This window comes from Globicephala melas, chromosome 16 (genome assembly GCF_963455315.2).
Source record: "Globicephala melas chromosome 16, mGloMel1.2, whole genome shotgun sequence".
In the NCBI taxonomy this organism is placed as follows: domain Eukaryota; kingdom Metazoa; phylum Chordata; class Mammalia; order Artiodactyla; family Delphinidae; genus Globicephala; species Globicephala melas.
This window is the reverse complement of record NC_083329.1, coordinates 43,837,856-43,982,034: the sequence shown is the minus strand read 5'-3', so window position 1 is coordinate 43,982,034 and position 144,179 is coordinate 43,837,856. Positions and strand designations below refer to the sequence as shown.

Here is a 144,179-nt window from a genome sequence, read left to right as displayed (position 1 = left end):
TGTTCTTTAGTTTCCCACTTTAGCCAATTATTATTTAAGAAAGAATTGAGCAAGTTTTAAGTGGCACAATTTTGTGATAACTATAGAAACATTCATTGTTAGTAGTTTTGCTAAATTGGGAAAGGGGTTATTGCCTGTAAGCCTTCATTTGTTATAATGTATTGATTCCCTTCATATCATAATGAATTATAATACTTTGTAAAGATTGCAAATTCTGGAAAGGCTCTAGGCTCTATCAATTAATTCTATTTTATTGTTTTGTAATCTATACCTACCTTTTGACTTAATATAAACTGATAATGGTAAATTCAAGTTTCTAAAGAGCATAGTTTGTCAAATATTCCTTAACTCTAAATGTTATGTCAACTATAACAAAATTCATAAAGTTTTTAAAAGAGTGTATTTAATATTGATTGTAATTTTTGTTAAATGCTGCATATATATATAGTCACTTGTTGTTGACCAAAAAAATGCTTTTTAATATTAGTATTAATGTCAGTGCCTCTGTTCATATTTGATAAAGCCTTTCCAGGTTACTTTGTTCCAGGTGCAGTCAATGCACATCCCATGAAGACAGCCCAGTGAGTTGGAAGAAATAAGGGTGCTTGGAGTCAGATCTGGGCAGAATCCCAGATTGCCCACTTAATAGTTGTGAGACACTGTGCACGAGATAGACACCTCTCTAAGGTGGAGGGAATGGCAATGCCTGCTACATCAGATTGTTGTTAGGATTAAATTTTATGTAATAAACATAAATGTCTGCACAAACACATCTATTCCTAAGAGCATCAGACTTGGAACTGTTCCCAAGTCCATTCTTGGGCACTTCTGTGTATTCACTATGACTTAGTATTTATCAGGTACCTAAAATGCAAAATGAATTGTATTTTTTAGACAAATCAACATTTAGGAACCTATCCTGGAAATCCAGAAGAAGAAAAAAAGCTCACATATTGTGGAATGATGGAGAGGGAAGAGTGGAGGAGTTAGAGCCAGTAAATATTTAGGAGTAAAACTAGGAGGGCAAGTGTTTGACAGAACATGGGAGGGGAGAGGGAATTCTTCACCCTCAGAGGACACATACTGTAGACTCTGGCAATCCAAGCCCAACTTTTTATTCTTCCTTGTCTGTTTGTCTTTAGATGAGTGAATGTATTCCCATTTGCTTCCATCTTTTACTACGGTTAAGCAGGAAGACAACCCAATTTTGATGCTATGGTTGTCATCCTAAAACAGTATTGGCCTCATTTTAAACACATCTAAAACTAGCAATAAACACACCAAACTTTATTTGCTCTTTACGGAAGTGCTAAGACTTTAATGATTTGGGGCTTCTCTCAGCCCACTTTCTCATCCCTTCCTATTCTTTTACTATTCAATTTGTGATCATAAATGCTGATTTAAAATGATACTGTCTTCTCTCCGTGTGTGTGTGTGTGTGTGTGTGTGTGTGTGTGTGTTTGTGATGTTGCATCCATTTCTCTTGGTCCATCAGATTTGTTAGTAATATATCCTCTCTCCTATTGGGGGTTACTGATTTCTTTTAATCCCACATTCCTTAAAGTAGTTTTGAAGAGCTTTTTACCTCCCAATAAGACAGATTGCTTTGCTGTTTTCTGTTGGGTTCCCCAGAAAGTACACCCTGAGACAAAGACTTGAGGGCAAGTCGTTTGGGAAGCACAATCAGGCAGTAGGAAAATGAACCAGAGACAGAAGGAAAAAATCAATCCAGTGTGCATGGAAGGGTAGGTTACTACTGTGGGCGAGTGGGGTGCAAGCCCACTGGGGCCCTCTGAGAGAACATGGAACACACTTCAGAACTGTCCTGCTGAGAAGGGGGCAAGATGAGCTCTCTCTCCATGAATTCCTAGTCGTCACTGGTTGAGGTGGCTCCCGAAAGCATTAATCCCCTTGAGGCCTGCCACACTCAGAAGGCCAGGCAAATTCCTGTGGCCAAAGAAAGTCCTCAGGCAAGGAACTCAAGTTTTTGAGGTGAGAGCCCTCCACACATGGAAACATTGTCCACTGAAGCTTAAGGTGAACTCAGGAGAGATGAGAGGGGCACCAATAGCATCTGCTAAATACGTTTATTTTGTGAAGTCCCACAAAGAGCATCAGGGGCTCTGCCAAGTGAATGTATTTGAGAGTGACTGAATCACAGTGCTGCCTCACAGGCATCTTTGGAGTCTCTGCCATGAGAACCACATGTGAATACAAACAAGGTCCCAAAATTATAGCAACTTCTCCTTTAGTTGTAGAAAGATTACAGAAAAATATTGTGTCACTAATTTATCAGCAAGTACTTTTAAATGGAAAATATTTTCCAATTAAATATTTTAAAATTTTATCACTGAGGACAGTTCTAAAAATATTATTCAGAAAAACACAGAAAAATAGTGCCCAGCAGCTTGTTTTATGGGTTAAAAACAACTCATTTCAACTCCTAGTGCAACACATTTTATTTTTAAAGCATTCTAGTTAATAAACTGGCAGGTTCAAACTCAAATACTGGGAAACTCATAAATAAAAGTTTACCAACATTTGAAATGCTAAGACTACAGTATTTTTTAAAACTTGGAACTTTTAAACAGTTGGAAGGATTTCAGAAATAAAAAGGGCAAAAGCACAAAAAGTGATGTGTTAGTATGTTCCCACTGACATATTTGCATATATTTAAACTTTTAAAATGACAAATATGTTCCAAAATGCCATAACATAAACCATCTCCTCAGTTAAAGTCCATTTTCACAGTGCTCTGAAAAACAGCAGTCTTTGAAAATGTGAAGCATCAGTTCAGCATTCACCCTATAATTTATCTTTTCTCTTTTTAAATAAACACTGGGACTTCTGTCTTCAGAAACTTCATAACCATCAAGGTAAACTTGAGTGCCTGAAAAATACTCTGCACTTTGAGGTACCTGGTTCCCATAATGAAAAGACGCACTCAACTCAATTCTATTAGATTTGAATATTTGGAAAGATACTCTTGTTGCCAAACTATGTGCCACCATCCCCTCCACTGGAATTATATAAATGTACGTAGCACTAAGATGGAAATTTCTAAAAGAAAACAAGTCTACAAAGCTGTTCTTCAGTCCTGAGGAACTTAGATAGTGGTAAAACACACAAGACATTTTTTAAAGTTCCATAGTCTAGACAGATACATGTGTGGCCTCCAATAAAAGGCTGCCACAGGTCATGATCAGAGGCTTTCAAGATAGTGGTTCTATGCTGGGTTTAATCTCCACTGTATTTAGAAGAACTCTAATATTTGTTATAAACCCTCATTAAAAGTGAGATAACTTCAGGTCTGAAACTGACCAGTTCTATTCTGTTGTATTCTCATAAATGAAACACACTGAAATATAAGAAAGGAAACTTTAGTTGAAATGTATCTGCTAAATATAAAATGACACTTTACTGGTAATAATCTCTTGTCTTGGCAGAAGAATTTTTTTTTTTTTTAATTTTTGGCTGCGTTGGGTCTTCGTTGCTGCACGCGGGCTTTCTCTAGTTGCGGCGAGCGGGGGCCACTCCTCATTGCGGTGTGCGGGCTTCTCATTGCAGAGCACGGGCTCTAGGCGCACAGGCCTCAGTAGTTGTGGCTCGCGGGCCCCAGAGCACAGGCTCAGCAGTTGTGGCGCACCAGTCCAGCTGCTCTGCAGCATGTGGGATCCTCCCGGACCAGGGCTCGAACCCACATCCCCTGCATTAGCAGGAGCATTCTTAACCACTGCACCACCAGGGAAGCCCTGAGAAGAATGATTTTTATCTTCAAGTGCAAAGACTCGTGGGGTTCAGATTCAACTTTTAAAGTCATTGCAAATTAGGCCAATTGCGAAGCTGGGGAAATAGTCAACAAAACCACCCTCACTTCTGACATCAATTTCAAGTTTGGGGGTCTCCCCAAACCACCTTCAGCTTTGATAACTTGCTAGAAAGACTCACAGAACTCACTGAAAGCCGTTGTGCTCAGGGTTATGGTTTTTTTACAGGGAAAGGATAGAGACTAAAATCAGCCACAGGAAGCAGCTCACAGGGCAGAGTTGGGGGAAAGCACCAAACATGGAGCTTCTGGCTGTCTTCTCGCCATGGAGTCAGGTCAGCAATGCTTGCCAAATATTAATGTGTGATCATATGCACAGAGTACTGCCAGCCAGGGAAGCTCCCTTAGAGCCTTGGTGTCCAGAGTGTTTACTGGGCTCCATCACATAGACATGATTAATCACGCATGTAGCTGGACTTAGTCTCCAGTCTCCATCACCTCTGGAGGTCGACTAGTAGATACCACATGATCCAAAGCTCCCACCCTACATCACACTGCTACTCCCTGGAGTGCCCACATCCCAACCTAAGACTAACTAATGTGGCAGCCTGCACCCTAAATCACATTTTTAGACTATCCAGTATGACCCAAAGCCCCGGATGAAGATACTCCTATCAAGCATGATATTCCAAGGGCCGAGAGATCACCTCCCAGAAACCAAAGACAAATGTCAGACCTCTTTTGGGCAAGGGTAAATTATTTACCACACAGTAGAATCAGTTGTACGATTACTACAATTGTGTATTTTATATTTCAAAAAATGTGTCTGACTAATCCAAAACACTTTTGAAGCTTTTAAAGCCTTTTACAACCATCAACTGTATTTTTTACATACTTTAAAATAAAAATCATTACTCCTTTTTTTTTACTTCAGTTATACCAAATAAAAATAAAGCTAATTTTTAAGTTTTGCTTGGAAAGGAAAATGAATAAGAAGGAAAAAAGACAGTGAGGCAGACAGTTTGTATGTCCCTACATTTATCTTGCATTTTAATATTATCATTACCAACAGATTTTATTTTTTTCTCTAAAATAAGGAAATGCCACAAATAGGAGGAATTAAAGGAGACACAACATCTATGTGTAATGTGGGATCCTGGACTGGATTCAGGAACAGAAAATGAACAGTAGGGGGAAAACTGATGAAATTTAAATAAGGTCAGTCACTTACTGTTAAGTTGTACCACTGCATATTATACCAGTATTAATTTCCTGGTTTTGACTATCATATTATAATTCTGTGAGCTGTTAGTATTGGGAAAGCTTAGTGAAAGATGAATGTGAAAACTCTGTCTAGTTTTTGCAGCTTTTCTGTAAGTCTAAAATTATTTCAAAATAAAAAGTTATAAGAAAAAGGCTTAAAATGATCTATCTCTGCTTATTCAAGGATTCTCTAAAACAATCATTTTAATCTTTTTGGAGGTTGACCAACTCTTTAATGAAAAGTATGTACTATCTGCCCTAAAAAGCCTCCAAGTCCACTTTTGCCATTTTGCATGTTCACAGACCCACATGGAGCCCATCCATGGGCCCCAGATGAAGAACCCTGGCTCGAAAGACCACAGCTCAGGACTTGGGTGTGGTAGTAAGTAACATCTAACAAATAACCTGAGCAGGAAAAACTTCTAGCTCCCACCTGCAGTCACATTCATGCTTGGAACTTCTTACAAAATGCGAGGCCTTGCTACAAAATGGGCTGTGCTCCCCTATGACATTTCCTCAGAAGGTCATTATGAAAGGACAACACTCACCCACACAACAAAAGGCACCTCCTCTTTCTGGGCCAAGCAGCCCCTACATATATCCTAAAGGGACCTTAAGGCAGCCCAATTAAATGATATCAAACAGAATAATCAGCTCTGGGCATGAGAAGCTCAGCAGGAAATGATGGCCGGGCCCATAGTCCTGGAAATAGAAGAAAATATATACCAAGTGTAGGGCATCTGTCCCCACCCCCCAAACTTTCCTTCCCATCTTCTGGTTTATAAGCAACTCCCTCAAGATGCTAAATGAAGAAAGGCACAGCTAGTTACATGGTAGAAATAAATGGCAAGAATTTAAAAACAGCTGAAGCCTGCATAAGTAGATCCCTTAAGGATAAATAATTTATATTTGAATAGTTGAGGGAATTTTGAGGTTACAAAAGCTAAGACGCATACACTAGGCATTATTAAGCCCAAATTACTAGTATCCTGAATTTATAAATCAGGTAAGAATAGTGAGATCAAACACAAGACATAATTGTGCAAAGAGACAGAAATAGCTGCAGAGAACAGGACTGGCTTGTCCAAAGAGAGGCCAAGATGACTTCCAGCCCTGAGAAACAGTTGGCAAGTCAAGAGACACTTGCAGGCTCTAGCCGAGGGATCAACAACCTTTCCAGAGGATTGCACTAAACCACAGACTCCTTTCTTTCTGGTAGGTCCAGCTACTCGAGCATGGCCCCTGAGCAGGAGGGGCCTGAAAGAAAGCCAGCTTTCTCCCAAGCACTGGTCTCCATACTGGACATAGTACAATGGTTTTGAGGGATGGGAAGACTGGTTAGTTCAGTGAATGTACAGAGTAGTGGGATGGGATGGGGGTTCATAAAACACAGTTCTTAAGAGATGACTAAAGGGGCTTGCATTTCTGATGGGGGGGTAAACACAGACTTGAGGCATAATGGAAATTATTCTGATAAACTCTTCCAGGAGGGCAGACCCTCATTCTACCACTCTAGATCCAAAGACTCTGCTGAGATTATGGCAGAAAATGAAGCCCTTGAGCATCATGCCATCTCATGCAAGCTTCTGGGGCAGCCCCTCCCTTCAAAGGAACCAAGAGTCCTTTCCAAGTCAGTAATTCACTTTAGAATTTACTGCAGAATTCTGCAGCTTTCATTCCACATTTAGGATTCAGTTACCTCATTTTTTCTTTTCCTGAGAAAAAAACTGTGGAAGTCAAATGTATATTTTTAGGACTTTTTGAAACATATTAGCAAATGTCTAATCAGAATGACTGTCTCAATTTACACATGGATGAAAACGTCTATTTCCCTAGTCCCCATTGCAATATTTTGCCATTCACTAGCTAGGGAAAAATTTTCTTTGTTTCAATTAGCATTTTTAAAAAATTAGTAAGTCTAAGTACTTTTCTTTAATTCTACTTTTTGTGTGTGTGAGTTGCTATCCTTTGCCAAATTTCCATTGAAATATTTTCTTTCTCTTATTGATTTGTATGATCTATTTAAATATGACAATTATTAATATTTTCCTAGCTTGTCATGTGTTAACTTCAGTTAAAGGTGTTTTTGACACAGAAGTATTGGATTTTAATGCAATCAAATCCAGCAATCTTATTCTTTATTGTTTCTGCCTTTGTTATTACCATGGTTAGGAAAACCTTTCCTAGGCCAAAATTATAAAATTATTAAACCATACGTTCTTCTGGGTCTTTTATGGATCTGGGTTTTACCTTTCACATGTAATCCACCTGGAGGCTATCTTGGCATAGGAGTTAGATAAACATTTACCTTTATTTTTTCGCCAAATGGTTCGCCTTTTGTCATAACAAGTTATTGAATTATCTATCCTTCTGTGATGTTCTGAAATGCATGTGAAGTAAAGTATTAGTTCTTTGGCAATTTTTCAAATTGACATTCCTGACACCCTTGCCCAGCTCCCCTCCTTCCTGCTGAGTGTGTGTTAAGATGCAGGCAGTGGTTGAGGACTGGGCCCCACGTAGGATCTGGGTAAAGACTGCTAAGTGTCTGTCAAGGGAGGGGTGGGTGGGTCTCATCTGGGTCTCATCAACTCCATTACTAACAGCTTTCTCCTCCACTTTCTATTCAATGTGTCCACTTTCCTGAGACACCTTAAGATCTGTTGAAAAAGGTGACAACATTCCCCCTTTACAGTTACCTTCTCCCACCAAAACTTTGTCTTCTACTTTCACAATGGGAGCTGAAACGTCCTAACAACCACAGCTGATCCTGACCCCAACAGAACCGATAGGACTTCTAGGCGCATGGTGTTGTTTATCAGCAGGGGAAATGACTTCGGGCCCTGGGGTGACACACTCAGCCTTACTGACACAGCCTTGGGAGAGAAGGGAGCAGAGATACTCATACAGCACCACCCTATCAGGTGCAAGGACTGGCCCTTGCTTGGTGCCACCTGGGCTATGAAAATTGTCTGTGGCTGCTGTAAAAGGTAAGAAAGAGCAGTGACTGTGCCCGTCCCTTAATGCCCTACCCCTTTCTCTTTCCGACTCTGGAACAAATAATGAAGGAGGTACCACAGGGAGCCCTGCATTTGTGCTGAGGGGCCTTTATGGAGTGGGGCCCTCAGGGCAGTTTCCCCTGCACACTCAGGGACTTCTCTGTAAGACAGCTGTTGGCCCTGGTTTTGAGGAAGAGAGTTCATTTTGCCTTCTCAACTAGACTGTCAGCTCCCTTTCTAGAAAAAGAGAGTGTATCTTGTTGACATTTGTGTCCCCAAAACCCAGCACAGTACCTGACATTTAAAATGGGCTCAGGACATAAAGGTTCAACAAACTTAAGTACCGATGTGTTGTTAGTAATAGTAATAACAGACACTTAGGAATCAACTTATAACTTACACTTTGTACACTGTGTGAAATTAAATGTTTTGTTTTGTTTTGTTTAACAGGTGGCTTTGGTGTAGAGGACAAGGACATAGCAAGCGGAAACATTCCTTGTGAAACTCCTCATTCAATAGGATAGACTAGTCTCTGAGTGGGAGCTCTGGAGCCGGGAGCCTGGAGAGAAGTACACTGAGGAGAGCTCCAGGATGAAGGAAAACAAAGGTGATTCCAAGTGGGAGGAAGGAAGCCCAAAAAGCCTAAAGCCCCCAGGAACTTTAATGCCAGTCTTCCCTGACCAATTCCCTCTCAGAGGCCAGGATCCTATAAAAATGCATTTGAAGGTGGCTTGAGGCATTTAGACAGCCTTTAACTCATGGATGTTCAAAATCAACCTTTGTCCCCTCCCAGTATCATACAACAGGGCCAGGGATTTGACTTGTGGCTCTTCAGAGAAGCCCCAGGAAAAACAGCTCTTGCCCCCTGAACTGAGCGATTTTCAGGGCTTACAATTTCTCAATGCTTCAGACACACAGTCAGTTAAGAAAAAAATCTAATTTATTACCCTAGAAAATACTGTTTTCTCTCCATAATTCATGGAGTACATACAGAACGATTTTTTTCTGGGTTCACTCACATACCTGCCTTTGCTCTGAAGCAATAGGATAGCGGGGTGGCCTGGCCTGGACCCTGGCCCTTTCAAGAAGCCTTCACCTGGCCCCTGTAGCTGTCACCTGTGCCTATCCTGGGCTCTCCACCAGGTAAGAAGCCTGTCCAGAATCCTGTAGCTAGTCAATTTGCTTGTTGGCTCCAGACTGTTGTGATGGAGCCAAAAAGCAAATTCAGGACAATTCCAAACCTGATCTCTTACCCATTTAGAGTGCAAATTCTTACTGATGGGATCGGTAGGGCATAGCTCTCCTCTCCAGGCTCTCGAAATTTTCCTGTGATATTCCAAGTCCTCTTTCCCCACAGACTTCACTTGAAATATTTGCTCCTTGTCTCAGAACTCTAATTACAGATTTAGTCTCTGCTCATGCAGCGGCTCAACGCAAAACCCCTAAACACCCGAGGCTTTATCAACTCATTTCTTCCCAACACTTCGCTTCAGAACCCTGGATTCCCCCTGTCCTGGCTCAGCGGACGGCTTCACCAACCTGCCATCCCACGCCTGGCAAATCTGAGTGGCCGTTTGGTGCTCTCGGCCCCCGCTCTACATCCGCGAACAAGTCGGCATCTCTGGCTCGGGGCCAAACAGGAGGGACCTGAGCGCCCAGCGCGCACCAAGACCCGCAGAGCCCGAGCGGCCGGTCGCATCGCCGAACTACGTTTCCCACAGTACTCGGGGAAGCCGGGGCCGCCGAGGTGCGGCCCGCCCCCGCTCAGGCTCGCGCGGAGCCTCCTGGGAGTTGTAGTCCGGGCCGCTCGCGCCGGCGCTGCTGAGGGCTTGTTGTCGGCCTTTGTCTGTCTGCGGGCGCGCGCCGCTGCGGTGAGTGAGGCCGCCGGCCGGGTCCGTACGCCCGAGCGAGGCTGGGCCCCGCCTGCAGGCCGCGGTCCCTGAGCCCCCTGCGGCCTTGAGTAGGCCTGGCCAGCTTGGACTCCCCAGGGCAGCCAGCTGCGTGGGGAGAGGTCTGCGGCCCGCAGGAAAAGGTCCAGCTGGACCAGAGAAAGGGGTGCTGAGGCCCAGCGCGCAGGGCCGGCCCGGGGGTTTGGGGGTGGGGGCAGACCTGAGGCGGGAAGGGAGAGTCTGTCGGTAGGAGCAGGGGTCCCTCCGCCGGACAGCACGGCCGGGTGTGGACCAAGGCCCTGCACCCCGAGACGCGGGAGGGGGAGACCACAGGCAGGTGTGCCCCGGGGCCCGCGGGGAGGGTTTCAGAAGACGCACAGGAGAAAGTGCAGTCTCTCTGAGGTGGGTGAAAGGGAGAAAGGACAAACTTCGTTGGGTGGAGAATAGGAAAGGACAAAGTGGATTCAGGTGTGCAGAGAAAATAATCACCCCTCCCCAGAATCTCCTAATCCTTAAACTATCCCTCAAGAAAGCAACAATCCTAGTCCTCTGCTGTGGACTCTCAACTTTAGGCCTTAAACCTGTAGGTCATGTCAGAGGCCCTTCACATTTGGTTCTTTTATTCTCCCAAGAGCTACTTGATAATACAGTGTTATCAGACTATTTAGTAAGTGAGGAAATAGGGTCAGGGCTGTTTGGTTACTTGCCCAGTGTCATTTAAGGGGAGAGAAGGGTAATCCAAGTCTCTCATGGCCTAATTCTGAGCTCTTTCCACAGGATATAATGGCCTTTCTGATAGGAAAAGCAATATTTTCTACTATAAAGTGACTTTATCCAAAATCTTCCGGAAATTGATTCCTCAGATTTGTGGAATCTAGGGAGAAAAATACGACAACTTCCCTTTATTAATCAAGGAGGTTCCTGAGACGCAGCTGAGCTGTTTCTTGTTGAATATCTCACAACATGTGGAGAGGCACAGCTGTAAGTGCTGCCCACACGTTCTGACCAAACTATTTGCTGGACTAACCAGAGACAGAGTCCAACCTCAGGTAGCAGGTACCTATATACTTTCCACTGACTCTTGATGGATGTGTGGTTGAGCAGTAACACCTTCCACTTCCAAGTGAACGGTGTTGTAGTGTCCTGACACTCTGATAAGGCATCGCTCTGTGTCTTGTACTGCAAATTGGAGCTGAGTCCTCCAAATAAAGAGTTTAAATGCCTCTCCAGTCATCAAAACATGCAGCAGAAAGGGCAGTTGTCAAGAAGACCAGGTGTTTGGGTTAACAAAGAATTGTAGTATCACACTGCTATTTCATTAAATCAGGAGGCCAGCATTTTCATGGGACGTAGTAGAGGGAAACAAAGATTATACATTGGACCACTGCATAAATAAAGTGTAAGTATTCAGTAATTAGGGTCCTGAAATAAGAATATCCCCCCCCCAAAATACAAAAGGATAATATGGAACACGAGGATTCCTAGGATCTGGAAGAATAGTAAGGTCTGGTCAAGCTCTGTTCCATTCTATTTCATTTTATAAGAATTCTCACCAGCTTTTTAGTGACGAGAAAGTAGAGAATTGTCTGGACATAGGCTTTGGATCCAAAAAGTCTTGGATTTGAGCCTTTGCCTCACCTTGACTCCTTACTGGCTCTGGGAATAGGGGCAAGTTACTTACCCTAATCGGTGTGCCTTGGGCTTGGTTTTGGAGTCTGAAGTAGGTCTTTTTTCCTCCAAGAATTGGCAAGTATTTATAGTTCCTCAGAACTGGTATTCTCATACCTTGAAGCATCTGGAGCCTCCTAAGAAGTGCCAAAAGGAAATATGAAATCTCTTGTTCTGTCCTAATAACCTAGAGGGGACTGGAGAGGAGAGCTGGAGCCATTTCAATCATAGAATCAATCATGATGGCTGAAATTTTTTTTATATTCTGAATTCCTTTGGAGGCTTGGAGGATAGAATAGCAGGCTGTTAGGCAGGGGAAGGAAGTGGACAATTCCAGTCACATGCTAAGGCTAAGCTAAGGTACAAATAGGATGGACCATTATCTTGGCACTGGCAAGAAGAGATACTTGTTTGCTTTATGTCTTCTCTGCTTTCCCACCTCCTGCTTCCTCCTGGACTCATTTATAAGTGGTCATGGTACCTTTTGGCTCATTTTGCAGTTACATTGTAGGTGACTGACATTACATCAGGCAATCAAGATTTCCTCCATTCACTCATACCCCAAACTGGAGCTCCTGTTGACTTTATTCTCCTCACTTATCAATTCTCCTGTCCTTTCCTGTTTGTTTTTGTTGTTCTGTTTTGTTTTTGTTTGTTTTTCCCTCCCCAGGTACTCAAGAACAGCCCATGGAAGAATCATATGAAGAGGTGGTGATTAAGGTCATACAGCAGGAGTGGACATGTTTGGATTTCCAACAGCTACTCTGCTGGACTGTCATGGAAGATATGCCCAGAATGTAGCATTTTTCAGTGAGTCAGTTGATTGCTGGGATGCCCTCAACTCATAATAATCAGTGTCCCTGTTCTCAGCACTAGTCAACAGGCTGAGGATGCACAGAAGATGTTCCTTTGGTGGAGCTCACCGTTTCTAGGGATTACAGGGAAAGCCTACAAACTGGAGTTAGAAATAGTAGAAACAGAGCACAGCAGTCTTGATATGGAGGTAGTCTCTGAGAGAATGAATGAGCAGTTTTAAATCTCAGCACAATCATTGAATAACAAGTTGAAATCTCCCTAGGATGACTCCAAGAAAACTATTATTAGTGATGAATGGACCCATATTTAAAGTGCAGTAGAAGCCTCATATGCAGGGCAATACTGGAGAGTACTGTCAATATCTGCATAGGAAGTGTTGAGAATAACTTCCAAACCAAAATAGACTTCAGTTCCACCATAGCTTAGCAGATTGAAATAGCATGGATTTTAAAGGGAAAAATTCCTTGGATCAGATTCTGTGATAGCCCTGACTTGATCTGTGTTATCAGACAAGTTATTTAACTTTCTTGTGCTCCAGCCTCTTCATCTGTAAAATGGGACAATAAGCTCTACCTTGCAGGGTGCAGGGATTAGAATTAATAGATGTAAAGTACCAAGGATTCTGCTACATATATTCTGATATCATGGAGCTTACTCCACTGTTAGGAGAGCAGACTAGAGCAGAAGTGGATTTCTCACGAAACTAATGAAACAAGGTTCAGGATCTTTCCCTTACACTGGTCTCTTCAAGGCCTTGTCCCTACTTTTATACTGTTTCTTAATGAAATCCATCCAAAATTTTAAAGCTTTAGGCCCTACACAACCTGGATCCACACCTGTTTTGGTGTCAGAACTTGGGTATGGCACTAATTTGATCGTATATAGTTTTCTTAATTTTTCTGAGCCTGTTTTCTTATCTTTAAAATGGAAACAACCATGTCTATACACAATACTATTTGGGAGGCTAAATTAAACTAAATTTAGAGGCAGTACACTGCTATGGAGCATGCCTGAATCCCAAGTCTATGCTTACCTAGCTGCACAATCTTTGACAACCTCCCTATACTTTCACTTTCTTAACTGTAGCAATAGATTGTTTTCAGGATTAAATTATCTATGCAAAGTTTATAGTATAATATCTGGCACATTATAAGCACTCAAAGCATTGTTTCTTTTTTCCCTGTTCTTCTCACTCAGCATATTGGTGCCTCTTACATGACTTCCCTCTCATTTTACCAGATGTGATGACAGAAGCCCACCACAAATATGATCACTCTGAGGCCACAGGATCCTCAAGCTGGGATTTCCAGAATTCTTTCAGAAGAGAGAAGCTGGAACAAAAATCCCCAGATTCTAAGACACTACAGGAAGATTCACCTGGAGTGAGACAGAGGGTCTATGAGTGCCAGGAATGTGGAAAATCCTTCAGGCAAAAGGGTAGTCTAACGTTACATGAGAGAATCCACACTGGTCAGAAGCCCTTTGAGTGTACCCACTGTGGAAAAAGCTTTAGGGCCAAAGGCAATCTTGTTACACATCAACGAATACACACAGGAGAGAAGCCTTATCAGTGCAAGGAGTGTGGGAAAAGCTTTAGTCAACGAGGTAGTCTGGCCGTTCACGAAAGACTCCACACTGGACAGAAACCCTATGAGTGTGCTATTTGTCAGAGAAGCTTCAGGAATCAAAGTAACCTCGCTGTTCACAGAAGAGTTCATAGTGGTGAGAAGCCCTATAGATGTGATCAGTGTGGAAAAGCCTTCAGTCAGAAAGGAAGCTTAATTGTTCATATCAGAGTCCACACAGGCCTGAAACCCTATGCCTGCGCACAATGCAGGAAGAGTTTCCACACCAGAGGGAATTGTATCCTGCATGGCAAAATCCACACAGGAGAGACACCCTATCTGTGTGGCCAGTGTGGGAAAAGCTTCACTCAGAGAGGGAGTCTGGCTGTGCACCAGCGAAGCTGCTCACAAAGGCTCACCCTATAACCACTCTCATCAAAGGAAGTTCTCTTTATGAATTAACAGCATAAAATCCCCTGAGGTTAAACAACCTATTCAATTTTACAGAATGAATGGAGACTCCTTCAGAAAGACCATCACTGGGTAGAGCAAACTGACTTTTCTCCCTTCCCCCAAATGAATATCAAAAATAAATGTCTTGTTTATTATCGTTATCATGTATGATTCATAATTTGTCCACTTATTTTGACCTAATTTCCCAAGGTACCACCATTAATCTAGTACACAATTGGAGATTTATGTAGCATATACAGATTTTAAATTTGCAATTGACACCATCAGCCTGTTTTAAAAAGTCAGCCTCTTACCAATCCCAAGATTATTTTCTTCTCTACATATTCAAATTAATCTTGTTTTGCATTCAAGACCACTGGGCAGAATTCATGAGGCAAATCTAATAATCCTCATATTGAATATTATCTGAATGGTAGTCTCAACAGCATATTCTAACAAATCACCCATGTTCATAGCAGAGGCCCTAGCCTTTCCTTACAAAAATAGGATCCCTTCCAAGCCTGCACTGTGGTTTACTTCAGTCTTCCACTCCTAACTGGGATAGAGATAACTTGCCTATAGCCAAAGAGCAGACAACTATCTACAATAGTTGACACAATGACTCTCACTCCCTTTTGGCAACAGCAGCAATCTCTCAGAGTTAGAGTCACCTAGTAAGGGCATAAGTGTCCTCATTACTGAGCTCAAATTTGTAGTCAATAATGAAGTTCCAGTCCTCCAACAACACAATCCTCTTCCTCCTACACAGATACATGCATGCACACACAGAAGAAATTTGGAAAGTAATAGTTTTTTACCTCTAGTGGATGAGATTTGAGGAATAGTGGAGACGAGAAGTTGGTCTTGAGGGGGAATTTCCAATTTTTTTAACTTTAGCCATCTAAATTTTCATTCTGAGCTTTTATGTAATTAAAATGATGAATGATGTAGATGGAGTGGTTTTCTTGATAAGATACCATTCCATTCTTTCTTTACCCTATAAGCTGTAGGTTCCTATAGACTATAGGCTCCCTCTAGTAGATCCTATAGGCTGTAGGCTCCTTAATCCAAGAAGCTTAACAGAAAATCTTGAGAGAGGTAAATTTTATCGAAGATCTTTAGGCATAGAAACACTATGAGTTTGAATAATAATACAATAATACTCCTAAAGATACCCTGATAATTTTTTTATAAATTTATTTATTAGTTCTTTATTTTTGGCTGAGTTGGGTCTTCAATGCTGCACGCGGGCTTCCTCTAGTTGCAGCAAGCGGGGGTACTCGTTGCGATATGTGGACTTCTCATTGTGGTGGCTTCTCTTGTTGCAGAGCACAGGCTCTAGGCACGTGAGCTCAGTAGTTGTGGTTTGTGGGCTCTAGAGCGCAGGCTCAGTAGTTGTGGCACACGGGCTTAGTTGCTCCGCAGCATGTGGGATCTTCCCGGACCAGGGATTGAACCCATGTCCCCTGCATTGGCAGGTGGATTCTTAACCACTGCACCACCAGGGAAGCCCTACCCTGATAATATTTGAAGATGCATACCAGAATGTTCATATCACCCTCATTTATAATAGTCATAAACTGGAAATAACCCAAATGTCCAATAACAGGCAAGGTAATAAACTGTGGTAGAGTCATATAATAAAATACAACTCAGCAATAAAAAATAACAACTGATACATGCAATAACCTGGATGGGGCTTCCCTGGTGGCGCAGTGGTTGAGAGTTCACCTGCCAATGAAGAGGACGCAGGTTCGTGCCCCGATCCGGGAAGATCCCACACGCTGCAGAGCGGCTGGGCCCGTGAGCCATGGCCGCTGAGCCTGCGCGTCCAGAGCCTGTGCTCCGTAACGGGAGAGGCCACAACAGTGAGAGGCCCACGTACCGCAAAAAAAAAAAAATAATAATAACCTGGATGAATTTCAAAGATTTGTGTTGAGTGAAAGAACCCAAACACACACACACACACACACACACACACAAATATAGTACATAATTCCATTTATATAACTTCACAGAACAAGAAAAACTAATCTGCGGTAAATGACATCAAACAGTGGTTGCCTCTGTGGAAGAGAGGGGAGGGGACTGACTTGAAAGAAGCACACGGAAACTTTACAGAGAGAAAAAAATGTTCTCTTCCTTTCTTCAGGTGGTAGATGCATGGGTCTATACAACTGTCAAAACTGATTGAACTCAACACTTAAAATCTATGCTTGTTATATGTAAAGTACATTTTATATATAAAGTATAGTATATGCAAAGTTTAAAGAACAATGAGGTAGTTTTAAAATATTGCCCACAAGTTCTTCCGACACTCATCATGTGTTCTATGTCACTTCCCCTTGACTCTGGGTAGGCTTGTGTCTGCTTCAAACAATGAAACATGGTAGAAGTGATGCTACATGACTTCCAAGAATAGGTCTAAAAAACACTTTAAAAGTCTGAAAAGTTTCTGCATGATTCTCAGAACACTTGCCCTGGAGAAAACCAGCTGCCAAGTAAAAAATCCAACTATCTCAAGGCCACTCTGCTGGACAAACAGCATATAAGTGCTCCAGTTGACAGGTTCCCTGAGCTCCCAACAGATAGCATCAACTCTCAGCCATATGAGTGAACCATTGTCGATGCATAGCCCAGTAGAACCTTCAGATAACTATAGCCCCAGATGATATCTGATGAAAACTATGAGAAACTCACAAGTTAGAACTGCCTTCCCAAATTCCTAACACACAAAATCATGAGAAAAGTTAAAGGTTATGACTTTATACTACTAAATTTTCAGGCTGCTTGCTATACAACAGTATTAGTTAAAATATATATATACATTTTAAGGATAAGCTATTTTCAAAAAAAATGAAAAATCTGGGGAGCAACTTGATATAAACTCTGAATAAATAAAAACAGGAAATTAGGATTTATGGTTCACAAGAAAGCTTAAGGTATAAAAATAAACATTCCCTTTGACAAAATAGGAGGCAAGGTATAGATTAGTTAAGCCAGATGCAAATCCAAATTACAAAATAAAGTAGATGTGGGTCTCCATCAGTCCTGGACTATGAGAAATGTGTGTGTGTGTGTGTGTGTGTGTGCATGTGTGTGTGTATCTTAGAATCCTGGTTCTGCAGAAAAGAATCTGTAAATAAAGAGCAAATAGATCAGAAAATATAAAGTATCTTTAAAAATATAATTCCTATTTTCTATATGTATATTATTAAATTTCTTTAAAGATTGTTGGTTGCTTATATTAATATAATAACAAGAGAGTTCTGGTTCCAGATGGCAAAGTAGGAAGATTCTGAACTCACTTCCTCCCATGGACACACAGAATCTACATCTACATACAGAACAATTTCCTCGGGGGGTGGGGGGCGACCTAAAAACTAGCTGAGCAACTCCTACACACTGGGCAAATGAAAAAAAACAAAAACAAAAAAAACTACACTGAAGCAGGTAGAAGTGAAGGGCTTGAACCCCACATCACGCACCCCAACATTTAAGACCTGCACCTGAGAGACATACCCCCTAAAACATCTAGCTTTGAAACCAAGGGCTTGCATTCATGAGACCCACGAGGCTATAAGGAAATTAGAAATTTAAAAAAAAAAATGAGAAATGGCTCTTACATGGCTCACATGCTCAGATAGATTCACACCAGGGTCCAGCACAGAAGCAGCCACTGAGAGGTGCCCAGATTTTATGTGAAAGAGGCATATTTGCTTATGTTAAAGTGTCAGCCTAAGGAGCAGGCATCTAACTTAATACACATATAGGAGCCTACTGGGGTGCTCTCAGGGATGGAAGCTGGCAGGTGCCATCTTCGTGCTCTCCCTCTGCCATGCTCCAGCTCACCGGTAACTCCTGAAAAGGAACGTATACCCTCCTCTGGAACACTAATTCTTCCAGCTGAGGCCCATGGGACAAATCTAGTTTGCCTGGTTCTGGTGACAAATGGGGCTTGCACTTCAGCGTCCCACGGGTCTCCAACCAAAGGAGAAAGAGTTCTTAAGCAGCTACCACCCCCAGAGCACAAAAGGCAACAGACCAAGGTAGCCAGTCTTTCTGTGAAAGAGGCATATTAGCTTATTTTCATAGCTATGGCCTGAGTAGCAAACTTCTATCTAAACACACATGTAAGAGCAAACTTTAATCCTCTCCAGAGACCTCAGAGGTCAGGCGCTATTTTTATGCTCTCCCTCTGCCATAATCCACAGTGCCAGTGTCTACTGGAGAGGAGCTTGTACATGTGTCTGATACCCCAAATTTATGTGGGTGCTACCCAGGGGACATTCCTTGATCACCTTGCTCCGGTGGCCAGCAGGGCTTTGTTCATGGGTCCCAGGTGACTGTAACAAATGGAGACAATTATTGGCCAGCTACCATCCCCAAAGCACTGCACAGAAAGCAGACTAAAAACACACCCCAGTCTTTCTGTGAAAGAGGCTGATATGCTTGAGCTTCAGCCTGAGGTGCAGGTTTCTGTTTGGCACACATCCAAGGATGAAGGCCAAAGGATGCCATGTTTGTGCTCTACCTCTGCCCTGCTATAGGTTGCTGTATCTCCCAGAAAGGAACTTGTACATTCATCTAGCACTCCAACTTTTGAGACTGTTGCAAAGGGGACGACTCTAAATTGCCTGGCTATAATGGGCAGGCAGTCCCAAAAGACTGTATATAGTTGTATATTTTAAAGGCTGCTGTCTGAGAGTCTAACTTCTAATCAGCTTGCATGTAGGAGCTAACTGAGATCCTCTCCTTTGGAATACTGACAGGTAATGTCACATCCTCTACTACTGAGAGCCACTGAAAGTAAAGTCTGCTTAGAGAATCACAAAAGTTGGAGAAAAAACCAATAACTAAGGCAGGGTTGAACAATAAAATGCACCTACTACACAAGACCTTCAAGACTGGGAGAGATAGCTGTTTTATCTAATACATAGAAAGTAACACAGACACTCAAGGAAAATGAAGAGAGGAATATGTTCCAAATGAAAAAAAAAGATAAAACTTCAGAAAAAGTCCTTAATGAAATGGAGACAAGGGATTTACCTAATTAAGAGCTCAAAATAATGGTCATAAGGATATAAAGATGTTCACTGAACTTGAAAGAACGGATAAACACAGTGACAATTTCAACAGAGATGTAAAAAAATATATAAGAAAGTATCAAATAGAAGTTACAGAGCTAAAGAATACAGTAATTGAACTAAAAAATACACTAGAGGGGTTCAACAGCAGACTAAATGAAGCAGAAGAAAGGATCAGTGAACTTGAAGACAGGACAATGCAACTCACCCAATCAGAGCAGGAAAAGAAAAAAGAATGAATAAAAGGGAAGATAGCTTAAGGGACTTATGAGACAACATCAAGTGAACCAACATTCATACTGTAGGAGTCCTTGAAGAAGAAGAGAGAAAGAAAGGAGCAGAAAACTTATTTGAAGATACAATGGCTGAACACATTCCTAACCTAAGGAAGGAACAGATATCCATATTCAGGAAGTCCAGAGAGTTCCAAATAAGATGCACCAAAAGAGACACACACAAAGATACATTAAAATTTAAATGTCAAAAGTTAAAGACAGAGGCTTCCCTGGTGGCGCAGTGGTTGAGTCCACCTGCCGATGCAGGGGACACGGGTTCGTGCCCCAGTCTGGGAAGATCCCACATGCCGCAGAGCAGCTGGGCCCATAAGCCATGGCCACTAAGCATGCGCATCCGGAGCCTGTGCTCCACAACAGGAGAGGTCACAACAGTGAGAGGCCCGCGTACCACAAAAAAAAAAAAGTTAAAGACAAGGAGAGAATCTTAAAAGCAGCAAGAACAAAATGACTTGGTACATACAAAGGAACCCCCATAATACTATGAGCAGATTTTTCAGCAGAGACTTTGAAGGCAGAAGGGAATGGCATAATATACTTAAAGTCTGGAAAAGAAACTGCCAACTGAGGATACCCTAATTTGCAATGTTGTCTTTCAGAATTGAGGAGAGAGAGAGTTTTCCAAACAAGCAAAAGCTAAAGGAGTGCATAACCACTAAACTGGCCTTACAAGAAATGTTAAAGGGACTTCTTTAAGCTAAAAAGAAAGGGTGCTAAATTAGTACAGGAAAGCATATGAAAGTATAAATCTCAATGATAAAGGTAAATATATAGTAAAATGTAGAATAATCAAATGCTGTCCATTAATCACTTAGAAAGCTAGTATAAAGTTTAAAAGAGAAAAGTAGCAAAAAAACTATAACTACAACAATTAGTTAAGAAATATACAAGATTTAAAAATTTAAATATGACATCAAAAACAAAATGGGGCTGGGGAGAGTAAAAATGCAGAGCTTTAGAATGCATTCAAACACAAATTGTTATCAACTTAGAATAGACTGTTATAAATAAAAGTTGTTATATATAAGCCTCATGGTAACCACAAAACAAAAACCTATAGTAGTACACAAAAGATAAATGAAAGGAATCTAAACATACCACTAAAGAAAATAATCAAATCACAAAGGAAGAGAGCAAGAGAAGAAGAAAAGAAAATTACAAAACAGCCAGAAAATAATTAACAAAATGGCAGTAAGTACATACTTATCACTAATTACTTTAAACGTAAATGGACTAAATTTGCCAATGAAAAGACATAGAGTGACTAAATGGATTTTTTTTAAAAAAGACCTATGATATACTGCCAACAAGAGACTCACATCACACTGAAGATCAAAGAATAGAAAAAGATATTCCATGCAAATGGAAACCAAAAGAAAGCCGGGGTAGCTATATTATATAACACAAAACAGACTTGACTGTAATAAGAGACAAAGAAGGGCATTACATAGTGGTAAAGGGATCAATTCACAAGACAATATAACATCTGTAAATATTTATGTACCCAACATAGGAGCACCTAAAATATGTAGCAAATATTAACTGATCTAAAAGGAGAAAGAAACAGCAGTACAATAACAGTAGGAGGTTTTAATATCCCACCATCATCAATGGATAGGTCATCCAGACAGAAAATCAATAAGGAAGCATCAGCCTTTAATGACACATTAGACCAAATGAACTTAACAGACATATATAGAACATGCCATCCAACAACAGCAAAATACACATTCTTCTCAAACGCACATGAAACACTCTCCAGGACAGATCACATGTTAGACCACAGAACAAGTCCTAATAAATTGTAAAAGACAGAAATGTCAAGCATCTTTTCCAATCACAATGGTATGAAACAAAAACAAACAAAAAAATTAGTTACAAAAATAAAACTGGAAAATTCACAAATATGTCTTGATTAAACATCTACCGAGTGAAATGAACATCATTAATCATATGACAAATAAAACATAAAAACTATAGGATCATCTCAATAGATGCAGAAAAAGCATTTGACAAAATTCAACATCCTTTTATGATAAAAACTCTATGAAGTGGGTATAGAGGGAACAGAGTTCAGCATAATAAAGACCATATATGAAAGTCCGCAGTTAACATCATACTCAATGGTGAAGAACTGAAAGCTTTTCCTCTAAAATCAAGAACAAGACAAGGGTGCTCACTCTCACCACCTTTATTTAACATATTGGAAGTCCTAGCCAGAGAAATTAGGCAAGAAAAATAAATAATAGGCATCTAAATGTGAAAGGAAGGAAGAAAACTGTAACTACTTACAAATGACATAATATTATATGTAGAAAACCCTAAATACTCCACCAAAAAACACGTTAGAATTACTTTAAAAATTCAGTAAAGTTGCAGGATACAAAATCAATATACAAAAACACTGTTGCACTTCTGTACGCTAATAATAAACTATCAGAAAAATTAAGAAAATAACCCATTTACAATTGCATAAAACAAAATACCCAGGAATAAATTTAACCAAGGAGGTGAAAAAACTATACCATGAAAACTATAACACTTTGATGAATGAAACTGAAGACAATACAAATAAATGAAAAAATACATCATGCTCATAGACTGGAAGAATTAATATTGTTAAAAGAGCCATGTTACCCCAAGCAATGTACAGATTCAATGCAATCCCTATCAAAATTCCAATGGCATTTTTCACAAAAATAGTACAAACAATCCTAAAATCTATATTGAACCACAAAAGACCCCAATTGGCCAAAGCAATCTTGAGAAGAACATCAAAGCTAGAGGCACCACATTCTCTGATTTCAAACTATATTTTAAAGCTATAGTAATCAATGATATAGATGAAAATACTATACAATAAAAACAGACACATCAATCAATGGAACAGAATAGAGAATCCAGAAATAAATCCACACATGTGGTCAACTAATTTATGACAAAGGAGCCAGGAATAACATACAATGGGGATAAGAAAGTCTATTCAATAAATGCTGCTGGCAAACTGGACAACCACATGCAAAACAATAAAACTGGACCACTAGATTATACCACTCACAAAAATTTAATTCAAAATAGATGAAAGAATTGAACTTAAGACCTGAAATTATAAAATTCCTAGAAGAAAACATAGGTGGTAAGCTCCTGACATTGGTCCTGGGGATGATTTTTTTGGATCTGACACCAAAAACAAAGGCAACAAAAGCAAAAATAAACAAGTGGGACTACATCAAAATAAAAAGTTTCTGCATAGCAAAGGAAACCATCAACAAAGTGAAAAGTCAACCTACTGAACAGGAAAAAACATTTTCAAACTATTTATCTGATAAGGGGTTAACATCCAAAATATATAAAGAACTCTTACAACTCAACAGCAAAAAAAAAAAAATCCAACTTAAAAATGGGCAAAGGGGGCTTCCCTGGTGGCACAGTGGTTGAGAGTCCGCCTGCCGATGCAGGGGACGCGGGTTCATGCCCCGGTCTGGGAAGATCCCACATGCCGCGGAGCAGCTAGGCCTGTGAGCCATGGCCGCTGAGCCTGCACGTCCGGAGCCTGTGCTCTGCAACAGGAGAGGCCACAACAGTGAGAGGCCCGTGCACCGCAAAAAAAAAAACAAAAAAAAAAACAATAAAAATGGGCAAAGGATCTGAATAGACATTTTTCCAGAAGACATACAGATGGCCAACTGGAACATGAAAAGGTGTTCAACATCACTAATCATCAGGGAAATGCAAATCAAAACCACAATGAGATATCACTTCATGCCTCTTAGAATGGCTATTATCAAAAAGGCAGGAAATAACAAGTGTTGGCAAGCATGTGGAGAAAAGGGAACCCTCATACATTGTTTGGTGGGGATGTAAATTGGTGCAACCACTATGGAAAACAGTATGGAGATTCCTCAAAAAAATAAGAATGGAACTACCATATGATCCAGCTATTCCACATTTGTTTATTCATCCAAAGAATATGAAAACACTAATTCAAAAAGATATATGCACCCCTATGTTCATCACAGCATTATATTACAATAGCCAAGATATGGTAAAAACCTAAGTTCCATCAACAGATGAATGGATGAAGATGTGGTATATATAAACAATGGAATACTATTCAGTCATTTAAAAAAAGATGAAATCTTGCGATTTGCAACATGGATGGATCTTGAGAGTATCATGCTAGGTGAAATAAGCCAGATGGAGTAAGACAAACACTGTATAATTTCACTCATATTATGGAATGTAGAAAATGAACAAACAAACAAAACGAACAAACCAAACCAAACAAAAACAAACATATAGATGCCAAGAACAAAGTAGTGGTTATCAGAGGGGAAGGAATGGGAGGAGAGGGCTAAATGGGTAAGGGAGGGGCAACTTGATGATGACAGATGGAAACTAAATTTTTGGTGGTGAGCATGCTGCAATGTATACAGAAGTGGAAATGTAATGCTGTATACATGAAACATACAGTGTTATAAACAAATATTACCTAAAAGAAATATATTTTTTCTCGAGAAAATCAGGTAAACATGAGTAAGAACTGGGTACTAAAAGATGCCAAAGTGTGAAGAAAATAGAAATAGAATTACCGTACAACCAAGGAACTCCACTTCTGGGTATTTATCCAAGAAAAACAAAAATACTTACTTGAAAAGATACATGCATTCCTATGTTCATTGCAGCAGTATTTAAAATAGCCAAAATATGGAAACAACTTAAGTGTCCATTAATAGATGGATGGATAAAGTGGATGGATAAAGAAGATGTGATACACACACACGTATACACAATGGAATATTATTCAGCCATAAAAAAGAAACACAACTTGACATTTGTGACAACATGGATGAACCTAAAGAGTATTATGCTAGGGCTTCCCTGGTGGCGCAGTGGTTGGGGGTCCACCTGCCGATGCAGGGGACACGGGTTCGTGCCCCGTTCTGGGAGGATCCCACATGCCGCAGAGCGGCTGGGCCTGTGAGCCATGGCCGCTGGGCCTGCGCGTCTGGAGCCTGTGCTCCGCAGCGGGAGGGGCCGCAGCGGTGAGAGGCCCGTGTACCACAAAAAAAAAAAAAAAAAAGAGTATTATGCTAAATAAAACAAGTCAGATAGTCAGATAGAAAAAAAAATTACCAAATGATTTCACGTATATATGGCATCTAAAACACAAAATAAATGAACAAACAAAACAAAACAGAAACAAACAAAAAAAAACTTGTGGTTGCCAGAGGGGAGAAAATTGGGGAGTGAGCAAAATAGATGAAGGGGATTGAGGGGTACAAACTTCCAGTTATAAAATAAATAAGCCATGGGAATGTAATGTACAGCATAGGGAATATAGTCAATAATATTGTATAAACTTGTATACCTACAGATGATAATTAAACTTATCATAATGATCAATCAAAATGTTTCTACACAACTAGGGCACCTATCAGGCGCTGGTGGGGGCCCTTAGACACATAAGGGGACAGGAGGAACCCCCAAGTGATCAACTAGGACGGGGGGGGGAGAAAGGGGGAAGGGGAAATGGAGGCCAGACAGGATGGGTGCTCTTGAGGGGCGGCTGGGGGACAGGAGGCATTCCCACGCTAGGGAGGGGCCCACCCATGGTGAGAAGATCAGCGAGAATGAAGAGAGACCCTTGGGGGATAGGAGGATCTGGAACGGGCCAGCATTTCCCAGCACCTTCTGGCAGCACCAAGCCTAGGCCCTACCCACCCCACCTAAGCTCCGCCCCCCACAGCCAAGGCCTCTTCTGCCTTTCATTTTTTTTTTGCTGTTGTGGTTCAGTTTTACCTTGTTATTTCATTTATATTTTTACTTTTTCTAATAAATATTTTATATTTCTAACTTTACTTTTTATTCTTTGTTATTATTCTGCTCCTTTTTGTTTGTTCCCTCCCTTTTTTTTCCACACCATGTGGCTTGCAGGATCTTGGCTCCCAGGCCAGGGGTCAAGTCTGAGCTCCTGTGGTGGAAGTGTTGAGTCCAAACCGCTGGGCTAACAGAGAATCTCAGACCCCAGGGAATATTAATCGGAGTGAGGTCTCCCAGGGGTCCTCATCTCAGCACCAAGACCCAGGTTTACCTAACTGCCTGCAAACTCCAGTGCTGGATGCCTCAGGCCAAACAACCTCTAAGACAGGAACACAGACCCATCCATTAAAAAAAAAAAAAAACTAAGATGACAAAAAAATGTTACAGATGAAGGCACAAGGTAAAAACCTATAAGGCCAAAGAAATGAAGAAGAAATAGGCAACCTACCTGAAAACGAATTCAGAGTAATGATAGTAAAGATGATCCAAAATCTCAGAAATAAAACGGAGGCACGGAGGGAGAAAATACAAGAAATGTTTGAGAAAGACCTAGAAGAACTAAAGAAGAAACACTAATGAACAACACAAAAACTGAATGAAAAATACTCTAGAAGTAATCAATACCAGACTAACTGAGGCAGAAGAACGAATAAGTGAGCTGGAAGACAGAATGGTGGAAATAACTGCCGAGGAGCAGAATTAAGAAAAAAGAATGAAAAGAATTGAGGACAGTCCCAGAGACCTCTGGGACAACATTAAATTTACAAACGTTCAAACTATAGGGGTCACAAAAGAAAAGAAAGAGAAAGGACCTGAAAAAATGTTTGAAGAGATTATAGTCAAAAACTTCCCTATCATGGGAAAGGAAACAGCCACCCAAGTCCAGGAATCGCAGAGTCCCATACAGGATAAACCCTGGGAGAAACACACCAAGACACATATTAATCAAACTAACAAATTTAAATTCAAAGGAAAAATATTAAAAGCAGCAAGGAAAAAGTGACAAATAAGATACAAGGGAATCCCCATAAGTTTAACAGCTGATCTTTAAGCAGAAACTCTGCAGGACAGAAGGGAGTGCAGGATATACTTAAAGTGATGAAAGGGAAAAACCTACAACCAAGATTACTCTATCCAGTAAGGATCTCATTCAGACTTGACGAAGAAATACAGACAAGCAAAAGCTAAGAGAATTCAGCACCACCAACTCAGCCTTACAATAAATGCTAAAGGAACTTTTCTAGGCAGGAAACACAAGAGAAGAAAAAGACCCAAAAAAACAAACCTAAAACAATTATGAAAATGGTAACAGGAACATACCTATCGATAATCTCCTTGAACGTAAATAGATTAAATGCTCCAGGCAAAAGACACAGACTGGCTGAATGGATACAAAAACAAGACCCATATATATGCTGTCTATAAGAGACCCACTTCAGACTTAGGGACACATACAGACTGAAAGTGAGGAGAGGGAAAAAGATATTCCATACAAATGGAAATCAAAAGAAAGCTGGAGTAGCAATACTCATATCAGATAAAATAGACTTTAAAATAAAGAATGTTACAGGAGACAAGGACACTACATAATGATCAAAGGATCAATCCAAAAAAGAAGATATAACTATTATAAATACTCAGGCACCCAACATAGGAGTACCTCAATATATAAGGCAAACGCTAGCAGGCATAAAAGGGGAAATCAACAGTAACACAATAATAGTGGGGGAGGGATTAACACCCCACTTACACCAATGGACAGATCATCAAGACAGAAAATAAATAAGGAAATACAAGCTTTAAATGAGACAATAGGCCACATAGACTTAATTGATATTAATAGGACATTCCACCTGAAAGTGGCAGAATACACTTTCTTCTCAAGTGCACACAAAACTATCTCCAAGATAGATCACATTTTGGGTCACAAATCAAGCACTGGAAAATTTAAGAAAAGTGAAATCATATCAACCATCTTTTTTGACCACAATGCTATGAGATTTGAAATCAATTACAGGAAAAAAAAAACCTGTAAAAACACAAACACATGGAGGCTAAACAGTGCTGTGCTAAATAACCAAGAGATCACTGAAGAAATCAGAGGAAATAAAAAATACGTAGAAACAAATGACAATGAAAACACGATGACACAAAACCTATGGGACACAGCAAAAGCAGTTCTAAGAGGGAAGTTTAGGGCAATTCAATCTCACCTCAAGAAACAAAAAAAATCTCAAATAAAAAAATCTAACCTTACACCTAAAGCAACTAGAGAAAGAACAAAGAAACCCCAAAGTTAGTAGAAGGAAAGAAATCATAAAGATCAGAGCAGAAATAAATGAACTACAAACGAAGAAAACAACAGCAAAGATCAATAAAACTAAAAGTTGGTTCTTTGAGAAGATAAACAAAATTGATAAACCTTTAGCCGGACTCATCAAGAAAAAAAAGGGAGAGGACTGAAATCGGTAAAATTAGAAATGAAAAAGGAGAAATTACAACTGACACCACAGAAATACAAAGCATCATAAGAGGCTACTACAAGCAACTATATGCCAATAAAATGCACAACCTGGAAGAAATGGACAAATTCTTGCAAAGGTACAACCGTCCAAGACTGAACCAGGAAGAAATAGAAAATATAAGCAGTCCACTCACAAGTAATGAAATTGAAACTGAAATTAAAATTCTTCCAACAAACAAAAGTCCAGGACCAGATGGCTTCAGAGGTGAATTATTTTTTTTTAAAATTTATTTTATTCATTCACTTTTTTGGGCTGCATTGAGTCTTCGTTGCTGTGTGCAGGCTTTCTCTAGTTGAGGCAAGCAGGGGCTACTCTTCATTGCGGCGTGCGGGCTTCTCACTGTGGTGGCTTCTCTTGTTGCGGAGCACAGGCTCTAGGCACGCGGGCTTCAGTAGTTGTAGCTCGCAGGCTCTAGAGCGCAGGGTTAGTAGTTGTGGCGCATGGGCTTAGCTGATCCACGGAATGTGAGATCTTCCCAGACCAGGGCTCAAACCCATTTTCCCTGCATTGGGAGGCAGACTCTTAACCATTGCACCACCAGGGAAGCCCCAGAGGCAAATTCTATCAAACATCTAGAGAAAAGCTAACACCCATCCTTCTCAAACTCTTCCAAAAAATTTCAGATGGTGGAACACTCCCAAACTCGTTCTATGAGGCCACCATCACCCTGATACCAAAACCAGACAAAGATATCACCAAAAAAAGAAAATTTCTGACCATTATCACTGATGAACATAGACTCAAAAATCCTCAACAAAATACTAGCAAACAGAATCCAACACACAGATCATACACCATGATCATGTGGGACTGATCCCAGGGATGCAAGAATTCTTCAATATACGCTAATCAATCAATGTGATATACCATATTAACAAATTAAAAACTAAAAACCGGGACTTCCCTGGTGGTCCAGTGGTTAAGACTCCACACTCCCAATGCAGGGGGCCCAGGTTTGATCCCTGGTCAGGGAACTAAATCCCACATGCCCCAACTAAAACCCCAAGCAGCCAAATAAAAAATAAAATATTAAAAAAAATAAATATAAAAAATAAAAACCATATGATCATCTCAATAGATGCAGAAAAAGCTTTTGACAAACTTCAACACCCATTTATGATAAAAACTCTCCAGAAAGGGGGCATAAAGGGAACCTACCTCAACATAATAAAGGCCATATATGACAAACCCACAGCAAACATCATTCTCAATTCTCAGTGAAAAAGTTAAAGCATTTCCACTAAGATCAGGATTAAGACAAGGATGTCCACTCTTGCCACTATTATTCAACGTAGTTTTGGAAGTCCTAGCCATGGCAATCAGAGAAGAAAAAGAAATAAAAAGAATACAAATTGGAAAAGAAGTAAAACTGTCACTGTTTGCAGATGACGTGACACTATACATAGAAAATACTAAAGATGACACCAAAAAACTACTAGAGCTAATCAATGAATTTGGTAAAGTTGCAGGGTACAAAATTAATACCCAGAAATCTCTTGCATTGGGACCTCCCTGGGGAGTCCAGCGGTTAAGAATCCACCATCCAATGCAGGGGACATGGGTTCAATCACTGGTTGGGGAACTAAGATCCCACATGCCACAGGGCACCTAAGCCTGCACGCTGCAACTACTGAGCCAGAGTGCCTCAATTAGAGAGCCCGTGTGCTGTAAATTACTGAACCCATGTGCTCTGGAGCCTGTGCACCACAAGAAAGAAGCCTGCGCACTACAACAAAGAGCCTGTGTGCCACAATAAAGAGCCTGCACACTGCAACTAAGACCCGACACAGCCAAAAATAAATAAATAAATAAATAAATATTAAAAAAAAGAAATCTCTTCCGTTCCTACAAACTAACAACGATAGATCAGAAACAGAAATTAAGGAAACAATCCCATTTTCCATTGCAACAAAAAGAATAAAATACCTATGAATAAATCTGCCTAAGGAGGCAAAAGACCTGTACACAGAAAACTATAAAACACTGATGAAAGAAATCAAAGATGACACAAACAGATTTAGAGATATACCATGTTCTTGGATTGGAATAGTCAATACTGTGAAAATGACTACACTACCCAAAGCAATCTACAGATTCAATGCAGTCCCTATCAAATTACCAATGGCATTTTTCACAAAATTAGAACAAAAAATTTTACAATTTGTATGGAAACACAAAAGACCCCGAATAGCCAAAGCAATCTTGAGAAAGAAAAATGGAGCTGGAGGAATCAGTCTCCCCAACTTCGGACTATACCACAAAGCTACAGCAATCAAGACAGTATGGTACTGATACAAAAAAAAGAAATATAGATCAATGGTACAGGATAGAAAGCCCAGAGATAAACCCCCGCACCTATGATCAATGGAGAAAAGACAGTCTCTTCAATAAGTGGTGCTGGGAAAACTGGACAACTACATGTAAAAGAATGAAATTAGAATACTCCCTAACACCATACACAAAAATGAACTCAAAATGGATTAAAGACGTAAATGTAAGACCAGATACTATAAAACTCTTAGAGGAAAACATAGAAAGAAAGCACTTTGACAGAAATCACAGCAACATCTTTTTTGACCCACCTCTTAGGGTAATGGAAATAAAAATAAATGGGACCTAATGAAACTTAAAAGCTTTTGCACAGCAAAGGAAACCATAAACAAGACAAAAAGACAACCCTCAGAATGGGAGAAAATATTTGCAAACAAAGCAATGGACACAGGATTAATCTCCAAAATATACAAGCAGCTCATGCAGCTCAATATCAAAAAAACAAAGAACACAATCAAAAAATGGGTGGAAGACTTAAATAGACATTTCTCCAAAGAAGACACACAGATGGCCAACAAACACATGAAAAGATGCTCAACATCACTAATTATTAGAGAAATGCAAGTCAAAACTACAATGAGGTATCACCTCACACCAGTTAGAATGGGCTTCATCAGAAAATCTACAAACAACAAATGTTGGAGAGGGTGTGGAAAAAAGGGAACCCTCTTGCACTGTTGGTGGGAATGTAAACTGATACAGCCACTATGGAGAACAGTATGGACGTTCCTTAAAAAACTAAAAATAGAATTACCATATGATCCAGCAATCCCATTACTGGGCATATACCCAGAGAAAACTACAATTCAAAAAGACACATGTACCCCAATGTTCACTGCAGCACTATTTACAACAGCCAGGTCATGGAAGCAACCTAAATGCCCGTCGACAGACAGACGAATGGATAAAGAAGATGTGGTACATATATACAATGGAATATTACTCAGCTATAAAAAGGAACAAAATTGGGTCATTTGTTGAGACGTGGATGAATCTAGAGACTGTCACGGAGAGTGAAGTAAGTCAGAAAGAGAAAAACAAATATCGTATATTAACGCATGTATGTGGAACCTAGAAAAATGGTACAGATGAACCGGTCTGCAGGGCAGAAATTGAGACCCAGATGTAGAGAACAAATGTATGGACACCAAGGGGGGAAAGCCGCGGGGGGGTGTGGGTGGTGGTGTGATGAATTGGACGATTGGGATTGACATGTATACACTGATGTGGATAAAATTGATGACTAATAAAAACCTGCTGTATAAAAAAATATAGAAAAAAACTTATTTATTAGAAAAAAAGAATTGTAATTCAGGATCTGCAACCATGGCAAGCCATGTGCAAAAAAAAATACATATATATATATATATATCAACTCTATAATGAGTTATCTCAAGATTATATTTCTAATCAGGACATTTCCACTGAACTCCCATATCAGTCACCTTATCTCTCCACCAATAATCCCTAGAAACTGCTGATCTGTTCTTCATTCCTATAGTTTGCTTTTTTGAGAATGTCATATAAATGGAATCATGTAGTATATAACCTTTCCACAGTGGCTTCTTTCATCCAATATAATGCCTTCGAGATTCTCCCAAGCTGCTATGTGGATCAACAGTTCCTTCCTTTTTATTTATTTTCTAATATTTATTTGGTTGTGCCAGGTCTTAGTTGTGGCATGCAAACTCTTAGTTGCAGCATGCATGTGGGATCTAGTTCCCTGACCACGGATCAAACCCAGGCCCCCTGCATTGGGAGTGGGTAGTCTCAAGCACCACACCAGCAGGGAAGTCCCCTAGTTTCTTCCTTTTTAATGTACTTTCATATTGCATGGATTTACCAGTTTATAATTCACCTGTTGAAGGACATCTGGATTGTTTCCAGTTTTTTTACTACTATAAGTAAAGCTGCTAATACTGTTGCACAGGTTTTATGTAAGTATAAATTTCTTTTTTCTAAGGCAGATACATAGGACCGGGGTTGCCATGCTTAACTTTATAAGAAAAATTTTTTTATGTTACATTTTTATTGGAGTATAGTTGCTTTACAATATTGTGTTAGTTTACACTGTACAGCAAAGTCAATCAGCTATACGTATACATACATGCCCTCTTTTTTGGATTTCCTTCTCATTTAGGTCACCACAGAGCACTGACTAGAGTTCCCTATGCTATACAGTAGGTTCTCATTAGTTATCTATTTTATACATAGTATCAATAGTGTATATATGTCAATCCCAATCTCCCCATTCATTCCACCCCCTTGGGGTTGGGTTTTGGGTTGCTTGGGTTTCGTTTTGTTTTGTTCAGTTTGGGGTTTTTTGTTTGTTTGGGGGGGTTTCTGTTTTGGTTTTTTTTTGGCCATGCCACACAGCTTGCAGGATCTTAAGGTTCCTCGACCAGGAATTGAACCTGTGCTGTTTGGCAGTGAAAGCACAGGGTCCTAACCACTGGACCCCCAGGGAATTCCCTTGTTTTCTTCAGCTTTAAAATTCATTTTATATTCTGCATATAAGACCTTTAGCAGATATGTGATCTTCTCCCATCTATAGGTTGTCTTTTCATTTTTCTTGTCTAGAGCAAAAGTTGTTAACTTGGATGAAGTGCAATTTATAAAATTTTTTCTTGCATGGATTGTGCTTTTGGTGTCATGTCTAAGAAGTCTTTACCTAACCCAAAATCATGAAGATTTTCTCCTATACTTCCAGAAGTTTTATAGTTTTGTGCTTTACATTCAGATCCATAATCCTTTCTAATTTATGTTTAAGATGTGAGGTTTAGGTCAAGGATTTTTTTTTTTTAATGAAATGTCCAACGGCTCCAGTATCTATTATTGAAAGGGCTATGCTTTCTGTAATGAATTGCTTTTGCACCTTTGTAAAAAAGAAATTAATCAGGGCTTTCCTGGTGGCACAGTGGTTGAGAGTCCGCCTGCCGATGTAGGGGACACGGGTTCGTGCTCCGGTTCGGGAAGATCCCACATGCCCCGGAGCAGCTGGGCCCGTGAGCCATGGCTGCTGAGCCTGCGCGTCCGGAGCCTGTGCTCCGCAACGGGAGAAGCCACAACAGTGAGAGGCCCGTGTACCGCAAAAAAAAAAGAAAAAGAAAGAAAGAAATCGCCTGTATTTGTGTGGATCTATTTCTAGGTTCTCTGTTCCACTGATCTCTGTTTCTGTGACTTCACCACACAGTCTTAATTACTGCATCTTTAGAGTAACTCTTAAGTTGTATAATGTAAGTACTCCAAGTTTCTTCTTCTTGTTGTTCTTTTTTTTTTGAAAACGGTTTTAACTATTCTTAGTTACTTTGCCCTTTCATGTAAATTTTAGGATCAACTTATCTACATCTACAAAACAAGCCTGCTAGAACTTTTTTTTTTTATTTTGTTAAATCTATAGATCAGTTTCTGAAGAACTGACATCTTGATTATGTTGACTGTTCCCATCCATGACCATTTATTTAGGTCTTCTTTCATTTCTTTCATCAGCATTTTGTAGTTCTCAGTGTACAGACCCTGTACATCTTTTTTAGATTTATACTTAAGAACTTTTTATTAATTTTTATTGGAGTATGGTTGCTTTACAATGTCGGGTTAGCCTGAACTACACAACAAAATGAATCAGCCATACACATACAGATATCCCCTCCCTATACTTAAGAATTTTTTTAAGCTGTTGTATATTGTATTTTAAGTTCAGCTTTCAACTACATATTGTTAGTATACAGAAACTGAGATGATCTTTGTGTGTTGACTTTGTATCCTATAACCTTGTTAAACTCACTTATTAATTTCTAGCAATTATTTTGGTTTTTTCTTTTGTTTTTGTAGATTCCTTAGGATTCTCTACATATTCAATCGTATCACCTGCAAATAGGGACAGTTACATTCCTTCCTTTCCAATTTCCTTTTCTTGCTTTGTTGGACTGGTTAAAACTGCCAGTACTATGTTGATTACCTGTGGTGAGAGCAGACATCCTTACCTTGTTTCAATCTTAGAAGGAAAGAATTAATTCTTTCACCATTAAGTATGATGCCAACTCTAGGGAGTTTGTAGCTGCCCTTTATTACCTTGAGACAGTTCCCTTCTCTTCCGAGTTTTCTGAAAACTTTTGTTATGACTGGATGTTATATTGTCAAGTGCTTTTTCTGCATCAATTGGTGTGATCACGTGTTTCTTCTTCTTCAACCTTTAATCTTCTTTAATGTAGATTACATTGTCTGATTTTCAAATCTGGAACCAGCCTGAAATTCTTCGGATAAACCCCACTTGGTCACAGTGTATTATTCTTTCTATATTCTTCTGGATTTGATTCGCTAATATTTGAGAATAGTTTACTTCTATGCTCATGAGAAATATTAGTCAGTTTTATTTTATTGCCCTGTCTTAATTTGGATAAATGCCACACTTTTAAAATAGAAAAATCTTTGAAAAATCCAGATTTTAAAAATCCAATAATTACCATTTTGTAAGATTTTATTATTTTTCATATGCTAAATTAGGTTACCTCAAGAAGATAAGCCAGTACTCAGGCTATGTTCATGGTGCTTGACCACTTGCTTCCACAGAACTGTGTAATGATGTAGGTAATGGTAGAGCATGCTCTTCTGAGACTTTTAACCAACTCAGTCAGATACATTTTACATATTCATATGCACACACGTTATACATACATATATGTATGTGTGAATATATGTATGTATATACATATTTATATTTATATAAATATATATACACACACACTCACACACCAAAAAAAAAAAAAAAAAAAGACAATAATTATCCCTAACATGGTACCAGCTAACATCTACCTTAGGCTTACTATGAACCTGGCATTCAGTTAAGCATTTTAAAAGTTTCTCCTTTAAGCTAAGCCAAGAAAGGTGTTTTGTTTTCTTTTGTTTTACCTACACAAGGTAGATACTTTGATAGGCTACATAACTTGAAATGGTCTTACAAAGTAAACAGAAGTGAGCTACATTTTGCACCCTGACTTCAAAGCTTATGTTCCTAATTGCTGTCACACAGCTTTTAGATACTGTTCTGTAATCTACTTTTTTCACTCAACATATCTACTCCATCTTTTTTACTGGCTTTATCATATTCCAGTGGTTAACTGTATTTTCCAATATGGGCACAATGTCTCTCTTCTAACGTGCTCTTCTTGCAATGTGATTCTAACACTCCTCCCATGACGAAGTGTGGTTTGTGTTCCCTCCCCCTTTGAATTTGGGTCAGTTTGACTACAGAGGAAGTAACAGTTATTTCAAGGTTAGTTCACAACAGATAATATTGGTTCTCTGCCTGATTCCCTTGGAATACTCTCTTGGAATCTTGGCCACCATGCCGTGAGGAAGCTCAAGCAGCCACATGAAAAGACCATGTGTAGGCATTCCTGCAAACAGCCTTAGCTGAGATCCCAGCCAATAGCATCTACCACCAAATTTGTGAAAACGTCTTGATATCACTATCAACCAATTAAAAATATTATGTGAACCCCAAATGTGGGTCACAGGTGTAACTTTAAATTTTCTAGCAGCCACATTAAAATCTATTTAAGTAATGTAAATATATTTAACCCAACATATCCAAAATATGTATAAATATATATATTTATATGAATAAATTTGACATGTAATCAATCATTTAAAAATTGAGATATTAGTTTCTCTTTGTCATACTAAGTCTTTGAAATCTGGTATATGTTTTACAGTTACAGCACTTCTCAATTCAGACTAGCCTCTTTTCAGCTGCTCAACAGCCACTTCAGGCTACTGTGCTGTGGCTGCTTCAGATTATTCCACCAACTGTCAATTCCCAGCAGAGACACAATCATAGAGTTATAAAGTTGTTCCTGCTATACTCTTTCTGAATTCTTTCCCCTGCACACATACACACCCACACCATGCAGAATGTGGGATCTTAATTCCCCAACCAGGGATAAAATCGTACATTGGAAGGCAGAGTCTTAATCACTGGACTGCTGGGAAACGACCTGAGTTCTTGATCCACAAAATCTATGGGCCTAACAAAATGATAACTAAGTTTGGGGTTATTATGCATCAATAGTAACTAGGATACCAGGCTATGAAAATCCTATAAACATTTCCCTACTTGGCTGTTTTTTCCATCTCTTTCCAGGATTTTATTACAAACAATGCTATGATGAGCAATACAATCTCTTTAAGCTAATCTAATTATTTCCTTAAATAGTTTGAGAGTGGTTTTTCTGGGTCAATGAGAATATATATTTAGTAGACTTTCATTCATATTGTGAAACTGGTATCCAAAGATTAACCAGTTTTCACACTAACAATAATGCACATATGCCCAACTGTGCTTCTTCTGATTTATTTTGGCCCTTTTCTAGGTTCTTGAGTTGAATGTTTAGTTCTGTTCTTTTCTATTCCTCTATAATATTGCTTTATTTTATATTTTAAACTACCAGTGATATATTTTTATTGTAAAAGATCCAAGTAATGTGTAAACTATATAAAAGGGGTACCATTATTGAACGATTTGGCTTTTTTTCCCCCACTTAATGTCTTAGGCGTCTTTCCCTGTCGGTTCATAAAGTTTAACTCATTAAATATTAATTGATTAATTAAATGACTGCATGACAGCCCAAAGAATGTATGGGCTGTATTTCAAACATTGCCCTGGTGATAAGACACTTCAGTGACTTCAACTTTTCATTACTATAATTATCTAAAGACCATTTTACTATTTATACAATTTTAGAAACAGAAATGTTAGGTCAAAGAGTAAAAAGCTTTTTAAAACTTGGTGGATATAGTAAAATTTATGCTTCTCACCATCACACTGTTAATTCAGAATTCTTTCAACATGTTAAGTGTGCCTATTTTCTTGCACCTTCAAAAGCACCAAAGGGACTTCCCTGGTGGAGAATCTACCTTCCAATGAGGGTTCAATCCCTGGCTGGGAAACTGAGTCCACATGCCATGGGGTTACTGAGGCCATGCCTCAACTAGAGAGCTCACGTGATGCAAATTATAGAGCCCATGCACTCTGGAGCCCGTGGACCACAACTAGAGAGAGAAAACCTGCACTCCACAACTAGAGAGAAGCCCACACGCCACAATGAAAGATCCCACATGCTACAACAAAGACCCAACACAGCCAAAAAAAAATTTTTTTAAAGAAGCACCAAATATCTTATTAATTTTTGCCCAATAGGCAAAAAAAAAAAGTGATCATTTTAATTCACATCTCTCTAAAGCCAGTCATCTCTTTTTAAATTTGACCATTGTTTTTGACAACTGTACAATCATACTCCACACAACTTCTCCCCTGAGGTTTTTATATTTTTCTTATGGATTTTTAAGAACTCTTTAGATATTCTAACTATTATTTGTTACATACAATGGTGGTAATATTGTCTCCAAGTCTGGTTCTTTGTATTTTAACACTGTGAAGCCACTGGTCATACAAAATTTTTTAATATTTATGTGTTTTTTATGGCTTCTGAAGTTTCTGATTTAGAAAGACAACTATGTTAAACGATAGAAGATACATGAATGTATGCTTGATTAAATATTTCAAAAAACACAGCCAAAGTCAAAATTTCACTTCATCAAATCAATTATCACAGTCTTCTCAAAGATAACAACTGTTTTGGCCTTTATTTTTCCAGATCTCTTTCTATATATATATGTGTGTGTGTGTGTGAGCGCGTGAGCGCATGCATGTGCACGCATGTATATGTTAACAAAAATAGCTTCATTTTTTAAAACATAAATAAGACCATAATATATAAAAGCAACTTGCTTTTTTTAAAGTTTATTTACAACGTTGTGTTAGTTTCAGGTGTACAACAATGTGATTCAGTCATCATATAAATACATGTTCTTCTTCAGATTCTTTTCCATTATAAGTTATTACAAGATATTGAATATAGTTCACTGTGCTGTACAGTAGGTCCTTGTTGTTTTATCTATTTTATATATAGTAGTGTGTACCTGCTAATCCCAAATTCCCAATTTATTTCCCCCCCATCCCCACCTCAGCTATCCCCTTTGGTAACCATAGGTTTGTTTCCTATGCCTGTGAGTCTGTTTCTGTTTTGTAAATAAGTTCATTTGTATCATTCTTTTAGATTCCACAAATAAGTGATATCATATATTTGTCTTTCTCTTACTTCACTAAATACGATAATCTCTAGGTCTATCCATGTTGCTGTAAATGGCATTATTTCATTCTTTTTTATGGCTGGGTAATATTCCATCATATATATGTGTATCTATATACCACCTCTTCTTTATCCATTCATCTGTCAGTGGACACAAGTGGCTTCCATGTCTTGGCTACTGTAAATAATGCTGCAATGAACATTAGGGTGCATGTATCTTTTTAAATTAGGGACTGCTGGATCATATGGTATCTGTTTTTAGTTTTTAAGGAGCCTCCATACTGCTCTCCATAGTGACTGTATCAATTTACCTTCCCACCAACAGTGTAGGAGGGTTCCCTTTTCTCCACACCCTCTCTAGCATTTATTGTAGACTTCTTGATCATGGCCACTCTGACCGGCGTGAGGAGATACCTCATTGCAGTTTTGATTTGCATTTCTCTAATAATTAGCAATCCTGAGCATCTTTTCATGTGCCTATTGGCCATCTGAACATCTTCTCTGGAGAAATGTCTATTTAGGTTTTCTGCCCATTTTTTGATTGGGATTTCATTTTTATTCTTTTTAATTGAGATGTATGAGCCGTTTGTATATTATGGAAATTAAGCCCTTCTCAGTCACATTGTTTGCAAATATTTTCTCCTGGTCCACAGGTTGTCTTTTTGTTTCGTTTATGGTTTCCTTTGCTATGCAAAGTTTGATTAGGTCCCATTTGTTTGTTTTTGCTTTTATTTCTTTTTCCTCGGGAGACTGACCTAAGAAAACACTGCTATGACTTATGTCAGAGAATGTTTTGCCTATGCTCTCTTCTAGGAGTTATATGGTGTCTTACATTTAAGTCTTTAAGCCATTTTGAATTTATTTTTGTGTACGGTGTGAGGGCATGTTCTAACTTCATTGATTTATTACATGCAGTTGTCCAGCTTTCCCAACGCCACTTGCTGAAGAGACTATCTTTTCTCCATTGTATATTCTCACCTCCTTTGTAGAAGATTAATTGCCCATAGGTGTTTGGGTTTATTTCTGGGCTCTCTATTCTGTTCCATTGAGCTACGTGTCTGTTTTTGTGCCAATACAATGCTGTTTTGATTACTGTAGCTTTGTAGTATTGTCTGAAGTCTGGGAGAGTTAGGTCTCTAGCTTTGTTCTTTTTTCTCAGGATTGCTTTCACAATTCTGGGTCTTTTGTGGTTCCCTGTAAATTTTAGGATTATCTGTTCTAGCTCTGTGAAAAATGTCATGGGTAATCTGATAGAGATCACATTAAATCTGTAGATTGCTTTGGGTAGTATGGCCATTTTCACAATATTAATTCTTTGCAATTTGCTTTTTTACCTTATCAAGGTATCATGGAGATATATCTATGGTTGTATATAGAGCTCTACCTCATTCTTTTCACTTGCTACATAGTAGCATTTAGGTTCTTGCTACATTTAAGTTCTTCAAATATTTCGCTAGTACAAACCATACTACAATGAACATCCTCACAAGTGAGAAGTTTTCCAGGATAGAGGGTCACAGATATATTCATTAAGTGTATAATTTATTGAATGTCTCCTCCTTGAGGGTCAAAAAGGAATAAACTATCTCTGCATGATTTACCAAACTAACTACATTTGATGGCTCTTTGTTATGAATTTTCTTATGTTGTTTGAGGTTTGAATTCTGAGGAAAAGCCTTCCCACATTCATTACATTCATAAGGTTTTTCTCCTGTATGGATTTTCTGATGTTCAGCAAGGCCAGAGCTATGCCTGAAGGATTCCCCACATTTCTTACAGCAATAGGGCTTTTCTCCAGTAAGAATTCTCTGATGTTCAGTAAGGGCTGAGCTCTTGCTAAAGGCTTTCCCACGGTCATTACATTGATGTAATGGGGTTTATTGATGGGGTTTATTTCCACTATGAGTTTTCTGATGTCCAGCAAAGGATGAGCTATACCTGATTTTCCACATTTACTACAGAGATAAGGTTTCTCTCCTGTATGCATTCTTTGATGACTAACATGACTTGAGCTTTTCCTAAATAAAGCATTTTCCACATTCATTACACTGATACTGTTTCTCACCAGTATGTATTCTCTGATGTTACAAGAGAGCTGAGTTATCCCTGAAAGTTTTCCCACATTCATTACATTTAAATGGCTTCTCTCCACTATATATTTTCACATAATGAGCAAGGCCTGAATTCTGAGCAAAGGCTTTCCCACAATCATTATATTTGTAGGGTTTCTAACCAATATGAAGTCTCTGGTGACTTAAAAGAATAGAATTATTTCTGAAAATTTTCCACATTCATTGCATTTATGGAGTTTCTCTCTAGAATGAATTTTCTGATGATTAACAAATGTTGACTGCTTCTTGAGAAAATTTCCCACATTTAACACATCTGAAACATTTCTTGCCTATGTAAATTTTATGATGCTTTAAAAGGGATGAGCTGCTCATAAAGGCTATCCCACATTCTTTACATTTATGGGGTTTCTCAGCAGTACGATTTCTCTGGTGGCTAATAAAGGAGGAATTATATTTGAAGACTTTCCCACATTCCTTGCATTTATAGTGTGTCTTCTCTATGCAACTTCTGCCTTCCCAATCCAGGCCTCTTTCCATCATGACACTTTTTGTTTGTTCTCCCAAATCAGATCTCTCAGAAGTATTTTGCTGTAGGGCTGACATCTTTGTTTCAAATATGTACTCCTGAACTGAAAAAAAATTTTTTAATTCAAATGTTCTCTATGTTGAAATACTGAAAATGAGAGCTGCACATGGATAAGAATAACATTCTATTCTGTACAACTAAAGGTCATGTAAAATTAATTCATCCCACTTGTGATTATTGCTAAGAAAAGATGGCAAGACTAAAAATGGGAGAAGTAAATAGGATCTAAGGAAACAGAAGTTATAAATATTGTGTTTAAAGAATGCAAGGAGCATCTAATAAGTTGGTAAGTTAGGAAGGTAACACAGGCAACACCAAAAAAGAAAAAAAGATAAAAATTTGAGGATAAACACAACTTTGGGGAGAAAACCAAGTATCACAAAGCAAGCCAGGATTACTAGGACAGACTCCTATAGGGAGGTACATTTGACAACATTGTAATATAACACTGTACATCTCCAAGAATTTGAGAATAACATTCCTCTGTGAGAATTTAGCAGACAACCAACATTTAATGGCTCAGAGATAAAGATATACACACACACACACACACATATATTTTTATTTTTATATACATTTATATTTATTAGCCTGAAGAGAAATTCCATTCATCAGATACTAGAGCTAAGACTTATTTTTTAAATGCAAAATTGGAGGTGAAGTCTGGTAATAAACAGCCCAGATCCTTCAAATAGCCTTTGATGGGATATGTATTTAATGTGTAATGATTAAGCTAGAGAAAATTTCAAGATTCTGATTGTAAAGGTAAGTGGAAGCAAATCAGTCATATGAAGAGAAAGGCACTCTTATGGATTCATGTTCTGTGACAAAGGTAACTTTGCAGAGCAGCAGTGAAAAGGAGACTACACTGGCATATTGGGGGGAGGGAGGAGTAAACATGAACCCTATCTCATACCATGCACAAAAATCAATTCTAACAGGATGGCAAATCTAAATGTAAAAGATAATCAATAAAGCTTCTAAAAGTTAACACAGAAGAGTATCTTTATAAACTTGAAGAAAGGAAAGTTTTATTAAACAGTACACAAAACACAATGACAAGAAAGGAAAAGATTAATAAAATAGAGCTCATTAAAATTAAAACCCCCATTCATCAAAAGGCCACTGTTAGTGAAAAGCAAACCACAGAGAGAAGGGCAATACAACATATATAATCAACAAAGAGTTTTTTTTTAATAGACACTCCATAAAAGATGACATATAATGGCCAATAAACATTTGAAATGTCCTCCACCCCATTAGATATCAGGGATATGGATATTAAGACAAAATGAGGGACTTCCCTGGTAGCACATTGGTTAAGAATCTGCCTGTCAATTCAGGGGACACAGGTTCAAGCCCGGGTCTGGGAAGATCCCACATGCTGTGAAGCAACTAAGCCCGTGCACCACAACTACTAAGCCTGCACTCTAGAGCCTGCAAGCCACAACTACTGAAGCCTGCGCGCCTAGAGCCCATGCTCTGCAACAAGAGAAGCCACCGCAATGAGAAGCCCACGCACCGCAACAAAGAGTAGCCCCCGCTCTCTGCAACTAGAGAAAGCCCGCGTGCAGCAACAAAGACCCAACACAGCCATAAATAAATAAATAAATAAATAAATAAAAGTAAAATAAAGTTCTAAAAAAAAAAGAAAGACACTACGAGATACACGATACACCCAAAGAACAATTAACTTCAAAGGACTGACAATATTAAGTGTTGACAAGGATATGGAACAATGAGTACTCTCACATAAATAGGTACAAAACTTTGAAAAACTATTTGGCATTATGTACTAAAGTTGAATATATGCATATGCTATAAACTAGAAATCCCAACCCAAAAGAAATGTATCCACATATGAACCAAGCAATAACATATATGAAACGTTCATACCATTTGTAATTCTCAAAAGCTAGAAACATCCCCAATATCCATCCAAAATATGAGATAATGAAATACTCTATTGCAGTAGTTTTAAAAGCCTGGTCTCCAGATCAGTAACAACAGCATCAGCATCACCTAAGAACTTGTAGAGATTTTCAGTCCACATTTCAGACCTAATGAATAAAAAGTGCTGAGGGTGGGGCCTAGCAATTATGTTTAAACATGCATTCTAATGATCCACAGGAAGGACAATGCATGAAAATGAATGAATCTCACAAAATGTTATGCATAAAAAGCCACATCAAAAAAATATACAGTTCCATTCATATAAAGTTAAAAAAACAGGCCAAAATAAATAGTGTTAGTTCAGGGGGAGGAGGAGAGTGTGGCTAATGATTAGAAGGGATCAGGTATGATTTAGTAGAGTACTGTCAGTTTTCTCTTTCTTGAGCTGAGTGCAGGTTACATGAATATTCATTTCAAAAATACCAATTTAGACCATATATATATAATCTACTCTTCTATATATGTGTTAAATTTTAAAAAGTTTCAAGAAAGAAAAAGGAAGGTTAGCTTATGACTCTCTTAATATTTTGATCAGAGAAATCAAAATACAAATTGCAAAATATCTAAAAAATTATGACAATAAAAACTACAATACGACCAAAACACTGAACAAACAGAAGTTTACAGCTTTAAATATTTATATTACATAAATAAGAAGAAAATTCAATGGATTAATTAATCAGCTATAAAAGGTTAGAAAAAGTAAATAAACCTAAGGGGAAAAAAAGGAGTTAAAGATTATAAAACAGAAAACAGTAACACTAGTAAATACATCTAAGAGTCTATAAAAAGTAAAACAAGCTAATGAAAGGGGGAAAATGGAAAAAAATAAATAAATAATGTAAATCATAAGAAAGTAACCATGAATATATAGGATAAAAGTAACCATAAATGTAAAGGATATATGTAGAATCATAAAAGTCTACTTTGTTCAATACTATGCAGATAAATTTGAGAACTTTAATTACTGGATATTTTTTAGGAAAATGTAAATTACCAAAACTGTTTCAAGAGACAGCAAAAATCTAGTTGGCCAAGTTACTATATAAGAGAGAATACTGCTAAAGAATTACCCCCCAATTCCTCTCCCCTGCTACCACAAAAAACAAGTTTAAAAAAAAACAAGAAAAACAAAAAAAAACACCCAAACCTTCAGGGAACCAGTTATCATGTGAATTAAATTATAACACAGAATGAAAACAGGAAGGATCAAAAATTTTCACAAAAATTATTACAAAATTTAAATCAAAACTCAATGAAAATGGCCCAATGAAAAAGAAAAATATAAACAAATTTCTTGTAAGTATCAATGCAAAAACTTAAATAAAACATTAGCAAAGAGTATCATCTACTGACATGTTAAAAGAATAATGTAATATGCCATGACCAAGTGGGGTTCTACTAAGAATGACAAGTCATTAAGATAATTAAGAATAAAATGTACCATATTAACAACCAAAAGGGAAAAGACAGATGTCATCTCCATATATGTTGAAAAGGCATTTGATAAAATTCAATATCTATGCTGAATTTAAAAGAATATTTCTTAATAAAAGACATGGATTAATACTTCCTTGTATAATAACATCTATCTATCCCAACCCAATACCAAAATTTAAACAGAAAGATTAAAGAATAAGGAAGACTGAGTTACTACTGTTACTCTATAAAGAATCTACACAAGCATTTAGGGGGGAAATGTTCAACATAGTGAAAACAAATGGAATTACTGAAAAGCATTAAAACACACACACACACACACAATTCCAGTTATAAAATAAGTCATGGCAACTCTAGTTAATAACACTGTAGTGCATATCTGTAAGTTGCTAAGACAGTAAACCTTACAACTTCTCATCACAAGAAAAATAATTTTTGTAACTATGTATGGTGACAGATGTTAACTAGACATATTATAGTGATCATTTCCCAATATATACAAATATTAAATCATTACATTGTACAACTGAAACTAATATAATGTTATATGTCTATTATATTTCAATTTTAAAAAAGAATAGTTTAGAGGTCTAAAGGAAAAAAAAAACAGTTTAAGCAAGATTATGCATCACTGGTATTTTCCATGAAACACAATTATAAAAGTTTCCCTGAAGATGATATAGGAAAAATGACAATTCACGTTTTAAAAGAAGGATACACATTTTAGGTGAGAGAAATATCCATGTTTAAAGATTCAGAACTGAACGATGACATGGAGAAAGTGACATATATAAATTTATGCAAAGTATACACAGAAAAAAATGAGAACCAAGGGCAAATGATAACAGAGAAAAGAAATAAAAGAAGACCAGAGGGAAAGGGAAGAAAGTGCTTCCCTATCAGTTTCTTTGCCAAAAATAGTAATCACCTGATAGTCAGGAAAATATGCTTATAACTGGAATCTGCCACTGCCCCACTGTATGATCAGGGATATGGATATTAAAACTAGAAAGGGTTAAATAGCCATTCGTCTAGCTAACCATAGGAGAATTTGGAAGACACTGAGAATGGACAGAAGGCAGGAACAAAGTGTAGCCTGACAAGTGCCTGAAAATGGGGAGGGAAACAACACATAAAGAGACTGATTTCCGGGTGTGAAGTCAGAGGCCGGAGGCCCTTGTGAAAGGAGCAGGAGTAGAAAGAATGAGAAAAATGGCAAGTCATTTGACATGAGGATGACGTTAAAAAGAGGCAACTAGTGTCAACTGCCACAGCCCTTCTGCATGGACGTGGACTCTCTAAGATGAGCCTTCTGACCAAGAACTCCCTCCTCACTGTTCTGTGTGCTGAGCTCCGGACTCACTCACCTGTATAAGTACCTGATGGAACCCCTTATACTTCCATCCATGGCTCTTCCATCCAACTGGGTTATTAGCTTGGGTTTGGAAGAGAGAAGCCCTGTTCACAGAGAAAGAAAAGGAACATGACTGTGGTTATGAGCACAAGGAGTTATCCCAAATCTCAGTCTCAACTTGGGGTCTACACAGAGCATGGATATGTCAGGAAGGCCTAGAGGGTGGTATCAAGGACATCCAAATCACAGTCATAGAAATGAAGGAGTGGAAGTCAGTTAGAAAACCAGGCCTCTTTGAGGACAGGAAACTCCTATTGTTGGTGGCAGATGAATGGGGACATGCAAAATTTAGAGAACTGGGCTAGACTGCACACAAAGCTGCCCATCTTAAACTCCGTACGGCTCTGACCTTTCTGAGTGAAAGGAGCATGAACTCCAGCCTCTAAGCCCACGGTAAAAACAAACAAACAAACAAAAACCTCCCGTTTTAAGAGTTTAAATACCCCCAAATCATTAACCCTGTGAAAATGCACAGTTGCCCAGCAGACCAATTTTGGGTTAAAGAGAAAAAAATCCTTACCCACAAACACCAGATTCCCATAGTTCTCCAGTATCACATCCCTGTACAGGGCCCGCTGAGCAGCATCCGGGTGTCTCCCTTCAATCTGGGTAAAGGCCACAGCCACATCCCCAAATGTCAGTGATCCCTGCAAAATCAAACCCAATTCCGTTCACCCAGGAACCGTTGACTCCCTTGCCCCTGAGGTAGGGAGCCAGGAAGGCCTCACTGGAGAAGGAAGGCAAGACATTCAAAGTCAGCTTCTGATAGCTCAGATTGTTTATGAGGAGAAAAGTGGGACACAGTTAACGAAAGGACCAACGAGGAACGTATATGACATCCTCGGAAAGCAGACTTGCTTCAGAGGAACGAAATATTAAAAGATAAGAGGCTGCAAAGTGAAGTGATTCGTGACCCCTCATACTTCAATCACACTGCCCTCCTCATGTTCTTCCAATATGCCTATCATGCTCGTTCCACCAGGCCTGGTATTTGCTCATCCCTCACTTAGTAGGGATGAAGTGAAATTGCTTAAATGTCACTTCGCCAGAAAGTTCTTCTTTAATCTTCTCCCATTTTCTACTACTTGCTATCCCATGACCCACTTTTTTTTTTTTTTCACAGGGTTTCTCACTGCCAGGCAGGAGAGGTTTAGATTTATGGTCAGTACACTCTATAATGAGAGCTCCAGGAGGGCAGGGACCACTTGGGTCACTGCTGTCTCCCCAGCCTAAAACACTGCCTGACACATGGGCATGTTCAAGGATGTGTCATTCAACAAATGAATAGAAACACTGAAAGACATGCAAAATGATACCGGCTTTATCCTAGAATTTACAGCGATAAATATGTATTTGTTAATTGCCATTCATAGCAATAACAACCTAATATGTACCAGGCACAGTGCTGAGCCCTAAGACATACAACATCTCTCTGTATTTCCACCAGAAATGTATAAAGTGTAAGGAACGGCACCAAGGAACGGCACCAAGAAACGGAGGAGAGCTTAAGCAAGCTTTATTTGGAAACGCTCCCGGGTGAGGTTCACTGGTCCGAGAGAAAGGGGCCAGAGAAGTCGCGCCTGGGCGAGGGTTTGGGCAGAATTTATAGGGGAAGAAGGGAAAGGGGTATTGTGAATCTGGGAGGGCGCAGGTTATTCCTTATTTGGTGGTCTCTTCGGGTATCGTGGACCGTTAGTCCCGCCCCTCGAAAGGCGGGAAGGCTGGGCCGGGTGGAAAGTTCCCAGGTCAGCTCCTGGAACTGGGTGGTCCGGAAAATCCCCAGGTCAGTTCCTGGAACTGGGTGGTCCAGAAAGTTTCAGTCTGATGCAACCTGTGAGTCTGATTTCGTTCCCCTGCCTCGGGCCAGTTGGCCTTACATAAAGTATATCTATTTTACAGCTAAGAATACTAAGGCTCAGAGAGTTGAAAAAACTTGCTCAAGGTCACAGGCTGGTTGAGTACACAATATTAAAAAGGAGCTACAGAAAGTGGTAATGAAACTATGGAGCAAACTAGAAGAAATAGCTATGGCATATTAAAAGGAAAAAATGGGTAAGTCTAAAATATACACATGCAAAGGTGTTTCAAATGAAATAATTTGATTCGCTAGGGTGATAGGAAGATGCGTAATCCTTAATTTTTAAAAATTTTTGTTACTCTTAGTTTGCATAATAAATACTCAACTATTTACTACTTCCTTCAAAATGTTCATTACCTCCTGTCAACTTCTCAAAGTCCTTCAAAACCCAGTTTTCTCCAGGATTAAGGCAAATTCCAACCTGGCATTCTAGACACTGAACGTTTCCAACTTTCTCTGGGGCTAGCTCATTCATGGTTCAGATGTAACGGCTTCACTCATGTTGCAGCGCCTTCCCCTAGTCACCCCAAACTCTCCAAATATGCAAATTTCATTTATTCTTCAGTAAGAACCGTAATGATCACCACCACTACCACCACCCCACCCTAAAGACTCCTCTGACCCCTGAAGGTCAAGAGAGCACTACCATGGCTGTGTCATGTGTATCATTCATGATTAACGTAAAGCCTGTTACGTCTTTTTATGCTACGTGTCTGTTTTTCCATTATCTCTGAGTTAGCAATGTCTTTGAGGTAACAGCTGTACCTTATTACAAAGTATGTTTCACTTTCTAGCACTCTAGAAAGCATGGGTACCAACAATCTATTTGGTGAATGACTCTGTAATGGGTAGAGAGAAGGACATGAAGGGATGACAGTGGGGAGAGGGGCCCCGTCTCTGTAGAGCTACAACCACTCCAGGATTGGCTCAGGCAGCTTGGTCCATACACTGGTCAGAGCATTTTCCAAGCAAGAGGCATAAACCCAACTTCATTTTGAAACAACAGAGATTTCTCAGGAAAAGGAAAAATCAAACTTACCTGGATCTGGGTTCTTGGTAGTCTTGGGGCCGTCTGTCCCCTGAACTGTTCTCCCAGGCAAGGACAAAGAATCTTGACTACGCCAACTTGGGAAGAAGAAAGGAAATATGAGGAAGTTCCTCCATGTTCGGTACTAGCTAGAACTCGCTCTCTGCACACTGAACGAGAACAGTCCGCCACCCTCCCTACTCCCCACAAAGGTCAAGAGGTGAAGGTGGCTAAGCGCAGGAAGAAAGGGCACGGAACGCCTGCCTGGAGCCCGGCCTTGCAGCAAGCTCCAGGCCAAGCTCTGACTGTGAGTCAGTCAGGCACCTTCGCCAACACATGTGGAAAGTCTCGTCGGAGACTCAATCCCTGGGTCTCAGCGCAAGCCTTTAAACCTGGGACAGCACGGCTCCTGGGGTTGGGGCCCCGCTCACATCTGCCCGCCCCTCCTAGCCCGCTCTTTCCTCAACTTGCCCCTCGGGGAAAGGAGGAGCTCACCAGGTCTTTGTGCCCCAGTCCGGCGGCAGCCGTTTACGACCTAGCTGGGAGGGTTGGGCCAGAAAGCTGCGCACGCTGAGGAGCCGTGACCACCCTCACTGTTCTCCTCACAGAAGAGACACTGGTGCAAGCCGAGCACGCCGGTGCCGCGCTCTACTCAAACGGAGGCGGGCAGGGCCGGAAACGGAAGTGGCCGCGGAGGCCTCTGGGAAATGTAGTCTTGGATACAGTCCGGCGTCTTAGATTCTTCATCCTATTTGCGCACGTTGGCATCACCTGGAGAGACTGAAAAATTAATTGCGCCTTGGTCCCAACTCCACAGATTTTGCGTTAATGCTCTGGGTGTGGTCCTGGCATCGGACCACACCCAGAGCTCCCAAACGATTTTAATATTCAGCCAAGATTTGCACCCACTGCTAGAAACTGGTCTGGATCTGAAAAACATGTTTTAGGTTACTTTGGAGGAGCTATTTATGGTTTGTTCATTTGTTTGTTTCCAAGTAATCCAGTTTTAATATCAAAGAAAAAGCATGTTAGAAAAGCATAGCACCCAGAACATTAAAAATTAGTTTCTCACCATTAACTGACACAGAAGATGGAACAAGATTGAATCCGTTTTAACAAATGTATTATTAAAAAATTCTACTTATGGGCTTCCCTGGTGGCGCAGTGGTTGAGCGTCCACCTGCCGATGCAGCGAACACGGGTTCGTGCCCCGGTCCGGGAATATCACATATGCCGCAGAGCGGCTGGGCCCGTGAGCCATGGCCGCTGAGCCTGTGCATCCGGAGCCTGTGCTCTGCAACGGGAGAGGCCACAACAGTGAGAGGCCCGCGTACCACAAAAAAAAAAAAAAAATTCTACTTATAAAATCCAGCAGTTTGACAGCTTAGGAAGGAAAAATATATCTTTCATTCAATTAGGACTTTTCATTTAAAAGAAAATTCCTCTGAATGGAGCATTTATTCACCAACCTAACAATGATTAACCAATGCCCCAGTATGTGCCACTCACTTTTCTAGATGCTAAGGATAAAGCAGTTGTCAGGACTCCCTCCTTCACCAAACTTTAGTCAGGATCCTGTGAATCCTCTTCTCCTCTAGACCTTGTCTTTGGCCTGCTGAATCCAATTTTAGTAAAGAATCCTGCGAATACAGTTCATCAAGAATTCTCCCACCCTTGGTATCTAATCAAGTTCCTTTCTACCTCCCCTTGATACCTAACCAATTTCTTAGTAATTTTCCATTTACTCCCTCACCCTGCCAGTTGGCTATAAATCCCCACTTGTCCCTGTTGTACTGGGGGTAAGTTCAAGCTCTCTCCCTACTGCAGTAGGCTTGAATAAAGCCCTCTTTGCAGGTTTCAACAAGTGTCAGAATAATTTCTCTTTAACACAGTGAAAAAATAATGTTCCTCCCCTCAAAGACCTTACATTCAAATAGGGGGCAGGAAGAGAGAGATTAAACAAAAGCAAGGTAAGGAGATGGGAGGAGGATTCTTATTCAATACAGAGCTGTATGAACTGCCCTCTTTGATAAGAGATCATACAAGCAGAGTCCGAAGGAAGTAAGGTAACAAGGAGGAGTGTATCTGTGGGAAGTCTGGTCCAGGCAGAGGAAACAGTAGATGCAAAGCCACTACAGAGAGCGTGCTTGGTTTATTTGAGGAACAGAAACAGGTCAATGAGGTTGGAATACTAAAGACATAAGAAAAAACCAGATCATGTTTGTGATGACTAATTTCATGTGTCACCTTGACTGAGCTAAGGGATGCCCAGATAGCTTATAAAATATTATTTCTGGGCCCACCTGTGAGGGTGTTTCCAGAAGAGATTAATATATGAATGGTGAACTGAGTAAAGCAGACTGCTCTCCTCAATGTGGGTGGGCAACATCCAATCTACTGAGAGTCTGAATAGAATTTAAAAAGCAGAGGAAGGGAGATTGGTCTCCCCACTTGAGCTAAGACATCTATCTTCTCCTGCCCTCAGACCTTCAAATTTGGTCTCTCCACTTGAGCTAAGACATCCATCTTCTCCTGCCCTCAGACCTTCAGATGCTGGGACTTACGTCAGCATATCATTCCTCCCTTCTCAGGCCTTCGACCTCCAACTGGGAGTTATGCCATTGGCTCCCCTAATTCTCAGGCCATCAGATACAGACTGAACTATACCACTGGCTTTCCTAGTTCTCCAGCTTGCAGACATCAGATCATTGGACTTCTAAGTCTCCATAACCACAGGAGCCAATTAATTAATTAAATACACACACTACTGGTTCTGTTTCTCTAGAGAACTCTGCTTAATACAAGGTTGGTCCTTTCAGTCCACTATAAAGACACTGGCTCTTATTTCAACTGAAATAAGAAGCCATCAGAATGTGGAGAATTCAGAATCCTCATTGGTTGTTAGTAGGATCATAAAATAGTGCAGTCACTTTGGAAAATGCCTGGCAGTTCCTCAAAATGATAAATATGGAGTTACCATATCACTCCATGATTCCATTCCTAGATACCTAACAAAGAACAATGAAAATATACATCCACACAAAAATTTGTATATAAGTGTACATAGCAGTGTTATTCATTAGAGCTAAAACTGGAAATAACACAAATGTACAACAACCGGTGAATGGATAAACAAAATATGGTATATCCAAACAATGGAATAATATTTGGCAATAAAGTTAATGAAGTACCGATACATGCTACATAATCAATGAACTTTGAAAATATAATCCTAAGTGAAAGAAGACAGTCACAAAATATAACATACTGTATGATTCGACTTATCTGAAATGTCCAAAATGTCAAATTCCATAGAGACAAAAATAGATAAATGGTTGCTAGCAAATGGAGGAAAGGAGGAATGGAGAGATACTATTGCTGGGTATGGAGCTTCTTTTGGGAGTAATGAAATGTTGTAAAATTAGATAGTAATTATATTAGTTTCCTAGGGCTGCTGTAACAAAGTGCCACAAACTTAAACAACAGAAATTAATTTTGTCACACTTTTGGAGGCCAGAAGTACAAAACCAACATGTCAGCAGGGTTGGTTCCTCCTCAGACTTTGGGTAGAATCCTTCCTTGACTCTTCCTAGGTTCTGGCGGTTGCCATCAATCCTTGGCTTACATTCTCCCTGTGTGTCTCTGTCTTTATGTGGTACTTCCTCTTATAAGGACAACTAGTTATATTGGATTAGAGCCCAACCTAACAACCTCATCTTAACTTGATTACATCTGCAACAACCCGATTTCAAATAAGGTCACATTTTGGAGTACTGGGGGTTAGAACGTCAACGTATGAAGGCGGGTGGGAACACAATTCAACTCATAAAATTTAGTTTTGTGTTTTGTTCCTTAATGTTTTGCCTTTAATACTGTGTAATGTATTCTTTACAGTTCACATCTTATGAGATAGTATCTAAGTTTGTCTCAAATGGATAGATAATTTTTCAGCACCATTCATTGAAAAGTCTTTTTGTTCCTCCACTAAATTGAAATGCCATCATTATCTTATGTCACACTATACAGTCTCCTAAACAAAAGTTGTGGGGATTTCTTAACCTGTGCTGTTTTCTAGAAGCAAAGGGCTCAGATAAAGTTCAACACTCTTACTATTAATAAGGAGTGGTTAAATATATTATAGTAAATCCATATGACAAAATACTAGGCAACCATTAAAAATATCAACATAGGGCTTCCCTGGTGGCGCAGTGGTTGAGAGTCCGCCTGCCGATGCAGGGGACGCGGGTTCGTGCCCCGGTCCGGGAGGATCCCACGTGCCGTGGAGCGGCTAGGCCTGTGAGTCATGGCCGCTGAGCCTGCGCGTCTGGAGCCTGTGCTCCGCGGTGGGAGAGGCCACAACAGTGAGAGGCCTGCGTACCGCAAAAAAAAAAAAAAAAAAAAAAACTCTAAAAAAATATCAACATAGATATAGACATATGTTACATAAATGTGCTGACAAAATATTGTTGAGTGAAAAAATCAGTTTCCAAGACAGCCTGTATAGTTTAATCCCACATACTACCTCACATAATAATGAGAAATGCCAGAAAAGTACTCAGCAAAGATCTCCTGCAAGATATGACTCAACCTATGCAAAGTCCTGTGATAAACCTTCTATTTGAATTATCTCTTTTAATCCTCAAAGCAACCCTATGAGGTAGGTACTATTACTATCCTCAATAGCAAAAACTTTTTGTTAGAGAAATTTCAAATTATACACAACATAGAATAATACGAGCCACTATGTATCCATAACCTAGATTCGATAAATATCAAGATCCTGCCCATTTTCTTTTATCTATCAATCTCCCCTCCCTTTTGGTATTCTGGGAAAACTGGACAGCTACACGTAAAAGGACAAAATTAGAACACTCCCTAACACCTTACACAAAAATAAACTCAAAATGGATTAAAGACCTAAATGTAAGGCCAGACACTATAAAACTCTTAGAGGAAACCATAGGCAGAACACTCTTTGACATAAATCACAGCAACATCTTTTTGACCCACCTCTTAGAGTAATGAAAATAAAAACAGAAATAAACAAATGGGACCTAATGAAACTTAAAAGCTTTTACACAGCAAAGGAAACCATAAACAAGACAAAAAGACAACCCTCAGAATGGGAGAGAATATTTGCAAGCAAAACAACTGACAAAGGATCAATCTCCAAAATATACAAGCAGCTCATGCAGCTCAATATCAAAAAAACAAACAACCCAATCAAAAACTGGGCAGAAGACCTAAACAGACATTTCTCCAAAGAAGACATACAGATGGCCAACAAACACATGAAAAGATGTTCAACATCACTAATCATTAGAGAAATGCAAATCAAAACTATAATGAGGTATCACCTCACACCGGTCAGAATGGCTGGCCATCATCAAAAAATCTACAAACAGGGGCTTCCCTGATGGCGCAGTGGTTAAGAATCCGCCTGCCAATGCAGGAGACCCGGGTTCGAGCCCTGGTCCAGTAAGATCCCACACGCCACAGAGCAACTAAGCCCATGCGCCACAACTACTGAGCCGGTGCTCTAGAGCCTTTGAGCCACAGCTACTGAAGCCCGTGCAGCTAGAGCCTGTGCTCCGCAACAAGAGAAGCCGCCGCAATGAGAAGCCCACACACCGCAATGAAGCGTAGCCCCTGCTCGCCACAACTAGAGAAAGCCTGCGCACAGCAACAAAGACCCAATGCAGCCAAAAATAAATAAATAAATTTATATTTTAAAAAAAAATCTACAAACAATAAATGCTGGAGAGGGTGCAGAGAAAAGGGAACCCTCCTGCACTGTTGGTGAGAATGTAAATTGATACAGCCACTATGGGAAACAGTATGGATGTTCCTTAAAAAACTAAAAATACAACTACCATATAACCCAACAATCCCACTACTGGGCATATACCCAGAGAAAACCATAATTCAAAAAACCACATGCACCCCAATATGCATAGCAACATTATTTATAACAGCCAGGACATGTAAGCAACCTAAATGTCCGTCAACAGAGGAATGGATAAATATGTGGTACATATATACAATAGAATATTACTCAGCCATAAAAAGGAATGAAATTGGGTCATTTGTAAAGACATGGATGGACCTAGAGAGTATCATACAGAGTGAAGTCAGAAAGAGAAAAGCAATCGTATAATAACGCATATACTGGACTCTAGAAAAATGGTATAGATGATCTTATCTGCAAAGCAGAAATAGAGACACAGACATAGAGAACAAATGTATGGATACCAAGGGGAAAGGGGTGGGGCAGGAGGAATTGGGAGACTGGGATTGACACATATACATTATTGATACTATGTATAAAATAGACAACTGATGGGAACATACTATATAGCACAGGGAACTCTACCTAATGCACTGTGGTGACCTAAATGGGAGGCAAGTCCAAAAGGGAGGGGATTTCTGTATGTGTATGGCTGATTCATTTCGTTGTGCAGTGGAGGCTAACACAACATTGTAAAGCAACCATACTCCAATAGAAATTAATTTTAAAAAGTTTAAAATCTTTTTTTAATTTAAAAATTAAATAAAATTAAATAAATTTCAAAATATACACAACATAGAATAATACAACAAGCTTCTAGGTATCCATAACCCAGATTCAACAAATATCAAGATTATGCCCATTTTTTTTTTCTTTTTTTAAAATTTTATTTATTTTATTTTTGGCTGCTTTGGGTCTTTGTTCCTGCACACGGGCTTTCTCTAGTTGCAGCTAGCGGGGGCTACTCTTTGTTGTGGTGTGCGAGCTTCTTATTGCGGCGGCTTCTCTTGTTGCAGAACACGGCTCTAGGCGCATGGGCTTCAGTAGTTGTGGCATGCGGGCTCAGTAGTTGTGGCTCACAGGCTCTAGAGTGCAGGCTCAGCAGTTGTGGCACACGGGCTTAGCTGCTCCACAGCATGTGGGATCTTTCCAGACCAGGGATCGAACCCGTTCCCCTGCATTGGCAGGCAGATTCTTAACCACTGAGCCACCAGGGAAGTCCCGTGCCCATTTTCTTTTATCTATCAATCTCCCCTCCCTTTTGGTATTCTGGATTTTTTTTTTTTTTTTTTGGACATGCCACGCAGCACATGGGATCTTAGTTCCCCAACTAGGGATCGAAGCCGCACCCCCCCTGCAGTGGAAGTGCAGAGTCTTAACCACTGGACCGCTGGTGAAGTCCTGGTTTTCTGGCTTATTTAATGAGGTATATACCTGACTCAGGGCATTTTATTTTATTTTTTACATTGTACCATTGTCACACTGTAAAAAAATAAATACTTTGAGAGACTGAATATGCAAATGGACAACAGCAAGACCACATAAAAAACAATCTGCAGGGCTTCCCTGGTGGCGCAGTGGTTGAGAGTCTGCCTGCCGATGCAGGGGACACGGGTTCGTGCCCCGGTCCGGGAGCATCCCACATGCCGCGGAGCGGCTGGGCCTGTGAGCCATGGCTGCTGAGCCTGTGCATCCGGAGCCTGTGCTCCGCAACGGGAGAGGCCACAACAGTGAGAGGCCCGCATACCAGAAGAAAAAAAAAAAAAAAAACAATCTGCAGCAACCAGCCCAGAAAACCAACCCATTACCTACAGTAAGTAGCCCACGAAATCAGCCTGCTGTAAGTCAGACTTGTAAGAAGTCAGGTCACCATCTCTAGCACAATCAGTCTAGGAAGCCAAACTATCAATCACCCCCCAAAATGTCTGGTCTTGATTAATAACTGTGAGTATCCCTAATTTTTGTGCCCACTTCCAACTTAGGACCAACCAGAGAAAACCAAATATACTCCCCAACCAATCACATAAGATGCTCTCTTGAAGTCAGCCCCCTCTAGTTTCCTTTCGCCAACAACCTGCGAACAGGGTGTACCTGAAGCCATTTCCCTCTTTTCCATTCTAAAGCCTTCCGACTCAGCTGCCTGCCTTCGAGTCTCTGCCAAAATGCAAATCATGGTGGCTGACTCCCTTGCCATTAGCTCCCTTGCCATTAGCAAGCTCTGAATAAACAGCCTTTGTTTATTCTCATTTGGTTGGTCATTTTCCCCACAAATTCTTTAATATCTAATATCCAGCCCATATTCAAATCTCCCTAAGTGCCTGACACATTTTTCTACCTGGTCTGTTTGAATCAGATAGGGGAGCATTTCAGGTTGGCCCTGGGTCCTTATGACATGATAGTAGTCATCTTTCACACTTCCTCACTCTCTGGAAGACAAGTTGTCTCAGGATAAAGCTATGCTTTGCCATGAAACAGCCATTTCTCCAGAGAGCCCTGGTTTCTTCAGTTTCCTGCAGTTTTGTGGATTCGTCCACAAACCGGAGCTTGTGGAGGAGCTTGTGGAACCTTAGCCATGTTTCAACAGTGTTCTCAGCTTCTTGCTGATGATTCCACTCAGAATGGGAAGCTAGGCTATCTGTTGGCAGTTTTGAGGTTCTGGGTTCCACGACCCTCACTATCTCAGCACAGCTGCTGAAACCTAGTGGTGGTTTGACCTGACCCATTCTGGAATTTGAGGGGAGACCCTGACTCTGGTTTTGTTAAAGATATTGTCCAGTGGGATGTTTCTCTGCTATACTGGTGACTCAGCCCATTTTTATGAGTGACTTGAGGAGATTCAAAAACTCTGCTGCCAGCAACATGGATGAACCCAGAGATTATCATACTAGGTGAAGTAAGTCAGAAAGACAAATACCATATGATATCACTTACATGTGGAATCTAAAATATAACACACATGAACATATCTACAAAGCAAAAACAGACTCACAGACATAGAGAACAGATTCGTGTTTGCCAAGGGGGATGCAGGGTGGGGGAGGGATGGATTGGGAGTTTGGGATTAGCAGATGCAAACTATTATATATAGAATGGAAAAACAACAAGGTCCTACTGTATAGCACAGGGAACTATATTCAGTATCCTGTGATAAACCATAATAGAAAAGAATATGAAAAAGAACGTGTATATATATGTTTACATATGTATAACTGAATCACTTTGCTGTACAGCAGAAATTAACAAAACTTTGTAAATTAACTATACTTCAATAAAATAAGATTTTAAAAAACTCTGCTGCCGTAAGGATCTTTCCCTACTCCCCACTTTTTGTTGTTGTTGTTTTTGTTTGTTTGTCTTAGCAGATGAGGAAGGTTTAGAGAGGCTAAAAAATGTAGTCTCAGTTTGCTCACATGCAAAACAGTTAATAATCTCTGCTTGCTTACTTCCCAGGGCTGCTGTGAGAATTAACCGGGATAACGGAAATGAAAAGTCAGAGATTCAAGGAGAGGGACGCCGCAGACAGCAAGGGCAGACACACCTGGAGCAGGTGCAAAACATCCTCCATGGTGCCTCGGTCTCCAAGGGCATGCCCCTAATGACCGCTGCCACCCGAACGTCAATAATGAGAATGGTACGGCTAACTTATACTGCCCAGCACGCTGATAAGCACCATTCACACATTGTTTTATGCAGTCCTCACCACAGCCTGAAAGGGGAGAGTATCGTAAGCCTCAAAGGGGAAAGTATCGTAAGCCTCATTTTATGGAGGAGGAATTCAGGGATTAGTGACTGATACATTTGTTCACAAAGGTGCAGTTTTCTGTTGGCAGAACCTGTATTTAAACCCAGACCGTCTCACCCACAGCCCCCGCCTTTAGCTGCTCTGCTTTGGCTTCTGAAATGGAGAAGGTGGGAGTTTTCACTGAAGATGATGGAAGGACAGAGGACAGAGGACAGGATGAGCCAGAAGGGGCTGGTTAGGACTCTCCCTGTTGAAAGGTTTTGGGCAGCTAGCTGCAGAGCCTTTTTCTCTGAGGCAGGTGACTCAGTTGAAGGCAGGGCTTAGCACATCTTTTGGGTTAGCCTACAAGAGATCAATTACCCACTTAGAGTCTTTCAAGGAGTTCTTGGAAGCATACCCCTCCTCTAGGGTTGCCAGATAAAATGTAGCATGCCCAGTAACATCTGAATTTTAGAAAAACATTGCAGGGGACACATATTTTCTTAAAAACTATTCATTGTTTATCTGAAATTCAAATTTAGCTGGGCATACTGTATTTTCATTTGCTCAATCTGGCAACCCAACCCTCTTCACTCCATACAGATCTTTGTTTTAAAACATCTCTATTATCCTAATACAACATCTAAAAAGCCACAGATTTTGGTTTAAAGATTTCTAGATCTTTAGGGATATCCTACGATACATTTAACCTTGGATTGAGGGGACAACCTTTAAGTTGTTATCTACTCATTAGAGTCCTTAGTTGGCTATACCCAACATCTTTCAGAAAGTCAACATGTGGAGTGTGAATAAAGGTGAGAAGCACAGCAACAGCACACAATAAGGGAGAAAGAGGATGGGGGAGAAGAGAGGATTCATAACACTGAAAACCACTGAAACCCTCCTCATCCCCAGTGCTAGTGGAGCCCTGCAGAGAAACATCATTTCATGTGACAAGGTAGAAAGAATATACTCACTGAGTGGTTTTGAATGAGTAAGTGCAGGAATGATGCTGAGTTGCTCCTAGCAGCATGTGAACTATAATGATGAGTTTCTACAGCCCTGAGGCCATCTTTCCTGAACCCCTAGCAGGGCAGCACCAAGAGCCCTTCATTACTGGGCAAGATTAACTTCCCTCCTCCCTCCCCTCCTGCTTGCCTGGGTGCACCTGAACAATTCTCTTCTTTTCTCTGGGCCTCAATCCTCAGTCTGAAAAGTGAAGACAGCTGGATGAGACCCTGCTTATCACCCTCTCCATTTCCGTGGCTTTTGAGGACATTTTGGCAACAGTATGTGTAATAGAGCTGGAGACATTCTTAGAACTCACAGAGATCTGGAAGGAGGGAGCTGTGTGCCTCTGCTCCAGTCAGAAGCCAGCCTGGTTGCGGAAAGGGCTCAAATCTACATAGGAGCCCTGGACTCCTTTTTCCAGTTCCAACTATGGTTTCTCCAGCTTTCCTAGAAGTCCACCATGGCCAGAATTGAATCTGCCACCAACCAGCTTGGTCAGGTGCATTTCTGTGTCAGAGTGATCCCCAGTAGGCTGGACTGGGAGGCAGGGCTCAAGGGGGCCAACAGAAACTCCTTTCCTCATCTCTAAACTGACCTGTTCCAATTGTGATTACCTTGAAAAGATGAAGAGACAGATGGGCTATAGTGAAAGTGACCCCAGTTCAATACCCAAGGTGCTGAGTTTGGATCCTGGCTCTGCCATTTACCAGAAGCAGGATCTCAGGCAAGTCACTGCCTCTCTCTCTCATCCTCTGTGACTTCATTTTAAGAATAGTGAGGAAGAACCGTACTCCACAGTACTGTTTATAGGCAAGGATGAACTTTGGGCCATGAGCCCAGAGCAGGTCATCCAGGAGGAAATGGAAGTGCCTCCACCTTTCTTTCTGTGTGTCTCCCAAGGGCTCCCCAGATAAGACCTAAAGACTCAGGTGCTCCCTGACTAGTGTGCCACCAGATCCCAAGACCTTAACATGCAGAAGATGTAGGCCCCAAACGAAGACTTCCCAGGTTTTTATAGAATGAAAATTGATAATAGAGAAGAGAGATAGGAATGCCCTGATGTGTGAGAAAGGGGATAAGATGCAGGGCACAAATGGAGAGTTTTCTTAAATAGAAACTGGGGCTGTTCATTCAGAATAGAAAGTAGAGCATACAGACTCCAATGCAGAGAGGTGGGCAGATGCGCTTATGTAAAGGTATGAAAGCTCTCTTTTCTCATAGAAAGCAAAAGTCATCAGCTGTGAGCAAGATGGAAGGAGTTGCTGGAGGCTTGAAGAAACAGGAGAAACTGTGAGATAGTCATTTAGGAAAATGGATGGACTAAGAAAATGTAATAGGATAGTTGGGCAGCATTAAGGGCCCACTTGACCTTAGCAGTCATAAATTGAAAGTGAGACCAATCATCAGAGCCATGTGTTTTTCTCAGGCCACACCTGCTACACAGGTACAGGTGTGGAACAGGCAGGGAGTTGGATTCAACTAGATTTGGTGTGTGATCAGGAGAATAAAACCAAGTAAGTTAGGGTCAAGAGACTGATCATAACGATAGGCCACTACCTCTAAACTGGGTGAGGTGGGAAGCGAGAACATGAAGGGGTGAGAGTCAGAGCAAGAGTGATAGAATCAATGGATAGAGAAGCAGTAGGTCCTGGCGAGACAGTTTGTGTTCCCCAGACAAAAGGCAGAGGAGCCTCAGAGATATGTCTTAGGCCCCCCAAAAATGTCCATGTCCCAATCCCCAGAAACTGTGAATATTACCTTATAGGGCAAAAGGAACTTTGCAAATGTGATTAAAATAAAGGTCATGATGTTGAGAGATTATCTTGGATTAACCAGGTGGGCCTGATGTAATTGCATTAGTCCTTAATAGAGGGACACAGGAAAAGTCAGTGCCAGAAAAGGTAATGTGATGAGGGAAGCAGAGATTGGAGTCATGGGCTTTGAAGATGGAGGAAGAGGCCACAAGCCAAGGAATACAGGTTGTGAACGTACCTTGGAAAAGGCAAGGAAACAGATCCTCCTCTAGAGCCTCAAAAAGGAACCAGCGGTGCCCACATCTTGACTTTAGCCCAATGAAACTGATTTCAGACTTCTGATCTCCAGAACTGTAAGGTAATAAATTTGTGTTTGTTGTATGTCACTAAGTTTGTGGTAATTTATTACAGTAGCAGTTGGAAACTAATACACCAAGAAGGGGAAAGATACAGAGGAGAGGTCTAGGTAACAGCTCTTTCACCCCCAGGATAAATCTGCAGGGAAAGTATTCTGGAAAGACCTAGTGGCCCTGTGTTACTCAGTGAAGGGTGAATGGAAAAGCCACTGGGGAGAATTTTGGTGCCACTCCCTTAAAGGCATTAGCAACTAAAAGGGTCTCAGTGAGCAAGGTTTCTATGTAAATCAGTGATACACAGTACTATCAAAATTTAAAAAGCAAACTGCAGGCCTGTATATACACAGCATGACCCCGTTTTTGTTTAAAAAGTGTATCTGTTTGTATAAACAGTTATGTCTGTGTATGTTTAAGAAACAGTTCTGACTGCTGAGTGTCACAGGACTGATTCCCTCATCTCCTCAGTCTTTGTTTCAATATCCCCTGTTTAAAACTGCAAGGCAACGACTTCCCTCGTGGCGCAATGGTTAAGAATACACCTGCCAATGCAGGGAACACGGGTTCGAGCCCTGGTCCAGGAAGATCCCACATGCTGTGGAGCAACTAGCCCATGCGCCACAACTGCTGAGCCCGCGCTCTAGAGCCAGCGAGCCACAACTACTGAGCCTGCGTGCCACAACTACTGAAGCTCGCGTGCCTAGAGCCCGTGTTCTGCAACAAGAGAAGCCACCACAATGAGAAGCGCACGCACCACAATAAAGAGTAGCCCCTGCTCACTGCAACTACAGAAAGCCCGCGGTCAGCAACGAAGACCCAACACAGCCAAAAAGAAATAAAAATAAAATTGCAAAGCATATCCCAACCTACACACCCCAGCACCATCATCCTCAATGCCCTGACCCAACTCCACTTTTTCCATAACACATAACCTTATAACACACTATACCTTTTATCATAATTACGTATTGCTCTAGTGGGAAATGCCACTAGAATTTAACATCCACAGTGATTTTTTTTTGTTTAAGTGTCTTGAACAGTTCTTGGAACATAGCAGGACCTCAAATAATGTTTGCCAAATGAACTTCAGAGGTGAGAAGGGGACACTCACTCCAAAATATTTTTTAAGGTAATGCGAAATTACGCGTGATATTTACGTTCTTTTCCCCCAGGAGCACTTTACCAAAACGAAAAACATTTTAATGGGCATTTCTAATATAATTCTTACGCGTTTTCAATAAAAACCAGGAGAACAACCTGAAGGACCTAGTCGCAGGCCTCACAAACTGAGAAAAGCACTCGGCGTTGGACAGAACCCTACCCTTGGGCTCAGCGCCTCGCGAAGCCTCAGGGTCAACGCCGGAAGTGGGCGCGGCCCACCCGCTGCTTTCTGGGACTTGTAGTTCGGGGCTGTAGGCGACGGAGCGGGGCCGTATAGCGAATCCTGTGCTTCCAGGTGTCGGATTCCACGTGGGAGGTGAGGGCGGTATGGCCGCTCGCGCAATCCGCGCGGCCTGCAGAGAAGCGTCTGGCTGTCGAGTTGTGGGAGTGCCGCGGGGGAGGCGCTGGGCCAAAGGGGCCCGGAAGCCTGGCGGGCGGCCGGGGGAGGGCGCGCATCTTGGCGGAAGTGCGAGCACGGGCCGCACGTGTGTCCGCTCGCCGCGGCAGCCGCTGCGTTCGCCGGTTCTGGCCGCGGTCACCTGAGGCCAGGCGGCCCCTAGCGCTAAGCCGGCCGCGGCTCCGAGAGGCCCTCCTCTCGCCTGCCTGAGCTCCGGCCTAGGCCGGCCTGGGAGCCTCGCAGTTGGCCGCACCGGCCTTTTACGCGCCGGTGACTGGCCTTATTCGAAGGAGGATTTCGGTGGACGTTAGGGGACCGAGAGGGGCTCCTGTGAGAGACCGAAGTTTCCGTCCCCACAGGCCTGTCCTCGCTGAAAAGAGATTGCGTCAGAGCCCCCGCACCCCAGAAACGAGTCAGGCCTTCAGGCGTCTCGGGCAGCCGAAATCTCTGCCGAGAGGCGACACACACATCCTACCGGAGAGCTCCTACTGCTCTAACTAGAGCGTTAGGGCAAAAATCGCAAAGCCTGGGGAAACGGGCACATCTTAGAGCTGCTGGGGCCAGTGGGAGTTTCTTACCCTCATGGGTTTGCGGGGGAGGCTTGGCCTGTTTGGTCCCAAGCCTAGTGGAGAGATGCGAGGGAGGTGCAGCTTGGAAAGACAGGAAAGGCACCCCAGGAGAGGGTGTGTGAAGGTAGCAGGAGCTGATTAACTTTTTTCCTACAGTCTTGCTGGACTGCTTAGTCTATGTCCTGCAAGGTGGACTTGATTTTCATGGTTTTTTCGCTTTCTCTAACTCTACTTTTCCAGGAATCTATCCTTCTTGAGAGGAGGAAATGACCAAGTTCCAGGTGAGTTGGGGTTTCTCTTTTCTGAGAATGTAAATAACCTTTCTTTCTTGGGAAGGACATCAGCATTAATTGAGTGCGTATCTGGTGTCAGGTCCTGTCTTGGTTGTGTGGTTTTTTTATTTATTGTCCGACTTCAGCGTGAGACATACATTATTTTATAAATATGGGTGTAGGAACATTAAGATACTAAGAGCATATATCTATCAAATGATGTCACTAGAGTCTGCACAGATAATCTGCTGACTTTAAATTCCACCTCAGTTTTCAGTGTACCACTCTGCTTCCATGAATTTGGCCCACTCCCCAGAGCACTGGGCTATGCTCTTTTATTGAAAGACTCCACACAGCATCTTTGTCTGGTCCTGTCTCTCAAAGCGTGTCTTTTCCTGCCAGGCATTTCACGCACATTGAAAGTCATTCAAAGCTGTTACATGCTCAGTCCAGTGCCAAGTGGTCTCAGGAAAACAAATAGAATTATAAACTACAGTGCTGGGCTTCCCTGGTGGCGCAGTGGTTGAGAGTCCACCTGCCAATGCAGGGGACACGGGTTCGTGCCCCGGTCCGGGAAGATCCCACATGCCGCGGAGCCTGTGCGTCCGGAGCCTGTGCTCCGCAACGGGAGAGGCCACAACAGTGAGAGGCTCGCGTACCGATAAAAAAAAAAAAAAAAAACTACGGTGCTTTTCTTCATGAGCAGGTGATGTATATGAAAAAAGGTATGCACATTACCAATAATCATTTATTAAACCTGAATGAGTTACAGACATGAGAAAATTTGTTACATAACAACACCATAATTACCATATCACTCCCAGAAATGCTCCTCAACCAGGCTGTGCATCAGAATTATCTGTGGTGTTCTTTTAAGAATTAAAGGTTCCTAGGCACCATTCCCCTAGACATACTAAAAGGAGAATTTCACTTTTTTATCCCTTTGACCTTTTGTACATCCAAAGATTTATTGCATTTATTGTGAAATACTTCTCTACATGCTTGGCAAAAACAATCCTCACATCCATAGGAAAACAGCATGAGCTCTTATAAAAATTGGTTTGTTTAGAGGACAGTAAGCTGCTTCAAGGTACTGAAAGCATGACATCTCTGTGCCTTGAAAATAATTGAGAACGTCAGCAAAGATTGACATAAGTAAAACCCTGTGCTCTTTTTATTTTCCTTCTCTTCTTTCTCTTCCCTAATGAAGATTATTCATGGTGATGAAGTTGGGGATTGCTAGTATAGTGAAATTTTGAGATTCTGGCATATGTTAATAATTTTTTGAATTTAAAGAAAGGACTTCATTTCCACCAGTACTTACTGTTTTCTGTGTACCAGGAGTTGTCTTTGAGTCTGCTGAAAGGCAGGACTCCCATTTAACCCCCCTCTCCCTCTGTGACCTTGGATAAGTCACTTTACAGTTATGAACCTTAGTTTTCTCATCTTTAAAATGAGAGTGCTGAGTTTGATGATCTCAAGTTTTATTTCATTATTTAAATTGAATGTGAATTTATAAATATTTACCATTTAGATTTTGAGTCAGTTGTGCTAGTTGCTGAGGATTTAAAGATTAGTTGAGTGTTGCCTCTATCCCTGAGAATCTTATAGCCAATTTGGGAGACAAATTTAATAGCTATAGTAGAGGTATATGCAAGATACTGTGAGATCTTTGAGAAGGAGAAATTTAACATATCCTTATGCTTCAGAAAGGAGGTTGTTGATTGTCCTGAAACTGAAATGGATGGGACGATGGGAGAAATATAAGTCAGGGCAGGAGCAACATGTACAGGGCTCTTCTAGACTAGAGCATGACATTCGGATGACTACAGGTAATCCAGGGTGATGACAGCTCCTGCCCATCACTGCCTTCTGGATCACTGTTTCCTGCCCCTAAGTAAATTGTTGGATCTAGCAGGGGTGGGCTCTGGAAAGGAAGTGCTAAGCTATGTGATACATGTAGTTTCGAGGAGTTTGACATTTACATTAGTACAGAAACTACTATCCTGTAGCCTTATACTTTGGTTGGCCCTCAGGATACTGAGTCCATTCTCCCACAGGAAGCACAAGTTCCACCTTGGGGTGACTGAATAGCTCCCCTGGTACCTGGGGAGATTATTCATTATTCAGATTCTTTCATTTCCAACTTTGTCTTGCTTTAGCGAGACCACTGTTTCCTCTTTTTCCTTTCCCCTGACACACTGAGTCCTCTAATTTGGTCCACAGTCATACCATTTCTCATCTTGGAATTTTCAGCCTACTACAAAGTTGGTAGTCCATCAACATATCCTTTCTGTTTTCAACATGGAATTCTCCCTACCACTTTATCTGTGGGATCTTAAAAAATTAATAACTCTTGACTGTCCGGTCCTTGGATTGAAACATGACAAAACTTGTATTTTGAAGATTTGGTAGTTATTGTGGCCTAGCTAAGAAATGAGGGCCTTTCCTAGAATAGTAGGAGCAGAGATAAGAAGAAGTAACATGCTGGAGGGAGATTTAGGAGATAGAATTGACAAGAAGTGGTTTGATTATGGTCAAGGTAGGAAAGGAGTCTTAGACATCTCAGATGACAAGGTGGAAGATGGATTAAAATATAGGAGGAAGATCATTGATGGACTTGAATCTCAGAAGGGAAGGAAGGATTCCATCTAGAATGTGCAAGGAGAGGTTAGCCATGGACAGAAAGAAACCTGTTGTCTCTGAAAAGAAAAAGTCCAAAAGAGGAGTACTCCCCAGCCGTGTTTTCCTAACAGGTGTGTTTACGCCTGTAAGGCCACAGTCTCTGCTTCTGCTGCTTCTTTGTCCCACCTTTGCACAGGGCCTTGCAGCCTTCTCTAGTCCAACCTCATCCCTCTTCCTCAGACACAGTGGAGACTGTGACCTTTAGACGAGAGCCTGGGAGGAAACAGCTGCTTCTCCTTTGTTGACTAGTGGGGTAGAGTCGCTCCTGCCGGGGGACCTGGTTGTCCTCAGTTTCCTGAGGGTGTGGGTGGTGCCCCTTCAGGCTGAGGCTTATGGTGTCAGCACTTCTGAAGGTTACTGGGTACTCCCCTGGCCCCAAGTTGAACCGCTGCTTTCAGCTTCACTGGCTCTCAGTTGTTTTGTGTATATTCCATCCTCTGCTTTTCAGTGTGTGGCCTGCAGACTGGTGCCAGCCAACAAACTGCTTGTTACCAGTCTATAAATATACAAGGACAGGGCTTCCCTGGTGGCGCAGTGGTTGAGAGTCCGCCTGCCGATGCAGGGGACATGGGTTCGTGCCCCAGTCCGGGAAGATCCCACATGCCACAGAGCGGCTGGGCCCGTGAGCTGTGGCCGCTGAGCTTGCGCGTCCGGAGCCTGTGCTCCGCAACGGGAGAGGCCACAACAGTGAGAGGCCCACATACCGCAAAAAAAAAAAAAAAAGATATAAGGACAGAAATTGAGAGTTTTTTAAAATTTTATATCTGTTGAATCTTATTTTAAAAATTGGCATTGGTATTTTATATGTCTGCATTCTTATTTTCTAGTAACTTTTTAGAAAATGTATTTTAAAAAATATGTCTGTGACATGTTAGAAAAATCTTAAAAGAAACTGGTCCTTCACCAGAGGTAGTTCAAGAAGTGTTGCTCCATCAATAGAACCTTGGAGGGAACCAGACTCACTGTGAGGTTAACTAAATAAGTACTTGGACTCTTTTTACATGCCAGGCCCTGCTTGAGGGCTTGGGGATGCAGCCATGAACAAATCAGGCAGCCTCTGTTCTTGGGGAACTTAGTAGGGAGAGACAGACTGTAAACAAGAAAGAAAATGTATAGATTAGAAAATGAGATAAGGCATAAGTACAAAGATAATAAAACAGGGAGAAGTGATGGTTACTGGATGCTCCCATGGATTAGTCAGTCAAGGAAATGCTTCTCTGAGGTGGCAGCAGTTCGACTGAGATCTGAATGATGTAGAGAAAGAACATTCTGGGCAGAGGGGATAGCCAGTGCAAAGGCCATAAGTGGGATGAGTTTGATGTGGTCACAGGGGCCAGGTGACTTGTGAGGGAGGAGGGACTCAGGCTGAGATTGGAGAATTGACAGGATCCCAGTCTGCAAGGCTTTGCAGGCCAAGATGAAGAGCCTGGATTTTACTCGGTGTCCATGGAAACGCCTTTGGGGAGTTTCATGCCTTGAGTGGTATGTGTTTTGAAAGATCACCCAGGCTGCTGTGTGGAAAATCCGTCACGTGGGGGAGCAAGAGATACAAATTTAGGAGGTTAGTGCAGGTGGAGAGTTAATGAAGGCTGAGACTTATAATGATAACAGTGCAAGGTGAAAAGAAATGGGTAGCTTCAGATATGTTCAGAGGCAGAGTTGAGAGGACTTGGTGATGGATAAAATATGAGGAGTGAGAAGAGAATCAAAATGACTTCCAGGATTTTGGCTTGAGCAATTGGGTGCGTCGTGTGGCTCTTTACTAAAATGGGGACAACAAGGGAAGACCAGATACTGATGGAGATTGTTGGGAGCAAGAATTCTGTTTGGGGCTTGGTGAGTCTTAAGTGTCTTTTAGCCATCCAAGTGTAGATGTAGGTGGGAAATTGGAGCCTGGAGTTGAGGAGAAAGGTTAGGGCTAGAGGTATATGGGAATACCTAAGGAGAATATTTTTTGGTTGTGTGTAAATGTGCTATTTTTATTTCTTCCAGGAATGGTCAACTACTTAGTTTAGAAGAAGAAAGGACATATGATTTATATGACTAGTGAAAAAATTGAGATCAGAAGTGTACTTTGGCTGAGAGGAAAAAAGAGGAAGGATCAAAGGATGGTGATCTTGATAAAGCAGATGTCATGGAGGAGGAAGAGGAGAAAAAATAGGAAGATGTTTTTAAGGTGTGAATTTTGAGATATTAATATTTCAAAAGAACAGTGGTCCAAATAGTGAAATGGCCCTAATTATGGTTGTTGAGGCAGAGATCATTGGCATTAAAGAGATTAAGAGGGACTTCCCTGGTGGTGCCGTGGTTAAGAATCCGCCTGGCGATGCAGGGCACATGAGTTCGAGCCCTGGTCCGGGAAGATCCCACATGCCACGGAGCAGCTGGGCCCGTGAGCCATGGCCACTGAGCCTGCGCTCTAGAGCCTGTGAGCCACAACTATTGAAGCCTGCGTGCCTAGAGCCCATGCTCTGCAACAAGAGAAGCCACCACAATGAGAAGCCCGCACACTGCAATGAAGAGAAGTCCCAGCTCGTTGCAACTAGAGAAAGCCTGCCTGCAGCAACGAAGACCCAACGCAGCCAAAAAAAAAGAGAGAGAGAGAGATTAAGAAATGTGAGGTTAGCGTGTTGGGTAATTTGTTCTCATGAGTGTTGAGGTTGTCAGGATAACAGTAGGAATGGGGCGGAAAGGACAACTCAGCAGTGACCATGATATGACACTGATAAGGAGAGATTCAGTAGTTGGATAGCTTGAGCTTGGGTGAGTTGTGGGCAGGAGGGGAAGTATTGGGAAGAAAGTAGCAAAGGAGATGAGAAAGGAAAGGTTTTCCATCCAAACTTGGATCACACCGATCCTTGAACTGCACACTTCCTCTGTACCCTTCTCCCCTCTTCCAGTGCTCCCAACCTCACCTTCCTTCTGGGGCATTTGTGCAGATGGTTGTCAGTTGAGGAAGAATGTGCTTAATCTTTTAGGAACCAGTAACCTTCAAGGATGTCTCTGTGGATTTCACCGAGGAGGAGTAGGGTTGCTGGACCCTGCTCAGAGGAAGCTGCACACAGCTGTGATGCTGGAAAACTACAGTCACTTGGTCTTAGTGGGTAAGAACATGAACCTGGACACCAGTGCACTGCAGTCTCTGTTTCTTCAATTTTAAATATCATTTGGGCTTGGGCCCCAGGAGCTGTAATTCAGGAATCAGTTTCCTAATTTCTTTATGGCAGAAAAGGATGTTTCTGATTATTCTAAGCAGCTAAAGAACTTTACTTGGTAAGAATTGGAGAATGGTAACCTTACTGAGTTGTCCAAGAAACCACACCTGGTCCATCACTTATAAGCCAGAGTTTGGGACTGAATTTTTTTTTTTTTTTCCCCACACAGTCACCCAATCCCTGTGTGTTTCTCAGATGTGCTCTCTCTGTTGGAGCAAGTTGAAGATCATTATATAGTGGAGAATTCTCCATGCCCATTACCTTTAGTTCCTGGTGTAAAGCCTCTAAACTCCCCACCTGGCTTTCAAAGCCCTTCATGCCCTACTTTTACCTATAGAGCATTATTCTCTGCTGCCCCAATGCCACCCTCCTTTCCAGCTAAGCCTGTTTCCCTGAGGTCCTCTATGCTTCCTTGTTCTGGGACCTTTGATTACTGTGCTCTGGTTTCTGGTTACTTTTGTCTGTTAAGATTTTATTTGAACTCCATTACCTGTGTGAAATCTTTGACTACCCCTCCCTTTCGACCTCCTTCTTTTCTCAGAACTTTCAATTTATATCTCACACAGGCTCAGACCTGATTACATATTATTTTATATGCTTTTATTTTAACCATTGGATCTGCAAGTCTGATTTATTTTCTTGTTTCCAGCCAGGTTTCTGGAGGGAAAGCAACGTATCTAATACTTATGCTGCTATATGTACATAGTCAAGATTTAAAAATTGACTGCTGTAGAGTTTAGCAGCAAAGAAATATGTCTTACAGTCTTGTAAAAGAGACATTATGGTAAACACAGTATGTTACTATAAATAAATTCAGTAAGTCCTATGAAGCACAGAGAATTATGCTCTGAGAGAATGAAGGCATGGGATGGGACAAGGGTGAAGTATGTATTATTGAGAGTTTCAAGGAAAGCTTCTGAAGTGATACTTAAACTGAGTTCCAAAGGATTAATGGGCATTAAACAGGTGACTGGGTAGGGGAAGAATATTCCAGGCAAGGGAATAGTGTGAGGGAAGACCCGAAGACCTAAAAGAAGGAGTGTGGCTAGAATACAGGGAGCATCTGGGAAGAATAGAGTGTGGCCTGGCTCATTCATGGCATTAAAGGCATGGGTAAAAAATGTGAATTTGTGTTGAGTTCAGTGAGAAGCCATTAGAACAATGAAATGGTATGAACTGATTTACCCAGGATCACTGGGACTGCTTTATAGACTGGTTTGCAGAGAGGCAAAAGTGAAGTAGGATCTATGCTTACAGTTTCAAGCTCTGCTTTAGGTTTTCCTTTTTCTTTGATATAAAATTGAACATAGTTTTCCAACATTTTTTTATGTAAGTAAGATATAAAAATCACAAAATTCAAAGAACACAGATGAAGATTATGAAGTAAAGTCACTAATAATAGCTTGTGTATCCACTTTTTCTGTGTTCTCCATGTATGCATTTTACAAATACGTGTTAAAATTTTATGAGGTTATACTGTATGTATTTTTCAACTGGGTGTTTTACATCATGTCTTAGAGATCTTTGTTACATCATATTAACTCCCTGTAAAAGGACCCCTTTTCTCATTACATCAGCATTGTCTTCTACTATTACATACTCATTCTTGATAATATTTAAATATTTTAAAAAACAGTTATCACAAGATTTCACTACTGCTTATAAAACCTACCATTAATACAGTTCCTCCTCCACTGATTTTCATAGACCTGTCATTTCTGCAGCCGTTCCCAAGTATTGTACAGCAGGGATATTGAAGCAGTGTCCTTTGGCCTTTAATAACTTCAGCCCACTCCCTGATTTAACTACTCCAAACTGCACAGCTTTTCTCAGTGTTATTTTTTTCCTTTTTCTTTTTGCCACTACTTTTAAACTTTGCAAACTGTGCACAAAAAGTAATACATTCACCTAGGTAAAACAACTCCTATTGAAAGGCTTATAATACAAACCAGTCTCCCTGCTCTGCTGCTCTTCATGCCACAGAGTGGCTTCTCAAAGCACTCAGTTTGAATCCTTTCACTTGTTCTTTATGGTGTTTGCCTTCATATTTACAAATATGCTCATGCAGCTACTTATTTTCCTTTTTTTAAAGAATAAATGCACTCACATGGTTAAGAAAAGAAGCATTAAAATATGCACAATGTTACTTGCAGTTATGCCTAAAAAAGCCGGGAAAAATGTACACTGAGGATTTTGGACAAGCTGGAGAAGGGCAGAAAACAAATTATACATGAGTAGCAAAGAAAAGATTTGCAAATGTACTAAATGTTTTTAAATGATTAAAGTTATACTATAAAAATAAAAACAAATTAAAAGGTGCACAGTGAAAACTTTCTTTCATGTCCCTGACTCCACTCTACCCAGGTTCTGGTCATTTGCTGTCACAAACTGTCTGCAGTGACTAAATCTTGAGCAAGTATCACTTCACAGCTGTGCCAGGAAATCTGAAGAATAAAACCCCCAAGCTGGACTGCTGAGTGCATGCATTTGTGACTTCGATACATAATTGTTAAAATGTCCTTCTGGGGGGGAGGGTGATACCAGTTTACACTTACAAGCTGTGTCACCATGCTTTGGGTTTTTTCCAGTGTTAACGGGTAGAAAATGGCACCTCATTATAGTTTTAATTTGAATTTATTATATTATGGTATACTGCAATTTTTTTCAGTTTATCAATATTTGATATTTTGTATTGACTTCTTTATGTCATAGATGAAGATTTAGCTCTTTTACATTATTTCTCCCAACATGCCCATCTTTCCAACAATTTGTCAGTCGCATCAGTGATCAATGCTTAGTTGCTTTGACTTCATAATTCTTGTTCCTGCAGAGTCAAATAGTATAATATGATTACAGTTCCTTTTTTTTGTTTTTTCCCTTTCCTAAAACTAATACTTGCTTTTTAAAATATATTTTATTTGGGTTTTTTTCCTTTCCATTCTGTTTTACAGAGTTTTGGTTGATTTGGTTAAGTATTGTTTTCTTTTATATATAAACGATTGATTCAGCTTGTCTGTTTTCTTGACTTCTTTGCTTACTGCTATTTATTGTATATCATCTTATTCTTAAAGTAATTTAAAAATTTTTTGCTACAGTACTTTGCTGAATAATTGTTTCAGTAATTGTTTAAATCCTTTCTTGTCTGACAAAGTGTCTGTTCCTCCCACTGAAATGTTTGATTGGCTGGGTATAGAATGGAATGCTAATTTCACAATCACTTTACCTCCAAAATTAGAAGATATTGCTCAGTTGACTTGAGGTATACAGTATTGCTGTTTAGTAGTTCATTGTCAATATAATTCTCATTTATATTTGCACATAACCTGGCTTTTCTGTCTGGATGCTTTTAGCATTTTCTCGGTTTGTTTGGGGTTTTTTTAAAAAAAATATTTATTTATTTATTTTGCTGTGTCAGGCCTTAGTGGCCGCATGCAGGATCTTCATTGCGGCATGTGGGCTCTTCAGCTGCAGCATGTGGGATCTAGGTCCCTGACCAGGGATCGAACCTGGGTCCCCTGCATTGGGAGCTCAGAGTCTTAACCACTGGACCACCAGGGAAGTCCCTGTTTGGGGTTTTTTTCCTTGACGTCCTGAGGTTTCACATTTAGTGACCTCTGAATCTTGAATTCTAGAAAACATTTTTTTCCTGTTAGTTCTTTGATCATTTCTTTCCCTTCATTCTACCTCCACTATATTCATCGAACTCCTACAAGATGGGTTTTAACTTTTATCTTTGCATCTGTCTACCCTTTACTCTTCATTCCGGGAGTACCCCTCAATCTTCCACCTTAGCCAGATGTTCGTTTTGCTCTTCAGCCCATCTTGATTGCAGGCCTTAGAATCAGACTGCCTGACACCTGGTAGCTATGACACAAGTTACTTGATCATTTCAACCTTGGTTTCTTCTGGTGTAGAATGGGTGTCCTAATAGTTCCTCTCACATAAGATCATGCGACCAGTATCTGAGTGCTTCAAATGAGCATAGTAGATCTTAAATATTATGATTATCATCTTTTTCAATCCTTTCATTAATTTAGAAGAATTCTGATTATTCTTCATAGCAATGTGTTTATATTTTATTATTAGATTGTCCCTTTTTTGTTTGTTTTTTTGCGGTATGCAGGCCTCTCACTGTTGTGGCCTCTCCCGTTGTGGAGCACAGGCTCCAGACACGCAGGCTCAGCGGCCGTGGCCCACGGGCCCAGCAGCTCTGCAGCATTCCCAGACCGGGGCACGAACCCGTGTCCCCTGCATCGGCAGGCGGACTCTCAACCACTGCGCCACCAGGGAAGCCCGATTGTCCCATTTTTTTTTTAGATGTGATATCCCCTCAGATTTCTCTGGGATTTTAATTATGAACCTTTTAAATTCTATTTCCTCTGTTTGTTGAGTTTGTGTCTCTATTGATGTTAGTTTTCTACATTTTTTTTTTGTCTCCTTATGTTTTCTCAATTGTCTTCCCCCCCCACCAAAAAGTCTTATGTTCGCAGTATGATACTGGAGTGTACATCCTCAGCTCATGCTCAACCCTTTTTGGTGCATGCGTGTTCTACTTACAGGGGACACCTCTGCTGACTGGGCTTGGGATGGATCTAATAAGAATCCAGATGGTGAGTGATGTAGACCCTTTTTTTTTTTGAGGTTACCTGTTCAGGCCAGTAAGTTATCTGGGACATGCCCTGCTTCAGTCTCCAGCTCTGGGGTGTCCTCCTTGTCGAAAATTCCACTTCACAGCTTTTCTTGAGGCTTTATCCTGGGTACATGTGGAGTCAGTTGTTTCTTTTTGTACCTCAATCCTGTCATTTTACAGGTTTGGCATTACCTCAGCTTCTGCTTCCCTCTTCAGCCCAAATAATACTATTAGGAGTCCTTGTTTGGCGGACAATTTATTTTGTTTTTGAAGCTTTATACGAGGCCGCTACCTTTAGCCTCCCAGTATTTCATTTTTTGTGGGGAAGAGGGTCATTGGGAGAGTGGTGCTGCAGCAACTAGTTGAGCCATTAGAAATGCTTAACATGATTTGATAAACCTCTTTCCAGAATAAACCTCTCTTACTTCATAATTGTTGATTCTGAGCTTGGAATTTCTAGGACTTCTTGAGAATTTCTCCTACTTCTTTAGGAGGCTTTTTCTGTACATAATTTGAGCTGTGCATTTGTTTTTTTCCTACTTTCTCCATTAGACCTCATCCATCTGCTCTTTATCACTAGGAGTTCCCCAGCATTCTAGTGATAACAACCTTTCTTTTTTTTCCAAGACTACTGTGGTTTTGGTTTTGTTTTTTTGTCATTTCAGTGTAATATGAGGATCTTCACGCTAATTGTTTTGACTAACATACATACCACAGATCTTCCTTGACTTACAATGGGGTTACATTCCCATAATCCCATTGTAAATTGCAAATAGTGTTAAGTCAAAAATGCATTTAATACACCTAATCTACCAAACACCATAGCTTAGCGTAACCTACCTTAATCATGCTCAGAACACTTAAATTAGCCTACAGTTGGGCAGGATCATCTAACACAAAGCCTATTTTATAATAGTGTTGAATATCTCCTGAAGTTTATTGCATACTATACTGAAAATGAAAAACAGAATGGTTATAGGCATATTGCTTGGAGCTGTGGCTGCTGCCATTGCCCAGCATCATGAGAGAGTATTGTCCAGCATATTGCTAGCCCAGGAAAAGATCAAAATTCAAAGTACTGTTTCTACTAAATGCACATCGCTTTCACACCACCATAAAGTCAAAAAATCGTAAGTCAAGCCATCGTAAGTCAGGGACCATCTACAGTAAGTCTAAAATCTGTATTCCTAGCACAGTTCTCTCCCAGGAGTTCCAGACCCATGTATCTCACTGCTTACTGAACAGTGCAAGAATGTTCCACCAACACCACAAATTAAACAAGTCAGATTCTGAGTTTGTTATCTGTCACCCTTCCCCACTCCAGCCTTGGAGATTGATTCCCTATGTTATGGTATAGTACCCCCATACCTAAGTCACTCAAGGAACTTGAGGATCATGCTTGGTGCCTCCTTTCCCTTTTGAGTTTAATCAGTCATCATGTGATTTAGAATGAATCTCTCCCTTTCTCTCTGTAACTATCCTCCTTACCACTTTTCTTCTGATTCACTACAGCAGCGCTCTCTCTCTCTGCCTTAAAGTCTTGCTCATTTTTGATGGTGTTTATAATCAAAGTCAGTTTCATTCCCAGTTGTAATCCTTTAATAGCTTTACATCTCGGAGGAGTCTCTGAGTACACACCAAGCCCTCTGAACATGTCATATTTTCTCTCCACATTTCACTTTATTTTTTTCCTTACATTTGCTCCCAGAAATCTTCCCCAAGGTTTGAGCTGAATGCCCCTACTCTGTGCTCCCGTGACTGGCTGCGCACGCATCTATGGTAGCACTTACATGGTATTATTGTTGACCTATTTGTCCTTCTTCCCAGTAGACTCTAGTGTGTCAAGCAAAAGGATTTCTATTTTCTTCTTTGTATCCCCAGCGCCTATTAGATTACCAATTAAATGCAAATTTAATTAAAATAAAATGAAGTAAAGTGAAATGAAATGTGGCAAGGATGTGGGATCCATAGCCATCTGCAGGGCTGGGATATGAATACTTTTATTGGCTTTACTTAAAAGCAGAGACAAGATTTCTGTCTTGTGTACCCATGCCCTCTCCCATCCTGACATTAACCCAAAGGACATGACTATACGGACAAGACTGAACTTTTTGCTAGCTACCTTAGGCACTGCAGTTCTGAAATCTTGAAATCTACCCTTTGTCTGTTATCATTGAATTCTCTTTGTTCCCTAGGAGACTTGAATGAAAATTCTGTGGAGAATCAACAGAAAGGACTTAGGTTATCTCTTACCTGAATAGCTTTCCTCCTGGCAAATATTGGAAGAGATGTCCAGTACAATAACTGGGAGTCAGGATTAAATTGTGAATCTTCAGTGTACAGGAACCCTGAACTAGATGTTCCCCCTTGTCAAAAGTGGGGAGAAGCATCTTCTCATATTTCCAAAAACAAAAGCAGTTTGGTGACTCTTCAGAGTGATGATTTAAAAAACATGGAAAGTGAAGAATATTTGTTTTTGAAAGTCCCAAGCCAAATGGCCACACAGGACTCAGTGACATTCTGTAAGAATGAGCCCCAAGATCCTCAGGAAAGCAAAATTCTGTTTGTAACTGAAGAAAGCACTGAGAGGAAAATCTCAGAGAGCAAAAGTCCTCCCATCGACCATTGTTCAGAGAACCTTCAAAATAAACTTGTGTCTGATGTAAAAGAAGTGGTCTCGCCCTCATTCAGAGGTGAGACAATATGCCAGATTGGCCAGTCGAAAGAATCCTTGGATCCCTTTGACTGTAAACACAAGGACATTTGTGGTTGGAAGTCATGGGTGATCAGTTGTAGTCATCAGAGAGCTCATGCAGAGGAGAAGCCCTGCACCCATTATGACTGTGGGAAAATATGTACCACCAGCCCAGGTGGTCACCCAGGTGAGAAAATCCACACTGCTGAGAAACTATACAGATGTAGTCAGTGTGGTAGGGACTTCAGTGAGCGCTCAGAGCTAGTCCTTCATCAGAGGGATCACACAGAAGAAAAGCCCTACAGATGTGATCAGTGCGGGAAGGGCTTCACAAGAAGCTCAAGTCTCCTTATCCACCGCGAAGTCCATGCAGATGAGAAGCCTTATAAGTGCGACAAGTGTGGGAAGGGCTTCACGAGGAGTTCAAGTCTGCTCATTCATCACTCAGTCCACACAGGCGAGAAGCCTTACAAATGTGACAAGTGCGGGAAGGGCTTTACTCAGAGCTCCAAACTGCACATCCACCAGCGAGTGCACACTGGAGAGAAGCCCTATGAGTGCGGGGAGTGTGGTATGAGCTTCAGTCAGCGCTCCAACCTGCACATCCACCAGCGCATCCATACGGGGGAGAGGCCCTACAAGTGTGGAGAGTGTGGGAAGGGCTTCAGTCAGAGTTCAAACCTTCACATCCACCGATGCTCACACACGGGGGAGAAGCCTTACCAGTGCTATGAGTGTGGGAAGGGCTTCAGCCAGAGCTCAGACCTCCGCATCCACCTCAGAGTCCACACTGGGGAGAAGCCCTATCACTGCGGCAAGTGCGGGAAGGGATTCAGCCAGAGCTCCAAACTCCTCATCCACCAGAGAGTCCACACTGGAGAGAAGCCCTACGAGTGCAGCAAGTGTGGGAAGGGCTTCAGCCAGAGCTCCAACCTCCACATCCACCAGCGGGTCCACAGGAAAGATCCCCATTAAGTGAGGTCTTCAATCGCATGCTTGTACTCTGAAGACTTAAATATTTTTAACATCACTCTTAGTTTTATATTCTCAGGATATAGTAAGAGTTATTCAGATAACTTCCCTCACTGGAAAACCATTTAAAGTATTTAACTACCAAGCACTTTGTTATGCTACACAGTGAATTGATTGCCCTTGTTCCTCAGATGGGTAGAGTGAAAATGTCTATACTGTGCTGTTCAGTCAGTGTTACTAGAACTACATACCCTACCCAGCATTTTTAAGTGCAAGAACCTTATATTTCTCCAAGCAGAACATGTTTCCTTTGTTCACATTCTCTGAGAAATTGGAACTTTGGCTTCTCTTCAAATCACGTGCCTTGTGTTTTCCTATTTCCTTCCAGCCCTGAGTAGCCCTCTCTAAATTCTGGTTATACAATATGTTAGTTTTAGGTTGAGGGGGTGGTTGGAGGTATAATGGGCATGGAAATCTGTTATTGCACACACGTACTACAGTCTGTGGCCTCACAAGAACGTGGAGAAGAGCTACTCGTGCAGTACACCCCACACACTACAGGATGTGGGACCCCTCCCTCTCCTCCCCACAAGGCAACTGCTCAAGAACATAAGTAGTTCTTTTTCCTGGGTGCAGCTAGTCTGTTGGGGTGCTTCCAGGTCTTGCCATCTCAGATGACACCCCCACCAAATTAAAGCCAAGTAGGGTACCTACACCATGTTGAAACATGTTAAATGAAGTTGAAATATATTTAAATGTATTTAATTTGTCTCTCAACACTGAACCTCTCTTATTTCCTTAAATTTCTTCACCATCCATGTTCTGAACCAAACAAAGGAGTCAGGAGAGGGAGTTCTGATATTTTTCTCTTCAGACTCAACTTGTTTTAATATTTCATATACCCCCAAAAAGTCATTTGTATTTGCAGCATCGTTATTGAACCAGACTTGGGTCTGCTTGCCCATGCACAATAAAGCCAATCTACTTACACTGGGTTGTGAAGGAAGTGCACCATTTACTGCAGGGCACCAAACAAGGGGTCCAAGCAGCTAGTGCTCAAAAGGCCTAAACTCCCTGATGGCTTTCAGGGAAAGAGTTTAAAAGGGTGAGGAAGGGGGGACTGGGGTGCATGATCAGCTCGTGGACATTCTTCTGATTGGTTGGTGGTGAGTTAATCGAGAGTCAACATTGTCAATCTTCTGTTTCCATCCTTTCTGGGGTCTAATTGCTTGTGGGCAGCATACAGTTAACTTCTTCCACCTGGTGGCAGATTCAGTATCTGCAAAACAGCTCAAAGGACATTGCTCAGAATATTATCTATAGCCCTTCAGGAGGAACTATAGGTCCTTGACTTTATTTAATGGCTAAACTATTGTTATTTTGTCTTGCTTGACTGTTTTCCTTTCTTTCTGCATTTTCTCACTTCTCTGATTAAATTTACTCTTTGGAACTCTGAGAAGGCTTGGAGAGTATGTTTGGGATGACCAGGCTTAAAATATGCAGAAATAATTCATTTGGGGTGTGGAGCTAGGACACCGCAAAGGGTTAAGCTAAAACAAGAAGCTTGTGCAACAGTTGAGAGAAACGTGATTGGAAATACATAACTAGAGTGGAAGTTACTATACAATGAACTCCTAATTGCAGCCCTGATTTTCTAAACAATGACTGATGATTCCCCAAGCAGTGCTCAGGAGGCTGCCCAGTCACCTATATTTCAGTTATCCACCAATGACTAATATCCATACATGAAAAATGGTGGGGGGGATATGGATGCAATATTTATTACCTTGAGAAGGTGGGGTTGTAACTGGTTTACCCTGATCAAAGGTAACCTGAAGCAGTTAACTGGACATAGATAACAGGGAAGTGACATGTTAACTTAGGGGAAATGTAGTTAATCTCAAAGAAGGAATGGAGGAGGGCCACAGATTGAGACTTGCCTTCCTTCAAGATAGTCCCAGAATATTTGACTCCAACTCAGAGCAGCCCACATGGAATGGTTAGGGTGGTGACCCAGCATATGCCCTTCGGCATTCTGTAATACACTCACTTGTTTGGATACTGTAAGATGGCATCACAAGTGATGTGATTCTGCTTCAGTGACCTCTAGAATGATGAATGCCTCCCAGTTTCTCCTGCCCTCATAAGATTATATCTGAGCATCTGTTCTGGATTTGACTCGTTTATCATATATGTCTTCTAATTGGCTGATGTATATAATCTATCTGGGACTTGGAGTCAAATAAGATCACAAGAATCCATGTGCACTGAGACCAGAGGGTAGATTTGAAGTCCAAGTTTCAAACGCGTATAAATTAGCCTGTTTTTCCAAGTCTCCTTTTATACATACCTTAAGTTATCAATGTTTTTAATTATGGTTAGCTTTTACTGTTTTCTTTTAAGCATTACCTTCCTTAATACAACTGAAGTGTGATCAGAGTCCTTGGGAAGCATTTCACTGATTGTGGTAAGGCAGTCTGGGGGAAAAAATTAGTTAGAAAAAGAGACTTTTGCATGAAAATGCAGGAAGAACAACAGGGGATGTGTCACATTTCATCAGATCTTAAAGATGCCAATGGATTGACAAGAGAAAACACTTCGTTAATTTTTAAGACACACACCCCCCAGTTTCAGAGATGTGAACATGAAAAAAAAAAGGATATGTTGCAAAATGGTTCCTTTTCAGAATTCAAGGGTTGCCCTAGGATTGATCCTTTACCAGTACTTGACTTGAACAAAGAGCTTTGGAAATTCAATAATTGTATTCAATTGATAATTCTAACACTGACTCAGCGAAGAATCTAGGTTACAGATTACTTGTTGAGTACTTGAGACAAGATTTTACAATTCTTAAAATTCTTACCGGGCTGGTGGCGCAGTGGTTGAGAGTCCGCCTGCCAATGCAGGGGACATGGGTTCGTGCCCCAGTCCGGGGGGATCCCACATGCCGCGGAGCGGCTGGGCCCGTAAGCCATGGCCGCTGAGCCTGCGCGTCCGGAGCCTGTGCTTCGCAACGGGAGAGGCCACAACAGTGAGAGGCCCGCGTACCGCAAAAAAACATGAAAAAAAACAATTCTTACCTATTCGGTAGGTGCTATTTACTTTCTGTGTGGATCATTTAAGATCTTAAGGTCAAAATACTGGTGAATATGTGATCACTCCTTGTAGTCACACTCCTAAATTATAACCTTTTAAATTCTTCCTGTCTCATCCCCCACCCTGATAGCCAGTTAGGGGATAAAATATGGACGTTCACTTTTGCAGCTCCATGACCTTTCTCACTGTACTTTCATTGAAAAGAAAGGCACATAACAGCATGGAGGGCAAGGCTGAACCGTAGGTAATGAGGACCAGGAAAAGTCCAAAGCAACATGCCCGAAGTAGTTGCAAGAGTAAAACTGACATTGAGTTGGTACCTGAGAGCAAGTGATACCAACAAGTAGGTTCAAGAGGTAGAGCTGGGAAAAGCTAAGACATAGGGAGTGTGTGGCAACTGATCGGCAGGGGCTACGAAAATCATTCAGGGTTTAGTCAGCTAAGCAAAATGCTTAAGGGAAAAGGACTAGAAAGTGTGCTTTTGTTAAACATCTCTCTGGACAGCATTAAAATCCTAGAAAGTTTTTACATTTATAATACCACAGCAATGAAGAGAACAAATGAAAAACCACCAGTAAATAGGAGGTCTCAATAAAAATTTGAAATATGGAAGGAGGACAGCTACTGTATCAGAGCAGAAGCAGAGACCATTTATACTACTTGCATTAAGGACAAGAAGGAACCAGCTTGGCTCCAGACTCAGAAATGGTTAATACTGTGGAGGACAGAAGTGAGACATGAAAGGAAAGCAGTGAAATTAGTGGCCAGTCGTATACGGGACATTCCCCTCATTCCATACACACTTGCCCTCCTCCGCAACCCCTGTGCATTGTCAACCAGGGATTTACCCTCCAGCAAGAGACGGGAAATTTCTTCTCTGTAGAAATGGCCCTGTTGAATGGCCCCTAGAGACCATCCAACAGCAAAGCAGTTATCTTGTAGCTCCAATACATTTATAACAGGGCTTCAAAATTCATGAAATAAAAACATGAAATAGCTGTAGGCAGTTTATCAATTATAGTTAGATATTTCAACACTCTCAGGTAATTGATAGCACAAATGGACAGAAAATGACTATCAACTAACTCAACATTTATAGAATACTCCAACAACAGCATAATACACAGTCTTTTCAAGTGCACATAATACGGGCTATAATACAAGTTTCAAACGATTTAAAAGAATGGAAATCATACAAGGTATATTCTAGCACCAGAATAGAATTAAATTAGAAATTGCTAACAGAAAGATACCTGAAGAGTTGAAACAGAAAAAGTCCTTGAAAGGTACAACTACCCAAGTTCACTCAAGAAGAAAGAGAAAACCTGAATAGCCCTATTTAAACGATTTGTAGCTGACAACTTTCCCACAAAAACAAGTACAGGCCAGATGGCACAAGTGAATTCTACCAAACATTTACGGAAGACCTAGTAACAACTGTACACCAACTCTTCTAGGAATAAACATTTTCCAACTTATTTTACGAGTCAACATTACCCACATACCAAAGCCAGACAAAGACATCACAAGAAAAGAAAATCATAGATCAATAACTCTCATGAACATAGATGCAAAAATTCTTTTAAAAAAATAGCAAATTGAAACTTCTAATCTATAAAAGATGGTAATGCATCATGCCCAAATAGGATTTATCCTAGAAATGCAAGGTTGCCTTAGCATTCAAAATCAATGTATTTCATTATATTAACATACTAAAAAAGAAAAACCATATCTTTATAATGTAGAAAAAGCATTTGAAAAAATTCAACACATTCATGATTTAAAACTGTCAAATTAAAGGAATTAAAGGAATCATCCTCAATCTAATAAAGGGCATTTATGGAATAACATATATCTGACATCATATTTTATGGTGAAATAAAGAGCGGTTTCCTCCTAAGACTGGGAACAAGGCAAAGATGTCTACTCACCACTTGTAGTCAACGTTGTCCCAGATGTTTAGCCTGTGCAACAAGGCAATAAAAAGAAAAGACCCCCACCCTCCGCACACCTTGTGCTGCCATCCCAGTGTTACCAAATCAGGTCTGGATGCTTGCTGCTCAGAAATCAATACTCAAGAGAGACAAATGTTGGTAGAAAGGAAAGTTGCTTTTAATCAGAATGCTGGGGAGATGGTGGACTCCCCAAAAACCACCTCCCAAGATTCTGCTCAGCCATGAGAAGTTCTTAAAGGGAAAAGGTAAGTAATCTCAGTTAATCCTTGAGACAGGAGGTCAGAGGCATCGCCATCCCCCACTGAATGCAGGCTTATCATGCAGGCTTGTTGACTTCTTATGATCTTTCTTTCAATACTGTCTTGTTCACACAGTTCGTTCTCGCAAGATTACTGAAGGGGAAGCTAGGGAAGAGATCGGGTCATGTGTTAATTACTTATTCATTTCTACTTCTTTGATCTATGGAAAGAACCAACAGATTAGGCAAGGTATTATGTGATCAATAGGGCCAGAGATAAGTAGAGCATGGGGGCACCTGGTTTAAGGTTAGTGACAAGACAAAAGCGGCCTCTGGCAGAGAGCTCTTTCCGGCAAAGAGCTTTTTCCTGCCAAAAGCTGCTTACAAATCCCCACTTGTCAGAACATCATTCCATTTTTATTGGATTATGGTCGAAGGTCTGTCTTCTGTAACTTCATGCTGACATAGGGCACCATATACTTAGAGTGGAAGATGTCGACACGGGTCTGTAGTATGTCTTTACTGACAATTGTAGTTGACCATTTACATATACGGGCAGAACAAGTTACAATTATTTTGATGCCCACAAAGATACAGATTATTATGAGCAACACTGTTAATCCCGTTCTCTTAAGGCCAAGTTCTTGAAATTGTGCTAGCCATAGATCTAGTACTTTTTTGTAAATAAGAGGCAGGGGATATGGAGGGGCCTTTGCCCTTGGCAGGGGGATAGGGGTGGGTGCAGGGTTCTGCTCAGTTCCACCAGTGTGTGCTGCGCACCGGCAGGAGCTAGGTTTGAGGCAACTAGGCTGCGCCTGAGGTTCTGGGCAAGCAGACAGGGCCATGGCCTTGCTGGCTCCAAAAGGGGCACAGAGACCTAGACACAGGAAGGGAGAATGCATGAGGCAGTGGAGACAGAGATTGGAGTTATGCAGCTGTAAGCCAAGGAACACCAAGGATGGAGAGCCACCACCAGAAGCTGAGAGAAAGGCATGGAAGAGATTCTCCCCGTGAGCCTTCAGAGACTGCATGGCCCTGCTGACATCTTGATTTCAGACTTCTAATCACCAGAACTGGAAGAATAATTCCTATTATTTTAACCCACCCAGTTCGTGGTACTTTGTTACTGCAGCCCTGGAAAACGAATATACAGACCTTCAAAAGTGGCCCTGAGACAATTGACTTTTCCATTTGCAAAAAAAAAGAAAGTAGATCACTAATTTATACCATTAAAAAAAAAATTCCAGGGTTTCCCTGGTGACGCAATGGTTGAGAGTCCACCTGCCGATGCAGGGGACATGGGTTCGTGCCCCGATTCGGGAAGATCCCACATGCCGCGGAGCGGCTGGGCCCGTAAGCCATGGCCGATGAGCCTGCGTGTCCGGAGCCTGTGCTCTGCAACGGGAGAGGTCACAACAGTGAGAGGCCTGCGTACCGCCAAAAAAAAAAAAATCCAGACAGATTTAAAAATATAAACATGAAAAGCAAAACTTCAGTCTTTTGGAAGAATATCTTTGCAACCTCAGTCTAGAAAAGCATTTCTAGACCTAAGAAAGATTGTTATATTTGCATCAAAACTTAAAACTTCTATACAGTATAATATAGCATAAATAAAATTAAAAGATAAGCCACAGTCTAGGAGAAAGTATTTGTAACCTAATGTAGTCAACAAATAAATATACAAGTTATAAAAACAAATCCTGGAAATGAAAGAACAGATGATCCAATTAAATACATATATATCTCCAAGCTCATGGTATTGTTGCCTGTATTTCAATTATCTGAATGCTGCAGCATATGTTATTTTTCTATCTCTAAAATATAGAGACTCTTTTGAAAAACATAATTATAATACCAGAGAAACTAATAACCCCTGAATATCATGAAATATCTGTGGTCATAGATAACACAGTCAACAGATGCCACAGCCAATGGTGGATACATAAACCTACACATGTGATAAAATTGCACAGAACTAAATATACCTACACATAAATGAGTACAAATAAAATTGAGAAATTCTGAACTAATTGGTGGATTATATCAATAATGTCATTATCCTGGCTGATATTTGTACTGTATTTTTACAAGATGTTACCATTGGGGGAAACAGGGTACAGGGTACATGAGGTCTCTCTGTATTACTTCTTACAACTGTATCTTACAATTTACAATTATCTCAATAAAAATTTCAATTAAAACAAAAAATTACATAGGTATTAAGTATGGGACAACTTATACACTTCATATTCATATTAAAATTATGAAATAAAAACTTTATGAGTTATTAAGCAAATATACATATACTTCCTACAATGCTGCATTCCAATAAGCAAACCTATCATGAAAAGTTTCTCTACATAGCATACTTATACATATTCTGCAAAAGGCCTCCTTTTTAAACTTTTTTTGACACTGTAACATCTTCAAAATATTAATAAAGTTATCAAATATTATTTGTTACTCAATGAAATGTCACTTCTAGGCAAAAGGTTTCTCATATATACTGGGTCCCCCACCTCAGTCCCAGGTTGTTTCTGCTATGCAATGAGTCCAACAAGAGGGTGAAGGTTTCAGGATGTTGACAGGGATTTCTTCTTAGTGCTGTTTCTCTGCTGTTTACTGAAATCGAGATGCTGGTGAAAGGTTCCATTACACCTGTACTGTTTCTCCCTAGTGTGTTCTCTGATGTGTTGTGAGGAATGACTCTGGTAGAAGGTTTTCCCACATTGGTTACATTCATAGGGTTTCTCCCCTGTGTGGGTTCTCTGATGTACTGTGAGGGATGATTTATGGTAGAAAGTTTTCCCACACTCATTACATTTATAAGGCTTCTCTCCTGTGTGTGTTCTCTGATGTTCCCTCAGTTTCAACTTCACAGAGAAGGATTTTCCACATTTGTGACATCCATAGGGTTTCTCTCCTGTGTGAGTCCTCTGATGATTAATGAAGTTTGACTTCTGGGAGAAATTCCTTACATTCATAGGGTTTCTCCCCGGTATGTATTCCCTTAGGTACTGTGAGAGCTGACCTATCACTGAAGGCTTTCTGAGATTCATTACACTCATAGGGTTTCTCCCCTCTGTGTGTTCGCTGATGTACATGGAGATTTGACTTCTCACAGAAATTTTTTCCACATTCATTACATTCACAGGGTTTCTCCCCTGTGTGTGTTCTCTGATGTACTGCGAGGCCTGACCTATACCCAAAGGTTTTCCCACATTTGGTGCATTCATAGCATTTCTCCCCTCTGTGTATCCTCTGATGTAGGATGAGAGATGACTTATGGCTGAAGGTTTTGCCACATTCACTACATTCATAGAGTTTTTCTCTTACATCTGTTTTCTGATATGTAGGAAGCTTTGGCTTCTTGTAAAATGCAGTAGCACACTGATTAATTTTATAGACTTCTTTCCCTATAAGTGTTTCTTGATGCTGCAAGAAATTTGGGTTCTTGCAGAATACTTCCCAATCTTCATAACAGTTAAAGGTTTTCTCTCCTTTATAAATTCGCTGAAGGAGTGACTTCTTTCTGAAACTATTCACTTTCAATACACTCACAGTATCTCTTCCCCATGATAACTCCATAGTGCTTATTTAAAGTTGACTTCTCACCGACAGACCACCTCCCACAATCATTCAATTCATAGTGATTCTCCCTTGTATGAGTTCCCTGATGAATGTTGGTCTATCAGAAAGGGCTTTGACATGTTCATTACCTCCATAGGGCTTCTCCCATGAGCTTGCTCTCTTATGGGTAATGAAAGTTGCCCCTCATTGAAGGCTTTCCCACATTCACTATATTCAGAAGAAAGCTTCAGAGTTTGAGTATCTTGATGCTGAAATATGTCCTTATTTTGACTAATGGCTTTTCCAGTTCTATCATATTCTAAAGATTTCTCTCTAGAATGACCTGTGCTTTGTACAGAGGAGTAATTTCCCATGTGTATTAAACTCATAAGGCTGCCTTACAAAGGAGTGTCTATTACTAATGATTAGTTCTGAAAGAGAATCCAAATTCATTCCATATGAGTCATATTTACCAGGCATTTTTCTTGATAAAATAGAGTTTGTACCCAGAGAAAATGCTTTTCCTAATACACTATTTCTCTCTTTAGTCAGTGTTTTGTTGTTGACAAAATCAACTTTCCACCAATGCTGGTCTTCCTTTTCCTGGCTCTTCTCCATCAGGTCAACTATGCAGAAGTATAGAAATGAAAATAATTTGCCATAGTTTATACATGTTAATATATTTCTTATGAAGAGAAGACATAGTCATATGTCTTATTCTAGCCCAGTCATTTGCTATGAAAGTAATCTCAAGGGCATACTGCCTTGCTCCTCTAGGTTTGAAAAATAAATAAATAACTTGCAGTAGTGAAAAATGGGGAATCTGGCGACAAAATGCAATAATTTGACACTTCAAAAAGGTTTAGTGTGGTGATCATTTTGCAATATATACAAATATCAAATCATTACATTGTACACCTGACACTAAAATGTTGTATGCCAATTATACCTGAATTTAACTGTGACATTCAAAAATAGAGAATTCGAAATAAACACAAACAATAAATTTAAAATGTTTGAATGACTGCTTAATCTTGGGGTGGGGAACTTACAGGTAATAGAATCAGCCTAACAACTCAACAAATATTAAGTAGAATCACAAGGAAAATTAATAGACAATGATGGTAAGGGGAGATATCAAGGAACAATTAGACTCGGAACAATTAAATCAGGGCCTAGTCGTTATCAAAGCAAGAGCCTCACTAATGTACATGCTTACAACCTCATCCTCCTCTTTTCTATTCCACATAACACCACCAAATTAAATTTCAGAAAGTACTCATTTTCATTAAGGAAAACTATTGCCTAGGCTATATTTGCATTCTCATGGGGATTCACAATGAATAGTAGTGCCTAAATGAAGTATACATTCAGGCTATTCTTACAACAGGATCAGAGGCACATCTTTATTCATCTAGCATATCATCTAAAACTTACAGTCTGGGGACTTCCCTGGTGGTGCAGTGGCTAAGAATCTGCCTGCCAATGCAGGGGACACAGGTTTGAGCCCTGGTCCAGGAAGATCCCACATGCTGCGGAGCAACTAAGCCTGTGCGCCACAACTACTGAGCCTACGCTCTAGAGCCTGCAAGCCACAACTACTGAAGCCCACGTGCCTAGAGCCTGTGCTCCGCAACAAGAGAAGTCACCGCAATGAGAAGGCCGTGTGCCACAACCAAGAGTAACCCCCACTCGCCACATCTAGAGAAAGCCTGTGTGCAGCAACAAAGACCCAATGCAGCCAAAAATAAATTAAATAAATAAATAAATAAATAAAATTTATTAAAAAAAAACTTACAGTCTGAATTTCACTTATACAATCAATTATCCACCGTTATTAGGGTCTAGAGTACTTTTCCCTATCTCTTTACACTCATCTTCTGATTTGTCTAATAATTGTGGAAAGTATCCTTATGTCAATTTTCTGCCCTTTGCAATTAAAGGCAGAAAATAAAAATTCTAAATTCTCAACTATATTCAATGAAATCTAAAGAAAGAAAGAAAGAACAAATAAGGGGGACTTCCCTGGCGGTGCAGCGGTTAAGAATCCACCTGTCAATGCAGGGGACATGGGTTCAATCCCTGGTCCAGGAAGATTCCACGTGCCATGGAGCAACTAAGCCCATGCACCACAACTACTGAACCCACAAGCCACAACTACTGAAGGCTGCATGCCTAGAGCCCATGCTCTGCAACAAGAGAAGCCCGCGCAGCTGCTAGCTGTGACTAGAGAAAGCCCGCATGTAGCAACAAAGACCCAATGCAGCCAAAAAATAAATAAATAAAATTTTAAAAAGAAACAACAAATAAGGTCTCCAGATTTCTTTCATCCCTTCATTACAGCTGAAGCAATACTTCAGAGAACTGAATAAGAAAACTGAAGGATGATATAATGGTGAGGATTTACCTCACTATTGCATTATCCTTCCAAGAAATTCCATCATTCATTTTCTTATATTTTAGTGTATTTTAGCACTATTGAACATAACTAATGAGTAATGTTGGAATAATTGCTAGGGGGATGAAGTAGCAAAACATTTCAAAATACTTTAAAATAAGATCACAACAATCCCATATTTCTTAGATTTATAAATGGGACCAAGTCACCCATGTGGAAATTGCAAGATAAACTGAGTTTTATTCCATTTAAAAATATAAGTAAATTTTCTCTTTGTTCATTCAAGTTAAAATTTTATTTTAATTTATAAGAAATTATGAAAGTCATAAAACAACAACCCTTGCAAATAATTAGAACTGTTCCAAAAAGAAATTCAAAAACAAAAATTGGGTACACTGGATCCCTGATGGTATACCAACGGTTAATATTCTATTTTGTTTAATATTTGAAGTATATCACTATTCCTTTCTACATTCCAATAATGGAATACAGTCCATTATTTCTTTTTATATTACATATGTACTTTTCAAACACCATATACCTATATTTGTAAAAAATCCAAATTGACAATATCTGTCTTTTAACAAGAGGTTTTAGTCCTTTTGAATGTATTGTAATTACTAAAATATCTAGGTTGGTTTCCTTCATTTCACTTACAGTTTCCACTTATTCTAATTTTTACTGCTTTTCCCCTCTCTTTCATTGTTCTTTTTTGGTCTGATCTAATATATGTATATTTTTTCTTTTCTATTTTCTTACCTTCAAAAGTTTAGAAGTTATACATTACTTTCTGCTAGCATTTACTCATTAAATTTTACCATTCATATTTAACTCAACAACACTTCTAAAAAATAAAAGGATTTTAGAACACCAGTCTGGTCAACTGATAAATTATTTACATGCTATTGTTTTTCAATATTTTATTTTTGTTGTTTGTATACTCAACAGAACATTGCTACTACAGATCTTCCTTGCCTTACAATGAGGTTATGTCCCCATAAACCTATTGTAACTTGGCAATATCAAAAGTCAAAAATGCATATAATACCCCTAATCTACTGACCTCATAGCTTAGACTAGCCTACCTTAAACGTGCCCAGAACATTTACATTAGCCTAGAGTTGGGCAAAATCATCTAATGCAAAGCCTATTTTATAATAGCGTTGAATATCTCATGCAGTTCACTGAATACTGTACTAACACTTGTATGGGTACAGGATGGTTGTAAGGTTGTTCACCCTCATGGTCATGTGGCTGACTGGAAGCTATGGCTCACTGCTGCTACCCAGCATCACAAGAGAGTATCTTACCACCACATATCGCTGGCCCAGGGAAAAGATCAAAATTCAAAGTACAATTTTCAGTGAATGGGTATTGCTTTTGAACCCATGAAGTCAAAAAATCATGAGTTGAATCACTGTAATTTGGGGATCATCTGTAATTTATACAGATAATATTTGTATAAACGTACCCATATCTTTACTTGTTTCCTCCCAGAACTGCTTCTGTTCAAGTTCCCCTGTCTGAGTTAAAGGTACTACCAGACATCTAGTGCCTCAGGAAAAAAAACCTTTCAGTTTTTCTCTTGATTATTCTTTTTCTCATACCCATAATCCAATCTAACAACAAATCCTGTTTTGGCTACAACTTCAAAATACATCAAGAATCCAATCATGTCACTTTACTTTCTATTTCCAAGCCGGTATTAAGGCACCACAATCCCTCACATGGAGAACTGCTAACTGCTCTCCTTGACTTTACTCATCCCTCCTCCCCACCCCCTCTGTCAACATTTCCACTGTAGAGCAGCCAGGGGTATACATGAAGCAAATCAGAACATGTGCTCCTTTGCTCAAAACCTTCCAATGACTCCATCTCAATTAGAATTAAGGAGCTTTCGGGACTTCCCTGGTGGTTCAGTGGTAAAGAATCCACCTTCCAATGCAGGGGATGCGGGTTCAATCCCTGGTCAGGGAACTAAGATCCCACATGCCGTGGGGCAACATGCCACAATGTGCCCGCGTGCCACAACTACTGAGCTCACGCACCTCAACTAGAGCCTGCATGCTGCAAACTACAGAGCCCATGCACTCTGGAACCTGCGCGCCACAACTACAGAGGCCATGCGTCCTGGAGCCTGCAAGTCACACCTAGAGAAGAGAAAACCCACCGCCACAACTAGAGAGAGGCCTGTGCACAACAACAAAGAGCCCACACACCACAATGAAAGATCCCACGCGCCTCAATAAAGATCCTGCATGCCACAAATAAGACCTGATGCAGCAAAAAAAAAAATTAAATAAATAAATAATAAATAAATCTTTAAAAAAAAAAAGAATTAAGGAGCTTTCGATAGCCAGTAAAGCCAAATACTGGCACCAACTACCTCTCTGATATCATCTCTAACTCTCTGATCTCTATTCACCCTGGCAAATGCTATCCTGTTCTGCAGACACTAAACACTCCGGCCTCAAGTTCATGGCACAGGGTATACCATCTGGCTGGAATATTCAAAATCCACTGGCCCCCTCCATTCAGATCTGTGTTAATTATAATATTGATCTTAAAGAGGCTCTTTCCTGATCACTTTCATAAAGAGTACCACATTTCATTCTCTTTTGCCACTAAAATGCAGTCATTATATTGTTAGCAGTTGCAACCCAGCACACAGACAAACCTGGCATATGGTAGATGTCAAATTAATACTTAGTGAATTAATACATAATATATGATTAAAAGATGACAAATGAAATTGATGTAGAAAGAATAACAAATATTTAAAATGAGAGAGGCAAGGATTGGATTTTTGGAAGAAAACCCAAAAAGAAACCATTTAGCTCTTATCCGCCAGGGTGATATATGCATCTGAGGCACGAAGGCCAATTATTCTTGGTCACTTCCAAAGTTCTATTAACTCTAAAAAAAATTTCCTAAAAAATCTCAAACATGCCAACATCTGAACTAACTCCCTGGGATCCAGTTTCTCCCAGGTTACAGTAAAGTCTATGCTAACTCACCTGGGTGGCTCTGACTTTGGGACTCTTCCTCTAACATCCATGGCTCTTCTCCTTGCTCCAATTTGAAAATCACCTCTGGTTTGGTAACACAATACCTTGTGAATGGAAAATGACACAGGACTTGGACCAGGTGGCCTGAGGTTCAGGACCTTTAAAGGAGGACAAAGTTAGCCTGCACGAAAATAAATCCACTGGAACATTTCACTGAGGAAGAGAACACAAGTGTTCTTTGTAGTGCCCGAAAGGGATCACCTTTGACTCCTGAATTTCAAATCTATAAATTATTAATCTCTACAAAGAAACCACCTATATCAGCAGCTAAAAAGGAAACAAATATTGTTTGGAGTTACAAATTATACAATCCCTACCCACTGAGATGAGGTGGCTATAGTTCTCCAGCATCATGTCCCTGTCCAGGGTCCTCTGAGCAGGGTCCAGGTGCTGCCACTCCTCCTGAGTGAAGCCCATACTCACATCCTCAAATGACACTGGCCCCTGAAACAGCACATCTGTGTTCAATCTACAGTGACCAGAACTGAATAGCATGCAATATGTTGGGGATCTAACACCTGGTCATGTTCACAATTAATAGTTGAAGAGAAAATGCAATGTAGGATCCCTTCTCTCAGTACTATATGTTGTGGGAAAATGAGGAATCATGGTATAAGGTCTGGCCAGTGTATTAATTTCTTAATTCATACAAAGAGCATAGGAGTTCCTGCCAGTGTTCCAGGAACTGTCCCAATTTCTGGGAATACAAAGAAAAATAAAAGGTTAATCCTGCTCTCAAGGAGTTTATATTCAGGTCAGAAAACATATTTAAACATAAATATCTGCAATAAATTTTATAGAAGCAATGATAAAAAGTCTCTGAAAGGTAAATGGGTAGTTGCAAAGGGGGAAGAAATGTTAAGTTTTATTTTGTATTATCAGGTTGAGTTTTATGGAGGAGTAAAGTATTAAGTCTTGACACATGAATCACATATTCTTTATAAATATGGGCCAACGACACAAAAAAAAGGCATGGAAGCATTAAAAAATACTTGATAAATTTGAAAACACATGGCTCAAAAAAAAAAGAATACTTGATAAGTTAATGGAACTATACAGTAGGAGAAAAGGGTTTGAGATGTATTAAGATAAAGCCTCACAGACATAATTAAGAGCAAGATTATAAGCAAGATTACAAGTTATTGTGGATATGTCCTCCAGCCTAAGGGTTTCAAAACATTTGATCATTTATCCCTTAATTAAAGTTTGAGCACTCATCCAGCATGGCTATTTATATCTTTATATGTACATGAAATCTCATTCTTATTTTTAAAACACAAATATCTGAACATCGATATGCTAATAATTCCTTCCCACATTCCAATAGCTTTTCTTGGGTACTCCCTGGGGCAGTGTTCTCAAAGTGTGGTCCATAAGTCAACAACATCAGCATCAGCTGGGAACTTGTTAGAAATGCAAAATTCTCAAGCCCCATTCCAGACCTACTATGATAGCCAGTGTCCAAGATGGTCATCACCTCCTCCCCCAATGCCCTTGTACAATCCTCTCCCACATTAAATAGGGCTGACCTCTGTAACCAATAGAATCTTGCAGAAATAACAGAGTATGACCAATGAGGCCAAGTCACAGAAGAACACTGCTGCTTCCACTTTGTTCTTTCATGGATCACTTTCTCTGGGTAAAGCCAGCGGCCATATCATGAGGACACTCAAGCAGCCCTATGGAGAAGTCTACATGGGGAAAAAAATGAGGTCTCCTGTCAAACATCAATACTAATTTGCTAGCCATGTGAGTGAGCCATCACAGAAGCCAATCCTCCAGCCCCAGTCACGCCTTCAGATGGCTGCAGCCTCATGAGACCCCTACGTGAGACAATAAGTGTTTCGTGTTGCCTTTAAGCTGTGAAATATTGCAGTGCTTTCTTATGCAGCATTAGATTAAGGCATCTACAGAAACAGATACTCTGGGCATGGGACTTAGTGAACAGTGTTTTAATAAGCCCTCTAGGTATGAGACACCAAAGCTGAAAAACCAGTGATCTAGGGAAGTCAAAAACAAGGACACTAAAGGAATTTGAAGGCTCTGGCGCCTACAGCTACAACAAACATTAAACACAGCCCAACTCCTAGCCAGACTAACACAAATCCTCACACTAAAAATTTATTTACCTCAGTTCTATCACCAGATACATGTCCAGCTCTCAAAAAACAATTGCAATACATACCAAAAAGTAATAAAAAACACACGAAGAAGAGACAAAGTAATAATCAGAACCAGACTCAGATACAACACAAATGTTGGAATTATCAGACAGGGAGTGTAAAATAACGATAATTAACATGTTAAAGAGTTGAATGAAAAAAATTAGACAACATTCAAGTATAAATGAGTCATATAAGCAGAGAAATAGAAATTCTAGAAAAAAATCTAAAGTAAATGCTCCAAGTCAAAATCACAGTAATAGAAACAAGGAATGCCTCTGATGGACTCATCACACAACAGGCCAAGGAAACAACCAGTGAACTTGAAAATAGGTCAACAAAAACTTCACAGACTGAAATGTGAAAAGAAAACGAATGAAAAAAACAGAACATCCAAGAACTGTGGCACAACATTAAAACGCATAATATATGCATAATTATAATACCAGAAGATGAAGGAACAGAGCAGAAGAAATACCTGAAGTAGTAATAACCAAACATTCCAAAATTAATGAAAAATCCAGGAAACTCAGAGAATATCAAGCAAGATAAATGCCCCCAAAACCACATCTCAACCTGTCTTACTCAAACTGCAGAAAACCAAACACAAAAGATCTTGAAAAAAGCAAAGAAGGGGTGGGGGTGGTATTGGGCCCCAGGGGTTGGTGGAATGTGAACCTTACCTACAAAGGAAGAACGATAAGAATTACAACCGACTTCTCAGAATCCAAGCCAGAATCCAATGCAAGCAAGGAGAGAATGGAGTGAAATATCTAAAGTGTTGAAGGAAGAAAACCACCAACCCAGAATTAATGAAAAGACACACTGAGGCATACATTTATATAATTCTGAATGACAAGGATAAACTCTTAAGAGCTTCTAGATGAAAGAACAGCTGACTCACAAAGTAAAGAAAAGCATCCTAGCTTCAGACTTTTCCTCTGCAGGGGTGAAAGCAAAAAGACAATGAGATTATGAGAAAAGAATTTCAATCCAGGAATATTATACATAAATAAATTGTCTTTCATATGACAGGCCCAAAACCAGATGTGTTCAAATGAGCAGGGCCTCGAGGAATAAATCACCCCTGTAATCTCTGCAGAGAAAACACTAAGGAGGTACTAACAAGCTGCCAAGCAAGTCTCAAGCAAGGGGAAGGAGTGAGAAACAATAGAGCTTGTTATTGAAACATGGTTACAACTAGATGGATAATATTAACATGATTTGAAATGTATAACATAATATTAAAGAAGACCTCCTGAAACAGAAGAGACTCTCCGTAAGAACAGAGCCAGTAATATACTGATAAATTATTAAAATGGGGCTTCCCTGGTGGCGCAGTGGTTGAGAGTCCGCCTGCCGATGCAGGGGACACGGGTTCATGCCCCGGTCCGGGAGGATCCCACATGCCGCGGAGCAGCTAGGCCCATGAGCCATGGCCCCTGAGCCTGCGCGTCCGGAGCGTGTGCTCCGCAACGAGAGAGGCCACAACAGTGAGAGGCCCGCGTACCGTAAAAAAAAAAAAAAAAAATTATTAAAATGGAGCCTGGGTGTGGGGAGGAGTAATGGGTGGATTGAAACTTTCGAAGGTCATCTAAGAGGGGCTGGAGGAAGAGCAGTAGCAATAACTACACCATGGAGCAGCAGAAGAGCAACAAAGTAATCTGATATGTTAGTAGATATGGCTCAGTTATAATATTTAGGTGTGGATTGGTGGCTATGAGAACTAAAAATCAGAAAACTACCAAATTAACAGAGAAGAAAAATGAAGCAATGACAAATTTGAATATACCAGAAAAAGTAAAGATTCTAAAGAAGTATAATTAATAGTATAAATTATGATATATATTGCATTATGTTATACTCAAAAATAATATGTAGTAAACTAAGACAGATATATAAAACCAAATATACGAATTATCACAGAAAATGGGAATGGATATATTTCTTATGCAAGACTAACATGCCATATTAGTCTTTAAAAAAAACCCAAATGTTGCCATTTGTTGTTTACAAAAAATAAATCTAAAACAAAGTGATAAAGAATGGTTAAAAAAGAAGGAACGGACAAAATACTACAAGAAAACGCAAATAAAAGGAAGCAAGCATGGTCTTATTTATATCAGATTAAGCAGAATTTGCAGCCTTAAACTTCAATGGGGCAAAGGCAGATACCATGTAACGATAAATGGTAAAAATTAATCAAGGTTTAAGTCAAATCTGTATATGTCCAAATAGATAAAAGAAAAACTGCTACAGTTACAAGATAATTTGGTTAAAGAAAACAAACCACAATCACGGTAAGAGGCAATATATCTCTATCAACAAGAAAGGACTATCAAATGGAGTTTGTTGAACTCACGTGTTCAGGTAATTACTAATGATAGTTAAAATTCAGTTACTTAGAAAAATGTCTTTCATACAATATTTTAAATACATACTATCTCATACTCAGGACAAACCTATAACATAGATACTATTTTTCCCATTTAACAGATAAGAAAATTGAGGCAGAAAGAGGTTACCCAACTTCCCAGAGTCACCCTAAATTTGAACTAGGTCATCTGAAAATAAAGCATCACTTATAATCGTTATGTTATGCTGTGCTTTCAGAGACAATATTGCTAAACCCTACAAATCAGAGGTTTTACAAGCTACTTTGTCTGATTATGACCTATAAAGCCAAAATTTTAAAAACTCACTAAAAAGTCATTAACTCATAAAATAAGACATTCTCCAAATTAAAAACTTTAGATCAAAGAAAAGTAACCAACATCCAAATTACTACTGTCCTAGAAAGAAACAAAGGGGGAAATTCATTACATGAAAACTTAAGACCTAAAAATAAAGCTGTCACAGAGAAAAATTGTCTTTAACTTATTTTTTAAATAAAGACTGAAAATAATTATGAACTTCATGTTTAGCTGAAAGAAATATGAAAAATAAAAAACAAATCAAAAAAGTATGAAAAAATAAGGATAAAATCTTAAGTGAATAAAATTAAAATAAAGCCAAAATAAATGAGGAAGACTAAATTAAACCAAAAGCATTTTTTTTCAGTATGTCTCATACATAAAATGGGCAAAACTGGGGTTGGGGGGGAAGAAAACTAACATAAAACTTTAAGACAATTTAATTTAGCAAACAATTTTTTTGGTTGTTGTGCCTAAAAATTTTTACAAGAGGGGAGGGAAATATACCGGATATAATGTTTTTTGGGGGTTTTTTTTGGTTGTTTTTTAGAAGATGTTGGGGGTAGGAGTTTATTAATTAATTTATTTATTTTTGCTGTGTTGGGTCTTCGTTTCTGTGCAAGGGCTTTCTCTAGTTGTGGCAAGCGGGGGCCACTCTTCATCGCGGTGCGCGGGCCTCTCACTATCGCGGCCTCTCTTGTTGCGGAGCACAGGCTCCAGACGCGCAGGCTCAGTAATTGTGGCTCACGGGCCCAGTTGCTCTGCAGCATGTGGGATCTTCCCAGACCAGGGCTCGAACCCGTGTCCCCTGCATTAGCAGGCAGATTCTCAACCACTGCGCCACCAGGGAAGCCCCGGATATAATGTTTTTAATTCAAAAGAGGAAAAAGGTATGTTCAAAATAAAAACTATAAAGGGATATTACTTTTTATTCCAAAGCTCCTCTAATCAAAAGAAAAATACATCAGTGACAAGAAAAAGTCCCAGAATTGAGTCAAATATATGTACAGTGCCTACTTGTAAAAAAAAAATTATACCTCACACTATATAAAAATATATATTTGAATGAATAAGTATAAAACACAAAACAAAAGACAAGGAAGCACCCAAGTAATAACATATTAAGTCTGTTACAAAAAGGTAGAAAATCTTAGATTGGATTAAAACGATTGAGCTACATGGTGCTTACAAAGGAAACACCTAAAACAAAACGGCACATGAAAGTTCATTCATTCATTCACTTAGCGACTTTTCAATACTTATTATGCACTTAGACTACAACAGTGAAAAACAATGATGTCCCCCTCCAGTCTTCAGGAGTGTTATATTCATTCAGGAAGGGAAAAACAGACAATAAACAGCATAGTAATAATGAAACTGTAGTGTTGGATGAGAAGTGTTTTGGAAGAGTGTGTTGGAGCAGTGCCTTAATACACAATACACAGTGTATTAAGGTAAGGGGGATGGGAACGCTGGGGGTTAGTGTAGCAATTTTAAGGTGGAAGTTTGTGTAGAGTAAAGCAAAATGTGAGAAACCCTTCGTATGATTGTGCTTTGCCCTGGGACAAAAAGCACCTGCTCCCAGCTGGGGATAACAAATGACAAGCTGGGAAGAAGCAACTACAACTTACATCATGTTCTAAAAAATAATTTCCCTAATATAAAGAAATTAAATCTATAATTTAAAAACTTTCCATAAAGAAAATCCAGGCCCTATATAAATTCACTGGTGAATTTTTACAAACAACTAAGTAATAAATAATACCAATCTTCAACAAACACTTCCAGGGAATAGACAATGAGGAAATACTTAACATGTTTCTTTGAGGCCATATACAATTGATATAAAACATGACAAAAACATTATAAAAAAGGTAAATAAAAGTCTCTCTCATGAAGAAAGACAAAAATCCTAAACAACTTATCATGAAATACATTCAAAGATGACAGAATATCAAGACCAAGTGGGAATTTTTCCTGGAAAAATAGGCTGGTTTAACACTTGAAAATCAAAACATTAATAGAATTACATCAATCAGTATGTTAATATCAATCCATTAAAAGAATAAAGGAGAAAACCATACAATCAACTCAATAATTAAATTCAACACCATTGGATGATAAAAACTTTCAGCAAACCACGAGTAGAATGAAACTTCCCCAAGAACATCTACCAAAAATGTTACAGCAAGTATCATCCTAAATGATAAAATATCGAAACGCTTCCCTTGAGACTGGGACGAAAACAAGTATGTACTATTCTATTCCATGGTAGCTCCTAGCCACAGCAATAAAGAAAAAGAAATTAAAGTTTTTAAATGGGACAAAAAGTAAGAAATATCCATATAACATAATTGTGTGGAAGGAAACTCCAAAATAATCTACAGATAAAATATTAGAGTTAATAAATGGTAAGGTCACTGAAAACAAGTTCAATATACAAAAATTGACTATATATACTAGCAACGCCAAAATAGGGAGAAAATTTTTGAACTACCTAAGAATAAATCTAACAAAAGAAGTAAAACATGTACACATGGAAATTATCAAACATTCCTGAGAAAAATTAAAGGAGACCTAAGTAAATGAAGAGAAATGCCATGTTCATGAGTTGAAAATTCAAGTCAATATTAATATAACCTAACTCCCAAATCAATCTATAGATCCAATGCAATACCAAATTCCAGCAGATTCCCAGGGAAGGGTGGGAAGGGGGGCAGGGCGTTGACAATATGATTTTAAAGTTTATACAGAAATACAAAGAACTGGGACTTCCCTGGGGGCACAGTGGATAAGACTCTGTGCTCCCAATGCCAGGGGCTTGGGTTCATTCCCTGGTCAGGGAACTAGATCCCACATGCATGCTGCAACTAAGAGTTCGCATGCCACAACTAAGGAGCCCATGTGCCACACAATTAAGGAGGTGGCGAGCCACAACTAAGGAGCCCTGGAGCCGCAACTAAGGAGACTGCCTGCTGCAACTAAGGAGCCTGCGTGCCGCAACTAAGGAGATGGCGAGCCGCAACTAAGGAGCCTGCCTGCCACAACTAAGACCCAGTGCAACCAAATTAATTAATTAATTAAAGAAAAAAAAGAAATACAAAGGACTTAAAGTAGTTACGGTAAATCTTGAAGAACAAAAGTGGACAACTTATATCCACAGATATGAATACTTTTTATAACGCTAAAATAATAAGGCAGGGCAGTACTGGCATAGGGTAGACAAAGAGGCAACTGCAACAGAAATAAGAATCCAAAAAGAGATACACACATATGGTCACCTGATTTCTAACAGACACCACTGCAATTCTGTGGGGAAAGGAAGGTCTTTTCAATAAATGGTACTGTGGGAACTGACTAGCCATAGCTCAAAAAAAGATATGTATATGTTTATGTATATGTATCTAATAATTCAAAATAGATCATAGACTTAAATGTGAAAGCTAAAACAATTCTAATTTTTAGATGAGAATATAAGAGAATTCCTTTACGACTTCGGGATGGGCAAAAATTTTTTTAAACAGGACACAAAGAGCACTAACCATTAAAGAAAATATTGATAAACTGGACTTAATTAAAATTCAGAACAAGTCTCAAACTTAAAGAAGATATCTGTAGTACACATATCTGACAAAGGACTCATATCTAGAAATATAAACATCCAAGTTAATACAGCACAGAAAAACTATCAATTTTTTTAACAAACAAAACAAATACACGCTTTAAAGAAAAAGATATCAAAATGGTTAGAAAACATGAAAAGATCCTCAGCATGATCAGCAATCTGAGAAATGCAAATTAAAACCACAATGAGATACCATTACACTCACCCACCAAATACTAAAAAAGAAAAAAGAAAAAGAAAACCTCACAAACAATACCAAATGCTAACAAGGCAATGGCACAAGAGAACCTCTCACATACCGCTGGCGGGAGTATCAAGCAGTACAACTACTTTGTAAAATCCGTTTGGCTGAATCTATCAAGGTTAAACATATGTATGCATGCTATGACCCATCAATTCCACTCCTAGGTTTCTATCCCTCAGATTCAAGTGCACATGTGTACAAAAGCCAGAATTGTAAACAACCCAAATATCCTTTCAGAACACAACAGATAAACTGGTATATTCATACCATGGGAAAAAAACCAAGCTACTGCTACACATGGATGACCTCAAACATAATGTTGAGTAAAAGTCAGACGTAACAGATTATATATTACATGACTCTATTTGTATGAAGTTTAAAATGAGACAAAAGTAATATATGATAACAGAAGTCAAAATAATAATTACCTTTGAATGAGTGGGCAAATACAGTCTTGGAAAGAAAAGAAGACTTCTGCGGTACAGAAAATGGCCTTTATCTTGAGCTGGGTGATAGCTATCCAGCTGTAGCACATATGAAAAATTCATCAAGTTGTACCCCGAGGATCTGTGTGCACTTTATTTCAATTTCAAAAACAGAAATAAATATTAACAACTTGAATGTAACAAGATTTGATCACTGACTGGATATGCAGGTAGCCGGTAAAGGACAGCACTTAGAAATAGATACTGGGTTTTTCACCGGGATGATGGACTGGCTGGTGATAACATTTGATGGGAAATAAAGGAGAAAGTGGGGGGAGCTGTTAATAACAACTTTCCTTTTGGATTGTAGAGTATGACGGGCCTTTAGAAGAGCTATACAGAGATGTCCAGCAGAGAGTTGGCCATTTGGGTCTAAGGTAGGGGAGAGGTCTGGGCTGGAGAGCCAGAAAAGCATCCCAGCAAATGATGCATCCCCAGACAGGAAAACAGATCACTCAGCAAGACCAGGAGAGTGAGGACAATAGGGGACCAATAATGGACACCTTGGGAGAAGCAGTAATAAGAGGCAAGAAGAGGAAAAAGACTCCATTGAGAAAACAGAAAAGAAATCATCACAGAGGAAGAGACCAGAAACCAATCAACACTTTCGAGGAGGGACTGAACATGAGTGTCCACTGGATAGAATGCTCAATTAAGGCAAATACTATAAGATCAATGACATTTGTCATAATAAGGTCACCGGTGTTCCTCACCAGACAGATCCAACAAGTGATGCAGTTTGAAACGTGAAAGTGCACTGGGGAAGCGTGTGCCAGAAAATACAACTTTAATCTATCTGCAGCACAATCTATACATAATATAAGAGAAGATTATCTGAAGGTGACATAATCCATTCTTTCTTGCAGATATCCCTGGTTCTATGCCCGGATCAAGTGGGACCATGAGGAAGAGGTCTACAAGACCACGGTGAGAAGCCCCTGGAAACCTCAACTGACTGAGTTCGCCTTTGGCACAAAGTGTCCTGCTTCCCCTGAGGAGCAATTACAAGCAGCTGGCTGCACCCATTTCCCATAGTCATTGAAAGATTATTTACTATGATACCTACAGTAAGATTAGGAAAGGAACATTTTCTTTAGAATTCTTAATGCTTCATGAGGAATTCACATGATGATTTCTTTAAGGGCCAATGCAAATCATGTAACAAAGAACATCTGCATTTTTTCTGACTATCAGAAAAATCAGACAAATTCGGTCAATGATAGCACAGAATAGTCTAGTAATAGCATATAACCTGCATATAACTGCATAGTATTTCATTCTGATACTGATGTGTTCCTATTATCCCTGAAGTTGACTTTCATCTATTTCTATATTTCCATTCTAACCTATTAACCCTAAAAAGTCTCATGTAAGACACTGTAAACAAAGGAGGGAAAAAATAAACAAACCACCTGAGATCTGTTCATTTTCTGTGGATCGAGGAAACACGTAGTGAACTACAAAGTTGGGCTGGAGGAAGAAAGAATAGATCACAAGAGATCTGATCTGCCTTGCATCTCCTGGATTCTCCTACCTATAAGCTCCACACACTAGCAGGATAAAATGTCCTCCTGTAGAACATCTTTTGGTCCTGAACTACCTTGGCAGTAGTTTCTCAGTCTTTTAATAGAAACTGGGTTTGACTTAACTATGTCGGAAAATCTGACTATTGGCTAGGTTGCTACGAATGGGATGACCTGGTCATTCATCCTCTTGGGCTCAGTGGTTTTCATCTTTCATCCTAGGCAGAAACAAGTAGTCCAGGAAGCTCTTTCCTTCACTACTTCCTGTGTCTGTGAAGTCAGGATGGAGGAAGCATCCACCTCTCTCAATGTCACGGGTGATAAAGGGCATAGGGTGAGGCCCCCTCAAGCACTGGAAAGAATAGAGAATGTGAAAGAAGTCAAAGGCTGTTAGGAAGGTCTGAGATAAGTTTTCTTAGTGGTAGGTGGTATTTCTCTCCCCCAGACTATATAATTTCCTGGGCAGACTTGCCCCTTGCCTTAGCCCAGCTCCCTCTCCTGAAACCTGGCTCACACCTCAGGTTCTCACAGTCTGACGGGTGGCTTGCAGAGCACAAGGATCACATGGTGCATGGTGCAATCGGCTGTGCAAATCTAGGGTCTGCTCTTTCTTGGCCTTGATCCTCCTCTGTTCTGCAGCCCTGGTTGAAGGTCTCCACTCATATGAGCCATCTTCCAGGCGGGATTCCTTTTACCTCACAAGATCCGCTTTGTTCCTAGGAATCAGGACCTGAACCCAAGGGACAAAATCATTTTAGTTGGAACCTATATGAGCGCCCCAAATCTTGGAACACCTGTGCCCCCAAATCTTGGGTGGGTCCTTCAGTAAACTCAAATCAGTACCATTGAAAACACACAGGCTGGACAGTTCATACCAGCCCCAGAACTAACCATTATGAACTATGATCCCAGACCCCCGAAGAGACACCAAGAATCCCGGAAATACAAGTGCCCCATGAGAAAAGAGTCCACGTTATACTTGACAGCGATGTCCTTTGGCTCAGTGCAGGGACGGGCACAACGTTTAGGCAGAATTGTTTTTTAGGGAGGAAGCAGATGTGGATGTGCCTCCTCCGCCGGCTCTGCCGTCTTGAGGCACTCGCTAGCCACTCTGAGTCAGTTTCCGGTACTAATACAGTGGGAGGGCGAGGAGTCCCTGCCGTCCTCACCGAGTGCGCGGCGGCCTCAGCACAGTGGCCGCCAACACTACGGCGGCCTCTCTGGGGACCCGCAGGCGCGGGTAAGCGTACAAGGACCAGACTCGAACAAGCCACTGCAGCAGCTGCCGCTGGCCGGGATAGGGGCCTGAACCCCGCCCCTCCCTCAAGCTCTGCCGCCTTTCGCACCGGCCAAGCGCCAACCGCGCTCCAGTGCCCACCGCACCCCGACTGAGGCTGCGCGCAGGGCGGCGCATGCGCCAGAGGGCCTGTCGACCCCGAAGGTGTTACCCCCGACCGGTCTCACGGCTGGAGCCCCGCCCCGGAGCTGGGGGTGGGACCTGAGCCACTTTGATCGCAGCCAGGGAGCCGGTGTGAGGCGGTTGCTGCGCTAGCCCAGACGCTGACGCGGGTGGAAGAGAAGACCAGAGAAGAGACCCGCAGTGCAAGCTTTGAAAACAAACCTGGTGGTAGCAGGGCTTCTCCCAGGAAGGCACAGCAGCCCAGTGCTGGTGGCATTGGCGGTAGTAGTAATCATGATAAAGTGTGATGATGCCAGCTTCTCAAAATTACTTGTGAGAAATGGAATATTGCCTGCCATGTCAGTAAACAAAGGATGTCATAGTCATCAACGGTCATAGTCATCAAGGATTGCAGCCACCTCCGAGGGTGAGCCGGTGAGCCCTGAGGGAACTTAGAAAGGAAACAAAGAATACCTGCCATCTAGCAGCCATAGGATTGCAGCCACTCCCCACAGCGAGACCTGAGGAAACTCGAAAACACAGGATACTGGCCCCAGATCGCTGAGGTGCGTATCAAAGGAATGGTTTCAGTGAGCCCAGACTCTTGCATCTTCCCATACGTAGAAAAGCGCTAAATTCCTTAACTTGATATACCTAGTTTATTATTATTATTATTAACGATAATCTTTTGTTCCGACTACCTGCCCTTTGTTGCAAAACTCCTATATATCCTGGCTTGCCCCTCTCCTCCTCAGAGCAGTTTTCTCAGGGTTACTTGAGATGCTGCCTCCCCGGCTTGAAGTCCTAAGAATGTCAGCCTCATAAAACATAACTCTCAACTTTTAGGTTGTGCATTCTTTTTCAGTTGACACTTGCAATACACAAAATTGTTAGATGAGTAAAAATACACACAAACTGAAAAAAACAGGTTATCACACACAGCCTCATCTACCTTAGATAACATGCACAACTATTTGACGTTTTACACAAATGGGATATTCAAGCAATATTTCAGTAAACAATATAAACATTTTCTTGGTCAATATATTTCCCAGTTCTTCCTTATCAAAAATTTCAAACAAATAGAAAATTTGAAAGATTCAGTGAGCAGACATATCTAAAGTCAATAGCTGATTTTGCCATATTTGCTTTATCTAGATGTCTTTACTTGTGATGAAACTTCAGCCCTGAGTGTGTCATCATGTATCTTCTAAGAGTAAGGACATTCTCCTACGTAATCACAATACCATTATCACACCTATAAAATTTAACCATAAAAAGCATCTAATATTCAAGTCCATGGACTTCCCTCGTGGCACAGTGGTTAAGAATCTGCCTGCCAATGCAAGGGACACGAGCCCTGGTTTGGGAAGATCCACATGCCGCGGAGCAACTAAGCCCGTGAGCCACAACTACTGAAGCCTGCGCACCCTAGAGCCTGTGCACCACAACTACTGAGCCCATGTGCTGCAACTACTGAGCAAACATGCCACAACTACTGAAGGCCACGCACCTAGAGCCTGTGTTCTGCAACAAGAGAAGCCACCACAATGAGAAGCCCGTGCACCACAATGAAGAGTAGACCCCGCTTGCTGCAACTAGAGAAAGCCTGCACGCAGCAATAAAGACCCAATGCAGCCAAAAAGAAAAAGCATCTTTGTTTTACTCTCGCTGTCTTTAGGATTCTCTCTTTAACTTTCATCATTTCAATTATGATGTCTTGGTGTGGGTCTCTTTGGATTCATCTTGTTTGGGACTCTGTAATTCCTGTACCTGGACATTTTTTCCTTCTTCAGGTTTGGGAAGTTTTCAGCCATAATTTCATCAAATATATTTTCAACCTCTTTCTCTTCTCCTTCTGCAACCGCTATAACGTGAATGTTTGTATTCTTGATGTTGTCCCAGAGGTCTCTTGAAATATCCTCATTTAAAAAAGTTTTTCTTTTTGCTGTTCTGATTTGATTTCCTGTATTCTATCTTCCAGATTGCTTATGCATTACTCTTTATCACTTAATCTCCTGTTAATTCCTTCTAATGTACTTTTGTTTCAGTTATTCTTCAGTTCTGACTGGTTCTTTTTCATGTTTCATAGTTCTTTGAATTTCTCACTGTGTTCCTCTATTCTTTTCCCAAGTTTTTTTGTGTGTGTGTGTTTTCTGTTTCGTGTGTTTTATTGTTTTTTGTTTTACTATTGCTTTGAACTCTTTATCAGGTAACTTATGTTTCATTTCCCCCCCCGGGTTTTTTCCCCCCCGTTCATTTGAAATATATAACTCTGTCTTCTCATTTTGACTTTCTCTATTTGTCTCTATGAAATTAGGTGAAACTGTTACCTATTATGGTCTTGTAGGCATGTCCTTCTGTGGGAGCCTCCTTATGCAGTCTGTGTTAGCCCAGTGGCTTTGGTGGGAGCAGTCTTCTCCTGGGGTGTGCTGATGGCAGCTGCTTTGATGGGAGGTATGGCTAGTGTCCAAGGGAATAGAGCTGGAGTCAGATGTGAGCTGGGACTTGTCCCAGGCTCAGTGGTGGTTGTCACCCTATTGGGAAGTGGGACCAAGTCCAAGGGGCTTGAGCAGGAGCCCTAAGGAAGTTAAGTTTCTTCCTGGCATGATGGCAGTCTCTGCCTTGGTTAGGGGTGGTGTTGGGGCTGAGGGGTTGGAACAGCACTTCTGAGCTGGCTTTGCTTTTTCTCCGGTGCACGCACACATGTGTGATGGCAATGGCAGGCTCCACCTTGGTCAGAGGTGGGGTCAGGGCCCAAGGGGTTGGAACCCCACCTCTAGGCTGGCTTGCTCTTTCCCTAGTACATTCGCACACGTGCAATTGTGGTGGCAGTCTTTGCTTTGGTCAGAGGTGAGGTTGCGGCCAAGGTGTTGGAGTTTCACTTCTGAGCTGGCTATCCTTTTTTCCCAGTGCATACATGTGTGTTGGCAATGGCAGTCTCCACCTTAATGGGGAATGGTGCCAGTTCAGGCAGGACTGGAGTGGGATCCTGGTGCAGACTGGAGTGTACCCTGGGGTGTCCTGGCAGGCTGGCCAGAGCACCAGACAGTTTTCAATCTGCTGGTCTGTGCTGGGACTGGGAGCAAATCTGTGTGTGCTCTTCAAGAGTGGAGTCTCAGTTTCTTACAGCCCTCCAGTAAGCCCCAGTGGTTTTCAAACCAACTAAGAGGGCTGTCTTCCTAGTGACAGACCCCAGGACTGGGATGCTTCATATGGGGTGTGAATTCCTTGCTCCTTAGGAACAATCCCAAGCCTGTGACATCCCAATCTTCTGGATCACCAGCTACGGATGCGGATCCTGGCTAGGATGCTTCTCCTCCCTACCAGACTCTGTGTACAACAGCCTTGGTTGTACAAGAGCTGTTCTGCTAGTCTTCAGGTCTCCTTCACGAAGAATTGCTCTATACATAGTTGTATTTTTGATGTGTTCATTGGGCTGGGTGAGTTCAAGGTCTTCCTACTCCATCTTGATCCCACCCTGTCTCCAGATCAAACAGATAATTTAAATAGAATCTTAGAGTTGGGTATAACCAATCAACTTTTTAATGTGAAGGCTGATGGTTGGTAGTCTCTATAGTAAAAAGTCACTGTGTCAGAACTGTATAATTGACACTGAACATAATGGGTTTGAACTCTGTGAGTCTAACTTATATGCAGATTTTTTTCAACAGTAAATACTACAGTACTACATAATCAACGGTTGGTTGAATCCACAGATGCAGAACTGCGTATATAGAGGAACCATGTATACAGAGGGCTAACTATAAGTTATACATGGATTTCTGACCACATCCCTAACTCCTGCACTGTTCAAAGGTCAACTATACTGCCTTCCTTATTCTCCTCTTATACATGACTTGTGGGCGTGGAGAAATGAAATTGGATAAATCTTAAATTAATACGGGCAAAAAAGTAAATTCAATTATTTTCTTGCACATCACATGTAAATCAGACACCATTATGTAACGATGATTTAAATGACATTAGGGTGTTTTGGGGTTTTTTTGGCGGTACGCAGGCCTCTCACTGTTGTGGCCCCTCCCGTTGCGGAGCACAGGCTCTGAACACGCAGGCTCAGCAGCCATGGCTCACGGGCCCAGCCACTCCACAGCATGTGGGATCTTCCCGGACCGGGGCACGAACCCGCGTCCCCTACATCAGCAGGCGGACTCTCAACCACTGTGCCACCAGGGAAGCCCTAGGGTGATTTTTAAATGTTTAGCTTATTTAAAATTCTTGTTTAGGGTCAATTTTAAGTATGTAGCTTCTTAGCCAGGAAAAAAAAATTTTTTTTAAGTATTTTTTAATGTGCTACAAAATAGTCATGTTTCATGTATTTTCCATTAAATATAATCAATGATTTAATCAATTACCAAAAGTACTTTATTTGTGAACAATGTGAGAGACTGATACTAGCTTTGTATAGTTTTACTTTCTGTTTGGAAAGTTTTACAAATTCAAAGTAATAAATATGTTCATTTCTTATTCTTCCCAAAGGTTCAATTTTTTAAGAAGTATTTAAAAAAAATATTACTGCTTTAAAATTTCAAAACATACAGTCTGTGCTTATAACATTTTCAAATTTGTCTGTAAGAGCTTGGAGCTTTGAAAAGAAGAAGGGAGAGGGGCTGTGAGGAGAGGAAAGTAAGAGAGTATTCTTGAGAGAATTCTTATAGTAAAAAGATTGATAAAATTAAGAGAAATAATGGACACTTATTACTTAACTACATAAGAACTTCTTGCTGCTTTAGCACAACCTGGTGGTGATTAATTTTAGGTACAGTAAATGTCAGAAAAATCAATAAAGTTTTCTAGTTACTTTAACTCTACTTGTAGTAATATCATTTTAATTCAGAAATTTAAATATATACATTCATAGCCAACTATTTAAAAAAAGAAAGTGGGATTTCCAAAAAAGGAGTTAGCCAAAAGCAACAGCAAAATTACATGATTACAGTAGGCTGAATCTGCACATAATATCCCTTAAACATCAGAAAGTAAAATAATTACACACGTACCCATCATCAATTTATTTCAAAAAATTTAATACTGGTACTCTAATGAACAAAAGTATAAACATCTCTTTATGACCAACTGCTCAGAAAAGCATAAACACTGCTTTCATTTCCTCAGCATCTTTTCCCTGGCACTATTCTTTAGCTCTTACAGCAATTACTTTGTTGGGTCAATTCAAGAAAAGTCTAAAAAGTAAGGTGTTATATGACTGGCCACTGGTTATTGATATAAGCTCTTATTCTTTATAACAACAGAATATTTGTGTATATTGTTAAACTGGATGGCATTTGATATATGGCATGCCAGTCTTCAACAGGTACTGAAGTTTATTAAGAAAGGTGTGAAATCAGATTATCCTAATATTTAAAGTATTAATGATGACATTCTTTTAGAAACAAAAACAAATAAAATGATATCATAAAATGGTTTTGCTCTAGCTCCTTTCACTGTTTCATACTTTTCTTCCCTATATTAAGATGTAAATATTTAAGAACTTACCAGACACTGAACTTCCCAGTATATTCGGGAAGATAAGATTTGAATGTGTTTGCTATAAAATGATACAGGTAAATGCTAAAAGAGCTCAGAAAGTAATTGCAAAGATGTGTTTTATACTACACTTGTCCTGCAGGTGTTTACATAACTAATTTCTCTACCTCACCCATTCTATAATATTCATTACAAACACTGACTCCTATCTGCTCCCTAGGCTCATCTGACACACAGAACACAGTAAATTATTTGAGTGATTATTTTCTCCATTCTCTTGAGGATGATACAAAATCAGTACAATTCTAGATGCTATAGGGAATTAGGGCTTACTTCTCTCCTGGAAACCTAATTGAGAAAAGCTTGTGATAGACACTAGCACACGTCCTTTTCTTCCCTAACCCTTACTCCCCAAAATACTCTAGCCTCAGACCCAAGGTGCCTATCTACCTAATGGCAGACTTTGTCCTGTATTCCTATCCACAGGGGAAAGTTGTCTGAATACACTCAGCTTCATATATTTAACTCTTAGGCTTCTCTTAAGCTATATTTTTCCCTACAGTCCCTACCTTTGCCAAATTCGGTATGTAAAAAGTCATTTTTTCATGACTTTTAACTTATTTTCTATCCACAAACTACAAAAATTTTCATTTGTTTCTGGAGATCTAGAATACACAATTTTTTGGCATAATATTTTGTATAATATAAATTTTGAGTTATCTTATTCTTGTGAACTGATGATGACAATAGAATATTTTGCTCAAAAAGCTGGTGAGGATTTTGAAAACCTTTGCTTGACTCTCCTAAGAGGATAAACAAATGCTAAAGGATGGTAAGGTTTATATGCTAACTGGCAAATTCTTAAGGATTATTTTACTGAGCCATAGCAAATAATTTAAGAGCATCTCATTCCACACTGTACGGGTCAGTCTTTGCAGGCTATCCATCTCTGTAACAACTAGTCAACTTTGTCACTGTTGCACAAAAGCAGCCATAAACAATGAGTATGGCTGTGTTCCAATAAAACATTATTTATGGACACTGAATTTCATATTATTTTTCATGTGCCTTGAAATATTCTTTTTTTTTTAACCATTTAAAATTGTAAACACAATTCTTACCTCACAAGGCCATGAAAAGCAGGCAGTGGGCTGGATTTCACCAACAGGCCAGAGCTGGGTCCCGTACATAGGTTTTTGTATGTTATGCAAAATGTTTAAAAATTACAGGCTCCAAATCTAGAGACAGGAGACTTATGTTTTTTAGATCTCTCATTTTAAAACTTATACCAAATAAGTTCTCTACTTTCTGGATAAATATAATCATGTAAGAGAAAAAATAATTCAGAATACAAATTCCTACTTTAAAAAAACAAAGAAAAAAAAAAACCCCAGAAAGCTGTAAAATGAATGTCTCACCTTAAAACATATAATTAGGAAACACTTATATTTTTACTCTATGCAATATAAAACAATATGCATAGATATGGTACATAATTTTTTAGTTTTTAATTTAGGAAAAAAGATAATGAGGAAAAGGTTTATAAATTTCTCTATCCCTTTTATAAAAGTTGCAACTGACACCAGAAATCTCTTGCATGTACAACCGTCAACTCTGACTACAATATGAATTATACCTAGGATTTGGAATTTGCCAACATGAGTTCTGGATGCTCTATTAAAAACGAACAATTATATCACAGAACATTATGGGTTCTACAAACGTTGAGACACTTTTGAAAAGGAAACTCCTGCCTCCATAATATAAGGAAACAAGAATATTCTTTCCATAGTCATAGAGTATAAAAAAACTTCACAGTCTGATTTACCTTTATCAAAGGTAAAATGATTCACGGTTACATTTCATGGATTATTTTGATGCTCAGTGGTTCCTAAACACAAAATACATTCTGCATGAACTCTTATCTGTTTGGGTTTTCCAAAGCAAGACACCAATACAAAATGTATTGAATTGGCTGGCAGAAGTCAACGGGCTAAAGAAAAGAAATTAAATATAAATGTTTACCAACTTTTATCCATTTTAATTTTACAACAGCTTTGGGTATTGAGACCTAATTGGTTTCTTGTGTCTATCCATTATGAACATAATTCAATCTTCTATTTTAATACTTCTCAGGGTCACTATTTTGCTGTGTATTTCACTGACCGTCGTACAAGATCATCTCGTCCAACTTCAACCATTTGTTCTTCCCAAGATTTCATTTCGTTGTAATAACGAACTTTATCATCTTTAGCAAGTTGAATATATACCTGAGAAAAAGTATAATCGTTAAAATGATTTCTTTAGAGGAATCTTTGCAATTAATTTCTGCAATGCTTTCCTATATATACTCTAGAAATTACCTTACTATTCTACATGTGTAAGGGGGGATTGGAAACGAATGTTTTCGTGAGATAAAAATTAGATGAAAAAAGGTAAGAGATAAAGATTTTAAATATTAATGAAGTTGTTACAATTTCAGGGCTTGGAGTATGGAAAAGGAACAGGGGCCAGATGTGACCACCACTGGATACAGTGACACTAAGTTATGAGTGACACTGTTTTAGATACCAATTTTATTTGCAGTAAAAAACTACCAGGGGGCTTCCCTGGTGGCGCAGTGGTTAAGAATCCACCTGCCAATGCAGGGGACAAGGGTTCGATCCCTGGTCCGGGAAGATCCCACATGCTGCAGAGCAACTAAGCCCGTGTGCCACAACTACTGAGCCTGCACTCTAGAGCCCACAAGCCACAACTACTGAGCCCATGCACCACAACTACTGAAGCCCATGCCCTAGAGCCCCTGCTCTGCAACGAGAGGCCACCGCAATGAGACACCTGCGCACCACAACAGAAAGTAGCCCCTACTCGCCGCAACTAGAGAAAGCCTGCACAGCAACGAAGACCCAACACAGCCAAAAATAAATAAACTAAAAAAAAAACAACCTACCAGGGACTTCCCTGGTGGCACAGTGGTTAAGAACCTGCCTGCCAATGCAGGGGACACAGGTTCGAGCCTTGGGCTGGGAAGATCCCACATGCCGCGGAGCAACTAAACCCATGCGCCACAACTACTGAGCCTGTGCTCTAGAGCCCACGAGCCGCAACTACTGTGCCTGTGCACCACAACTACTGAAGCCCACGTGCCTAGAGCCCATGCTCCGCAGCAAGAGAAGCCACCGCAATGAGAAGCCCGTGCACCACAATGAAGAGTAGCCCCTGCTCGCCGCAACCAGAGAAAGCCCACGAGCAGCAACGAAGACCCAATGCAGCCTCAATTTATGTATGTATGTATGTATGTGTGTATTTATTTATTTATTTCTATATAAATAAATAAAAGAATCTGCCTTCCAATGCAGGGGACATGGGTTTAATCCGTGGTCAGGGAACTAAGATCCCACATGCCTGCCATGGGGCAACTAAGCCTACGTGCCACAAGTAGAGAGAAGCCAGCGCACCACAAGTAGAGAGAAGCCTGTGCACTGCAATGAAGAGCCCATGCTGCAACGAAAGATCCTGTGTGCCAGAACGCAGCCAAAAATAACAAATAAATATTTTTAAAAATAAAATAAAATGAAGCCAATTAAAAAAAAAACTACCAAAAGAGAAAAGCCAAATTGGTTCCAAGAATATGAAAATGATTTAAAAATACTTTGTGTAATATAACATTGTTTTCACATGAATCAAGCCTTGCTCTAACATATTCTCATAGATATTCTAACTAGACACTTGAGACTAAAACCATACTACTTACTTGCTTTTGAGAACTAGAGAGATTTTTCCAGCTTTCATTTATAGTTTTCAGCTTTACCTGTAAAACAACATACCGTTAAGTACCATCTTTACCTGTAAAACAACATACCTTTAAATACCAGATACAGGGATTTCAATGATTAAAGAAAAATGTTTTTTTATTATTCATTCCAATAACAAACACTCAAATATCAAGAATCACAAAGATTCATCAATTCTTAACATTTTTTCTAAGTAAAAATTATTAAACTGTTAAAATGTACAAATATTAATGGTATGAAGGTATTTTAAAAGGTATCTTTTTAAAATCTGAGATATAATTGACATATAACATTAGTTTCAGGTGTACAACATAACGATTAGGTTTTTGTGTATATTGCAGAATGATCAGAGTAAGTCTAGTTAACATCCATCACCTTACATGGTTACAAATTTTTGTGTGTGATGAGAACTTTTAGGATCTACTCTCTTAGCAACTTTCAAATGTGCAGTACAGTATTTACTACAGTCACCATACTGTACCTTACATTGCCAGGACTTATTTATTTATAACTAGAAGTTTGTACCTTTTGATCTCCTTCACCCATTTTGACCCCCATCCCCACCTGACAACTCTAGCAAACACCAATCTGTTATCTGTGTCTATGAGCTCTTTTTATAAGATTCCACATATAAATGAGATTATACGTTGTCTTTCTCTGATTTTTTTTCACTTAGCATAATACTCTCAAGGACCATTCATGTTGTCACAGATGGCAAGACTCCCTTATTTATGATGGCTGAATAATATTCTACTGCATATACACATTTTCTTTATCCATTCATCCATCAATGGACACTTAGATTGCTTCCATGTCTTGGCTACTGTAAATAATACTTCAGTGAACATGGGGGTGTATATATCTTTTTGAGTTAGCGTTTTAGCACAAGGGTTCCCTTTTTACCGCATCCTTATCAACACTTGTTATTTCCTGGGTTTTTTTGATAATAGCCATTCTAACAGCTATGAGCTGATATCTCATTGTAGTTGTAATTTACATTTCCCTGTTAGTGATGTTGAGCACCTTTTCAGGTACTTGTTAGCCATCTCTATGTCTTTCTTTGGAAAAATGTCTATTCAGATCCTTTGCCCTTTTTTTTTTTTTGCGGTACGCGGGCCTCTCACTGCTGTGGCCTCTCCCATTGAGGAGCACAGGCTCTGGACACGCAGGCTCAGCGGCCATGGCTCACAGGCCCAGCCGCTCCGCAGCATGTGGGATCCTCCTAGACCGGGGCACGAACCCGTGTCCCCTGCATCGGCAGGTGGACTCTCAACCACTGCGCTACCAAGGAAGCCCCTTTGCCCATTTTTTAATCAGTTTTTTTTTTTTTTTTGCTGAGTTGTATGAATTCTTTAAATCATTTGCAAATATCTTCTCCCATTTGGTAGCATGACTTTTCATTTTGTTGATGGTTGCTTTTCCTGTGCAGATATTTATCTTTTTGGATTCAGAAACATTAATAATCAAGTATAAACTACATTCTATCATAGACTAACTTCAAAGACTAAGAGTTTTATTTCCTCTCTGTAGCTTAAAATTTTCTTGTAAAATTTGTGCCAACATGTTTAGGTGTAGTCACAGGAAAAATACAACACCAGTTCTTATTCTACTTAGCTGAACTTAACTATGTGACTTGGAAAAAGTCATATTACCTCCCTTAGGCTTGGTTCTTCATCTATAAAATTAAAGGGATGCAGGGATCCCATAGCGGGCGGAGAGGCAGAGAGGAGAATGAGTATGCGTCACACAGCTTGTGCTGTTGCTACCAGAGAGCAAAGACTGAAGGGAAAAATGGGTGGGTGGAGAATAAGGGGCAGAGAAGAGACAGAGGGATAGGAGAAGGAGAATGTGAGGGAAAGAGGGATATGGTTTGAAAAGTACCTGTTTAAAGCTAGGAGAATATCATTAGTGATTTTAAGGAGAAGTAGAGTTAAAACAATGAACTTTACTATTCTGACCAGAACTTTGACTGAATTTTATTTTCCTATTAAGAAAAAATGAGGTACCAGATAGTATCCGAGCCTATGTTTTGAATATTTTAAACTTACCTTTATAAACACATTTAGTATATTCAGGGACGGTTACTAAATAACTGTCCTCTTAGCTTTGGAAAGAATTGCTTTAATGCTCTCTTTCATAACATATCTTTTCTTTCATAACATATCTTTTTCATAACATATCTTTTTCCTTGTATTTAATCCATAGGGACTACCCTGGTGACACAGTGGTTAAGAATCCGCCTGCCAATGCAGGAGACACGGGTTTGATCCCTGCTCCGGGAAGATCCCAAATGCCGCAGAGCAACTAAGCCCATGCTCCACTACTGAAGCCCGTGCGCCTAGAGCCTGTGCTCACAAGAGAAGTCACTGCAATGAGAAGCCAGCACACTGCAACAAAGAGTAACCCCCACTCGCCACATCTAGAGAAAGCCCGAGTGCAGCAACGAAGACCCAACATAGCCAAAAATAAATAATAAAATAAATTCAAAAAATATATTTAATCCATAAAGTTTCACACTCAATGCATTAAACAATAATTTATGAAGTTGCATGAATAATCTTTCACCTAAAAAAATAAATCATGAAAAAAAAGGGATGAAAAGACATTTACTTCTGTTGCTTCCTAAAACCCCATTAAATGAGCCCTTCCACCATGTGAGGACACAGTGAGAGGTGCCAGCTATGAACCAGAAAAGGGCCCTCACCATGATGGTGCCTTGATCTTGGATTTCCTAACCTCCAGATCTGTAAGCAATAAATTTCTGTGGTTTATTTATTTTTTAAAATTAAACTAAAATTTCTTAAGGCATAAAAACCATATGGACAAAGACAACAGGAGAGGGCAGTACCAACACAACATTTTGGAAGCTGAAAAGCAGGTGTAGAAATGATACCTAAACCCAAAAAAGTAAAAGGCAAATTGATTTACAATGCAGAATTCTCAAGTAGCTCAGAAATTTGGCAGCACCAGACAGGTATAAAATAGAGGAGAAGGTCAGGCTAAAACATGAGATCGACTGAAAGTCTGTTTAAAAAAGAGGTTAAATCCCCACCATGGGCAGATTCTATGATATTCATCCTCTTAAAAGGGTAAAATAGTTACTCTGTGGATGCCCAGTACAGTTGGGGCAACAGTAACATGCTGAAAACAGGGAGATTAAGTGAAAACGTATATCCCAGAAAGAAATGCAAAAAAGGCCAAAACAATACAGAAAAGCTAAGAAAACTAAAGGACCAGTTCAGAAGATGCATAAACAAATAATAAGAGTTCTAGAGAGTCTGAACAAAGAAAAAAGAGAAGGGGAGAAAAAAGAAAACAGATCACAGTCAAAAGACCAACAATCAAAACGGCTTTATACTTCTCGAAAGCAATTTAGAAAGCTACCAGAGAAAGGAGCAATCTTTTTAAATTTTTCAAAGAACATGATTTCCTAGAATTCTATGTCAAGTCAAACTATCAAACAAATGTAGACAAGCAAGAACTCAAAAAATTAATCTCCCATGTACTCTTACTGGGCTGGGGGAGATGCTGTAATAGAATCAGTAAACCAAGAAAGACAACAGAAGAAACAAAAGCACCACAAGGGTGATGATGAAGATCCAGGATGTCAGCTATGCACTAAGCATAGAAGGCAACAACCAAACTGGAACATATCAGAGGTTCCGGATTGAAACTGACAGAATATTTAATGCATCTAAATGTACTCAAAGCTAGTGAATATTGAAGAATTTGGGTGGAATTATGGATAGTCCATAAAAAACTAAGCAAATACAAAAACAAGACATGGGGCTTCCTTGGTGGCACAGTGGTTGAGAGTCCGCCTGCCAATGCAGGGGACACGGATTCGTGCCCCGGTCTGGGAAGATCCCACATGCCGCGGAGCGGCTGGGCCCGTGAGCCATGGCTGCTGAGCCTGCGCGTCCGGAGCCTGTGCTCCGCAACGGGAGAGGCCACAACAGTGAGAGGCCCGCGTACCGCAAAAAAAAAAAAAAAAGAAAATCAATTTCAGGGAAAGTTTTGCAAGAAAGGAAAAATAATCATAGCAAATGGAACACCTCAGCTATGAATATGGTTTACATTATCATAAAATATTAAGTACTCTATATTGATCTAAACAAAATTATGATAACTATATTGGGGGGTAGGATGATGGAAATGTGAACAGCGGAATAAGAAAGTTAAATGTTCATCAAATAGTGAGAGGTAATGCCTAAAATATATGTAATGCTTAGAATTTTTTTAAAAAATCAGGAAGTAACAATACAGAACATTATTTAGAGATATGGAGGTAAATACCACAAGAATCGACTAAAACAGAATGTATTAGTCGTAAGGAGTAAGGAATAGATAGAGTAGAGTAAGGAATACGACAGCACGGTAAAACTAGTATCTTTCATAACAAGTCTCATTTTGATTCTTTAAACTATATGGATGTATTTTTTACATGAATAAAAATGATATAATTGAGTTAATTTTAATTTCCAGGGATAAGGCCCAGCCATGAAGCTTCTGAAGTGATTCCAAGATGCAGTCAGAGTTGAAAACCACTGATTCAGATTCTCAAGCATATAACCTTCTTATACTAATAAGAACACTATCAATAAATCCAAGGTAAGTTAGTGACTGAGCAAATTCCAACTAAAAAAATAAATAGGCTTGCTTTTTTAGTAATGCAGGGCCATGGAAACTAAATTTAAAATCCCAAGGGGAGTAAATCAGTAAAAGTATATAGCCAGGAAAAAGTACATCACATATATACATTATTTAATCATATGTTCAACAGGATTTGTAAAATGATCTAAGTAACCCAAAGAGGCAGAGTGGCAAAAAACCTTCATCTCAGATTGACAAGAATTAGGAATCTGAACCGACTTCTCTTACCATGGCTTAATATAAAAGGAAAAATACAATTGTCAATTTGGAGCCTCTAAGAAGGAAATAAATGCAACACCAAGCCACAGCAGGAACGACAAGCTTTTTTTTTCCTGCACATTCCTATGACATTCACATGTGTAATACATTCCTGTGGGCAAAACTAAAATTTTATTAAAGGATGTAACATGAAGCCATAGGTTACACTCAAATCCCAGTACAAAATATTACACCTCAACCCTACTTTCCCAGTGACTGTAAAACAGTTAAGAACTGCTGGATAAGAAGTCTCCAGAACTTTAACAACCCTATAAAGCTGAAAATTTTATGTTTTTTGAATTTTAAAAGTTGACTCTCTCTCTCTCTCTATATATATAGGCAACTACATATTCAAATTACTTGTATGTGGTAAGAAAAAGGATTCTTCTTTAAAAGAGATACAAGAAAGAGGGCCTTATTTGTATATAGTATTTGTTTATAGTAATTTAACACTTTTCTTCACCATTTGACATGTGGCACCCCTAAAATTTCCTGTCTAGGTATTTTAAAAATTAGAATAAACAAAAATTTTAAAAATAAACAGTTCTGTTTTACCTGTGATGTACCATCCTTAGCTTCCTGAAAACGTTCAGCTATAAAAATGTTATAAGCTGAGCGAGGTCTTTTTGGTTTTCCAAGCATCGTTAACTCCTAAGTAATAAAAATGGAAGAGTGAGATAAAGTTTTAACCTCTATGAGACTTAATTTCACCTACAGAAAAACTTTATTCACTACTATGCATTACAGAATGTTCTTTAAAGTGAACATTATGATTCTTATATAAAGTATGTGATTGTCCCTCTTGGGGTCAGAATTTTTATAGTAATGTTTTGAAAATTCTAATAGATTTTGTGAGTTATGTTTCATACAAAAACATTTCCTTTACATATTATTTTCATGGTCTCCATGAACTGAATAACTGAGCACATATGTACAAAATCTTTTTGTACACCACCATCTCCTTGGCCAAAGCACTACATGTCTCCACCACAACTCAAGAACATTAGAGTATCTGTTTAATAATCTCTCATTTCATTTCCTTCCCTGCATGTCTCTCAACCTTTAACCCTCAACAGATATGTTAATTTCAATTCTTTTTACTATGTATCAAAAGGGGTCGGGGGATGCATTATCTAATGAAAGATATTGCATCATCTTAACTTATTTAGTTGCTGAATTTGATAGTAATTTGTAAAATGATGGAGCTTTTAATGGCAATTTGGTTACAGTCAATAACAAACCCAACTTTCATTCATAAGTAAAAGTAGGGCTTCTCTGATTTACATGTAGAGATCACTTTCTTGGCCCTGAACCTCTCAGTCAGAAAACTAGGCATTTTACAACTTAACTATGCATTTCCCCTTTTGTTTCTAGAGTTACTGCTAGGGATTTCTCTCCTAGGTGCTTCACCGGCAACTTCCTGATTCCCACACTTCTCACCTACTCTCTAACTAGTTGGAACTGGGACTCTAATGGAAAGGAAAATTCCAACAGAGAGAAAGAAAACACTCAGACTTCAGGTTTCCGGTTCCACATGTAAGGAGTTTGGATGTCACCACTCCATCCTAGCAAGTATAAAGCTGAACAGACTGCAAAATCAACAACTCCTCTTGGATGCACAGAAGAGAGGACACATGGCAAACTGCTGCCCCCAAGATTGAAGAGACAGACAGAGGGGTGAACACAGGGAGTCGAGGCTTACCGAAGCAGAGACTCAGGAATGGAAACCAGTGCCGGGGAGGAAACTGAATTGCAGTTAACAAACTGCTGGAGGCTCCATGTGGACAACTCTGAGAGTTACCCAGTCATAGGAAGGACCTCACATTGTGAGGTTTATCCCCAGGAACTTGACCAGATTCCAACAGTAAATATCAAGAAAAATCCCCTCTTGCTTTCAGCAGGATGAGAGGAAAAGGAAACATTTTGAAATGCCTGAGCATTTTATTATTCTTAACAAGGCCTGCCCTCAGGGGAAACTAGTTAATCAGAACCTAACCTGCTGGTATACTATCAGAGCCTAACTGACTTCAATGAAAGGAAATACCTGACTACAGCTTATTCTAGCCATCCTGCACCACCTACAAAGGGGAGAAAAAACTGAGAAACACTTGTGAACTTCACAGAGCCAAGGCAAAGGCTCATTAAAAGACCAAGACCTAATCACAGGACTGTAGAATGCTTCCCTTGTCCCCATGCCTAACCACATTACTAAGGCCTATATACAGCATTTCTTTTTACCCAGCACATCATGTCCAGCTATCAAGAAAAAATTTCAAGGCATACTAAAAGGCAAAAAACCTAATTTAAAGAGACAAAGCAATCCTCAGAACTAGACATGGCAGGGATGCTGTAATTATCAGACCAGAATTTTAAAACAACTGTGATTAATATGCTAAGGATTCTAGACAGCTTGCAAGAACAGATGGGCATTGTAAGCAGAGATGGAAATCATTAAGAACCAAAAAGAAGTGCTAGAGGGACTTCCCTGGTGGCGCAGTGGTTAAGAATCCACCTGCCAATGCAGGAGACATGGGTTTGATCCCTGGTCCGGGAAGTTCCCAAATGCTGCGGAGCAACAAAGCCCGTGAGCCACAACTACTGAGCCTGCGCTCTAGAGCCCGCGTGCCACAACTACTGAAGCCCATGTACCTAGAGCTTGTGCTCTGCAACAAGAGAAGCCACCGCAGCGAGAAGGCCGCGCACCACAACGAAGAGTAGCCCCCACTCGCCGCAACTAGAGAAACCCTGAGCACAGCAACGAAGACCCAACCCAGCCAAAACTAACTAAATAAATAAATTAAATAAGTGCACAATCATTTTTTTAAAAAAAAGAAGTGCCAGAGATAAAAAACACTAACAGAGGGAATTCCCTGGCAGTCCAGTGGTTAGGATTCTGAGCCTCCACTTCAGGGGGCACGGGTTTGATCCCTGGTCAGGAGGCAAGCTGCATGGCGCAGCCAAAAAAAAAAAAGGATCCTCGAAAACCCAAAAGCAAAGAGAGCAAAGACTGAAAAGAAAAGAAAACATAACAGAATATCCAACAACCATGGGACAACTACAATAGGTATAACACACATGTAATGAGAATATGAGGAGAACAGAGAAAGGAACAGAAGAAATATTTGACTAGGAAACCCCTTATATCTGCCCAATCCTCATTTCTGGTCCTCCCCACTCTAAATACTAGTTTGGGTGCATTAAGGAGAAAGGGAGAGCAAAAAAGGGAGAGAAAACCCTAGTTCTCAATCCTCCAAATACCATCCCTATGCGGAGACAGTTATTTCTCACTCTCAGTATCTTTTCTGGCCTCCTTTTACTAATTGGATCAGCAGTCTCAGATTACTATCATTGACATGAAATTGGGTGAGTCCTCAACCCGAGTGCTAGGAGGGCTTAAGACATTAGGGTTAGGGAGAAAGATCCTAGCACCTCACATTAAAGGCTAGAATCTACTTTTCCAGAGAAATAGTTTTAACTCTGATGACCCTTTTCTATTGTATATGTACTGGATCAGCAAGTTCTCCACCTCACACCTAATACTACAGAAAGATGTAGTCTAACTATCAAACAGTGGAATTTATAATGGATTAATACCTTAAGCTGGAAACCACTAATTTTGAAACATGTGGGGGTTTTTTTAATGAGGAAAAACAGAATTTCATCCTAAAGGCACTTCTTATTTGATTAGATACAACAGGCACTTTTTAAAAATTGTTGAGTTAATTCAGTCTATTCAGCAATATTCAAAGTAAAATTCACCATTACCTATAGAACAATTCAAATCAGTAGGTTATTCTAGACAAGACCCAGAAGCAAGATTCTTGCTATTCCTGATTTGGCTGTTTCACAACTCTGTTCCTACAGCTTTCATGCCAGTCTTAACTATATATCTTAAATTCAGATGCATCCAGAAGTAGCAAAAAGGGTTTCCAAAACAGACTCAAAGGCAAGTGGTCCTAGTGGCAGAAGGGAACAATCCTATTTTTTCCTAACTAGAGTACACTTGATGACATTCTACCATGTCATCAAAATAAGACAAAAACACCTATACTCATAGATATATATATATATATTTGTTATTTGCCAAAGGAAAAGAATATTACAATGATACTCACTCTCTTTTTTATTAACGCTTTCTTTTTTAAACGTTTCTGCATGATTTCTTTTTCCAAAGATACCAGCTGACTTGGAGTTAGTTGTTCTTTAATTCTGTTTATCTCTTCTTTGTATGCCTGCCAGTCTGTCCTGTAAGCATCTTCATACATCTATAAATAGAAAACTCATATAAGAAGTCAATAAACTGTTGTTGACTAATTAAACATAGCACACCTGTCAGAGAAAGACAACTGCATGACTTCAGGTAAAGATAGACTGAACCACCAAGTGAAAAATGTGCTCTTGGATCACATTTATAAGTCACGTATTTTTCATATACATGATTACTGAGGTGAAAGTCCAGTAATTAGCCTTCAACTTCAAATTGCTGCCAACCCTTCATCGCCACTCCCATACATCCATATTCTCATCATTTTTGTGGATCAGAACATATGAAGTTCCTTTGTAGATAACTGATGTTAAAAAAAAAAACTCTGGGTCATCTGGTTCCTTAAAGGACATGACAATTGTTCTTAACTACAGAATAACTGGTCAGCAATGTTGAAAACTTATATGCTTACCTTTTTCTCTGCATCAGGAAGTTCCCTCCATAGCTCAGCGATTTTTTTAATTAGTTCTGAATTTTTCGCATCTACGAAATGAAATAAAGTAAAAATTGATGTCACAATTTTATGTCTCAGGATCAATTTCTAAAGACTTCCAGGGAAGCATAATCCATTAGCTCTAAAATTAAGTATTTTTACAGATACCTCTATACCACACAACTTAATACAATGATTTAGCTTTTTTCTAACCAACTAATTTAAATACGATAAATAATTTAATATTTTCTAACATTGTTAAAGTCTGTTATCCAATAATTAGGGATTATCACTTACCACCAAAATGGTCTTCAGAAATTGACTACTAGTTTAAGTCATTGCATAATCAGTGTCTATAAGCTTTTTACTTCACATTTCAATCAAAACATTTTTCTTTTTTTTCAAGTCTTTCAGGAATTATCAAGTTCATTAAACCTGACTAAACAACAAAATATAGTCTTGATTCATGTAACACTACCTTGTATATCAATTACAGAAATACCATTTGCAAACAAACTAAATTATACTAAAACCAATTCATTATTCCCCATTGCCTTCCTCATCTTAACTGGAATGACAGGGTAAAAATGATTTAACAAACCACTTGTTAGTTTCAACTCCTACATTTTAAAAGATGTGAGTACTGAGGCATGTCTCTTAAACCAATTCTTTATAAGGTAAGACTATTAACAGCTCATTTGATTTTCACAAGTGCCCTGTGATGTACTGCATGTGAAAAGGCTTTAGAAATCATAAGCAAAGGTCAGCAATTACTAATTTAGTCATTATCTTTACACTGTAACCAAAATAAAGACCCACACCCTTTCTAGGGAGTCAACAAACCTCCTAACTGGAAATCTTTCAGGAACTCAAGAACTGACTTTCAGTGAAAAAGCTCCTGAAATTAACAGTAATTTGTGTAGAGCTTTAAAGTTTACATAACATGTCCACATAAGTTATTTCATTGCAACTTTATAAATAATTCCCAGTGGCAGAAGCAGGAGCTAAGCAAAAGGTAAAATGATTCATCAATGGTCCTCTGGGCCAATGGCAAAAAAGCCCAAAATTCAGCTTTTTCATCCTCTTCCCTGGGTGCTTTCCACTCTGCATGCTATTTTAAAAATAACTTTCACTAGTTCTCAATTACATTTAAAGCATTTTTATTTGGTAAAAAATATGTTATACCTCCTATTTTACAGAACATCAAACAGAATGGTTATGTTTCTGCATTCACTGGATGCTTTGGTAGAGAAAATCAAGTTTCCAATTTAACTGCTTAGTGGCCTCTTTATTACATCAAAGAAGAGTATATAGCCCAAACTCCTCACCTGGGTTCTGAGCTTTAAATATGGGTAGCTGTTCCTTAGAAAATCGAACGTATGAAGTCATAGGTTTCTTTGGATAACCAATGAAGTTAGATGAAAACCATCTTCGTACATTCGCAAAACTACATACAAATAAAAAGAAAATAACCATTGTTAAGCATTTAAGTGCCCATATTCGTAAGGATCTGAACACAGATGCCAAACAAGATGTCATCAAGATGCTATATATCTGACACCTTCGACAAGAAATATAATGACATTTAAAATCCTGTCCTATCCAGAGGCAAAAGCTTGCAAAACTTAAATCTCAAAGTCCTTACCTCCTAGGAAGGTAAGACAGTGGAGGAAAGCGTGTACACTCCAGCTCCTGGGCCCCGCCTCCTTAACGCCTAGATGAAGGCAGGAGACTCTTGGAGCGACTTCATAGGGGACGCCGAACCGGGTGCTCCAAGGTTAGACAATAAAAAGGGGCGGGGAGGAGGGGAAAGGTAGCCAGAAGCAAGGCACGGGGTACTGATGCAGTAAGGCCTGGTCTCAAAGCCACCATCCCCATGGCAAGGTCGAGGTCTGAATCACAGGGCCAACTCGGCCCTGACTTTTTAGGAGTGGCAGAAAACGGAGAAAAGCGTCTACATTCCAACCCCAGGGGGTCCTGAGCCCTGCCGCCTCCGGAGGCGCAGGCGAGCAGTCCTACCTGAGAGGAGAGCGCAGTCGACTGCCACATCCCGCGCAGAGGTCCGCTCCTGACTTTCCCAGAGCACTCAGCACGCCCCACACGCCCCGGAGAAGCGCCATTGCATCCGCAGACGAAGCACTGACCAGGCCCCAGTCTCGTACAGCGCCCGGGCACAATAAAACAACTCCAACAAGGACGACTTAAACCCGCGAGCTAACCCCGAAACTTGCTATCAGGCCCGCCACTCGCAAGGCACTATGGGACGTCGGTTAACATCCGGTTTAGATGGGGGCGGGGCAAGGAAGAAGGCGCGGGTGCCGTAGTGGGTTCCTTGGTGGGCGGGACTACGAAGAAGTAGGAGGAACTCGGGGGAGGAGAAGGGAAATGGCCGCACGGCTCAGCAGTTCCTCGAGGGGACGCTGCTGAGCCGCCTCTACCCCCATCCGCAGCCCGCCCTCCGCAGCCAGCTCAGCCGCTGGCCCAGGAGGCTGATGGAGGCACGGCGGTGGCCTCACCCGGACACTGTACTTGGCTGGCCTGTGACGACGGAAAGGACTAGTACGTAACAGACAATTTTACCACAGTGTAGCTGTGCCGCCCACGCTTCTTTGAGGTCAGGTTGCTGGGTGCTACGCGCCCAGCAGAGTCCCTCAGTTCAAGCAGGAGGTGGAGCTCAGAGTCCAAAATTACTGCCGAGGAGGGGGGTGGGGCATGGTTGCAAACCTTAAAATGCAGATTCCCAGGCCTTGCAGCAGAGCCAGATTCAGTATGTCTGTGTGGGTCCCAGGTTCCTCAAGGTTTAACAAGTTCTAATGCCAGTGGTAATGGGACCACATTAAAGCAATACCGATCCGGACCATCACCCCATCCACTGTCCACTGTCACTACCGCTGTCGCAGTCTTCAAGCTTGACATCCAACCCCTGCTTAATTTGTGGGGAGGAGACTTTGGCTAGTTAGTTGTCCGGAGACTAGAGTTCTAGCTTCAGCATTAACGTCTTGATCCGGGAATGTCGCATCCCCTCTCTAGGATTTAATTCCCCCACTGCAGCTGAGGACGCTGGACTACGTCAGCGTTTTCCCACCCAAAGCCCTGAGAACGTGTGACACGTATGCCTTGAGATTTTTTTCTTTTTTTTATACATTTATTTTATTTATTTACTTTAGGCTGTGTTGGGTCTTCTTTGCTGCATGTGGGCTTTCTCTAGTGGTGAGCGGGGGTTACTCTTCGTTGCGGTGCGCGTGCTTCTCATTGCGGTGGCTTCTCGTTGCGAAGCACAGGCCCTAGAGCGCGTGGGCTTCAGTAGTTGTGGCACGCGGGCTCAGTGGTTGTGGCTCATGGCCTCTGGAGAGCAGGCTCAGTAGTTGTGACTCACGGGCTTAGTTGCTCCACGGCATGTGGGATCTTCCTGGACCAGGGCTCGAACCTGTGTCCCCTGAATTGGCAGGCGGATTCTTAACCACTGTGCCACCAGGGAAGTCCTGCCTTGAGATATTGATAGATGTGCTGTACAACCATTTTCCATGTGGACAATGGCATGAAGAAGATTGGGAAGACCTAAACTAAAGCTATGGAAGGGTCCTTCTACTCTCACGTTCCATTTATTTCAAAGATAGCCACCTCCTGAAACAGCCTTTCCTCTGTTGGATAGCTTTGTTAGAAAATTCTTACCAGTGTAATATTGAGCTGAGAATCTGTAGCTTTGAAACATTGATCCTTCGGTGCCATAGAAAATTAAGCCCACTTCTTCTTTTAAGTGGTAAGCAACTATCACCACTTCCTTTTCACAGATTCTCAGGATTGAAAGGGACCTTCCAGGTCATCTGTTCAAACCTCTCACCCTGTCATGGAAGAAACAGGGCTGGGTTTTATTGTTTGTTTTTTTCTGAGTACATACTATGTACAAGGCCCCAAACAAATATAGACACAGCATTCTCACCACCTGCAGTGAAAACTAGTGGCAGAGGCAAAGAAAGGAAGAGTTGCAGTACAGTGTCAAGATAGAGGTAAGTATAGGCTAGACTTCCTTATAATTACATTTTAGCTAATTTCTGAAATAATTTTTCTTTATATTTTTCTAGAGTGTTTTTATTCTTTCAGATGTTTGGTATAAAGTTAAACTTCTTTTGGACATTTAAAAAGCTTTTTGTTGTTTTAAAGTGTCATTTTCATAAATCTTGCTATAAAGTTCTTATAAATCTGATCTATAACATTTCTATTTTCATCAGATTCCAATATTCTTTAAAACTCATATACATTGCAGTGATAATTTTATTCCAAACTCAGCATTTACACAGAAAATATAATTCTACCTACTTACTCACACTGTCTTTGAACAAAAAGGCATATGGCTTCATGTATATTTACTTTATAAAACTTGAAGACTTTTCCAGGGTTCTATCCCTTTATTTTGTTTTAAAATTTCATCTGCTCCCAGTGTTTCAGTCGCAGCTGACTTCAACTATCAGTTACACCCTCATGGTTCCCTATTTCATATTGAATCCAGACCTCTCCTTTTACTCTCACATCTATTGGGTTGGCCAAACAGTTTGTTCGAGGTTTTCCGTAGCCGTAAAATCTTACAGCAAACCCGAACGAACTTTTTGGGCAACCCCAATATATAGCCACTGGCATCTTTACCATCATGTTTCACAGATACCTCAGTTTTCCCTGAACAGAATTCACTATCTTTCCCCTATCTTGAACTCCTTCTCTTGGTAAGAGGCACCAGTATCCCATTGGAATCATGGAAGCCAATAACTTGATAAACTATTATATAATCTCCCTCATTCACACTCCTCACCCATCAACCAACTAATGATAAGTATTGCTGATTCTATTTCATTAGCCCCTCTAGTAAGTATTTCCTCCTCTTCCGTCACATTGCTATAGCTTTTGATCAGGCCAGTAGTGTGTTGGTAAATCAGCTCTCCGAAAAGAGAGCCCTAATTTGTAGTTTTTGCTGAGATCTATGGTGTAAATAAATACTCGCATGGCTGATTTCAAACCACCAACTGAATGTCACTGAACCTGAAGTTGGGAAGAGATATATATAATTGGCTTTTTAAGCCAGTACCAGTCAGCTCCTGTATGCCACTTGTTCACAACGGCTCTGCTATCTTTTCCCAAAATCTTACAGTAGTTTTCCTACTTTCTTCCTTTCTTTCTTTTTTTGGCTGCGTTGTGCAGCCTGTGGGATCTTAGTTCCCGGACCAAGGATTGAACCCATGGCCCCTGCAGTGGAAGCACGGACTCTTAACCAGTGGACTGCCAGGGAAGTCCCCAGTTTGCCTACTTTCAGTCTTACTTCCCTCCAAACCATATTTCACACTGTCACCAGGTCAGTCCTTCTAAAAGGCAAATCCCATTCATTCATTTGTTCATGAAGTATGAATGGAGCAGCAACTCTGTGCCAGGCAGGCAATGATCACATTTCTGTACTTGAAACCTTCAATGGCTCATGATTACCCACAGAATCAAGTTTAAATTCTCATATATGGCATGCAAGTCCTCCATGAACTGGCCTTTCTCCTCCCTCTAAAGCTTCATTCCTCCCTTCACCTTTGCTTGAAATAGTTTATTATTTAAATATCTATTTCTTGTCTGTTAATAAATACATCAAAGCACTTCAGTTTGGCTCTGAGTTTACCATTGCATTTTGTGTGATATGCCAAAGTTATGGAAATTACTGGATAAGCATACAGACTTAGTAGTTAGATCTAAGTTCAAATCCCGTGCTTGTTATTACCTGTGTGACCTTGCTAAATGACAATCTCTCTGTCCCAGAGTTTTCCCCTCTGTGAAATGGGAACAGTGATAGTTGATTCTTAGGATTGTTATGAAGATTAAATTAGAGAGTATATAAAAAGTTCCTGGCACAGAGTAAAAGCTCAATAAATAATAGCTATCTTTTTTTTTTGGCCATGCCATGTGGCGTGTGGGATCTAGTTCCCTGACCAGGGATGGAACCTGTGCCTCCTGCATTGGGAGCACAGAGTCTTAACCACTAAACTGCCAGGGAAGTCCCAACAGTGGTTATCATTATCCTTACATTATTCATAACACTTATTATTAGCTTCTAAATAATTATAGATGTAGTATGGATTGTATCCAAACAAAAAAGTCATATTTGCATCACAGCCCTGTCTTTTATTTTGTCATTTCCTCTCCCGATTAAATAACATATGAATTATATACCAGCATTGCTCCTCTCTTCCTATTGAACTTTTAACATTTCTTAATTATTAGTGGTGTTTTAGCATAAACACTATGGTAGGTGATGAAAAATTAAAGCAACACACACTTAGGTTGGAATTGTTCTTTAATGTTTTCAGAACATCTTTATATAACTGTATTTGATTATATGATTCATGAATTGAAGAAGTAGACAGAGCAAGTATTATCATGATCATGGTTCCCAATTTACAAATGAGAGAAATTAAGTTCAGAAAGCCCATGTCACAATGTTACAACAGTTAATAAGATGTGGAAATGAACACCTGGTCTTCCAATTCATTGTCTTGCACTTTTCCCATTATATCAGACTATCCCTCAGACTCAGTCAACATATCACATCATTCCAGCCCCAAATATCTTCCTTGGATCTTCTAGACTATGTGAACTCATATTATTTATTTGTGACATATCATATAGCCCTCTGGTTGTTAATCTTTTTTTATGTGTACATATTTTTTCCTCAATAGATGGTAAGCTATACTTGAGGACAAGGCTAAGTCTTATGCTTCTTTCTGTCCCCTATAATACTAGCATAGTACATTGAGCATGACGAATGGATGGAGGGAGGGAGAGAAAGAGAGAGAGGGAGATTTAAAAATGTAAAAAGATTAGTTTTGCACAAATAAGTTATATACAAATTTGGCACCACAGAAAACAGCAGCTACCTGTTAGAAGTGTCATTTGCCAATAGGAGGGACAGTTATGTGTGTAGATGGGAGCAATGTAAAATTTGGGAACATATGTATGAAAGCAATGATCATGGTTTATTGATATTGCACACTAGTAAAGCTGAAAGTAGCACCAATAAATAGCAGCAGCAGCAGTCAGAGACCACGATAATTCCCTGGTGAATAAGAGTTAGATCCATAGTTATCACTTGAAGAAAAAAATATTCCTAAGAGAAAGCAGTCTTGCTTTTGTAATTATAATGGACAAATAATCCAGCTACAATAGGAACAATCACCTAGTAGGTTTAGCATGAGGAATAGACGTAATTCTGAACTCATAAGTAAAATATATTTCTAGAAATAAGGTTATACTATAAACACCACATCTAAAGACAGTGTACTCATCAGCAATTAAATAGCACTGTGATAGGCATTGGAAATGGTACAAAAAGGATAAGACATCGTTCCTGTTTCAACAAGTTTACACTTTGGGGAAATAAAGTATAAACACACACAAGTTATAAAAGTATAACAGTTCTTTGCAGCAATATAAGAAAAAATTATAATCTGAATATCTCCTAGCTTTCCTGTAAATCAAGATTTTAATAAAGTATGTGAAGAAAACTACATGTATAATTTTTTCCTTCAAACCATTTTCATTCACTTAGAGTCTATTATCACCTCAGAGCAGTTTGCCTTTTAAAACAGTACACATGCCATGCAGTGCAGCCAAAACATAAAAAACAAAACAAAAACAAACAAAAAAACCCCAACAGTGTACAAAATGATGGAAAGGAGAGAAAAATTCTAAAGAAAGATCTATTGCATGTTAATAGTTCCCAGATATCTAAATTAGTTTATGAATTACTTCTCAATTAGAACAAGGTATGCAACCTTAATTATTAAGAGGGTATCAGAGGGGCTTCCCTGGTGGCGCAGTGGTTGAGAGTCCGCCTGCCGATGCAGGGGACACAGGTTCGTGCCCCGGTTCGGGAAGATCACACATGCCGTGGAGCGGCTGGGCCCATGAGCCATGGCTGCTGAGCCTGCGTGTCCGGAGCCCGTGCTCCACAACGGGAGAGGCCACAACAGTGAGAGGCCCGCGTACCGCGAAAAAAAAAAAAAGAGGGTATCAGAGTTATTTTTAACCATTGCTATAGCAGTATTATTATGCAAAATAAATATAGGTTTTCTATTTTAAAGCTGATTCTATGAGTCAGCAGGAGGAAGGACAAGTAAAATGGATAACTATAATTTTATGCAAATTATAAAACCCAAATTCATATTGCTGGATATTCCTGAAAGCCAAATTAAAGAGTGGAAGAAATTCAGAATGATTATATTGAGGGAATAATGCTATTAATAAACAAGATAACCTACATTGTCTGCCCTCACATTGTAAAACACTGGATCAATACAAATGGTAATAATTATAATTTAAAACTCAACTACATGGCAAGCATGTTAATATATTTTGCTTCTAATCCTTTCATAGATCCTACAAAGTGGAATTATTTGTGTTGTACAGGTATGAAAACTGGTATTCAGAGAGAGATATATAGGAAGGATTATCTTCCTTGTTGCATCTTGTTAAAAATTTCCACCTATGAATCCACAGTTTGCAGCTTTGAAATTATATTTGACTCTATGTAAGTGTAATATAGGCAATTCAGTGATGAAGTTGCCATAGTTTTTTTGTTTTTGTTTTTTTTTCTGGCTGCACTGTTCAGCTTGCAGTATCTTAGTTCCCTGACCAGGGATCGAACCTGTGCAGCCCTGCAGCATAAGCGTGGGGTCCTAACCACTGGACCGCCAGGGAATTCCCAGTTTGTTTGGTTTTTTTTAATATTCCCTTACATTTTATTGTTTCTTTTCTATCCTTGTAAAGACTCCTTCTTGGGACTTCCCTCATGGTCCAGTGGTTAAGAAAGACTCCACACTACCGATGCAGGGGGCCTGGGTTCGATGCCTGGTCGGGGAACTACATCCCACATGCCACAACTTAAGAGTTCAGATGCCACAACTGAAAGGTCCCACATGCCACAATGAAGATCCCACATGCTGCAACAAAGACCCGGCACAGCCAAATAAATAAATATTTTTTAAAAAACAGTTTAAAAAGACTCTTTCTTGACTTATTTAACTAATTTGTGGGTTGCTAAAAATAACATCTGAAGTTCCTTTATTTCCTCATTCATTCAGTCATTCAGGCTTGAATTTTTTAAAACTATACTCACACATATGCATGTGTGTGCATGCATAAAAAGTGTGCAAAATAATACACACAAAATTGGGTTTAATGGTGATTATACCTTAGTATTGCAGGAATGAGTAGATGGTACTCAATTTTTACTTTATATAGACCTGTATTGTTTTACATTTTTTCCAAAATACAACGGTAATATTTATCATTTTAAATATATTAAAAAAAAGACTCCATTCTAGTAGAAGCCAGTACTATGCTAGATACTGCAATAAGTTCTAAAAATACAAAGGTGACTAAGGCATGATCCATCTGTTTAAATCTGCTGGGAGAGTAGGGAATGGTTTCATAGAGTAGGTGACATTTGAACTGTTTTTTTCAAGTGAGGAAGGGTGGAGGTGCTTTCCAGAAAAGGGAAACAGTATGTGCAAGTCGCAGATATGCATGAGGGCATGCTGTCCTTAAGAAGACAAAATATATGTGAAAAGGAGTTAGTATGAGACAAGTCTAAAGAAGTTGGGTAGCATTAGGTTGTGAAGGGCTGTGTGTAATATGCTAAGGAGTTTGTTAGCAAAAGATGGACAAATAACTTTTTAGGCAGCTTAAACTCATTTTTAGAAAAACCTCTTTGGTAGGAGCACTGAGAGTGATGGAAGTGAGGAGACTAAAGAAGGAGGTAAATTAGGAGGTTATTGCTATGATTTAGGAAAGAGGTTGAGATTCTGAACTAAGATTCTGCCATGGCTCATATGCCAAAGGCATTTCTAGTACAATCAGCAGGATTTCATTCACAGGTGGAAGCCAAGAATGATTCTGAGGATTCTAGTATGACAAATTATTCCAATTCCAATTCTACACTCTGCTAAATAAATAGCCCCAAACGCATGCTTTTATTACATTCTTTTGTTGATTAAAAACTTACACTGATCTGGAACCTAGAAAAATGGTACAGATGAACCGGTTTGCAGGGCAGAAATAGAGACACAGATGTAGAGAACAAACGTATGGACACCAAGGGGGGAAAGTGGTGGGGGCTGGTGGTGTGATGAATTGGGAGATTGGGATTGACATACATACACTAATATTTATAAAATAGATAACTAATAAGAACCTGCTGTATAAAATAATAAAATAGAATTTTTTAAAAAAAACACTGATTTCTTACAGGCCATCAAATCAAGTTTTCACATCTAATTAATCTACCTTCTCCACCTAATCTTTTCTCTCAATTGCCCATAGACCAAGGCCATTTTCACTTATTTTTACTTTATTATCTTTGGTTTCTCTTACTTGAATGATTTTTACTTTATTATCTTTGGTTTCTCTTACTTCCCCACTTAAATATGCCATTTAAAATCCTAAGTATCGGGGCTTCCCTGGTGGCGCAGTGGTTGAGAGTCCGCCTGCCGATGCAGGGGACACGGGTTCATGCCTCGGTCCGGGAAGATCCCACATGCCGCGGAGCGGCTGGGCCTGTGAGCCATGGCCGCTGAGCCTGCGCGTCCGGAGCCTGTGCTCCACAACGGGAGAGGCCACAGCAGTGAGAGGCCTGTGTACAGCAAAAAAAAAAAAAAAAAAAAAAAAAAATCCTAAGTATCATCTGAGGCCCAGTTCATTCATTTATTTATTCAATAAATATTTGAGCTCTTGTGGACCAGATACTGTACTAGGTCCCAGGGAGTCAAAAATGATAAACACTAAGGATCTCATGGTTAGTGATACTGATAATACAGCATGGTAAGGGCACTTATAAAGAGTAAGGACACTCCACACTGGGGTAGAGTGATGTCAGCACTATGGCTGAATAACTTGACCCTTGCTTGTGCCCTACCGCCAACAAAAATTTGGCATCTATCCATGGACAGAAGTGCCTTTGTGAGCCTGTGAGCATCTCTGCCAAGGGATCTGGGAGGAATCTTGCCCACCTGTGTGTTGGGTAACAGACATACAGAACGTGGTCCTGGTCCTGGCTGTGGACCCTGCAGTGGCCCATGAACTGGCTCCAGCCCCTCATAGCCACAGCCCAGGAACTCCTGCAAAACACTGTCTTAGACAATCACTTATGGATGAAAGAGCCATTGTGGAAGTCCAGGTTTCCAGCAGCAAACTTCCTGGACAATGTTGAAGCAAAAAAAAAAAAAAAAAAAAATACAAGTTTGGATACATCGGAGAAGGTAAAAGAAATAGTTTGACTTTACTGCATCAACCCTCTCCCAAAGACAGCACAGCTTAGGGCCAAAAGAGATCCTCTGAGCCTGTGATATCTCTAACAAGGGAAAGTGAGAGTGTGTGAGTGACCACCTGGCCTCCCCAACTGTGGGGAACACAGAAAGGAGCTCATTTCTCTCTCAGTGCATCCATAATACTGAATTATGAACTTCACGACTGGGGAGTGGGAAGAAGCTGGGATAGAATTCTTGGAGGGCATTAATGGGACACGGCTCACACTATGTTGTGGACTCCATCAAGAAACCATAGCTGCTGGGGACACATCACCCATGGTCCCCCCAGCTGGTCCACGAGCACCCCCATTTCCTGGCACAACTCGTGCACACGCACATGCCCCCCCCTCGGTGTCCAGCTCCCTGCGTGCATTTCTGACAACAGTAGTGATGAAACCAAGTGGGGCCCTGTGGGGCTCCTGGGCCCTGAGGCCTCTTTTTGTCCCTCATTTCTTGTAGGCAAGACTCCAGCCTCCATGACCTTCCCTGAGTTCCAAAGGGCAGATTTGAACAGTTGCTAATCAAGGGAGGAGCAGCCAAGAGACCACCTGAGGCCAGATTAAAGGGACCAGAGAAGCTCATCAAGATTAGGAGACCACCTGAGACCCTGTATACACCCTCATCTTGTCAGCAAACCCACTCTTGGGAAGTACTGTTATAAAACTCTTCATCAAATCCTCCTGGGTTGGGACACATAGTTTTTCAAGGCAGGAGTCCGCTATGTCCCCCTTTGCCTGGCAAAGTAATAAAGCTACTCCTTTCTACTCCAGAGCACTCTCTCTGCATTTCTATTCGGCACTGGTGAACAGAGGCTGAGTTTTTGGCAACAATGAAAGCTAATTTTGGCATATGGCTAGTGAGCACACACAGAAAGCCAGCCAGAATCTGCAGGCTGGAGAAAAACCCCAAACTTGAGCTTTAGTACCACCTTTGGGAAAGTAAAAGGGAAGATATCAGCACTGGGAGAGATAGTTAAAGGATTGAAGAGGGCATTTTAGGCACCATGAACAGTTTGACCAAAGTCTGAGATTGAGAAGCACCACTCTATACTGGTAGTGGAAGAAGTTGGGAGCCAATGGGAGCTGCAGGAATTTTGGTGGGAGGCAGAGAGTGGAAAATTAGTCTGGAGATGCAAGCCATATCTGATCACGAGAGTCTTAAGGACTTAATACTTTATTCTTCTGGTTGATGATTTAAACCAAGGAAATGAACCTGTGAACCATAGGACGCATATATAAATCCAATAAAAATGAGCATCACTGTTTGAAGTAGAAATGTATGATTCACTTCCACTTCATTTTCTTTCCCAGCATCTCCATTTTCTTTCCCAGACTCCTCTGCAAAACCACTATTGAGGCTGTGGGGAAATATTAAACCTCATTTTTTGGCCATGCCATGCGGGATCTTATTTCCCCCACAGGGATCAAACCCGCGCCCCCTGTGGTGGAAGCACGAAGTCTTAACCACTGGACCTCCAGGGAAGTTCCTAAACATTCTCAATTTTTTTTTTTTTTTTTTTTTTAGAAAAAGGGCTTCAAATGCTTGGCTTATTTATTTATTTATTTATGGCTGTGTTGGGTCTTCATTTCTGTGCGAGGGCTTTCTCTAGTTGTGGCAACCGGGGGCCATTCTTCATCGTGGTGCGTGGGCCTCTCACTATCGCGGCCTCTCGTTGCAGAGCAAGGCTCCAGACGCACAGGCTCAGTAGTTGTGGCTCACAGGCCTAGTTGCTCCGCGGCATGTGGGATCTTCCCAGACCAGGGCTCGAACCCTTGTCCCCTGCATTAGTAGGCAGATTCTCAACCGCTGCACCACCAGGGAAGCCCCATTCTAAATATTTTTAAATGATAACACACAAGATAAAATTTCAGTTAGATGGAATACTTTGACATTTCTGAGGATGATTAATTTGAGGGCAGTCTGAGGGTAGGGAAAAAGATAGGAGGTTGTAGTAGCACTGCATTCAAAGAATGAAGAGGTTAGGGATATCTGTTTCCAGATAGGTGGTCCTACTGAAAATCAGAACTGGATGAAATATATCAAAGATCAACTCTGAGTATTTGCAGTCATTCTTCTCCTGGAGTACAGGCTAGAGCTGAGAATTTGGGCTTAGCACAGGCAGCAGGCCACTGCTGGGGCAGAGAAACTAACAGAGTTTTCTGTGATTGCACAGTGCTAGAGTGACAAAACTGGAAACTTAAAGGACCTCAACATGCAACTTGTTTTCTCAAGATATGTACCAGAATCTTAAGCTATATTGGTAAAGAAGCTAAAGAACTAAACTTTTGAAAACATGGTATAATTTTCTGCAGTCTTGTAGCATTGTTAAGACGAAGGACTGCCAGAGGACAGGGTCCCCAAAGAACACAGTAAGACTGAAGTGGAGAACTGACACTAATGATCTACAGTCCCCCTTTTACCTGGGGCACTTGATTTGGATGGGGTGTAAGGCTGAGAATTCAGGCTTGATCTCTGACAGAGAGCGGCTATTCATGACAGAAAAAATAGTAGTACTTGTGGTGGTTGCACAGATCAGAAGTGACAAAATGGTGGATTTGAAAGACTTCAAACATATGGTTATTGCCCCATCAGGATGTTTGCCAAATTCTGCAGCTCTAAGAAGAAAGCAGCTAAAACTGTGAATCAAAAATACTATTTAAAAGCAGAGTGGAATTTCCTGCAGTCTCTCTGGTCTGAGAAAACAAAGACAATGCTAGAGGGCTGTGCGCTATGAACAAGGGTAAACCAGACATAGATTGAATCTGATGAAACTGCAACCAGCCTCAACTAAGCACAGACCCTGATTGCCTTAAGGTGATCATCTCTGCACACTATTTGTCTAGCAGAGGAGAGGGTGAGCCCTCTCTGGTGGAAGAGAACATCATCTAGAGACTACAGTTTTTTGGGGTTTTTTTTCATTATTATTATTTTTTTTTGGCTGCATTAGGTTTTCGTTGCTGCACGCAGGCTTTCCCTAGTTGTGGCGAGCGGGAGCTACTCTTTGTGGCGGTGCACGGGCTTCTCATCGCGGTGGCTTCTCTTGTTGCAGAGCACGGGCTCTAGGCGCGCGGCCTTCAGTAGTTGCAGCACATGGACTCAGTAGTTGTGGCACACGGGCTTATTTGCTCCATGGCATGTGGGATCTTCCCGGACCAGGGCTTGAACCCGTGTCCCCTGCATTGGCAGGCGGATTCTTAACCACTGCGCCACCAGGGAAGTCCCAAGACACTCTACAGTTTTTATACACAATGTCCGGCTTTCAATAAAAGTGTAAAAGCACACACACAGGTGATTCAGTTCCTTGAAGTTAACAAAGCCTTTAAAAAACTGTGATGAAGTACTTCAAAAAATAGGAAAAAAACGTAGACAAAATAAACAATTTTGGAACATAATAGAAAACTAAAATATGTAAAAAAAAAACAAATGATAGTTCTAGAACTGAGAAAGACAATCTGAAATTAACTACAGTATCTGAAATTGAGGGGATGGGTTTAAGAGTAGATTGAACATGCAGAAGACAGGATTAGTGAACTGGAAAAAGATGAAAACAAAATTTCCAAACAGAAGCATAGAGGAAAAAAGAAAAACACAGAAAATAGGTTAGGAAACAGGTCTAATATATTTTATACTGGAGTCCTAAAGGGGAAAAATAGAATGGGGCAGAGGCAATATTCGATGAAACAAGGGCTGAGATTTTCCAAAACTCATGAAAATGTATCAGCCTACAGATCAAGCAGCTCTGTGAACCTCAAGCAGGATAAAGATAAAGAAAATTATACCTTGTAACGTCATAGTAAAAGTCTTAAAGTTTAAAAATAAAAGTATATAATCTTAAAAGTAGAGAAAATAGACACTTTTTAAAGCTGCAACAATAAAAAACAGGTGATTTCTCAACAGAATTGTGGAATCCAAAGACAATGGAATGATACCTTTAAAGTGCTGAAAGAAAATAAGCTAACTTCTATTCCCAGAGAAAATATCCTATACAGATGATAGCAAAATAAAAACATTTCAAGAAAAAAAACAAAGTATTTGTCACCAGAAGACCTGCACTAAAAGAAATACTAAATGAAGTTCTTTAGTCAGAAGGCAAATGATCTCAGATAGAAACATGAAAATTCAAGAAGCAATGAAGACCACTGGAAAAGTATATATGGAGGTCAGTATACTGGCAATAACATACAAAATAAGAATATTAATGTCTTGTGGAATTTAACATACATGTAGAATCAAACTTCATAATGATAATGCAAAAAGTGGGAAAGAAGTAACAAGGCCCAAATAGTTTAAGGTTCTTACATTACTGGGAAAATGGTATAAGTAATAATTTATATTAAACTTAATAAGACAGATGGATCTTTTAATTCAGGGTAATCACACACATAAAAAAATAAAAGGATGTGGAACTAACAAGTTATTTTTTTAAATAAATTTATTTATTTTTGGCTGTGTTGGATCTTTGTTGCTGTGCACGGGCTTTCTCCAGTTGTGGTGAGTGGGGGGCTACTCTTCGTTGTGGTGCGTGGGCTTCTCATTACTGTGGCTTCTCCTTGTTTCCGAGCACGGGCTCTAGGCTCACGAGCTTAGTTGCTCTCTGCCACATGGGATCTTCCCGGACCAGGGCTCGAACCCATGTCCCCTGCACTGGCAGGCGGATTCTTAACCACTGCGCCACAGGGAAGTTCCCTAACAAGTTATTAGAGGGAAAAAAATGGGACTATTATAAAAATTGATTAATCCAAAAGAGGGCAAGAAAGGAGGAAAAAATAAAACATGGTTTAAAAAAAATCAGCACAGGAACTCCCTGGCAACCCAGTGGTTAGGACTCGGCGCTTTCACTGTTGTGGACCGGGGTCAATCCCTGGTTAGGGAACTAAGATACCTCAAGCCACGCAGCGTGGCCAAGTAAATAAATAAATAAATAAATAAATAAATCAGGAACATAGTAGGTAGAAACCCAACCAACATCAGTAATTCCATTAAATGCAAAGGACTAAATACTCCAATTAAAATACTAAAATTGTCATATTGGATAAAAACCAAATCAAATAAAACCAAATAATGGTTTTATTAAACTCACTATAATGAGTGCAGGAGACATTTTTAAAAAGACACAGAAAGGTCCAAAGTTAAAGAACAGAGACAGATATACACTGCAAATACTAGCCAAAAAGAAAGCTATATTAATATTAAAATAGACTTTAAGCCAAAAGCATTATTAGAGATAAACAAAGACATTTCTTAATGAGAAAGGGATCATTCTGCCAGTAAAACATCACGATTTCATGAGTGTATTGTGCATGCGTGTGTGTATGTGTGTGTATCCAATAATATGACTTCAAAATCTTTACAGCAAATATAAACTAATAGACAATTTCACAATCATAAATGGGAAACTTGCACACATCACCCATAATGGCTGTGAGAAAAAGCAAATATTGTGAGCACAATTAACAAACTTGATCAAATTGGCACATATATAAACTCTGCACCTAATAACAGATTCATATTATATTCAAACGCAAATGGACCATTTATCAAAATTTACCACATTCTGGGTCTGAAAGCAAGGTTTAAAAAATAAGGTACCAAAGGATAACGCCAATGAAAAATGTACAAGACCTCTGCACAGCAAACTACAAAACAATCAGAAATTAAAGACAGCCTAAGTACACTGAGTGATCTATATATTCATGGAAGATTCAGTAGGATGTGATGGTGACCCCAAATTCCTTCTCATGGAGAAGTGGGAGTCTATGTTCCCTTTCCGTGAATTTGAGAGGGTTTGTTACTGCTTCACACAAGAAGTGACACTATGTGACTTCAAAAGCTAGATCATAAAAGGTCATAGGACTTTCTCCTCCTTCTCTTGGTAGACCTGATCTCCAGATGCTGCCTGTTGGCACTGAGCTGCTATGTTGTGAGAAGTTCAAGCCACACAGAAAGGCTTTTATTTATTCATATAAATTTATTTATTTATTTATTTATTGGCTGCATTGGGTCTTCGTTGCTCTGCACGGGCTTTCTCTAGTTGCAGCAAGCAGGGGCTACTCTTCATTGTGGTGCACAGGCTTCTCATTGCGGTGGCTTCTCGTTGCAGAGTACGGGCTCTAGGCATGCAGACTCAGTAGTTGTGGCTCATGGGCTCTAGAGCGCAAGCTCAGTAGTTGTGGCACAGGGGCTTAGTTGCTCTGTGGCATGCGTGATCTCCCCGGACCGGGGATCGAACCCATGTCCCCTGCATTGGCAGGCAGACTCTTAACCACTGCGCCACCAGGGAAGTCCTAGAAAGGCTTTTAATAAGTGCTCTAGTAGACAGTGCTCATCCAGGTGCCAACACCTCAGAAGCCTCTCAATGATTTCCGCCTCCAGCCACTTGAATCACCTGAGCTGAGGCCCTAAGTACATGGAATAGACAAGCCCTCCCTACTGTGCCCCATTCCAATTCCTGACCCAACAGAATTTATGAGCAAGAACTGTTCTTTTATATCACTTATTTGAGAGTGGTTTGTCATTCAGCAATAGATAACCAGGACAAAAATGCCAACTTTACCAAAACTGCCCTAGAGATCCAATAAAACCTCAATGAAAATCTCAGCAGAAGAAATGGAAAAGCTGATCCTAAAGTGCATTTTGAATCACGAGGGATGTGAATAGTCAGAACAATATTGTAAAAGAACAAAGTTGGAAAATCCACACTTCTTGATTTCGAAAGTTACTAGGCAGCTACAGTCATCAATGTAGTGTGGTGTTAGCATACAGGTCATTAGAACAGAATTCAGAGACCATAAAAAACCTCTAGGGTCAGTTGATTTTCGACAAGGGTACAGAGACCTTTTCAAGGGGAAAGAACAGTCTTTTCAACGAATAGTGCAGGCCTGATTTTTAGAAGGGCTTACCAGGTTGGCCTTCAGCTGGCATCAAGGAAGACGGCTTTTAAAACTTTCCCTATGTGATATAAGGTTCTATCTGCTATGCTAGCCTGACTAGACTTTTTAAATAAACAATGTGATTTCAGTGAACACCTGCTTACCTTCTGGGAGCCTGGAGTTTTGGTGAGCAAAGGGTGCCTACATGGTTTAGCCCCTATTAAAACCCTTGGACTTTGCATTTCAAACAGGCTTCCCTGGGCAGAAACATTGTTCCTGTGTTACTGCATTTCACTGTTGGAGGGAGAGTGAGCTCTGTGTGGCCCCTTCAGAGAAAGCTTCATGGTTTCCTTCATGATCTGTCTTTTCCCCTTACTGAGGGAGCTGTGTATCTTTGCTGTGTCGCTATAATAAATCTTAGCTGTGAGTATGAACATATGCTTAGTCTGGTGACTTCTTCTATTGACACACTGAATGTGTGGGTGGTCACTGGACCACCTAAACGGGTGTATCAGGAGTGCTTACACAAGTGGTGTCACAACTGTTCCCCACAATATGTATATTAAGTTTACAATAAAATCTTACATGCAACTCACAGTGATCTTTTGCACTAAAAAGATTTTAACAAAAGCAAGCAAATGATATGAGGAAGCATAGCTCAGAACATGTGCCATCATAATAAAAGCAACTTCCTCCTGGGGTAAGAAAGGCACATTCCTCCCTCTACAACGGTAGAACCTAAGAGAGCGCTAAGTTTTTTTAAAAAATGTATCTTATAAAAATGCCTCCAAGTGCTAGAACTTTTACGTGAATATTCCCTCTTCCTATTAGTTCAGTTCATTTACAATTTAAAACCACATTCTTACATATATAACAGGATAATGAGAGCAGAAATTTAAATGTAACATGATACAAATAAGTGATAAAACACTATTGTGTTACAAATTATTTCTATTACCCAAAACGTCAGCTGTCTACAAATTTTCAGTTATCACTACTACTGAAAAAACTCCTGGTCAAAGTGTATCAATATACAGTTTAGGAGTTTGCAGATGTCAGTACAAAAAAAAAAAAATTTTTTTTAGAAATGACTAGTTATCTATACAGATGAATTTTTACAAGTGAAATTAGATGAATCTCTACCTGCTGCCCTGTTTGTAAAACACAACTGTCAGAACAGGCAAAGAGAAGCACTGTAAAAAACTGGAACTTTCACAAATAATATGCATTACATTTTAGGGCTATTAAACTGCAATTAAACTTCTGCTTTAAAGAAAATTTTTGGCATAGTTTACACTGATAGAGTGCTAGAAGTAAACTTTTAAAATTCTGTTTGTTATTTTATTATATTAATAACCACAAAAGATTTAAACTAAAAAGATAAGTGCTGTATCTTAACAGACCAAAGTCAAAAATTTGAATACACTGAAGCTATATGGCCGTGGCTGGAGTATTAATCACATTTTCCATGGCTAGTCCTAATAAAAATGAGTAACAGGACCAATGATTCTACTACAGAACTCCAATTTTAAAACATAGGACTGGACTCTGAATCCAGTTCAAAATGACTACCAACAAAGAGACAGGATATAAATAGCTTCACCAAGAATCTCTCTTAATCTGAGAGGAAAATTCATTTCCCCAATCTTTCCACCTTAAAAATACAGAACTGTGAGAGAGCAGGATTCTGTGAAACATCAATGACTGGAATCATGTACAAAGAAGATAAACATATCATTGTGATAAAATAATGAGAAATGAAAAACTACATGTGGTATTGTTTTTATTAAGTTTTAAAAAAATTACTCTTTTTATTTTGGGCTGCATTGGGTCTTCGTTGCTGCGCACGGACTTTCCCTAGTTGCAGCGAGCAGGGGCTACTCTTCATTGCGGTGCGCGGGCTTCTCATTGCGGTGGCTTCTCTTGTTGCGAAGCACGGGCTCTGGGCGCGCGGGCTTCAGTAGTTGTAGCACGTGGGCTCAGTAGTTGTGGCTTGCGGGCTCTAGAGCGCAGGCTCAGTAGTTGTGGTGCACGGGCTTAGTTGCTCCACGGCATGTGGGATCTTCCCGGACCAGGGCTTGAACCCATGTCCCCTGCATTGGCAGGCGGATTCTTAACGACTGCACCACCAGGGAAGCCCCAAAAGTTACTCTGAATATTAACTCTTAGGGTTGCCCTGGTGCTTTGTGTTTGTGTTTCTCACCTAATACCTTTTGATCATTTGAAATTGCTTAACTGACAAAGTAAATTTAAAATTTTCCCTAACAGAGTTCATGGAGGGGTGGGGGTATAACGTAAAGCAAAAATGAATAATTGTATATGATTTACATATGCATGTGTAAAGCTTGTTCAGGAATTAGAGATAGTTGGGGGGATGAGCGTGAGGTTACCCCTTACAGCCTGTATCATGGATTTA

The 144,179-nt window shown here is 40.1% G+C and overlaps 5 protein-coding genes and 1 long non-coding RNA gene across 11 annotated transcripts; 3 read left to right on the top strand and 3 right to left on the bottom strand.

The window, feature by feature from the left end:
- The first annotated feature begins 9,798 nt into the window (after window positions 1-9,798).
- ZNF32 (zinc finger protein 32) lies at window positions 9,799-14,577 on the top strand. Of its 4 annotated transcripts, none has more exons than XM_070043951.1 (3): window positions 9,799-9,896; window positions 12,253-12,392; window positions 13,638-14,577. In XM_070043951.1, the coding sequence occupies exons 2-3, from the start codon at window positions 12,323-12,325 to the stop codon at window positions 14,387-14,389; spliced, it is 822 nt and encodes a 273-aa protein (XP_069900052.1). In that variant the 5' UTR covers window positions 9,799-9,896; window positions 12,253-12,322; the 3' UTR covers window positions 14,390-14,577. The 4 variants fall into 4 exon arrangements, with proteins under 4 accessions (XP_069900052.1, XP_030699878.1, XP_030699875.1 ...); XM_030844018.2 differs by having other exon boundaries at window positions 13,596-14,577; XM_030844015.3 differs by lacking the exon at window positions 9,799-9,896 and adding an exon at window positions 10,150-10,895 and having other exon boundaries at window positions 13,596-14,577.
- A 24,127-nt stretch (window positions 14,578-38,704) lies between these two features.
- On the bottom strand, window positions 38,705-63,444 carry ZNF485 (zinc finger protein 485). Its single transcript, XM_030844034.3, is given in 10 exon segments — window positions 38,705-40,567; window positions 40,570-40,651; window positions 40,653-40,906; window positions 40,909-40,990; window positions 40,992-41,326; window positions 46,044-46,134; window positions 46,611-46,737; window positions 48,988-49,073; window positions 49,471-49,755; window positions 62,924-63,444. Coding segments are annotated over 5 exon segments (1,140 nt in total). The 5' UTR covers window positions 41,301-41,326; window positions 46,044-46,134; window positions 46,611-46,737; window positions 48,988-49,073; window positions 49,471-49,755; window positions 62,924-63,444; the 3' UTR covers window positions 38,705-40,154.
- ZNF239 (zinc finger protein 239) lies at window positions 63,036-79,651 on the top strand. The gene is given in 6 exon segments (XM_060286874.2): window positions 63,036-63,079; window positions 63,970-64,010; window positions 69,665-69,790; window positions 76,727-76,760; window positions 76,762-76,859; window positions 76,862-79,651. Coding segments are annotated over 4 exon segments (1,632 nt in total). The 5' UTR covers window positions 63,036-63,079; window positions 63,970-64,010; window positions 69,665-69,756; the 3' UTR covers window positions 78,328-79,651.
- A 2,730-nt stretch (window positions 79,652-82,381) lies between these two features.
- On the bottom strand, window positions 82,382-92,695 carry LOC115845805 (zinc finger protein 182-like). Its single transcript, XM_060286876.2, is given in 3 exon segments — window positions 82,382-86,463; window positions 86,465-87,683; window positions 92,473-92,695. Coding segments are annotated over 2 exon segments (1,014 nt in total). The 5' UTR covers window positions 87,076-87,683; window positions 92,473-92,695; the 3' UTR covers window positions 82,382-86,060.
- Window positions 92,696-109,487: 16,792 nt separating this feature from the next.
- TFAM (transcription factor A, mitochondrial) lies at window positions 109,488-125,815 on the bottom strand. 2 transcript variants are annotated; one of them, XM_030843998.2, is made up of 7 exons: window positions 125,584-125,815; window positions 124,893-125,011; window positions 123,544-123,614; window positions 122,983-123,132; window positions 119,423-119,518; window positions 113,917-113,973; window positions 109,488-112,432 (listed from the first exon to the last, which is right to left on the bottom strand). In XM_030843998.2, exons 1-7 carry the CDS (start codon window positions 125,682-125,684, stop codon window positions 112,304-112,306), a joined length of 723 nt encoding a protein of 240 aa, XP_030699858.1. In that variant the 5' UTR covers window positions 125,685-125,815; the 3' UTR covers window positions 109,488-112,303. The 2 variants fall into 2 exon arrangements, with proteins under 2 accessions (XP_030699858.1, XP_060142366.1); XM_060286383.1 differs by lacking the exon at window positions 119,423-119,518.
- A 122-nt stretch (window positions 125,816-125,937) lies between these two features.
- LOC132593653 (uncharacterized) lies at window positions 125,938-132,618 on the top strand. Of its 2 annotated transcripts, none has more exons than XR_009559398.1 (3): window positions 125,938-127,571; window positions 128,755-128,905; window positions 132,358-132,618. It is a non-coding gene; the product is annotated as an uncharacterized lncRNA (long non-coding RNA). The 2 variants fall into 2 exon arrangements; XR_009559397.1 differs by lacking the exon at window positions 132,358-132,618 and having other exon boundaries at window positions 125,938-126,123; window positions 127,356-127,571; window positions 128,755-131,192.
- The last annotated feature ends 11,561 nt before the right edge of the window (window positions 132,619-144,179 follow it).

Coding starts and splice junctions, on each gene's coding strand:
- TFAM (XM_030843998.2), bottom strand. CDS start 125,684: ATGGCGCTTCTCCGGGGCGTGTGGGGCGTGCTGAGTGCTCTGGGAAAG. Junction 125,012..125,583: donor CGACTGCGCTCTCCTCTCAG/GTAGGACTGCTC, acceptor ATTTGTATGTAG/TTTTGCGAATGTACGAAGAT. Junction 112,433..113,916: donor TCTCTAGTTCTCAAAAGCAA/GTAAGTAGTATG, acceptor ACTTTTTCTCAG/GTATATATTCAACTTGCTAA.
- ZNF32 (XM_030844018.2), top strand. CDS start 12,323: ATGTTTGGATTTCCAACAGCTACTCTGCTGGACTGTCATGGAAGATAT. Junction 12,393..13,595: donor CCAGAATGTAGCATTTTTCA/GTGAGTCAGTTG, acceptor CTTCTCACTCAG/CATATTGGTGCCTCTTACAT.